The 144,179-nt window shown below is 31.4% G+C and overlaps 1 protein-coding gene across 2 annotated transcripts; it reads left to right on the top strand.

The window, feature by feature from the left end:
• The first annotated feature begins 39,140 nt into the window (after positions 1-39,140).
• Positions 39,141-129,524, top strand: LOC129957244 (motor neuron and pancreas homeobox protein 1-like). 2 transcript variants are annotated; one of them, XM_056069493.1, is made up of 3 exons: positions 39,141-39,575; positions 120,776-120,936; positions 127,856-129,524. In XM_056069493.1, the coding sequence occupies exons 1-3, from the start codon at positions 39,194-39,196 to the stop codon at positions 128,210-128,212; spliced, it is 900 nt and encodes a 299-aa protein (XP_055925468.1). In that variant the 5' UTR covers positions 39,141-39,193; the 3' UTR covers positions 128,213-129,524. The 2 variants fall into 2 exon arrangements, with proteins under 2 accessions (XP_055925468.1, XP_055925467.1); XM_056069492.1 differs by having other exon boundaries at positions 120,758-120,936.
• Positions 129,525-144,179: the final 14,655 nt, after the last annotated feature.

Below are 144,179 nucleotides of genomic sequence, written 5' to 3'. Positions count from 1 at the left end.
TACAATTTTCATGAGTGGCACTTTGAAAACAAAAATTCGAACATTCCTTTACTTTCACGGTCTTCCACAATTTTATGCGGGTTTGGGAAGTGGGTGGCGATAATACCTCCATTAGAAAATATCCGAGGAAGTTTAAGGTAGGTCACTCCAGTTTGAATTCATTGAGTAATATTTTATGTCACTTGATTTGCCCGTTTTTATTGTACCATTACATATTTCCTCCTATTGATTGTAAATGCAGATGACCAAAGTTTAATCCAAACGAACAAAAAACACCTACTTATTATTTTTACCAATGCAGTCTTCTTTCTCTGTATGAAACGTTTAAATTTTAATAAATATTATTTATAGGTATAGTCAAGTAATAATTTTAAAAAATTAATTAACTAATTCAATAAAAATTACATTCTTTAAGTAAACATGGGTTCCTCACATGCAAGCAAGGGAACCGTACACAGACTGAAGAAAAACTCCTGAAATATTCCGTTTCCGGTGTCAGGGTTGCCAGAATGTTCGCTTAAGGCAGAGATCTGTCATGCCATCCGGTGATACATTACAGTTCTGGTGCTACAATTTTGCATTTATAATATTAAACTAATATTTATACCATATGAAACCAGCGGGGTGGTCTTCCCAAAACTTTCTCGTATATTCTCTAATAAAGGTGGCAGAGAACGTGTTGCATGGCATTTGGCATACAATAATTAACGAAATATTAACCTTCGGTGTAAATTTACTAAATCTGTCGTGTGATCCTTGGTCTAAGGTTTTTTAGTAATTAATACCTAGCATGCGTAACAGAAAATAGAACTTATGTTTTAGACGTGTTTTTCACAATCAATTGAAATCAAAATTTGACAGAGAACTACAATTGTAGTTACAAAATCAAGTACTAAATTTTATTTATTTAAATCATTGATTTTCTTTTGAGCTATTGGGTTTAATGTTCTGGAAGTAAAGACTGACAGACGTTCAACCCTTTGTACGATTTGGCTCAAAATTTACTAGATGTCTAAAATTTTAGATGCTAAAGCTGTATACTGAATTTCATTCATCTAGCTCTCCTCGTTTTGTAATTGCCATTGTCACTTATATTCAAACAACCGGATAGATAGATTTCCTGCGAATGGATTTTACCCAAAATTTGACAGAAACCTGCAAATTTGGAGTAAAGACTATATCCCGAATTTCATTCATCTAGCTCAAAGTGTTTTCGAGCTATATTTGTCACAGACATAATGCCAAAAATGTATTTTTTCAAACTCAAGGTAATCTAAAACGTTCAGATGCGTCAAAATCTTGAGTTCGTAGTTCCTGACTATTGCAGTATTTTTGCTTCAAAAAGCGATTGTTGCTTCCTACCGAACAGGAAGTCCTAAAATATATATAATTTTTTTGTTTGCTCACCAAGTTCATAAAGATTATCGAAATTATTTCTGTCCCCTCTACCGATGACGTCTTTAATATTGATTAATCATGACACCACTTTGCTTTGTTTTATTTCCCCTTTATTTGAACTGCTTCGCATGTTGCAAATGGTGGGAAATATAAAAAATCACAAGAGTAACCTTTAGTATGGGATACTCAAAACATGGGTTACTCAAAAGTAACAATACACTATTAGGAGTGGTCTCTCCGCAACTTTTAAGCATACTGTTACGAATCTGCGATGCGGCTTCTCAGCATAGTGGGTTCCATAGGAGGTCCTAGAACTTGGCGACCATTTGGCGAATTTGGCGCCAAAATAGATTATACCCGGAACATCGAGAGTTTTCCCGATCCATCCAGTAAGAATGGAGATACACCTCGAACGTTTCTGATTGGTTGAGAGGCTTCAAGCCCCGCCTCCTGAGACCTATAAAAGGAAGCTGCCGGGCAGTCGTCGTAGTCGGAACCGACGGTAAAGAATCGGCCTTCCAGAGCTAAGCGGAGCAGCGACGGAGTGAAGCTAGTGCTGAAGTAAGCTGTGTGTTACTGTCCAGTAGAGTCTGTTGTATGCTGCTGTGTATGCTGCACGTCTCGGCTGAAGATAATCGTCTTCTGTGCTGTATATAGTTGTCGTCATTGTGCTGTCCTGTGTGTCTTCGTGTAAATAAACGTCGTTGTTTTATTTTCTACTTCCGCCTGGTGATTAAGCGTTCTTCACACCATATAAGCCCCACTATCCAAACGAACCCCGGAAATTTCGTAACAATACTTTCTAGTAAATTTATCATACCAGAGAACGCCTTACAAGGCTTTGGCGTACAATAGTTACGAAATATTAACTTTTGACATGAATGTAGCATTTTAAATGAATTTATCGTGTTATCCTTGGCGAGTTATTTGGCGGTTAATCCCTAGCATGCAGTTAATAATATTCGAAAATCGAATTTATGTTCTAGACATGCTTTTCTCAACCAATTGAAACAAAATTTTGACCAAACTGCACTTGTAGCAGCAAAATTCCATACCAAATTTGATATATTTAAGTTATTGTGTTTTGGAATTATTGCATGAACATATTTCTAGAAGTGCAGACCGACAAATAGTCAGACAGACCGACAAATATTTCGATAAAGATTGGTAAGATTTGGATTTGGTTTAAAATTTGACAGGTGTCTTCACTATAGATGTTAAATCAGTATACCAAATTTTATCTATCTAGCTCTCTTCGTTTTGTAGTCACTGTTTAACTTATATTCGTACAGACGGACTTCCTCTGAACAGATTGTATTCAAAATCTAATACAAATCTGAAAATTTACTTTTAAGACTGTATACCGACCCCCTGGGGGCACCTCGAAATGAGGATGAGATGCTTCCGGCATGGTGGTTGGATCTCGCCGCCCTGGTGGGTACACTAATAGGTGGGGGATCTGGCTCCTCCCATCGATGACGGGACGTACTTCCTTCGGGGAGGGTTGTACCGTGGCCGGTGATGGCCCTTAGGACTCAACTACAGTTCCACCAATGTTGCTGTTGCGACGGTCCGGTCATTCAGTTTTATGGTTTAAATCCGTGTGCCTTCGGGCGGGTCGGAGAGTTAGATGGTTGACTTAAAGACCGTATACCAAATTTCAGCAACCTACCTCAAAACATTTGTGAGTTATCTTTATCACAGACAAAGAGATGGACATTTCCCAAAAATGTGTTTTTCGAACTGAGGGAATTCTTAAACATGGAGAAGCGTCAAAATTTCGAGTTCGAATTTTTCGACGATAATCATATTTTCTTTTTATTACGTATAGGAGAAAGTAAAAATTGCTGTAAACGAAGTGAAAAACGTTAATGGCTGGAATTTTGTTAAAGCTGGATAATAAATATGATCTGAGAAATTGCCTCTCCTAATATGAAGTACATGATTTGCCAGTGAGCGATTAAAGATGATCACTTCTACAAGTATTGTTGTTCGATGTTTTCTTTATCTTTCTTTTACGTTGATTCGTTACAGTTCGAAAAAACATTCTATAGATGGATGACCTCAGCAACGGAGGCATCTCAAGAGGGGCGGATGCTGGCTATCTCCTTCGCCACGCATCAACTAAAGATTAAACAGCCATCAAGATCCACAGCATTCCTCTGGTTCGAAGGTCAAGAGGGTCTTCAAAACGCGGAGTTACCAGACTGCTGGTCGCCCATGCACCGGAGATAAGGCACTCGAGGGCCTTATCTCACATTAAGTACATAGAGCAGATTGACAGCTTTTTTTTATATATATATATATACGACCTCTGTGCAGGAAGGAGTTGGAGATAAGGAGCATGCTTCAGCAGCTTCCATTTGCTGTGAACAAATAGAAGAAACTGTTTTCCAATTTGAAGAGATAATGGCTGGGAAAATGTGATGATTTTTCCGAGATAGGGAGCGTCGAATTGTTGTTAAAAGCTTCTCGAAGATGGAATGTAGAAATTTCATTTTAGCTAAATGTGGTCATTGGTTTTAAGTCAATAATTAAAAAAAAATGCTTTTTTTTATTGGTAGGAGGGATACCCCCTCCCTCCTTTTTTTTTAACAGCCACAGTGCTGTAAAAGATGAAGGATGCGCGATGTAATTTTACAATGTTGTTGCATTATAAGGGTAATTAGTATTTAGAACAAAATGTTACTTTTCACTCCCCCCCCCCATCATTTTTGTCTTAAAAGTACTTGAAGCCCTTTTTTTTTATCTGTCCTCATTTTTAGTAACCTGATTTTGTTAATAACTTTATTATTATCATTATTAATTCCTGTATTTTGTAATCACAAACAGACTGTGTCTGTATGTAGAACAGCATAGGTTTTTTCAGTTTCTCTTTGATAGTTTGCTTACAAAGGGCTCCCATTTCTCATTTGAATCTCAGCCAGCTCATTACTGGCGGCTCTGTCTACCTAATGTTAAAATCTCCTGACCAAATTTTAGTCAATAAATGTCAGACGTCGAGCAGCTTGTGTAATTGTCATAGCGATGGATAGTACAGGAGCGTCTTCCGATGTCTCTCCCATTTTTTGCTCATTACACTGTTTAAATAACTAGTAAGTTATAGTTTCTAGGGTATGAAGCGGTGTTATATAAATGTCCATCCTCTAGCTCTTACTAACTGCTAAGCTATTAACATTCTAAGTGGTGAAATTCTGTAAAACCTCATTGGAAAATTTTTGATAATCATATAAAATTTAAACGTATGTTTCGTGTAAAAGAAAAGAGAGAGAGAGAAGAGAAGCTTATTTTTTCCTCTAATATTTTTCGAATAATTTAGTTTAAAAACATGTCTTCTGAAATTTATTTTTATTTCAAAACATTCTTAAGTTAACAGAGCTCACATGCGTAAAGATATATTGCCTATCCCATTCCCCAGAACTGTTCCAGGAATGCCTGAGTTAAGATAAAGAATAAGAAAACAGAGTAAAGAAATATTTAAATAGCTTACACTAGCTTTAGTCGATAAAGAAACATTAGAGAAACCTGTAAATTATTTTCGAAGGTGTAAAATTGAGTTCGGAGTTACTGAAAATTTTAAACTACTCCAGAAAATTTGTGCAACAAAAATTAAATGGAATTATTATAAAAAAATAAATCATTGTATTCTACTGCTATTAAGATATAGAATTTCCAACTTTACTTCTGAAAAAAATTTCTTTGCTAACAGTTGGGAAACGAAGGGAATGCGGTCTGGAAAATGTTTAAATCGCGTTTAGTTTGAAACTGATTTTGTAGATGGCAGCACGATAGAAAATACACGTAAATCTTGCAATGTATTTATTACACGAAACTTGATTTACAGGCTTTTAATATTTGAAAAGTCTTGATTTAAAATGTTTTTTAAAATGATATTCAACGATTTACTCTTCTAGTAATCAACCAAGAGAAATAATAATGAGAAGTTTGAAAATATTTTACCTGATAACTACACAAAGACTTTTTGCAATCATTTTTTTCAATCTAAAATTGAAAATCAGTCAAGAAAGAAAAGGGGATTATGATTTTTATGATCATGATCTTAAATAGAGATGTAGCAATAAGAAAGGGCCCAGAAGCGTATAATATCCCTTCTTCTTTTCATTTAGTAAAATAACTGTTTTATCTTCACTTCCTCTCCGACTGACAATTGGGTATTTAAAGATTCTCTTTATTCTCTCATTCCAATAAACAGCATACCTTCCGGGAGGGGACGTAGATGTTTTAGGTGTTACTTTACAGGGTCTCCCAAGAGAGATAGAACATTAGTGTTTTTAGGCTTCTTTTTTAAGAGAAATATCATGGGGGTGGTCGAAAAATTAAAGCCATACTCCTTGTGCTATTCATCCAAGCTATGCTACTGTTAAAACTATGCTAAATGTCACTATTTTTGAAGATTTTAAAACAGATCCAGAATAAGTGAGATTTTCAGATAATAAAATATTTAGAATAACTGGTTTACAGGTGATAAAATCTTTGAATATATCTTCTTAATTATAATAACTGGCACAAGAATTTTTTCATAAACGTTTTCAATTATTAATGTAATATGATATGCCACTAGTTAAATAGTTTTCTTCACTTAGAATAGGTATTTTACAATGTTATCGAGATGTCATGTTTGCACATAGAGATCTAAAATACTGTTTTTAAAACTAGTACAATAAACACTGGGTATGCTGATTGGTTTGTTATGTCCAAAAAAGTATGCAATTGTACCGATAATTGGGATTAGGTATTCTGCCAAAATTATATTTTGTGGTATCTGTTGGAAAATGGAGGGCGTTGGATCTTAGAAAATCATAAATTTTCATCCCTAAAATAAAATCCGAAATTAGACTAGTCGTTGTGGCAGGGTTTTCCAGAGAATGTAAACGAATATTGATTGTAAGATTTGGGGGGGGGCAGCAGTCAATATCGCAACTGGATCGTTCGTAACTGTCATCCAATTAAATTTTGGCCATTCCAAAATTTTGGAACTTTAATAGGCATAAATTCGAAATTTATGCCTCGATATGTTTAATTCTAACCCGCATTAACTTGAGAGCGGCGACTTATACATACATACACTCATGTTTATAAATTAAGGATAATTCAGAGTCACGCTGAAATCGAACTCTAAAATACATACATCACCCGTAAAATGGCTACACACATCTTCAAGAATCTTATGCAAATTGCAGGAAGCCACCAGATGACGCCGATAGTGCGTCACAATGACGAGAATGTAACAGTGGTGTATAAGGAATACAGGAACAGAAGTAAAGCGCTTGCGAACAATTTTACAAGTCTTTCAATGCGATAACCGCATAGTTATGACACAAAGCACGCATTTGGATGACTTTTTAAGTGGTAAAATTATCGGCCGTCTGGAATGTGGGCGTACCCAGTTGGAAGTATCCGAGGAACTTGGAATCGCCCAAAGGTATCTTGAGCGCAATAATGCTAAGAAAAAAATATATAACACTATTTTTGTTACAAACTTGGTGTTTAGATATGGTACGGTGATCTTGTGCTACACGGTGAGATCGATTACAGTACCACCTGGTGGCAAACAACTGATTAAAGTTCCCATCTTGTAAACGATACATGATGCGAGGGAAAAAAAAAAAAGTCAGTTATGGAATTGCAGAGAGTCTTCGATTTAGCACGAAAAAATACCTTGAACACAATAATAAAAAGCATAAAATGCTGAAATGTTTTTTTTTTGTTGTGATTTTCCAAATTTGTGATTTAGTAACTAGCCACTACAGCTTAGTTTAGTTTAGTTATATTAACGTCCCGTTGTAAAGCAAACTAGGGTTATTCTGGGACGGACCTCGTCATTTTGAACTGCGGTCAGATGACGAGGACGACACCTGTGAGCTGGCACCCCCCTCTCCACACCACACCAGCCGGAGGACGTATGGCCAGGATGTTTAGCGTGCACCAGACCCCCTTACACGACGGTTCTTCGGTGGAATCGGGTCTAGAACCTGAAAACCCTACGGGTCACGAGTCTGGACTTAGCACCAGGCCACCGTGGTCCTCTAGCGACTACAGAATAAATTATTGACTTTTGAAAAATAAACTTCGAGACGTAAATTATAGTTGACGGAGAGCACTTCGAACGAAAAATAAAAGTATTTGCTGATAACTAATTATTCGATTTTATTTTTAACGAGTTTCTGGAGTTGTAGAAATTGCGCCTAAGCAAATGTGCGTTATGTATTGTTCTTAGCATTACTGCGTTCGAAATACTCTTCGTGCTAAATCACTCTACAACTTTGTAATTGACTTTTTTCCTTTATTTTTTTTATCGTTTTCGAGATAAGAAATCTAATTCTATAGTTTGTCGCCAAGTGGCGCAATAACATAACTTAAGCTAAAAATAATGATGTTGTTGAGACAGATGATGGAAATAAAGACGACGGCCCTTCCAAGAAAGCACTGGTAAGCGTAGCGAGAGCCAGTTGCAGTAAGAATTTCCCTTCCTTCCCAAAAGTTAATAGTGGTTTAAATTTGGCAATGTGTCTAAATATAAATTAATAAACGTATAGTTTTCTATCCCTTATCTTGTCTTTAAAGACATGTAAATGCTATTATTACTAGGGAAAGAAAGACACAACTAATCCAGCCAAAACAGTAACTACTGATTTAGTGTAAAAACAGAAATTAAAAAACTATTTCCCCTCTACTCTTAAAAGAATTTGTCCATCCGACTTATACGTTTTAAATATAAAAATCATAAGCGGGGCATCTGCTCAAAAATATCGAGATGTGCCGTTCTTGACAGTTTAAGTGAGAATAAAAAACAAATAGAGCTTCAGCGCATTCTCCGTTTTCCACGGCATTTTTATAAAATTTGATGGTATTTTAAAATCACTACGCAAAATTACACAAAAATATGTTGTTTCATTCAAAGATACCTGACACAATCCGAAACCCATGCCATTCATGCAAAAAGTATTCCACCCGTAGTTAGAAACCCAAACCGAAACCAAAAAACTATGACATGCAACGTCAACAGATAATTACGAGAGAAAGTAAAATATTACCTACACTTGTGATATAATTCTTTTGACATTAGGTTCACTGAATTCTGTTCGCGCTTATTTTATCGCTATATTTTTGCGATAATGCTATGAAAATTTAATCTTAAATGTCATTTTTCTTCTTTCTCTGTCTTCCCACTGCTATGCTGCGGAAATTTGGCGAGGAGTGTCAACTCAGATATCGTTCTCACCATGGTTCACAATTATATCTGTCCCGAAACAGTTCTAATATTGCCTTAAAATAGAACATGATACAAATATGCGTCTCATTTTAAGAAATAAAATTTCCTCTTTTTGTTGGCTGATCCATTAGAAGTTTTCACCGAATAACAACAAGTAATGATTCGATTCCTTTTATCAGAAAATGTCAAAGGTTTATATAACACTAATTATTAAGTTAGATAGTGTATATAAATTATAAAATTTTTCTTTATAGTGGAAGTTTTCTTTTCCAATATTTAAATTTAGAAGTTTATTTCATTTTGATGCTTGGCATTTTCACTTGACTAATTCGAATTCATTGGAAACGAAGTTTTCTCTAATCCTTTCAATTTTATTTTAACACAATATCAATATATGTAAGCATAGCAGGATGCAGTTTTGAAGACAGTGAAGATACTTTTGATTTCGTGACGTCGTTTTATTTCATTTTGAAGAAGCAGGTATATGTACAAGCGATGAGCACACAGAAAAGAATGAGGGAAAAGCTCTTGGACATTTTATCCCTGGTCTTATATAACATGAGATATGGATAGGAAAAATATTATTTTACAGTGCTAATATTAAGATTCTGAGAGAGATTTTCGTAACGAGGAGGGAGGGAAAACACAGGGTTCTTTTAAAAAAGAATCTGTCACGTCAGTGGTATTTTGTCCCTTCAAGCGGAGTGCGGGAAAGTTAAGCTTTTAGCCGATTCAGCAATTTACAAAGCTACTCTTGAATTAATTAAGTACAGAAAGTGGAATTGGATCACGAAATAAGAGAATATTTTTAGAATGAAGTTACTATGGGCTAAATTAAGATATATACTAATCGCCTCTGACGACCAGCTGGCAAATATTGAACGATTGTAGTAAAACATTTTTGGGTTGCACATACTAAATAGAGTATGAATAATATATTTATGTTTTCTTATATATTTATTTTTATTAATTACTTTTAATTTAAATAATTCTTAGAAATTTATTTCAATTAATTTAATTTAAGTATTACTTAGAAATCTGCATATAAAGGCAAACTTATAATATTGAAGTAAAGTATTTGGAATTATAGATCGTCCAAAGAGCCAAAGGAAACAGGTGTTACTTTTCCACAACCGTGCCAAATAAAGGGTTAATTGGTATTTTTGGGTCAAAAAAATGTAAAAAATAAATAAAAGAAAGAACTGATTTGAATTTAAAAAATAAAATAGAAATTTTTGACTGACATCAAAGAGTTTCTAAAATAAGTTAACACGCCACTGCGGAGCAACAGAAACTTTCGCAGTCTCTTCATTATAAACTTTGAAAAATCGTGACTGTTTTGTATATATGATCAAATAGAAAACATTGATAATTCCGAAAGGTAGGAATATTTTGATGAAAACCTTCCAATGAATGCCGGAATGAATCAAACACTTGATATTTAAACTTTGTGTACTGCGTCATTTAAAATATTAAAAAAAAAAATAATAGAAGCACGAACAATATATAAATGAACCAATAAGGAATAATTAATTGTTCGATAATCAATAATTAATGAATATTTTAAATTATTATTTTTGGAAATAAATATAAATAACCCTGAGCTAAATGTCTCTTTTCTATTTTAACTTGTAATGAAAAAGATATGATTGATTTTATACAATTCTATTACTACTATCCATCAATCATTGTTATCAAAATACTTAAGGTCCAAAATTTTTATATTAAACAGCATCTACAGTATATAAAATTTTAATTTCATAAAATTTAAACCAGCAAAAATGGTTTCTCCAGAATTTTTTCGCATCTCTCCATTAAAGGTGCTATCCCAGATAATGCCTTGCTTGGTACGGGCGTACAAAAGTTACGAAATCTATTAACCTTTGGCATGAATTCAGTCTTTTTGCTGAGTTTATCGTGCGCTACTTGGCGACGTTTCCAGCGATTAATCCTTTTCATGGGTTAAAAAGTGTCCGAAAATCAAATTTTTATTTTAGACGCTTTTTTCCCAACCGATTTGAATCAAAAATTTGAACTGCACTTGTAGTCAAAAAAATCACACACCAAATTTGATATATTTAAGTTTACAGCGTTTTTCTATTATAGCGTTTACATGTTTCTGAAACTGCAGTCCGACAAACAGTCAATCATTTGTTTGATTGGCGCAAACTTTCTTAGGTGTATACACTTTAGATGCTAAATCTGTATACTGAATTTTATCCATTTAGTTATCTTTATTTTGAAGCTATCGATTTAACTTTTATGCGCACAGGCGGACAGACAAACTTCTTCTGGACGGATTTTGCTCAAAATTTGACAGAAATCTACAAATTTGGTATAAAGACCAAATACCAAATTTTATCCGTCTAACTCAAAGCATTTTTGAGGTATCTTTGTTTCAGACAGACGTACGTACGCACGCACGAACGAAGGAACATTTTGAAAAATATGTTTTTCGAACTCAAGGTGGTCTAAAACGTGGAATTTTGTCAAAATCTCGAGTTAGAATTTTTTGACAATTACAATTCTATCTTAATACTACGTAAATTAAAAAGTAAAATACCGAAACTAAAGTATTTTTACATAACTAAAATTCATAATTTGATTTAACTAAAGATTATTTTTTTTTGATTACTTCTATTTAAATCAAAAAAATCTCTGCCATCTTCAAAGAACGAGCCCAAACAGATAATGGTGATTCATCAAAGTAGTCTGATATGCCCACTTTCCACTTGGAGTATCCGATGCCGATTGGCGATATAAATCGCCAACTGCTCGCCGCAACGATCATCTTACCATTTATTTGCTTAATTACAGGGAAGACATTAGCTCGTAGCAAAGCAGACCGTTGCCCAACAAGGCCATTCACTTGTTAATGGAGGTTGACGGTTTCGGTTTTTTTCCCCCCTTTTTATTGGTTGTCTGCACGTGACGTTAATGGCAAATGGCGAGTTCGCGTCAAAGTCAACGGCGCTCGCGTGAACCGCACGTGACCGACTGTCAACATGGCGAGAGCGGAATTCCGAGCTTTCATTTTCTGATTCACAGATGGAGTGGTTTTGTGGTGGCACATCTTTCCTCCCCCATGGTGTTTGTGGGTCCAGGAAGCGATCATATGCTCAGTAGGATGGGAACTTTTTCAATGACAGTGTGAAGAACTATGAATGCCTTAACCTTTCTAGGGCCATGGGAAGTATGCTTCCCACCATTGTATGGAATTACGTAGTTTTGCGTAAGTTCTGACAAATTTTTCAATCAGACGGACACTTAGATGCTTCATTTCCTTATCTCACACAAAATTGTGTGTCTTGATTTGTTACTTAATTATTAATTAATCAAATTAATGAATTGAAAGAAATTTGTCTAATAAGCTAAATGAGTCACTCTTTTGAAGCTAATCGCAATCTTAAAAATATTTTAAAATAACATGACTAGAAGAAAATAGCCCTATAAAGGGTTAATTATGTATTCTGACCAGTATCAGATTGAGATATTTTGCGGTGCTGGTCTATGCATGTTATGAGGCCTCTCTTTTAATAAAATACTTAATTTGGTTTCACATGTCAACCAATTTTTTTAACTTTTTCGTATACGTAGTATACAGGAAGTATAGTGATCGTCAAAATATTTGAACTCCAAATTTTAATGAATCACCACGTTTTATACTTCCCTGAATTTTTAGAGAATGTCCGTCCGTCCGTCTGCCTGTCTGTGACAAAGATAATTAAAAAAAACAACAACAACCTTAGAACTAGACGGCTAAAATTTGGTATATGGTCTTTACATCCAATTTGCTGATTTCTATCAAATTTTGAGTAATATATATTCAGAGGAAATTCGAATATAAGTTAACCCTTTCTAGGGCCGTGGGAAGTATGCTTCCCACCAAATTTATAAATCTTTTATGAAATTATGTAGGTTGGCATAAGTTCTGACACATTTTTTTAGAAAGACAGAAACTTAGATGCTTCAGTTCTTTATCTCACACAAAATGATAAAATGATGTGCCTTGGTTTGTTACTTAATTATTAATTAACCAAATTAATTAATTAATCAAATTAAATTTATCTAATAAGCTAAATGAATCCCTTTTCTTATTCTAATCTCAAGCCTAAAAATATTTAAACATAATATGACTAGAAAAAAAAATGGCCCTTTAAAGGGTTAACCCAATAACTAAAAACGAAGAGAGCTAGATAGATAAGATTCTGTGCACAGATTTAGCATCTATAGTATTGAAACTTTTCCCATTTTGTGCTAAATCTAACAATAGATTGATCGTTTATTGATCTGTATTTTCAGAAACACGTAAATGCGATAACTCAAAAACGCAGTGACTTGCATATATCAAATTCAGTATGGAATTTTATGACTTCAAGTGTAATTCTGTGTCACATTTTTGTTTCAATCGGTTGAAAAAATGCCTCTAAACTGCGAATTCTATTGTCGGATACTATTAACAGAATGCCAGGGATAGTCGCCAAAATACTGACCAAGAATGACAGGTTGGAAAAAAATTAAATTCACGTTAAAGGTTTTTGAGTTTAAAGCGTTTGAGTTATCTTTGTCACAGACGGACATTTCCCAAAAATATATTTTTCGAACACAGGGACGTCTAAAACGTATAGATTCGTCAAAATCTCGAGTTCGAATGTTTTGACTGTTATACTATATTTTCTCTATACTATGTATAAGAGAAAGTAAAAATGAGTATTGATATCAATAGTCAACAGAAGAGGCCTCTGCAAGGCCGTAAGAATTAAGAACTGGCATTTCTGGAATTCAGTAATGAATAATTTTTTTCAGATTTAGTATATACAAGAAATCGTAAATTCATTTCAGACATGGAAAAAATATATTTATTACAAATAATAATAATAATAATTTTTTTCTCTTGTAAAATTTGGAAAAACTGAAATACATAGTAATGATCTTTAAACAACGGTTTATTGTCTTAAATAATAATTATTCAAAGGGATCTCGAAACAATATAATAGAACCTGATAGCTACCTGAAAGTAATACGGCGACTCTTATTTCATATTTAAATTGTGATCATGACAGTAATAATAGTAAACTGTTGTCAGCATTTTCTGTTCTCTTTCGGTTTTTGGAAAAATATTTCTTTTAAATTTTAAATATCGCTTTCAAATTTAATATTTCATAGAATGTCATTTTTCGAAGGTGGCCACAGAAAATTAATTTCCTAAATAAATCCAATTTATGATTTTACTTCATTTCAGAAAAAAAGAAATAATAAAAAGAGGTAATTTCATTATTTTTGTAAACAGAATTTACTTATTTCTGTTTGGAATAATGCCCATGTAAATATGAAGAATTCTTTTAAAAAAATTTCCAATACATTGCCGAAAATTCAAACTGCCAAACATTTTTAAATCATCCTCTAAAAGTATAATGAGATATGCCAGAATAAACGTTAAAAGTCCCTTTGCTTTAATAGTAAACTGCATATCCGCAATTCAATAATTGCACAAAAAGATACAGACAAAAATCGGTAAGTACCGCGTATTCATAGGTAAAAGTATTGGATAATTTAACTCAGCGTTTTGTTGTAACTTTTCTTTTTCTTTTTAAAACAATAGAAAATTATCGTCTGTCGAGATTTTTTTAATTTTGGATTCTATTTATATCGCAGTGAATTGAATTTATATCCTGAAGACTATTTTCAAATCTTTTTTTTACTTTTTCGTATACGTAGTATAAAGTAAATTGACTTATCGCCACGTTTTAAACCTACATGAATTCAAAAAGCACATTTTTAGAAAATGTCCGTCTGTCTATGACAAAGATAACTCAAAAACGCTTTGAGCTAAAAGATTGAAATTTGGTATATGGTCTTTTCACCAAATTTCTTTTAAATTTTGAATAAAGTCTGTTCAGAGGAAGTCCTACTGTTCGGTTATAATTTAAACCGATAATTACAAAACAAAGAGAGCTAGAAAAATAAAATTAGGTACATAAATTTAGCATCTATAGTATAGACATTAGTCAAATTTTCTGCAATATCCAACGATGAGTTGACTGTGTGTCGGTCTGTGTTTTCAGAAAAATGTAAATGCAATAACTAAAAAAAGTAATAAATTTATCAAATTGTATGGGGTTTTGTATTTACAAGTGCAGTTTTGTGTTAAATCCTTGTTTCAATCGGTTGAGAAAAACATGTCGATTTTCGGATACTAGTAACGCATGCCAAAGATTAATCGCCAAATAACTCGCCAATGATGATTCGAAAGATGAAGTAAAAATGCTGTCTGTACTCCAAAATTTAATATTTTGTAACTATTGTGCGCCAACGGTATGTAAGGCGTTCTCTGGCGTGGTAACTTTATTAGAAAGTATAAATTAATTTTTTTTTGGGGGGGGGGGTGGATCATTTCCACTGATTTGATAGTGCACAACCGAATTACGCCACGCAGATACATAAAATTCGTTTTATTAAAGATTAAATGAATTCGATTCATCAAAATGAATTCGAATGAATTAAAAACATCTGAAAGAAGTTGCACTTGAATTTTTAATTTCAAAACTTACTGAATTTGTAATGACTTTTTGACATTTTTTTATTTCTTTCGGATATAATCTTTAATAATATAAATCAATATTAGAAATTATTTTCAAAAATCACTATTATATGAGCAGTTTATTTCAAAAATGGGGCAAGTCCATTTTTTGTTATTGCGAGATATTTAAAGGTTTGCGTTTCAATAAATTTAAAAATATTGGTAATTATTAACAGATATATTTTTTGTATTTTGTGGTACCAGATAATGTAAGTTTGTAATCCAATAGTATTTAAAATGCTGATTAAAAAAATAAAAGTTTTATTATAACTAAATGGACTTGGCGGGTCGGAGAGTTAGAAGGTTGACTTGCCTCACTTTCAAAATGAATGAATTATTGTAAACGTACATTTAATTGGAAAATATTTCAGTTGCATCAGCCTTTTTTTAATAATAAACTATTCAAATTTTTATAAATATTTAATCATTTGATAAAAAGTGATTTAATCATATGATAAAAGTCAATCAGTATTTTTCTTTCTTTTTAAAACCGCTTTTTCCAGAGGTTGGGTTGAAAATAAATTTCCACGTTTTATTTCATGTACTAAAAATCCATTATGTTTTTGACAATTTTGTATTGCTTTATAGTAATCCTGGGGAATATGCAAGGAACTGGTTTCTGGATTGAATAGTTACTGGATAGTTCCACTCCAAAATCACGATCGTTCGGCAAAAATGAATGTCCTGGCAATAAAAATTTGTGATCAATGATATTTATTTCGTTGTCACTGGACTGAATAATCGGTGATGGAAGTAAACATATTATTATCAACACACAAAATTAAGACGTACTTTTTATTATTTATAAAATACTGTACAACCACCGATTTTCATTATCAAAAATAGATAAATAGAAACACCCTAGATTTCAGACATGATGCCAAACGGCCACATTTCCTTCACCACACAGCAACCGGAGCTAAATTTTGCAGTAATATATTCGGTCAAATATAATTTCAATCCGAGATGTACTTGCACCACTTTCAAAATAAATAGATTTTCGATACTGTTAAGAGCTAAAACTTCCATCTCCCAAATACTAGAAACTAATATTTTTTTTTACTATAAATTTTTTACGCATAAAAAGATCATAATAAGTGTTATCTATAACTACCATTATCTCCATTTTTTTTCAAAAATGGACTTGCCCCACTTTCAAAATAAATGCCTCATATGATGGGAAAAAAATTTCGTAAAACTTTTTGACATTTTATATATTTTCTATATAGTATTTATCTGTAAATTAAAGTAATATTAGATTTAGTTTAGTTTAGTTATATTAACGTCCCGTTGTAAAGCAACACTAGGGCTATTTCAGGACAGATCTCGTAATTTTGAACCGCGGTCAGATGACGAGGACGACATCTGAGCTGGCACCCCCCCTCTCCACACCACACCAGCGGGAGGACGTTTGGCCTGACGGATTTAGCGTGCAACAGACCGCCTTACACGACGGTTCTTCGGTGGAATCGGGTCTCGAGCCTGAAACCCTACGGCTCACGAGCCAAGACCTTACCACCAGGCCACCACGGCCTCCTAAAGTAATATTAGAAATTATCTTCAAAAACTACTATTATATGAAGAAAAGCAAATTTCTTAAAATTTTTGACATTGTTATTTCTTTTTTATATAGTATTTATCTTTAATACTATAAAGTGAAATTAGAAATTATCTTCAAAAACTACTATTATATGAAGGAAAAAAAAAAAATCTTAAAATTTTCGAAATTTTTATTCTTTTTTTTTATATAGTATTTGACTTAAATAATATAAAGTAAGATTAAGAATTATTTTCAGAAACTATTATTATATGAAGGAAAACAACCGATTTCGTAGCTCGGTCCCTTTAATACTATAACTTTAATACTATAAAGTGAGATTAGAAATTATCTTCAAAAACTACTATTATATGAAAAAAAAAAATTTTTCTTAAAATGTTCGACATTTTATTCTTTTTTTTTATATAGTATTTGACTTAAATAATATAAAGTAAGATTAAGAATTATTTTCAAAAACTATTATTATATGAAGGAAAACAACCGATTTCGTAGCTCGGTTCCTTTAATACTATAGCTTTAATACTATAAAGTGAGATTAGAAATTATCTTCAAAAACTACTATTATATGAAAAAAAAAAAAATTTTCTTAAAATGTTCGACATTTTATTCTTTTTTTTTATATAGTATTTGACTTAAATAATATAAAGTAAGATTAAGAATTATTTTCAAAAACTATTATTATATGAAGGAAAACAACCGATTTCGTAGCTCGGTTCCTTTAATACTATAGCTTTAATACTATAAAGTGAGATTAGAAATTATCTTCAAAAACTACTATTATATGAAAAAAAAAAAAAATTTCTTAAAATGTTCGACATTTTATTCTTTTTTTTATATAGTATTTGACTTAAATAATATAAAGTAAGATTAAGAATTATTTTCAAAAACTGTTATTATATGAAGGAAAACAACCGATTTCGTAGCTCGGTTCCTAATTCCAGATAATGGCCGATATTCTTTTCAGCGACTGGCAACGACAAGAATAAGATTAATTTATTCCCATTTCCTCCTCCATTCTAACTCAATTACCCGAAAGCGGAGATGATGAACCGATCCGACTCGCAAGTGAGTTTAAAACGCAATGCCAACAGCTTTTCCGATAGAACCGGGTCAAAACACAGCCTTGTAGCCTGACACCCAGATTGGCAGGAGTCGCGGCCTCCCATTGGCCAGCGCCGGCGGAGAGGCGGGCGTTCGCTGGCCCCGCCTTCTCGGATGGAAAGAAAGAAGAGTGTCATGGCGGCCCGTAATGTCGTCTTTTACCCATTACAGATGACCGCCCAGATTGCAGTAACTGCCGGCTTAGATGAAACGTTGAAGATTTATGAGGTTTTTGTATCTTACACAGCAGTTCCTCCTTTTGCCAGCAGAGGAAAAAGAACCAACCCCGTTACTAGGTTGGATTTTTATCCAGTTTACGTAGATGGGGGGGGGGGTATTTTTTTTTCTTTCTTTTTCTCCCTCTCCAATTCGTGTACCTTTTTCTTTTTTCTATTTTTCTTTTATTTCTATGGCACCGATGGTGATGGATAGAAAACACAGCGTAAGATTTTTGAAATTTCTACTCCTCGGGGCGTAGAAATATTTCCGAAATCGAATAGATCAGTAAAGATTGAAGAAGTATAAATCCATGTCGGGTTGGTTATTATAGAGTTTTTGAGTTTTAAGCGGAAGTGGATTTTTTTAAAAATATTTTTTTCAATCAAAGAAAGAAATAGTAAGATATTTTTCAATGTGAGAATTAAAGTGATATCCTGACTGTGCGAGACTTTTATTTAATCTACTTTAATTCTTTTAACGTGAAATATGATTTATACTTTCTCGAATAAGAAATACAGAGAAATTATTGTCAAAAAATTCGAACTCGAAAGTAGACCTCGGGTACAAAAAACACAATTTTGGCATTATGTATGTTTATCAATCCGTCTGTCTTTTGCAAAGATAATTCTAAAATGCATTGAAACAAACTGATGGAATTTTATATGTGGTCTTTAAATTAAGTTTGTATATTTCTACAAATTTTGAACAAAATCCATTCAAAAGTCTGCTTGTCCGGCTGTTAAAGTATAATTAGACTTAACAATTACAAAATGGATTGTGTAAATAAAGTACACACAGGTGCACAGGTTTAACATCTGAAATAGAGATTCATATCAAATTGTGAACCAAATCTGTCGAGCGGTTAACCATCTGTCGGTCAGTACTTTCTCATGTATGTAAATACTATAATTCATTAAAGCAATGATTTAAATCAATGAAATTCGTAATATTGTCTTGTGACTGTAATTGTAGTTCCATGTCAAATTTAAACGTGAATCGGTCATTACACGATAACTACAAAACGGAGAGAGCTAGATAGGTAAAATTCAGTACACAGGTTTAATAGCTATAGTGTAGATGCCTATCCTATTTAGTGCCAAATTCAACAAGTTGTTAACCGGACGGACAGTTTACCCCATATTGGATTGCCCTATACTTTTAACTATACTTTCTGAAACACGTGAACGCGTTAACTCGAAAACACAATAACTTAAATATATCAACTTTGCTATTTTATTTTGGGACTACAAGAGTAATTCTGCTTCATTTTTTTTAAAAATTTATTTCAAGCGGTTGAGAAAAGTTTGTCTAAAATAGAAATTCGATTTTCGGATACTATTAATCGCCTGTTTGGGATTAATCGCCAAATAATTCGCCAAGGATATTGATAGATTCAGTATTATTGATAAGGATACGATAGATTCAGTAAAAATGCTAAATTCCTGTCAAAGTAATATTTCGTAACTACTGTATGTATATGTCATGCAAGTAGTTCTTTAAGATAACACCTTTATTAGAGAGTGGGCGAGACAGTTTTGGAAAGACCACTGCCACCTATTTTTTTGAAGCTCCAATGGACCATAAAAAACAAGATTTGGGAACAAAATGAATTTATTATCAAAAGTTATTTACTTGCATGTTTATTTTTCGGCATGACTGCCGTGAAGATTCAAACATGAGTCATATCAGTGAATCAAGTTTCCGATCCCTTTTTTCGAAAAATGGTGAATTGGAAACTTGCTCTCTAAGCCAGTTTTTCTATTTAAGAGAAAGATGAAATCTTTTAAAAACAACGTTTTCTAAATGAAAGGGAACAAGGTCCTTTATCTGTCGTAACAAAAGATCTTTTTCATTGAGTTGGTCAAGTGCTAGAATATCCTTGGCGGAGTATGGCTAAAAATGGCTCTTACGCCAATAAACCCCGCCAACCAAACAATGAAGAGGCTCGAAAAAATGGAAAGTTGTGGGAACACCAGATAACAAGTTGGTTGACCAGCATGCCGAAATTTCGGCTTTGGAAGGTTAATGTTTAGACAATTCTATCTTCTTTCCATAAAAGGAAATTCAATAAACTTTCAGACTAATGAAGTGCTTCAAAAGAAGCGTTAAGGCATATTTCAAACCAATGAGGGCAGTCAGTCAGTCAGCCATCTAACTCTCCGACCCGCCACGAAGGCACACGGATTTAAAATATAAAAACTGAATGACTGGACCGGCCCAACAGCAACATTGGTGGGAACTGTGATTGAGTCCTAAGGGCCGTCACCGGCCACGGTACAACCCTCCCCGAAGGAAGTACGTCCCGTCCTCGATGGGAGCTAGTCAGATCCCCCCATCTGTTAGTGTACCCTCCAGGGTGGCGAGATCCAACCACCATGCCGGAAGCATCTCATCCTCATTTCGAGGTGCCCCCCGGGTGGTACCACTGAGGGCAACGTGCTTTCGAAGATCAGATCATAAATTTGGTTTACCGATATGACAAATTCCTGAATGGCCGTCGTGTCGAAAAACATCGATAGCAAAATGCTAGAAGAGAAGATCGGTAACCTGGTCCACCAATCTAACAAATGCCCGAATCTTCATGGTGGTTATGTCAGAAAACACTGATGATAACAAGCTTCAAAAAGAAGGAAGAAAAGCAACCATGCTTATACTTCAAATCAATAATTCATTTGTTCTTTACTCTTGTCTTTATATATAATCCGTGAGTGGGAGGGAGGGATGAAGCTCGTATTTGTCTACTAAAATCTTTCTCTTCTAATTTTCGCATGAAAAGTATTTACAATTTCGTAGAACTAACGTAATGGATATGAATGTTGTAAATTACAGCAATATTCGATTACCTAACATTATGCATTATCCGAGGTTCTTATATTTATTGTTCAATTCCGTTCGTCTTTTTTTTTTTTTTTTTTTTTCCCGGCCACCTGTTCTAAAAAACTACAAATCAAGCAGCTGATTACTGGGAGTTCAATAAGGAAACCATAATGAATCTATACAAATCAATTCCTGGACGTTTGCTAAAGGTCGCTGATGTTAAAGGGGCACACATTCAACAACTCATTCATCTTTTTGTTATCTTTTATATATTACACATACATGATTACTTAGTGGCAGCCAAAGTTTGGCTATCCATCTTCAGGTATTTTCAGCAAAATATTTTGATTTTAAGATATTAAATAATTTTGTTACCATATTTGTTTTAGATTGCCCTTGCAGATCAGGCTGGAAAACACATCCGCACATGATTTGTAGTTTTTTCGAATCAGGTAGTCATTAAAGTTTTGTCTAGCATTTTGACAATTTGAAGCAGACCTACAATTTTGGAGACAAAACAACCCAACGTAATTCAGTTAAGTTTATTCGTTGAGCTTTGGAATTACAAATACACGAACAGACAGCAACAAATACTCGATCCATTGACGGCTTCGATAAAAGGTTTGGCATATAATTATGATTCGAATGATAAATAATGTTTGAAATCTCACCTAACTAGCTCACTGAGTTTTACAATTTATCATATTGATATTCTCAGGAATAGATACAACAAAAGACAGTGAATCATTTGATAGATTTGGTCCAAATTTTGCTACATTTCGGAAATATTCCATCGTGACAAGGACAGGTTATTAAAAAGGCACCCTAAAAAACAATATGTTCTCACAAAATAATAATCTGTATATAAAATTCAATTTTTTCTTGTTTGAACTCTATTCAATTCCACATCTCTTGACGGAACCAAACGACAGTACATATTATAGCAAACCATAACTTCGATACATATTATAGCACAAATATTATTTCTAAATGAATTTAAAAAATTTCAAATTTTATCTTTTCAGTGACAAATAATTAAAATTTTATTATAATTAATTATTTGTCACTGAATTAAACATAAATTAAAATTTTCTGTACAATTACTTTTCCAATTTTAAACAATTTTTATATCAATTGCTTTTTTTCATCTTGTTCAAATGTTTTCGTTCAAAACATGCCAAACGACAAAATAAGAGTGATATTCATCTGAAAGCATCAGTATTAATAAATTGTTATTCTAATTAGAGGCAGAACTTCCAAAACATTTTAAAAAGTTGAGTATAAGAATTCGAAATTTGTACGACGGAAAATTATATGCTCTAGCCACCTTTGGCGACCAGCTTGTTCGTCTAGATTATTGACTGTTTATTCAGTTAAACGATCACTATGGAATGCAATTTTCTTAAAAATTTTTTTACTTTGTTAGTTGATACGACTGAAAAACATGAATTCAATTTTATTAATTTACTGCAAATTAGAAGATGTATATATCACGAAATAAAAGTGGATGGAAAATCCTACTACCGATTTTGATCGGTAAAAGCGCATGATTTCATATTTTAATGGATGGGTTTGAATTCCATTACTACATTAAAAAATATTGTTACTGATTCTATATCAAGTTAAGTTTAGTTTAGTTTAGTTATATTAACGCTCGTTGTAACGCAACACTAGGGCTATTTTTTGGGACGGACCCCGGACCTCGTAATTTTGAACCACGGTCAGATGACGAGAACGACACTTGATCTGGCACCCCCTCCCTCTCCAAGCCACATTAGCGGGAGGACGTTTGGCCCTGACGGATTTAACGTATCCCCTTACACGACGATTCTTCGGTGGGATCGGGTCGCGAACCTGAAACCCTACGGCTCACGAGCCGGGACCTTACCACCAGGCCACCGCGACCAGACACTATATCAAATGGAATTTTAAAATATAAAAAGTATGGGGAAAATTGTATGAAAATGAAATTTATATTATTAAAAAGTTAATATTTTCAGTCTTAAGAGAGCGCAAAAATAGTTTTTGTAAGGTACTTAATTGTTTTGGAAATTATGAACCTCAATTTTCCGTAGAAAATTTCTCGCGATTTGTCGACTGTTAAGTTTATTTATTTGTTGGATTAAACATTCTGTTTGAAACTGTTCTATTCTTGATTCCTTTTATATCTTCTTTCCTCTGGACAAATGGACGATTGGGGGACAAACATTCTCCAGAACATTTCTAATAATATTTGGCACCTCCTGTAATAAGCTAAGCGTAGAATTCAATGTAACGATAAAAAAAAATTATCGAAACAGTCAGAAATTTGTACTATGGATTGTTTACATTTGACTTCTGCCATTCGACAATAAATTATAACAGTGATTTCTGCGTCACGAACATTAACGTCTTTTTATATATAAATTTTGATTATGCTTATATATACAGCAAATAATCACAGCGGAGCAGCGGATACAATGTAATATATTATTGTACATATCAAAGAGACGTTTATGGAAAAACGAATTAAATTGACTTCAATTATTAAGAAAAGGATCCATCAATTTTTTTTAATGATCAAGGGAAAGAGGAACAACAAAGAGGGGATGGGTAGCTTTGTTATCTGCTAGACACCTGGGACAACCAGGTGCCTGATTGCAATAACCCCGGGTTCACCTGCAAAAATTTTACATAAAATTAGGAGGAATGGATTATATTTTGCATTTTTTTAATAAAAAGAAATTAGCTATAGACAGTTTTTTTCTTTACAAAAATGACGAAAACCCCCGGGGGGCACCTCGAAATGAGGATGAGATGCTTCCGGCTTGGTGGTTGGATCTCGCCACCCTGGAGGGTACACTAATAGGTGGGGGATCTGACTCCTCCCATCGATGACGGGACGTACTTCCTTCGGGGAGGGTTGTACCATGGCCGGTGACGGCCCTTAGGACTCAACCACAGTTCCAGCCAATGTTGCTGTTGCAGCGGTCCGGTCATTCAGTTTTTATGTTTTAAATACGTGTGCCTTCGTGGCGGGTTAGAGAGTTAGATGGTTGACTTACAAAAATGACGAATCATTTGAAATCAATCAAAATTATTAATCGAAGTATCTCCTTTTCGCATTTTTACTACCTCCATATCCAAAATTTTTGCTCCTACCCCCCCCCCCCTCTTTTTTTTTTCGAATTGGCATTTTGCATCTTTAAATATTTCAGATTGGTATATTTAGTTGTATCTAAGAGAAATAATGCCTTAGTTCATTTAATGCTAATTTTTTGTTATTACTTTCCCGTATATGTAGTACAGAGCAAGTATTATAATCATCTGAAAATTTGAATTTGAGATGTTTTCGAATCCTCATATTTTAAACCTTTCTAAATTCGAAAAACACATTTTTGGAAAATGTCATCTGTCTGGGATCAAGACAATTCAAAAACGCTTTGAGCTAGATGAATGAAATTTGGTATATTGTCTTTATATCAAATCTTTAAGTTTCTATCGAATTTTGTGCAAAATCCGCTTAGAAACTGTTTGTCTGTCTGCAAGGCTGTTTAAATATAAGTTAACACGATAACGAAAATCGGATAGACAAAATTCTGAACATAAAATTGACATCTACAGTCACCTGTAAAATTTTGAGACAAATCCAACAAGGAGATGACCGTCTGTCGATTGGTGCTTTCAGAAACATGTAAACGTGATAATTTAAAAATGTAATGACTTGAAAATATCAAATTTAGCATGGGATTTTGTGACTACAAGTGCAGTTTTATGTCAAATTTGTGTTTCGATCAGTTGAAAAAAGAAAACATAACAAACATAAGCCAGGGATTAATCGCCAAATACACCACTAAGAATAACACAATAGATTAAGTAAAAAGTTAGTTGAAAAAAAAACATAACATAAACATAAGCCAGGGATTAATAGCCAAATACACCACTAAGAATAACACAATAGATTAAGTAAAAATCCTAAATTTATGCTAAAAGGTAATATTTTGTAATAACTATATGCCAATGCAATGCATATAGTGGTTATTAAGAACACAGAAACGTACACTTGCTTCTGTACTGAAGTCAGATTTCTTTTGCTATCATTTTTACCAGTAAGTTATAGTTATTTCTAATCGGCCCTATTGTTTTGAATCTCCCTGCATCTATATAAATGAAGGTGATACATCTAAATCCCCCCCCCTGCAGAAATTCAAGCCTTTGAATATGTTTCTTCCAGATTTTACTTGCAAATATTGCTAAACATAGGAAAGCATGAACGAATGCTGTGGACATAGGAATAACCAAAAAATAAGAAGAAAAAAAAATTAATAAGACATATTTACTTCGCTGATTTTAATAAAATTTCTCAACTTGAAAATCATTCTGAAGTTTCCAATTATTTAAAAAAAAAAAAAAAAAATTGACTATAGGTTTTCAGTTCAATAAGTTTAAGTTCAATCTTTCTGAATATTAATAATGTTTTTTTGTGGCGACTTAAATATGTTTTTGTAATTTGGAATGTGATGGTGGTTATTTCTTACATAAAATGTCAATAGATATTGACATTTTATGTAAGAAATGACTACCATCACATTCCAAATTACAAAAACATATTTAAGTCGCCACAAAAAAAACATTATTAATATTCAGAAAGATTGAACTTACTGCAATTTTTAAAATTCGTTTGGTATTAACTATAAAACTTCGAGAAGCTTATAGTAAATGTTTTTAAAATTACTAATAAGGGAAAAAACTGGTTTCAAATGCAATAGCAAATTATGAAAACTAATTTCAGAAATGAAAATGAAAGAGCAGCAAGAATCCAAAAGCAAAAAAAAGCAATGAAAGATGTTTGTAAAGTAATAAAAAAAATTACCATATTGGTACAATGTATCTCTGAACATTGGTATCTCTGCCTCTTGTACTCAATATCATATCATACGAACAATTGTTCCCTTCTGATGACTCGGAGAAATTTCGCTACTGAGCTAGACCCTTTATCGAACAACAGACCTCGAATGAGGTCATTGGACTGAGATGATGAGGCCACCTCCTCAAGAGATATCCTCCAATTTCGGAGAATATCTCTTGAGGAGGCCACAGTTCATCACAGAAAGCTCACACCTGTTCCAACCTTATGTCCATTTCTCTGTTGTTAAAATTTGGTGTCGAAACTTCTAAAGAAGACAAACTAATTAAATTGTCTTGAAGCACAAAATATTTTATAAAAATCCATAATTCACCAAGCTGTCAGACAATACAAATTAAATCATGTAAACAGGCCTTCTAACACGCCTCGAATTACAAATTTCTTAAAATATAACGTGAACTTGAATTCCTCATGCCGCATGGAAGCAACACGCCTCCTTTTTTCCCCCACAAAAATGCCCAATATGCAAATCAACTAAAGTTTTATTATAATAAAATTTTATAGAGGCAATTGTATGCTTTATTCTTTTGAATTCCAAAAATTGATCGTATTTTCTCTTCATTTTTGGTGTCAAGTTTACAAACTTGATATTTGGTTGTGTGTGTGTGTGGGTGTTAGATACCGTTATACCTATAAGATACCGTTTGGTTTAGAGTTAACAAATTTGCGATGAATATATTTTGAAAGGTGGAGATGTGCTCCTCGCAGAGGCTTTCTTTCCAAATTTAAATTAAATAATACGAAGTAAAATCTTGGCCTTTAACCACGATACTCTTAAAATATTGCAACATAAAAACGATTTTGACACTATCTTTAAAATTTCAATAAATTATGAAATGGCGAAGGAAGATAGATTCATCATCTGAGTTCTTATTTCAAAATTATATTCAAAATTCAATCCTTAGCAATAAAATAATAAAATATTACATATTGAAGCAACCATAAATAAAAAATTGCTACTCCATAAATTAATATTTATTATAAAATAAATAATATTAAGGTAAGTCAACCTTCTAACTCTCCGACCCGCCCTAAGGCACACGGATTTAAACCATAAAACTGAATGACCGGACCGCCGCTACAGCAATTGGTGGGAACTGTGGTTGAGTCCTAAGGGCCGTCACCGGCCACGGTACAACCCTCCCCGAAGGAAGTACGTCCCGTCATCGATGGGAGGAGCCAGATCCCCCACCTATTAGTGTATATTAAGTAGTGTATATTAGTTTATATAAGTAATTAGTATAATATTAAGGTAACAAGTATAACAAAAAAAATAATAAACAAATGTAGGCTTGATAGAAAGTTTATATCGTAGAAAAGCTTTGAAGTTTTTAAGCTAATGGCAAAAAGTTGTTTAAAAAGTTTATCATCCGCATTTTAAACATACAGGTGGTTATCAAAATAATGGAAACACCTTAGATTTATTGAAAATCCTTTATTAGTATGGTGTAGAACCGCCTTTGGCATGTAGTACAGCTTGGATTCGCCTTGGAATAGATTCATACAAGTGTTGAATAGTGTTTAGAGGAATATTATACCATTCTTCCTGGAGATATTGTGAAAGTCCTGGGAGCGATGCCGGTGGAGGATATCGATTACATATTGAACGCTCTAAAATAGACCATAACGGTTCAATTATACTGACATCGGGTGACTTCTTGTGTACAGCCGATCACACCACCACCACTGAACGTAGCAGTATCGACAGGATTTGTTGTGGCCGACGGACATCGGGTGACTGTGCGGGCCAAGGCCGTATTCACTTTATCCTTGTGTTCATCAAACCATGATTGGACAAGTCTCGCTGCATGGATAAGTGCATTATCATCCTGGGAAATTCCATCTCGTGCAGGAAACAAAGTTTGCATCATAGGATGGGCCTGGTCAGCTAAAATTTCTCTATACTTCCCTCCCACTGATCCTTCCTTTCAGGGTTACGATTGGTCCAGCAGAAAACCACGACAAGGCTGCCCATATCATGACAGATCCACCTTCACGTTTGACATTTGGAAGGAGACAATCAAGGTCATATATTTGTGCAGGTGTCCTCCAAACGTGCACCCGTCCTGTTGTAGGGAAATGTGTAAAACACGATTCGTCAGACCATATTACTTTCTTTCACTTATAAATCTACCAGGTTTTGTGAGTGCGACACCACTGTAGACGACGTTTACCATTAACATCTGTGACAAGTGGCTTGAGAATTGCTGCTTTGCCATAAATGTTCTGTTTAGGAAGGTGCCTTCTAACTGTAATTACTGACTTAGAAGAATCCAGATGGTTATTGAGCTCTGAGGTTACTTTTGTTGCAGTTGTTCGCTTTTTAGACATTACAATTCGCTTCAATACCGGTCGGTCTCTTTCACTTAGCTTCTCTTTCCGCCCACTATTTTGCTTTGCTTAGCTTGTCTTGACGCTCTGTGTGTATGCTGTCCTGACTTAGAAACCGGACCTCTAGAAACGTCTAAAAGTTGGGCTATATTGGTCACACTTGTGACCAAAAATTGTGAGAGCTGGACTCCCACAATTTGGCCTCTTTGAAAATCAGAGTTCCGACATTCTACGCTAAAAAACAAAAACCACCAAGAATTACAGAACTTTAATAAAGCTAATACATACTGCCAGAATATATACATTGCTATTTATAAAAAATAAAAACTGGTGGCTATTATTATATTTTAATGCTTACGAAAGGCATTCAAAAATGTCACTTTTATTCACAGGTGTTTCCATTATTTTAATAACCACCTGTATGTTAAACAATTAATTATTGTCTGTAATTATTCCTTTTTCAATTAAATGCCGAGAATAACATTTTATGATAGAAAGTAACAATTTATCGTTTGACTTTTTTCAATTTTGATGAAGGGGGAAAATCGTCTGTTTTCCTTAATGAAAATTAAGAACTTATCTGTTGAGCTTTTGAATATTTCAGTTATAACTACTAATCAGAACAAAAAGGAATATATCATCAGTTTTTAAAATTATATAAATATCACTGCTTGTGTTTTAACTGTAGGCCATTAGTGAATATAGTAAATAAATTAAAATAATATCCTCGGCAATTTTTTTTAGTGATTATTCGCTACAATGACCTTAACAGAAATACCCACTCTTTTTTTTAAAAAAAAAATCTAAAATAATTGCCCTCTTTCTTGTACAAATAGTACAGAGAAAGTATTGTAATCGTCAAAAAACTGAATTTGAGATTTTGATGAATTTCTACATTTTAGACATCTCCAAATTCGTAAAACACATTTTTGGAGAATGTTCGTATGCCGGTCTGGAATAAAGACAACTCAGAAATGCTTTGGGCTTGATGGATGAAGTTTGGCATACGATCCCCATACAAAATTTGCATATTCTTATCGAATTTTGAGCCAAATCCATTCTAAAGAAGTCTGTATCTCCGGCTGTTCGAATACAAGTTAACATGAGAATTACAAAACAAAGAGAACAATACGAATAAAATTGGCCAACACCGATCAAAGTTTGAGCCAAAACCAATGAGGGATTGACCGTCTGTCGGTCCGCACTTTCAAAAATATGTAAATAAGTTTACTTAAAAACACAATGAATTAAATATATTAAATTTGGTCCGAAATTTTGTAACTAAAAATATAGCTTTTGTATCAAATTTTTGCTTTCATTGGTTGGAAAAAAAAAAAAACGATTCGAATAAATTCGATTTTTGGGTGCTATTAATTGAATGCCTGGGATTAATCGCCAAGAAAGACACTATAGATTCAATAAAAATGCTAAATTATCGCCAATGATAAATCCAATAGTATTTCGTAACTACTGTATGCCTGTCCCATACAAGGTGTTCTCTGGGACAGCGCCTTTATTGAAAGTATAAGAGAAAGTTTTTGGAAAAACATTCCCGCTAGCTTAATACAGTGCAAAAAAAGCTAGCTTAATACAGTGCAAAAAAACATGCCAAAAAAAACCCTTAATGCAAAAAAACTTGCCAAAAAAACCAAAAACCCTTAATGCAAAAAAACATGCCAAAAAAAAAAAAACCCTTAATGCAAAAAAACATGCCAAAAAAAAAACAACCCTTAATGCAAAAAAACATGCCAAATTAACAAAACATCCGGAGCAATGAGGATTATTTAAAAGTTTCATTTAAAAAATAAAATTTATGTTTATTAAAAAAGGCAAAATGATGGAGAAAATAATTCTTTATATAATTAAAATTGCAAAATATAATTTAAAATTTGTGCATCAATGCATTTTTTTTCATTTCATTTCGATTGTACCTATATATTTATAAGACGCTAATGTGCGTGGCATAAAAATACGTTCATATTACTTATGACTGAATGGCAACAGCCAAATGTTAACAATCCATTGTTTAAATTTCCTCCTACTTTTTTACCGTTGCATTGAATTCAAGTCTTCGAATAGAGCTGCAAAATATTATTAGAAAGGTTCTGGAGAGATCGTCATAGAACCAAGAAGTCTATTTAATCAAAGATAAGAAGATACAAAAGGAATCAAGAAAAGACTTCAAACAGAAATTTTAATCGTTCCGAAAAATAAACCTTACCATCGATAGGACTTTGCTTACGGAAATGGAAGTTCATACCTTTCAAAAAAATCATCTTTCATAATGATCTTTATATTATCTTAAAACTCAAAAATTCTCCTTAATTTTATTAAAATTTTTTAATTCTATTTGATATGTTCTCTGTAACAATGTTTAAAACCCTTTCTAGGGCCGTGGGAAGTATGCTTCCCACCAAATTTATCAATCTTTGTATGAAATTATGTAGGTTGGCATAAGTTCTGACACATTTTTTTAGTAAGTCAGAAACTTGGATGCTTCAGTTCTTTATCTCAGACAAAATGATGTGTCTTGATTTGTTACTTAATTATTAATTAACCGAATTAATTAATGAATCAAATTAAATTTATCTAATAAGCTAAATGAATCCCTTTTCTTATTCTAATTTCAAGCCTAAAAGTATTTTAACATAATATGAGTAGAAAAAAAAGGGCCCTTTAAAGGGTTAAATATTATGACGGAATTCAAATGCATCCATCAAAATATTCAATTGATTGTTGTAGCCAGTCGTTAACTCCGTAGAAAGATTTCCACTTCGTATTATGTATATTTTTTAATTAATTCGATTGCATTCGTGTTTTTCAACTGTGCCAAATAACAAGGTAAATTTTTTTTAAAGGCATCCCATATTATTTAACTCCTAAAATGTCAATAATCTAAGATAATACACTAGTTGCCAAAGTCCTCTAAGTTTCATATATTTGGCTTATTGTATTTTACAGTTGCTCACGTGCTTATTGTATTGCTTATTGTATTTTACATGATCACGTGCACAAGAAAAATCAGTCAAATTTAGAAAAAAAATTAAATTCCGATCTAAAATTTTGTCGTACAGACAATACTGAAATTTTATTCGACTCACCGATTTCATTTAATTTTTTCATTATCGTGTTCACAGACAGAAAAAACATTGTTTCAAAATTGAATGATTGAGGAATGTTATTTCATTAAATGTGAATATGTCGAATTCCAGACAGTCACAAAATTTAAAAAATTGTCCTTTTAATGATACTTATTTATAATCGAGCACATTTTTCACCAATTTTGAAGTTTTATTTTATTATATTTATTTTGCCTAGTTTCCCAACAATAGATTTCATTGTTTACTTGAAAGAGAAATAAAAAGAGAAAATTATAATATCTCATATGAGACACACATTAAGGATATGAGCCATAGGAGACGCACATTAAGGATATGAGCCATAGGAGACGCACATTAAGGATATGAGCCATAGGAGACGCACATTAAGGATATGAGCCATAGGAGACGCACATTAAGGATATGAGCCATAGGAGACGCACATTAAGGATATGAGACATATGAGACGCACATTAAGGATATGAGACACATATGAGACGCACATCAAGGATATGAGACATATGAGATGCACATTACGGATATGAGACACATGAGACGCACATCAAGGATGTGAGACATATGAGACACACATTAAGGCTTTTAATACTACTACGGCGTCCTGGGATTGATCACCATTGAGAAGGTTCATGCGTAGAATTAATATATGAAAGATCTTTAAAATAATATGGCTTTAATAACTGACAATAACTGGAAATCACAGACATACAATTATATCTAAACGATTTAACTGAAATCTAATATAACTAATATCTACGGTGAGCCAGCTGGTCGCAAATTCGAACAGTCAACAATAGAAAAAGACCAAGGATGAAATATCAGTAAAAATAACGAAAACGATTTATTCTAACACTAAAATATTGTACAAAATAATTATAAAATTTGCTAAAAAATTATTAGAATAAGAAAAATAAAAAATAACGAGAAAAAATAATAACATTAAAGGGAATTTTTTTATGGGAGGAATTTCGCAAAATTTATTTTTGCACAAGAACATTTTCTGAATTTTTTCGGAGTAATGCCAAAAAAATCTCCTAATTTTTAGTTAATTAAAATTTTAAAAGATATCGCACAGAAATGGACAATCCTACCCTCCAAAATAATGTGTTGAATTCGGTAGCTCTGAGTGTAATAGTCCGATCTTCAGAACGCTAACAGGCGTACGCGCGCGCGCGCACACACACACACACACACACACACACACACACACACACACACTATTGTAAATACATTATTTAAGCAGATGGTCGCTGCTTATGAACATTGTAACAGCAAATAAACCTTACTAATTATACTTCATAAAATCTTAATACAAATTCTATATAACAGGGCTAATATTTTTTGCAAAATTATTTAGCAAGAAGGTCAATAAATTTTTTTTTTTGGTCGACATGGTCACTTTCAGCTTAGTGTGTCTAAGTAATTGCCAAATATTTCTAGTTAAATGGATGGGTGGTAAGTTTATGGTTTTTATTATAGTGAATTCTAAATTTTAAATCTCAAGATCATGTTTCCTGAACTTTTCCCTTAATTAATTTCTTCTTTTTTTCCCCCTCATTTATGGCGCATGAATAAAATATATGTATATAAAATGCCAACATACGCGACACAGAAATCCAGCTTATTACTCATTGTGGAATGGCAACAGTCAAATATAAACAAAATATCACCCGAATTTCAAACTGCTTCATCCGTTGAACATTTTTTACAGCTGTGCAGAATCAAATGCTTCACTTATCTAATAACTAGAGCTGCAAAATATTATTAGATGTGTTATGGTGAGAGTTCGCCATGTCACTAAAGGGGACATTCAGTCTGATGATACAAAAGAAATCAAGAAATGGGCCTCAAATAAAAAGTTCAATCAAGCGCAAGTGTAGGCTTAAACATTGCCAGATTAGAAATGGTGCTAAAATTAAAGATTAATCGACGTTTTCTCGCCAAGCACGTCAAAAACGGGCCAATCGTCCAAAAACTACAGGGTGTTCATTAATTATTGTCGGGGTTTCCGTACCTCATAAATTTCGAATAAAAAATATTACGCAAAAACCGATTACGTATTCGTAAATTACAACTCAAAGAATTTCATTAATGATATTAAAGTGTAAAGCTTGCACAATTTGCACTTTGTAGGCATTCAGCTGAAGGCGATTATGTATTCGTAAATTACAACTCAAAGAATTTTACGTGGCAACAATGCGAACAGGTGGACCAATCCCAGGGCCTCCGAGATCACCAGATATAACACCGCTGGACTTCTTTCTATGGGGGTTTGTCTAGAATATTGTGTACAAGACCCCTGTGCCCTCCCTTGATGAACTGAATTGCAGAATTGTTACTGCGATCCAAAATGTTACCCCACAAATGCTGGAGAACACTTGGAGGGAAATCGAATTTCGTCTCGATGTGTTACGAGCCACGAAGGGCAGCCATGTGCAAATTCATTAATCTTTTTAACATCACTAATAAAATTCTTTGAGTTGTAATTTACGAATACATAATCGCCTTCAGCTGAATGCCTACAAAGTGCAAATTGTGCAAGCTTTACACTTTAATATCATTAATGAAATTCTTTGAGTTGTAATTTACGAATACGTAATCGATTTTTGCGTAATATTTTTTATTCGAAAGTTATGAGGTACGGAAACCCCGACAATAATTAATGAACACCCTATATTTGGATGTATACCAGATATGTTCCTATACGGCTTTTAAAGGAGCAATAAAAAATTTCATGATTATATTTGGCGAGAAATCTTTTCAATTTTGGTTCCAGTATATCAATCTTAATTCCAGCCATAATCTTCATAATTTGCCTGCTGAAATTTATATTCAAATCTTTTAAATTAATCACCTTATAAAAATGCTTATCTTAATCTTATCTTATAAAGCTTATCTTAATGCTAAATCTTAAGAATTAAAAAATTACCTTTTTAATTAAACAAATTTCATTTTCGTACAATCTTTCATTTAACTTTAATAATATTTTTAATTCCATTTTATACACTATCTGAAACAACGTTCTTAAATGCTTTGATGGAATTCAGACTAAATTCAAGCACGTGCTTTTGGCCAATCATTAATTCAGTAGTTGGGATTCCACTTTCGCAATAGACACACTTTGGAATTTGCAGTAAATCATTTTGATTGCATTAATGTGTTTTAGTCGAATCGAATTACTAGGGAAAATGTTTTTTTAACCCTTTCTAGGGCCGTGGAAAGTATGCTTCCCTCCCAATTTATCAATCTTTGTATGAAATTATTTAGGTTGGCATAAGTTCTGACACATTTTTTTAGAAAGACAGAAACTTGGATGCTTCAGTTCTTTATCTTACATAAAATGATGCGTCTTGATTTGTTACTTAATTATTAATCAACCAAATTAATTAATGAATCAAATTAAATTTGTCTAATGAGCTAAATGAATCCCTTTTCTTATTCTAATTTCAAGCCTAAAAATATTTTAACATAATATGACTAGAAAAAAATGGCCTTTTAAAGGGTTAAAGAAATGAATCCCATATTAATGACAGCCAAAAAACCCGATAATCTTGGCGAACAAATTGGTCGTCAGAGACGGCTAGTTTTATAAAAAAAAACTTGGAACTTCACTATAACATGGTTAGCATCCATTAGTTAGGACATCTTTCGATGATTGTCGTAGTCGCAAGATATTGTTGCATTATCTTCTTAACAAGAGGACTCTTGAATAAAACGAGAAGATTCGAACCACAATTTTGTGGTAACAAAGAGTTGTAAAAATTTCATGGTTATTTCGCTTGGTAACATTAAATGGACGGTCAGTGTAGACTCGTTTTTATTTATAGTAGATTAAATCTGACATCAATTTTAATTAATTTAAATTTACACTCATTAAATTCTAAGAATAAAATGAAACATTTTATATATCATTACGGAAAATTCCATATCCATCCGGTGGATTCATGGTGAAAACTCTAACATGCTCAGTAACAGATAAAAAAGCTTTATTTTACTCGAAAACACAGTAGCAAAAACACAGCCGAAACATAGACAAGAACAGCACATAAACAAGAAACTAATAACAAACACTTATACTAGAAGAAAGCGTTTAGTGAAAATTCGCTGGGGAGACATCACTCATTTCAATACATTGACTCTCACTATTGCTCTGTCTTTTTATAGTTTTCATAACAAAATAAAGAAGCTTCTAGAGCAATCATTCGGAACTTGATGTCCGAATGGAGTTTTCACCAAAATTCTTGAATTTCTGGGTCCTTTATTTTTGTCACCGATAATGAAGGTCATTGACTCGGCATTCTTTTCAGTACCCATTATTAAATCTGCAAAACTGTCTTCCTTACCAAGAAACCAACTGCACAGGGAAACAATACTAGAGATTCTTAACAATATTGTTCTGGATCATCTTCCATTAAATACTATGCTATTCTCCACTGTCTCCTCGCTTTAGTTGTATCCAATTGCCGACTCACTACTTTACGAATGACTATTCTTCACATGACTCGATGCTGCTTCTATAATAAATTCCAGGATTTCGGCACACAGCTCATTTCACCAATCGCTTGAGCTAAATACAACGGGTGCGCTTAGCTGGACTGATCCAACTATTCCGCTGTTGACTGCAGCTCTAAACCTCCTGAAGACTCGACACATGACTGTCATCAGCTTAGACTGCCGTCTTTTTATAGATTCCGGAACACGGCAGAAAAGGTTCTCGAACGAGTTCAAGCATATATCAGCTCCTGTTGACTCGATTACTCAAATTCTTGAAAAAAATTCTTTCCGATTATATTTTTTTGTTATGATTTTTTGTTTATTCCTTCAAATTCTTCAAAATGAAGCTTTTATGTCGCTTGTATTCCTAAACTGCATTACAACAGTTAAAATATTTTTAAATTATTTTTGAGGAATCTTCTACTTTTAAATCTTCTCGAGTGCGAAAATAAATTTCACATCTATGACTATTTCTCTATAATCAATATAACTCAAAAACAGAAAGTGCTAAACAAATGACATACGTAATTATAATAACGTAATATTAATACCAAAATTATAGATTTTTAAAGAATATTAGATGAAATCTGCTAGTAGGAAACAGGTCAATTCGAACATACATATCCGCGCCAATTCGACAACTGCATTTAAGATACATGACTTTATTATTTGAATTGTCAGTATGTATAAAATTTTAAACCGACTCTTGGGCAGGTAGACTGTATGTCGGTCTGCCTTTTTTGCTTATTTTAACGCGATAATTAAAAAAATATAACAAATCAAAACAGTGTTTGTTTGTTTAGTTATATTAACGTCCCGTTGTAAAGCAACACTAGGGCTGTTTAGGGACGGACCTCGTAATTTTGAACCTCGGTCAGATGACGGGGACGACACCTGAGCTGCCACACCCCTCTCCACATCACACCAGCGGGAGGACGTTTGGCCCTGACGGATTTATCGTGCAACAGACCCCCTTACACGGCGGTTCTTCGATGGAAAGGGGTCTCGAACCTGAAACCCTACGGCTCACAAGCCGAGACCTTACCACCAGGCCACAACGGCTTCATGTTAAGGTGTGAAGAAAGTAACATGTGGCATGATATTCATGATATCTTTGCAAGATGTATTTGAAAGAGGGAAGGTTTCAAGTTTTAAAAGGAAAAGATGACTCATCACAAAAAGGTGGGCCGAACTAGTGGAAGTGTCCGAGTAATGAGGATCGAATTATAGAAAATCTACTATAGTATTCAAATCCCCCAAAAAGTTATTGAAAGCGTATTCAAGTCTCTTCACAATAAATGGACTAAAATTAGTTACGTTTGCGTCTCGTTTTGAAGCAACACTACGGCATTTTAGGGACAAGCCTAATAATTTTTAGTCATAATCAGATGACAAGTCAGATGATGGCATCTGAGTCAACGCGCTCCCCTCTGCAAATTCCCACGCCGCAGCTACGGAAGTATAATTAGCCCCGACAGATTTAATGTGCCTCAGACCAATTTATGTTTCAGTAAAGTTGGGTTCTGAACCCCGATACTTTACAGCCAGGCCATGGCGTTCCTTGCAAAACGATGGAGCTGATTACATGCTGTATTGTATGGTGTAAGCATTGGAAATGTGAAGTGTGTGAATGGAAATTTAATGTTGTAATAAATTTGGATATCATTTTTTGCTATACCTAACGTCATTTGATTCATAAAAATGCGCGTTTCAATCTTAAAGTGATCACACTCTTTAGATTAGTCCACAGAATTTAGAATAAATTTCTTCCCTAAGCACATTTGAAGGATACAGAATTTAATTTACTCCATTATGTATTAAATTCTCATTTTGAAGCAAGACGTGATCTATTTTAGAACGGATTTCATCAGTTTGAACCCCTCTCAGATAACTAGAGATAGTTATCTGAAACAACTACATCTAATAGAAACTAAACTCTTAACTAAAATATTGAATATTAAGCAAAATAATAATAATAATAAAGAACAGGATAACTCGAAATGTTTTCCTTCTCACCAAACTTATAAACCGCTCCAACGAAATGAACAATTAAACCCCTCCGTCATATTTAATGTGCACCAGACTTATCGTATACAGAACAGAAATACTTATCGTATACAGATACAGAAATCCTCCTCGATTTTGGGCATGCACGAACTATTATTTATGTACTAATTTATTTATTATTGATACGAATGAGAATGCATCTGATCGGCAGAAGTCAAGGTAAATGTCAAACAAATAATTTCATATCCCGTTTCATCTTATAGCCCCATTTCGCCGTTCTGTCGACTTTAAGGAAATGGTCGTAAATCTGACATCTGACCCATTGTGGGACCAACCCCGTCTGTGGACGTCAATCGGGAGCTACCTGCAAATTGCTGGTAAAATGAACAGACATCAAAGAAACGGAAAACCACAGGAAAGGAGAAACAAGGGGAAATATGCCTGTCTTAAGACACGCACGGGCCATCGGAACGGGGCTTATTGCTACCACCCCTTTGCGGATTTAGATCGTCTGGAAGTGCTAGAAATCCTGAAAAGAAAATTAAAATGGGCTTTGAACATACCCCCCCCCCCTTCTCGTTTCCGAGGACAAGTTTTTATACTTGGGGACTGCGATCCACATCTCAGTTTTTTCTGAAAATCTGACAACTTTAAGGCAGTTCTGTTGTGAAGAAAACGTGAAGTCAAAATTTCATTTATCAAAACGATTTTCATCGGACTCACATCGTTGTTCCATGGAACGAAGGAAATACTTGAAGAGGGAGTGGGTGGCGGGGGCGAGGAATTTCCGCTAATTGCGCTTATATACGAGATTTATTAATTACGCGCCTATTCTGCCGATAATTAAAAACTAAGAATTAACGAGCACCCGGCATTACATGATTTTCTCTCCTTCCACCCTCCCCTCACCTTATCTCCCATCCACCCCTCTCCCACCCTCATTTCTCCTTAAAACTAAAACAACCGTTTAATCCTGATGAAATAATTTTTTCCGACTCGCCCCGAAGGCAGGCGCGTGCCGAAATGCCCCCCTAATGAACCGCTAAGTATTAAGTTAAAAGCGCTCTAATGGCGACATCGGCTCCTCTTAATCGGCCGGATTTTTCTTGCACAAAAGGAGCAGCGAGAAGAAAAGGAATAAGAGAGAGGAAGGAGAGGGAGAGAAGGAGAGAGAGAGAAGGAGATGATGGCAATTTCAGCCTCTGTCAACACATAATGGATGGAGGCGCAGGGCGCTTGAATGCCGCTCGGGCCGCTGTTCACTGACACATTAGCGGACGGTGGGCGTGGCCACGTCGGAAAAGGGGCGGGGCCGATCACGGCGGCGAGTCCCTCCCTCTCACCCGCTCGCCCAGAGATTAGCCGGCAATCGCAGCGACCGAAACGATCCGCTCTCCCGCATCGCGGTGCACCGAGAATATCAGAGGGATTCATGCCGCCGATGGCCGGCGCCAAGACCGTCGCTGAGACCAGCAAGTCGTTCTGCATCGACGCGCTGCTGGCCCGCAGCTCGCCGGCGGGGGACTCCTGCGACCGCTGCCCGGTGGCCTCACCGCGGCAGGGGCCCGTCCCCCTCGCCGGGATTCCCCTGGCTGCCCTGCCAGTGTTCTCGCCTCATCCGCTCTATCAGTATCATCATCCTCACCACACGCAGCTGCACCCACCCCAGTCGGCTGGTTTTCCTGTCATGACCAGTGCGTTCCACCAGCCGCTGACCGAACAGGCGGCCGCAGCTGCGGCTGGACTCAAATCTGGACATTTCGAGTGGCTGGCGCGCACCGGCATGTTCTACCCGAGATCTGGAGACGGAGGAGGTGAGTGACCTTGAGAACTGTTCTTATTTGTCGAACTAGTGTCCGTTTATAAAAAATATCCTAACTCCCTACATTTGCGTAGGGAGTATAAATGTTGTCACACAAATTCTAAAAAGGGATAAAAAGATTTCAAAAATTTCTAAAAGTGTCGTAAATTTATTCGGTATTAGAAGGGTGTAGAAAGCAGGTGGGATGATATGTAAATCTTAATAAGACAACCGAAGATCATATATGCTTTAAGAAATTAAAAAGAAAGTTATTCGGTGATATATTTTAAATATTTAGGGATTGACAAATCAGTTTTCAATGGTATTTGGATCTTATTTATTTTTTCAGATAGTAAAATTTGAGTGTAAACAGAAATCCATCAAAATGGAATTTTAAAATATTTGAAAGTTAATAATTCTCGATTTGTAACATGCATATAGAATAGAATGAACACATCATAGTACAATTAAGCACCATTAACATTTTTTTTAAAAAATCGAAGAGGCAAAGTTATTCAGTAGACAAATTAAGTGCTGAGAACTTATAACAATTTCACTTTTAGTGGCATTGACATATGTTTCTTACATTTTTAAGAATATATAGAAGCCCTTCAAAATGAAGTTTTTCAAGAATCCAATAAGTAACATTTCGCAATTTAGAGAATATAGCATTACATACAGAATGAACTGTGCATGTCAGCAGAGCAATTAAATATCCTGAAGTTTAAAAAGTAAGCTTATAAATGCTGAATTTCTCGTATTAAAGGATTTTGTAATTTGTGACATTTCGATTTTCAGTGTTATTTCTTAAATGTTTTTATTCCTTACTTTAATGCCAATGATGTAATTAAAAACTCAAATGCTAATTTATTTCAGACAAAATCATGAATGCTTTGAATGGAGTAAAAAACGGTCACAACAAAATATTCACTTTTGTACCCTCATGCTAATTTTTTGATCAGGTTACGTTAAGCAATTTTTTTTTTTATATTTAATCCTTTTCTAGCTGAAGTTTTATCGTTTCTTAAGTGAGTATAGATTGGTTTAAGAAATTATCCTAATCATAAATAACATAGTCTTCAGTTTGATCGTTCTAAAACTGGTCCTTCATATGTTCATTTTAAAACTATTTTTTACAAATGTTTGAATTTATATCATATTGGTACAAAAATAAACACTAAAATTTTCATATAACAATCCAAAGGATTGTTTTGCAAAATTAATTTGCTCAAAAGCACAAACATGTCGGCTTACGATCCATTTTTTCCTTCAATTTAAAGGATTTTGGCGAAAAAATATTAAATTCCGATAAAGAAATAATTAGGAAAAAAAAAATTAACCAAATTTTTCCATATGGATTGAATAATTAACAAAAGGAAATAAAATATAGTAAAATAAGAAACTAAATTCCATTATTATTTTTTAAAAATCCGTCCGTGAACATTTTAAAGATTAATTTTCCAAGACGTATTTGAAATATTAATATTCAATTTACACATATTTTGTTTATGTAAGTTTATTACTTGACAAAAATGTGTTGTTTTGACATGCGCAAATAAATTGCTTTTCATTTCTTAAATTCATAATAATACTAGCCATGAGTAATTTTTAAGGAAAACAGGAACAATAAAAAAAATAACAAAACAAATATTCTTTTCTAGTTTTACTTATAATAAAGATAAATGTATGAGTCTATGTTGGCACTTTACAAACTAGATGCTTGACAGAATTACAGACATAAGTTAAAGAGATTTTTTTTTTTTTAAAAATTAATAAAAATTTCAATTAATAAAAAAATAAGCAGTATTTTTACGACAATTTTTTGGAAATATTGTCCCACAAAAATAATTTTTACACCTTTTTTTTAAAGTCGAAAAAAATTATTTTTTCAACGATGCCAATTTAGTTGCTGTAAAATTCTTTACCCCTAGATTTAATTAACTTTAAAAAAATATTTTTAAATATATTTCACAATAACATTTTAATTGTTGTGAACATAGCCGAAATCGTTTTCATTATTTCGTCGAATATTTGATTCATGATTTTTTTCCCATTGTTGAAAGTTAAAGAAGGATTCTTTTTAATATCGATGCAGTTTACAGGACGAATCAAAAACTAAAATTAAAATACATCTATGTAGTTTACAGGACGGTTCAAAAATTAAAGCCCCAATACTGTTAAATTTTGGAGATAGATGAACAGGACATAGTAGCGCTATGATGCCATAAGTATGATCTTCATTAAAAAAGTTCATATATATATATGTTACCGTTAAAGTATATAATGCAGTTATTTCATAGAATATCTAGTTATTCCATGAAATAACGGATCGTGTCCGTTAAAGTGTGTAATATGTTATTCATTTGACACTTTAACTAGTTATTCTATGAAATAACTAGGTATTCTATAAATTAACTCATGAGAGACAGTTAAAGTGTAAAATAAACCATTTATCTAAAATGAAATGAAACTAATGATAGACAATTAAAATGAAAAAGAAGCCATTTATCTCATTTATGCAGCGTATAAATGGTGTATAAATGGTATTTATGGAAACGTACCCTAAAATCATTTGTTACAACAAGGATTACTAAAATGACACTTGGAATGACAAAGAACATTATTTCTAAAACAAAAACATTTTTTATTTCTAAAACAAACAAACGAAAACATAAATGCCGTAGGGGTGGAAAGTAAATGTATTTGTCGTGCGAGATATATGCTATAGATTATTTTACACTTTAAAGGGCTGCAGATCGTTATTCAATGAAATAACTAGTTAAACCATGAAATACAAGAGAGTTTTACACTTTAACGGACACGATCAGTAATTTCATGGAATAACTAGGTATTCTATAAAATAACGGATTTCATACTTTAACGGTAACATATATAATGAACAGAATATGTGTAAGACTATTGAAATAACACGACGTTTTGACGTCTGACAATTTGGCGGAAGCATGGAGTTGAAAGTTTTATCTAAAGGATTTAACTGAAATTAAATATAACCAATATCTCCTCCGAATGATCTGATCCCCAAAGGCTAGCATTAAATAATTTGTTCTTAAGAAATCTATCATAAAAACATAAACTACAAATTCAGAGAGAAAGTTTGATGCAATTTTAACTCAATTATGAGCAGAGCACACATATTAATATCCGAAGTTATCCAAATAATAGCAAAGACCAAACGACTCAACCACCTGTTATTTGAACAATTCACTATTTTTTGTCTGACGTGTGGATATCCAACATCTTTAAAGCAAATAATTGGTGAATGTCGACATGTTGAACTCAGACGCATAGAGCATTTTATAGTCAGTTTAACTGAATTAGTTCAGATGGATTCTATTGCACAGTGTTTAATAATTTCAAATTTCATTAAAAAAAAGGAAATTTGGCTACTTCGAACCTGACCAGATCAAAATACAAAAATGATATAACTAAAAATTCGAATTATGAAAAATTTGATCAAAAATTGAATACAAAAAGAAATAATGGCAATTTTAAAGTCAAAAATCGAAGCAAGGTTTTTTAGTGCGTTTAATATATCTAAATTAAATAAAAAAATTAATATGTTTGAAACAATGAAGTAGACATTAAACAATTAACATGATGGATAAATAGGTAATAATTTGAATTAATAAATTGATAATCATAGCTAAAAATTATTAATTTTGAAAACAATTACAATAAATAAAAGTCATTTAAACAAAATACTTTGGATACATCAATTGTAGATTGAGAAATTCTTGATTTACTTTTTGTGTAAATACATTACCAAATAAAATAGACACGTTAGATAGAAGACAGGATTGTATTGAAATAACAAATGAGGATAATAATAAAGAAATAAAAACTGTTTTTAGCTTTTAATTAATCATTTTTTCTGAATTACGCTTAATAAATTCGAATTTTTCATGGTATTTAAATATTAAGTTAAACATTTCAATAAGCTCAATTGTATTGTAAATGTCATTTATTTATAAGAGTAAATACTTAAATATTTTAAAATTTCACTTTAAAAAATATTGTTTTTAGTTTGGCGAAAATTCAAAACTCAATAGGAAAGTCAGTTTTTGCTATTTAACTTTTAATGCTGAGATTCAATCATATTTTTTATTGTAAAACATAACCATAAAACCTCATGTATTAAAGGGTTAAAAACTTATTCCAATTTTGTTTAAAGATTTTAGCTAAAAAGATAGCTAATTTTAGCATTAATAATTACATTTTCTCTTTTAATTACTGAATTTAAATTTGAAAAAATCCAATTTTCCTCTATTTTCGACATTAATTTCTATATTTTAATCATTTTTTGGCGGAAAAAAATCATGCATGTTAAGCATTAGCAATGATTTTACTAGCACATGTCTTCAATGAAATGGAAATTTTTATTAGACTTTCTTTAAATATTTAAGAGAGATTCCAAGAGCAAGCATTTTTAAGAGAGATTCCAAAAAGCATACATTTTGCCTGTACAAGAAGGGATAAATTTTATTTTTATTGTTTGAATTTGTTTTTCATGTTTAAATTCACATTAGTAGTCGCATACTAGCTTTAAAAAAATCGAGATCATAAAGTAGAAATTTGTAATTGGTGCTTGCGTTGATTTTAAACTTTTCGTTTTTTCATGAAAACGATTTATTTAAACATAGAGGGATTTTTTTGGGGAGGATTCTTACTTTAAGAAAAAATATACTCGAAAAAAAGAAGGAAATTAGTTTTAATATTAAGCAGTAATATTTTAATAACTTGCATACATTGCGAAAATACTAGCTTTTAAGAAACAGCTGTACACAAAAATACCATAGTATAAAAACATGTAAAAAAGTTAGTGCTGGGTTGAACAGCTAATATCACAATTAGTGGGGGAAAAATACATTTCGAAAAACATTATCATAAAGTATGTTTCTTAAAAATTATAAACATTTTCTAATTGTCTCGAAAGCAAAGGTGAACTCAGTTGTAAAAATCCCTGATATTCTTTAAAAGAAAAATTGCTTTTCTTTATCTAGAAATTCATACCTTTTTTTACAGGTTTTCTAAGGAACTCGATTTCTAAAGAAAAATATGCAGCAATTTTCTCCTTTTCTTTTCTTTTCTTTTTTTTCTTTCAAAAACGTTTCTACAATGAATATATTGAATAAATATGAAGAAAAAAACAATTTAAAATTTAATAAATGTTCTTATATTTTATATTACTCTCAAGAAGTTAACATTTCAGAGATAATTTAGATTTGAAATTGAGAATTTAGAAAATTTAAGTCAATATGTATTTTGTTAAAAAGAAATTCATAACAATGAAAATAAATAAAATTGTTTCTTAGCTTTATTTGTCATAGTCAAAATATATCAATAAAAAAAATTACCGGGCAGTTAACTTTTTATAAATCTATAACCCCAATGTTGTAATTTTATTAATAACCACAGTTACACTTCCGATTTACTAATGGTTATTACTTCTTTTTGATCAACAGTCTATGATCATTAATCAAAAAGAAGTGGAAAAAATAAAAACACGTAATATAAAAAAATTAAAGTCAATTCCTACTTTCGCAAGAATTGAACTCGCATTCTTCACCTTCGCGTGAAAAATACTGAAATCCTTACATTTTACCGATTGAGCTACTGGCTATTGATGATTGCAATTTTAATTACAAACTGCTAAAATTCTATTTAAAGTATTTAAAATTAATTAAATTTAATGAACTAATTAATATTTGAAAAAAACCTGTATTAACATCAAGTGCCATCCACTACAAGTTTAAAAAAATGTATTTGAACTTGAGTGGATGAGTAAAAAATATTTTATTAACGATTGAAAATTTGAACAAGATACATAAATATATTGAGGGAGAGTGTGAACTAATTGTGGGAATTGAATAAAAGGGAATTCCGTATCAAAAACTTGTGTTAACATCGAGATGTTTAATAATCATTTCATAGAATTACTTTGGCTTGAATTTGAGCTTTTTTCAACAAAAAAAGACCTATTTGTATATAGGTATACCTTGTTTTGCTACAAATAACAATTTCTTATTTTAATACTACGTTGTGTGCTGTATTAGTTTTCAAGAATCCTTGATCTAATTTGAAAACTGCATAGTTTTTTCAGAACGTTCGTTGATAGATGATTTCAATTCCAGGAACATCAAGTAAAATAAGTTCCACAGCAAGGCGCCATTTTCATTAATTTTTTGCGGATCTCATCTCGATTTGTCAGCAACAAGGAACCACATTATCCCACATAATTCGTAATGAATTATAATTTTTAAAAAATTCGGAACAATAATTAAAAAGAAATTGTTCCTTTTGATTTCCTTTTCATTTAAACACTAAGTACTTCTCAAATCAAGCCTCCAACAAACTGGGTATAGAAAAACATTTAAAGCAAAAAAAAAAAATTGCAATTAATCAACATTAATAACAAGTTTTTATTGATGTGTGACAGCAATTAAAAGCTTAAATTTTGATTTAAAAAATAGTTATATTTTTATTTAAGTATTATGTATAGTTATAAAATAGACATTAATGCATATTAGTCAATAAAAATAATTTTATATCAACGCATATATGCTAAAAGTTTTCATTACGAATCTAAATTCAGGCATATTGTGTTTCTTTTAAAATTCTGGGATTTATTTTTTTTTCCTTCGAATTTAATCACTGCAAATAAATATTATTTATTTGCTGATAAATTTGCTAATTTAGTAAAACAATGAATTTGGTATCTTTCAATAAGCCCCCCCCCCTCCTCCACTTTTAATTTTTCCTGTAAAATGGCATATTCAGAATAATCCGAACTTATAGCTCGGTATTCTTTTCTTTTTCTACTTTCTATTATACATAGTATAGAGAAACTATAGTAATGGTCAAAAAATTCATCTCGAGGTTTTGAATAATTCCCACATCTTAGACTCATTTGCCCTCTGAGTTTGAAAAACCTATTTTTGGAAAATATTCGTCTGTCTGTCTGTCTGTGACAAAGATAACTTGAAAATACTTTGAACTAGAAGGTTGAAATTTGGTATACAGTCTTTATACCAAATGTGCACAGTTCTATCAAAATTTGAGTAAAATTTGTTTAGAGGAAGTCTGTCTGCCCGTCCGTTCGAATATAAGTTAACACGTTAATTACAAAACGGAGAGAGTTAAATGGATAAATCACAGTACATAGATTTAATATCTATAATGTATCAAACTTATCAAACTTTGAGCCGAATCCAGCGACACGTTAACCGTTAAACTTGGTAATTCAAAAACGCAGTGACTTAAATACATCAAATTTGGTATGGGATTCTGTAACAAGTGCAGTTTTGTGTCAAATCTTTATTTCAATCGGTTGAATAAAAAGTGCCTAAAGTACAAATTCGTTTTTTGAATAATATTAGCTGCATGCCAGGAATGAATCGCCAAATAATCCGCCAAGGATGATATGATATATTCAGTAAAAAGGCAAAATTCACGACAAATTTAATATTTCGTAACTGTTGTACGCCAATACCATGCATTATAAATTTATTAGAGAGTTTACGATAAAATTTCGGCGAGACCATTCCAGCTGGCTTATATTATATTTCAGTTTAAATGTCTTAGCATTTCTTCTATTTATAATAATACATTTTTATTTGAGCTTTTCTTCCTTGAGAATTTTTTTTTCTTTAGAATTGTCATATTCGGAGCAATGTCATCGAGACTTTTTTATTTTGGAAATAGCAACTTGGAGACAAAGTCGAAACTTTTTTTTAAGAGAGTTTCACAAAAACATTCACCTTTTTCTACGAAAATTGCATTTTTCGAACGTCGAGTTCAGAGTATTGTTTAGCCCAACATTGAAATACTAATTGACCTATCCCAAACCTATCGAAGTTACGGTCATAGTGTTCGGTATTGGAGAATATTTTCATTAACAATTTTAGTTTTAAAGGAAGAAAAGAAGGCTTGACAGACATTTCAAGTATACTTTGACTGAAATACATTTTAAACTTCTTCAGTTGGGATTCAAAGAATTGACAATTTTTAATACTTTAATAATAATATGCCAACTCTTTCATTCATTCATTCATTTCTTAAAATTAATGTAGATAATGTTCTTTAAGAATATATATATATATATTATAATATAGTTAATGTTCATTAAGAATATATATATATATATATATATATATATATATATATATATATATATATATATATATATATATATATATATATATATATATATATTAATGTAGATAATGTTCTTTAAGAATATATATATATATTATAATATAGTTAATGTTCTTAAAGAATATATTATATATATATATATATATATATATATATATATATATTATAATGTAGTTAATGTTCTTAAAGAATATATACATATATATTTTAATATAGTTAATGTTCTTTAAGAATATATATATATAGATATATTTTAATGTAGATAATGTTCTTTAAGAATATAGCAGAAAGATTACAATTTTTTTCCCCTGTTCATTAATTTTTATGCTTTTGAAGTTTACAATGCCAAAAAGTGCATATTAAACAAGAAAAAAAATCTGTAATATTTTGAAAAGCAAAAAATTACATTAAGTTAGAAATTTATTTAAAAGAGGCTAATAAACAGTTTACACTAGTTTGTGTTTCTTTCTTCCATTTTTACTAAAAAAAAAAAAAAAAAAAAAAACGTGGAAGAGATAAAATAATTCTCAATAAAAAAAAGATTTATTTTTTATTTTTTAGATTTTATTGAAAATTACCCAAGTTTGCTGATTTAATTCGAAAATGACGACACGAGTCACAATTTTCAGTACATACTTAAACTTCATAAATAAAATTCAATTCAGTAGCATAAAAATTAGTCTCATCCATTAACCAGAGATTTTTTTAACAACAAATAAAATCCCCCCCCCACCTCTTTCCCTAAAGCTGAGCGAACAATCAAAACAGATCGAGTTGCAAATAAATCGTTTCCAAGAAAAATATCTAAACTTTGTAAAATCGGATTTCGTCAGTTTCATCAATACAGAAAACTATACTAGATGCATCATTTGTGTAGCGAATTGGCAACAACAAATTAAATTTAAATTCATTAACTGTTTCCTTGAATGTTTAATTTTTATTTTTACTAATTTTTCATTATTAACTGTATTATTATTATTTCCCACTTAAGCATCAGATTAACTGTGACTGTAATATAGAACTTGTTTACTTTCTCCCGCTTTACTTGTGTTTATTCTTTTTCTCTGTTGTAGTTTCATACGCTCAATAATCTTCGGAATTAAAAAAATTTTTTTAGTTAAAAGGTTGGAAATGTTATTTTCTTAAACAAGTTTATTTTGTCATTATTAACTACATTTTAAGAAGCTAACGTCTGCGTTTAACATAGAGATCATAAATACCTAAATTTCATATTATTTTATTCGCAAGTAACATGAAAATCAACTATCAGTGATTGTTATATTAAGACTCTAAAAATGGTTTTTAATTCAGTAGGATATATAGTAATTCTCATTAATTAAGACTTTTTTTTTTTAGAAAAGAATGAAACCACTTTAAAAAAAATTACGGAATAACTTTCACACAAACTTTAACAAAATTATCTTAATTTTGGAAAACTTCTCTTATAAAGTCCATTAATAACCAGACATAATACTTTTATTTGAAATAATATGAATACCAACTGTTAATAATTGCTAATTAAATTCATAAAAAAGAAATTTAATTCAGTGAAAATGAAGTAATGAATGTTACTTGTTAGTTACACTCCATCTGAATTTGCGGAACTGCAGTGTGATTTCCAATTAAAATATGAAACAGAAATAGGAGTATTTAAAGAAAATTTAAGGGTAAGAATTGATTAGTAATACTTGAACTCTTTTTTCATTAAAATTTAATTTATATGGTATTTTATTTTATTTATAAAATAAACAAACCCTTGAAAATATTTTTTCCATTTATTAAATATAATTATCTTGATTTTTTTAATTTATAAATGAGAAAGTGACCTATTTAATAAAAATTTTATATATATCATCATCGAAATTTAAATGAAATGTTTTTCCCCCATACGGTCAAAATTTTGTTTTGAAACTTTTATTTATAAAATATTAAAAAATATTTTATATAATATTAAATTCATTAATATGATATTTAAAAACTGATGAAAGGATATTATCATATACAGCAGGAATTAAGAATTTTCCTTTTCATGAAGACAATCATTTCTTTATTGTTGAAACACATATTAAATAATAATTTTTTGTCATTTTCAATTAAATATTATCATTTGTAGGAAATCTACAAAATTAACTGATACACCCAGAGATGAATGCATACTTATATTTTTAAATAATGAAGAACTAGCAATTAATTAATTGTCAAAAAATCTTCAATAAAAGATGCTTATATTTCAGCTTTGAAGACAAAATTCGTAGTACTTGTAGCGTAACATATAATGCTTATAGTAATGGTTAAATTTATAACATATCAAATTAAATGTTAGTAAAAACATCTTATGCGACAAAGTAAATAAATAACTTGGTATCCGCAAGTTTCTGTAAACTGACGTTTTTTTATACAAACAATATTTTTAATTTAAAATATTCATTGTGTAGTATAAAATATCATATTACAAAATATACACAAATTCCTTTTATGTCCTGCAACTATTTTTCCTTAACATTAGAAAATCTGTTGCTCCAAAAGTGTAGAATCTGTGAATTTAAAAAGCACAGGAAGCTAACTTTTACAGTAAATTATTAAAAGTTTTTACAAAATATTACAAAAGTAACAACTTGAAAACATATTTGAGGCATGAAATATGAAGATAGATATTTTCAACAGTAAATTTCAACTGACCATTAAAAATAAAATAGTCAAATTTTATATCTGTTTTTAAGTAAGAGAAAAGCTCTGGACATTTTTCTAACTTAAAAATTTTTCACTAACGATGCAAAATAAATTTTATTGAAATATCTTCCAGTCTCATTTTTAAAAATCTTTAAGCTTATAAAGTTTGGGCACAGCAATTTTTGCTTGCATCTTTAATAATAAACATGATCGATGAAAATTTAATTTTTAATCGATAGAAAATTAATCATGGAATAAAGCAATTATAACTTTTACTTAAACCTTCTTTATACTTCATATAGTTTGTGAAGAGATTTTGAATAAAATTTATTGAGTACTTTGAATTTTCTCGCTTACACTCCGTTTATGAATTATTAATAAATAGATATTAATTATTTAAGGATATTAATTTTTAATCAATAGAAAATTAACCACTGAATTAATTGTCACAGAACTTTTTATTTAAACCTTCTTTATACTTATAATTTGTGAGAAAAATTTAAATTAGAAATCTATTGAGTAGTTTGGATTTTCATCATATACAATTTATGAATTTTTATTCTGTTTTATATAATTAAGAAAAAGAAGTATAAAGTTGCAAAGTAAAAATGAGCGTAGTATTATTTTGCTTCTGCAATTCTTTTGTACATTAGAGATAATGTTTCACTCTTTTCTACGTGGGAAGTGCAATTTATTGCCAACTTAATTTTTTTTTATCATGCGTAAACATTTTGTTTTGGTTAGGGGGTTTTGAAGCTCGAAATCGCGTAGGCAATGAATATTGAAGCTCGAAATCACGTAGGCAATGAATAAAGCATAAATGGCAATTTTCATCATCTCTTAATCGCATCTATTTTTTTACCTGCTTTTACCAGTATTGCGTTATTATTATGTATGCTTCTTTGAAAGCAGATGCGTTTTTAAAAGGTTGATGTAGAACTATGTTATCGTAGCTGTTATTTCATCTCAAAATCGGTCGAGCTCCAAAACTTTGTTAGCCAGCTAGACAAATTGAAAATGAAAGTTTAAAAAAATTATCATTGATAGATTGAGACAGAGGGAGGGAGGGATAGAGACCGTTAGAGAAGTCTCGTGATTGTTTCAAGCCGGTTTAAACTGATTAAAGACTTAATTAAGACAAATAATGACTTAAAAATGACAATGTTCTCACATAACTTAAAATTTGCGATCGTAGATTTAATTTAAATTTTTTTAAAATTTGGAATGCAAGAGTTTGGAATTTATATGCGAAACTTTTTGTATTAATTTGAATAGCAATTATTAAAGTGACCAAAAATTTTAAAACTATTTAACTTAAATGAAGTTGAAATCCAAATTTTTCTGAGCTAAATTTTTGAAATCACTTATATATTATGTATCTGCATACTTTAGTTAAATTAAGTTTTACTCGGTAAACTTTATGTGTGAATATTTTGGAGTTATTTAAGATTAATTTAATAATCATTTTCTTTATTACAATTTTTCCCTAAATCTAAATATGATATTTCCAACTGATTTTCGATGAAATATGAATGGATGATATTGTATTCTTCTAAAAGACTGAATCGAACATCTTGACAGTTTAAAAACTTTGTTTTATTAGCATTTTAGAGTTGGCAACATTAACGTTATTATTGTAGAATTTTATCGAGCTATCAATACGACGATGTATCAATTCTTAATTATGTCTAATGTAAATATCAGCTAATACTATAAATATGCTTTTCTAAATATGTAATAAATAGTTGTTTATAAAATTCTGACCATTCGTCCATCAAAAATATGCGGGCTGCCATATCAAATTCACAACATGCGACTTTCCTGATTTTGTTTATTTGTGCGAGTGTATATATAGAATTTTGATTTTGTGTTTGGATTACCTGTATAATGTATTTTTGGTCAATGGAATCTCTGAAATTACAGCAGTTTGCTTGAAGATGCCAGTGACCATTTAAAATCTCGATATTTCGTATGTAGGTTAGATATTGTCCTTTTTTTACATAATACGTTTTTAAATTGTTTTGGTATTATTTTATTTGGCTAGTTCTCTAATATTTATTGAAACCGTTATTAGAACTTTTTGACATATATTAATAAAAACCGGCAAACGGGAATGATTTACAGTATGAATAATAAAGAATTTTACCTTTTCTGTTGAAGAGAAAATGTTCTTCGAATTTGGAGCCAAGTGGATTTGACATTTGCGCTAGTCGGTGGATGCTATACCTAAATGTTGACAGATAAATTTTATGAAAGTAATTTTTAAAAACATAATTATTAATGAATTAAAAAGTGCAATTATTTTTATTATTTATCATTTCCCCCCTTTTTTTTAGTTTTTAATTTATATTTCATTTTTCTTTTTCTTATTAATATTAAATATTACCTAATCTTTAAATTAGTTTTTCCCCCAGATTAAATACCGGGTGGCAGCAACCGCATTTAATTAAAATGTATCGGTTATCTAATCATTATTTTCTGAAAATATGAGAATGGTGAATTGTCATCGACAAAACACATGTCGATGACAATTTCTCATGTACAGAGAATAAACGAAAAATCGATTATTAAAATTCCATTTTTTTAAAGCATTAAACAAACTAAGCTAAATTAATATGCCTAATGAAATATAAAAATTCATTTAAATCGAAAAAGCGGCGCTTATCATTCCTGTGAAGATTGCAGGTTATTACTTTGGACAAAAACAATTTTTTTTTTTCTTTCACGAAATAACAAGTGTTTCTTTTCTTTTCGATGGCATTCTAAGCCTCTGATGATGCACTTCTCATCTTTAGCGATAATTTGTATAATTCAGTTAGAACTTTGGAATTTAATTTAGATTATTTTATAAAGCGATTTTTATTTCACTTCGTTTCAGAGTTTTTTTTTTATATTAAAGTGGCTATGTTTTAATGTTTTGTTTGAAGCGGAAGAAATAATAATACAACCTCGTCAAAAATATATTGTTACAAGTATAATAATACAAAACGTTGCCATCCAAGAAAACAGAATTGAAATATTAATATATTGAAAGGATTAATATCCATTTTTGTAAAGTCCCTTGCAGGAAAAGATTAAGCCTTCTAGAGGATTTTAATCTTTGGGTCATCGTTTCCTATCCAGTATTTTAAAATCAGATATTCTTTTATCTATTTTAATTTAATTTCTTTATAGGAAGATTTTTAGTGGCAAAATTTGACGAAGTGAAATACCAAACCCCTTAATGCAAAAAATCACTCTCTAAAAAGTTGATTTCAGTACATCGCGTATAAAAGAGTTATCAGCTAAAATTTAAAAGTATTTAAAAAAGTAAAAAAATAAAATAAATTTTTTAACATATTTTAATAATATTTGTTAATAAAATTTAATATTTTTTAAATCGTAAAATGCCATATTTTTGAGAAGTATAAAATATCATGATATAGAGCTTTCGGAAATTAATTAATTAGGAATGCTTCTGAAATAATTCTTCAAAATTTAATTAAAACAATATTTGATTTTAATTTGAATAATTTCGGCTTTATAGCCTTTATAATTAAACAAAAGCCCAAAATAAAATTGCTTTCAAAATACCACAAGCAAATCTCGAGAGCTCCGGATTTCTTAAAGCTGTGGAGACCTAGACTATTGCCTAATTTCTCCTTTTAATTTTCCTGCCCTAGTCTTACGAATGCTAGGAAATTGTTTTCATTGGCTGATAAATTATTTTTATTTATTTATTATTTTTTGCTTAAGATAAAAGAATGGAATAGTAATAGGAGGCTAGTAATAGAGTAAGTAGTTCTCAAAATATTTTATTTATAACTTAAAATATTTTGAAAAGTAATATAGTTATGGGAATTGCATTAAGTACATTCTATTCAATTTTTTCTGAAGCAAGCTTCATTAAATTTTAGAAAACTTTTCTGGAATGGGATTTTCTTTTTTTTTTATGCAAAACAATTGATACTTTTCCACGTATGAAATATACAAAAAGAAAGTATCATAATCGTGAAAAAAAATTCGATCAAGGGATTCTCCTCACTTCAGTTCCCTCCTAGTCTAAAAAGTGTATTTTTGAAATTATATCTGTCCCTTGGCGAAAATGATAACTCAAAAAAGCTTTGAACTATTTAGCTAAATTTGATATGTGAAATTAAATTTTGAAGAAAAAAAAAGATAAAATAGGTTTTGTTTGTCCATTTGCCGAATCGATATAACTCTATAACTACCAAATGAAAAGAATTAGATGGCTAAAATTTGGTACAGAGTTTTAGTTTCTAAATTACAGATATGTGTCAAATATAAAAATAAAATAAAATCGTGTTGTCGATTTGCATTTTGCGTACGACTGTTCAAAAGCGTATCAACTTAGGTAAACGAAATTCAGTATGTGATTGACATTATATTTTTGTATCCAATTTCGATTTCAATCTACCGCAAATATAAAAAGAGTCCGAAATACATATTCAGTTTTCTGGTACTTGCGTATTAACCTCATCTCAGCGATTAAGCGTTAAAAAAATCGCTATTACATGTCAATGGAGCCTTTCTTAACCGTTGTTCGTCAGTGACAAACTTAAAAAGTACCTATTTTCTTTACTACCACAAAGCATACAACTCTTAAATGTAAAAATAAAAATCTGAGTAATGTTTTTAGCAGTATTCGTGGCCTTTGCTGCATTGTACAAGACAATGCAGGGGTGAAGGGCAACGCCTTTATTAGAGAACTGGTAAGTAAGTTTCGAACAGACAACTCCCACTGTATATAAATTAGTTGTTGTAATGACACGAATATATTCTTAAAGAAAATCATGTCTCAAATAAAACACAGCACGCAGACTTTTCTTAAAATTACCTATTCAAAATCAAAGAAAAAGCATAACCATTCTTCTCACTAGCTCTTCTCAATCATATCATTAACAATAACCTTCAACAGCGACGGCGGCGAATATCGCCAATCGTTTCCGCAGATGTCGCCAATGGCGGCCAAACATCACAGTTGTACTTCTGATGCACTCACAATTTATTCCCCCATGTGGATCTTGAGTGCATAGCTGAGAAGCTACAGGGGAAATAACCGGTATTAGGGTCACTGAAATGGTGGTGAAATTCTCGCCGATGATGGGTCCTACCTCACGTAAGAAGAGATGTTGCATGGGCGGATAATTTTTAATTTTTATTTTCTAAACTATATTAGTACCAGTGTTACTGATCGCGGAGGCCGGTCATTTATACGCATCGGAGGATCTAGAGCTGGTTAGAACGAATCTTTTACATCTTATACTAATTGCTTATTTATGATAGTCTCTTTTTACCGAAGTTTAGAAATTTAAAATTTAGTAAAGACTTAATTTTGATACTAAAATCATATGTTAGATTTCAATTATGTAGCTTATTGTGTTTTAAAGTTAATACGTTTACACTCACTCTAATAAAAACAGATCCGATTGTCTTATTTCAAAATTATAAAAGACTTACGATTTCGGACTTCCAATGAACTAAAATTTATACAAATTAATTAAATTTTAAAATTTTGATTTATCATGTTCATATTTTCAATAATAATCTGATTGATCGAAGCCGACTCGTTAATGGACTTAGTCAAAATTTCGATATAGATTTATCTTTCGCTAATCAAAATTTATGTCAGATTTCATCTGTCTAATTCATTGCGTTTTTCATTTTGTTTGCATATTTACGGACGGATCTGCATACAGTCTTCCCAAAATGTAATGAAAATCTGCAAATTATATATAAAAAAATACATGCCAAGTTCCATTCTTTCGTCTTTCACATTTTCAGATTTTTTTCCTTCTCATAGGCATAATTTTAAAAACCAGGATCTAGAGGCGGGATATTTTAAAAACGAAAAATTCCTATACAGCTCTATATTCTTTAAGCTCTATTGTTAATCTCACTATTATTACACATTTGTAATACTGCTTTCCCGACACAGTCTGCTAAAAAGAAAATCGCTTTACAGAAATAGTAACGACTGCAGATCGTATGCAGTGTTCTCCAAGACTTTGGCGACGAATTTTGGCGTCTTTGGTGTCAAAAGTGAAAGATCCAGAATATTCGAGAATTTTGGCGATAGCCCCATTAGAGCTCGAATTCCTTCGTTTACTCTTGAAATCGTTTTCTCGTTTGCTTAGGCAAATCCGAGAGACGAAGTCAGTAGTAAACTAGTTGAGTTCAGCTCAAGCGAGTATTTGAGCGATGTCTCGCCGAGTTCTTTGTGCTTATTATCGATTTGCTGTTTGTATGTTACTGTGAATTGGTGCTTCCTGCATGCTTCGGATGTGCTTCATTATCTATTTGGCGCTATTTCTTGTTGAATTAAGTTCCATTTTCTGTTGCTGAATTTGTTGACTTTTCCCCGCACAACCCATGGCTGGATTTCTGATATTTTCCGTAATTGTACATTGAGATATAAATTTCAGGCAAGGTTAAAAAGAATTCTTTTAGCACACATATTGCAAAGAAAAAAATAGTCTCTAAAATAAAGAAAAAAAAAAAACTATGCGCACACCATACATGCCCAACCAAATGTAAAATTGCCAAATAAAAATTTTATAGCCTCTTTTTAAAGATGGAAGAAACATTTAAATTCTCTTAAAAGGCTCTAGAACTGCTTTTTATATTCAAATCTTCATCAAAATGAACTTCCTCCATATATTTGATTTAGACCCGATTCTTACCTCAGATGCTGTCTAGATATTCCAAAGTCAACACACCTACCGAAAATGCCAGGCTGGTCATTTACGCTCTTCCCATATCACTAAATGGTGGTATGGGGAGAGCTTAGCATTCCATGCTTTACCACACCACGTTAATTTCACTCCAGTCCTCCGCTTCTTCCGAGTGAAAGCTTACTATAAGTCTTCCAAGGAATGGTTATCCCTCGTACATTACAAAGACCCTTTCTACGTAATCTAGACTATGTCCACCTCACCCATATTCACCGACACACACTAAATGTCATTATGGGACAGAAATTGGATAGAGTGAGATGACAAAATTTTAATTTCCCGCCAAGCCAAAACTGACCGGTTTCTACATTGTCAATCGTTTTAGATGTTAAAAGGTCGAATTTGAATGGCGCACAGTTAAAATGAATGACTGGCTAAACGGTTTCATTTGATGACCAATCATTGTTATGGCCGTGACTGTAACCTCTAGTTCAGAGGTTCCCAAACTATAATCGCCTGTCATTGGTGAATGGCGAACAAGATCTTGAATGTACAGGGCGTCCCAAAAAAATGTATACACATTTTAGCAGCTGATAACTAAGTTATTTCTTCTTTCTTTACATACTGAACCCATTGAACCGAGTGGTGGCAGACAGACTTAAATTTGAAGAAAGGGAATTTATTCTAAAATGCTACTGGAAGTATGAAAATGCAGTAGAAGTGCAAAGACAATTTAAGAGGGAGTTTAACAAAGAACCACCCACACGAGTTACCATCACTCGAATTAGAGATAAGTTTGAAGCTGATGGAACTGTTCACGACGTCCATAAACCTGCAACAGTTGTTCAATTGAGGGAAAACATTGAACATGAATGTACGAATATCACAAGGGAATTATTCCATCTTGTGTGCTATTCCATCGCTTCGCGTTGTCAGCAGTGTCTGGAGCAGAACGGACATCAGTTTGAGAACATGCGATAACAAGACAATAGAATGATATTTGTAGAATCTTTTACATGTTGAAAATTATTCGAATTATAATAAACCCCAAATTTACAATTATTTAAAGTGTGTATACATTTTTTTGGGACACCCTGTATATACTTTCACAATTATTTAATAAATTTCCCAATAATTTAATTTAAAACTCTTTTTAATAACAAATGTTCATTTCTTCTCATACATTTTTTTTTTTTTTTTGGTTCCATAAAGTCTGTTTCGAAAAGAACATGTGCTATTCGATTCTGGAGGAAAAAATTACTGCACTGATAATGAAGTAGATCGCTATGAATTCAATTCCTGACTAGTGAGAGAAATAACCTTAAAATTTCCCTAATATACTTTCTAATAAAGGTATTAACTTCCGGTCACCCCACCCCCTCCTCCCATAAAATTGTGAACCTTAGGTATGGCATTGACAAACAATAGCTACGAAATATTGATCTTTAGAGTGACTCTTTTTTAGAGCATTTTAACTAAATATATCGTGTCCTTCTTGGCGATTAATTGCTAGCATGTGGTTAGTACACATATACAAGAAAATCGATTTCTTTTTAGGCGCCATTATGCCGACTAATTAAAGGCGAAATTCGAAACATAACTACAATTGTTGTCACATGATCAATAACAAATTTCATTTATTTAAATCATTGAAATTGAGTTATTGCATTTAGATGCATGCAAAAGTACAGATAGACAGACAGATTTAGTTCAAAATATGATAAAAATCTGCATTTTACCTGCTAAATCTATGTATCAAATTTTATTTAATCTATCTGGGAATTTTTACAGCGAGTGTGTTCACTTGTATTTGGACAATAGAATAGATAGACTTTTCCTGAATGAATTTCATTCATCAGTCTACCGAAATCTATAAATGTGGTGTAAAGTCTACATACAAAATTTCATTTGTCTTGTTTAAACAGTTTTTGAGCATTGTGTTCACAGATGGATGATATAGAAATTGCTTTTTATCTGCTTCTAGAAATTGCTTTTTATATTTACTTTTAAAATGAATAAAAATAAACAGATTAGCATTTCAAAATAATTTACTTTTTCAAAATAATTTACTTTTAAATAATTTACCTTTACCAAGTTCTCAGTAAGAATTCTGATCTTTTTTTTTAACCATAAATACTGATTTATTTTCTTTTAAACTTCAAATGAAAATTAAATAGTGCGTTTTGAGATACGATGTCTGGATGTAAAAAAAGTATTAAAAAAATCTAAAAAAAAAAAAAAATGGCATTTGAATAGTAGAATCTGTTGAAATTTAAAAAAAAAAGCCCCCTGCAATCAATTATCCTTAAATCAAGTATTTTACATTCTCTTTTTAGGTATTAGAAGTTGAGTAAATGGAAAAAAAAAAAAAAAAAAAAAACGATCTACTCCACAAATAAAATTAATTGACTGATTACCATGAATGAATTAAACAGATTTTTTTCTCCAAACTCTAGATTCTTTCATTCAGTTCCAAAAAAAAAAAAAAAAAAGACGGCAGAAATAGTATAAATCTCTATCCAAAATCCCCACTTCAAAAACTGAAACTCCAAAGCAGTAAATCACGTGAAAGAAATCGAATTCATCCAAAAGAATAATATTTAACCAAAAAAAAAAAAAAAATGGCGGCAAAGAAGAAGGTTGGAGAGGTAAAAGAACGGATGGGTAAAAAAAGAGGAAAGAAATAATATAAAAAAAAGCAGATGAAGAAAGATTTAAAAAATCGAAACTGATCGGCTATGCAGGTCAATGCTAGGAACATCCAACAAGCAGACAGGTTACATTTGTGTTCAAACCTTGGTTCTGATTTGGTCTCTTTTTCCTGACTTAACTGATCGATGATCGTTCCTGTTCTTGCTGTTGCCAACTTCACGGACGTAACTTTTTTCTTTTTTATTAAAAAAAAAGCAGAAAAAAATTGGGAAAAATGGCGGAGAGGTTAGGGGTAAAACAAGGCCATCTGCCAAGAAAGTCGTCGTTTCTTCGATTATAAAAAAAGCAAGCCCTTGTTTATTGTTCTATTTTTTCAGGGGGAAGTAACCTTAATGGTTTTTAAGCTCGCTACAAATGATGAATTTTAATGCGAACATTTATTCCGGAATGGTATCTTTTGGAATAATGATTGCGTGGGGCGAGCGTTGGATCAAAATTAATGGGTATTTAAAATTTGTTCTTTTTGGAAAAAAAAAAAAAAAAAAAGGTCAGTATTTAAATTATTTACCCTTTTTGGAAGATAACATTTCAGTTTTGTGCGATTAAATAAATGATACAGATATTGAAGTCAAACATGGATTTTGATGATCGCTTATCAATAATCTTGTGGTATTTCTTTGAAGTTTTCATTTATAAAAATGCATCAATAATGGAAAAACAATACACGTACTCTAAAATTCAGTTATAAATGATCCCTTGAAACGTTTACTGAACTAAAACAGAAGCAAAAGATCTTGTTTAAGTAATAATCATTAAGTGATTTTCGAGACAATTTTTTCGTTCTTTTATTATTTTTAATATTTTTCTTAAGAAACAGAAAACTATTTTTTATTTGTTTAGCTTTTGTGGAATCAATAGGATAAAACACTGACTTTTTTTAAATAAATATTAAAAAACATTCAAGAAGAATTGTATTTAATCAACAATCTAATATTTATTTACTCGAAGCAAATCTGATGCTTGAAAATGCTGCATAATTGAATAATAGTTTTTAGAACTTGCGGGTTCATGTTTTGCGATGCCATTTCTAGAAATTACAATGTGTGTTTTTCGACTACATTTAAACGAATAATACTGAAAAGAATACCTATTATTTAAAATTGAAGCACGCGAACACACGTTTTTATTTGAGGAAAAAAATAGTTTTTATATGTGTTATTGTCTGAAAGTGATGCATTTCTTAGAGTGATAGCATGCAAGTTCGAATTTTACCTGTTAAGAATTGTTTTTGGAGTTCTAAAAATTTATCATATATAGCTTTATAATATCCTGTGTTGAAATAATGTACATATCTCATTCAAATTTTATGTAAGTTTAGAATATTTCATTCGCTTTCTTCCAGAAAACTTTCTTGTTCTGCTTGTTTCTGCAGCGTCTTTTTTTATCTTCATTTTCTACAACTTTCTACTCTTTCCCAATAAACTTTCTATTTTTTTTTCTAATAACTTTTCGTTGTTAACAAGTGCAAGCAGCAAGGGGGGGGGGGTACACAAAATAACTTTCCTTATTTGGAAACTTCAACTAAAAGCGATGAACAAAATGAAACCAAATTTTATAAACATATCTAGGAAGAATATGGGACGACGAATTTAGTAAAGTAATAATAAAAATAGTCATGAAAGTTATTCGATAGAAAAGATTTTGCAGCTGTATCAACGAACAGAGTCGGTAATTACAGAAAGTACGGAAACTAGGATATGCATAATTTTGTTAATATTCGAGGGTTAAAAAAAAAGGAACAGACAGAAATAAATGACATATATTATAAAGCGGTCAGAAAATAATATTCTGTCAATCAGCATTAGAATGTTCTGACCCAATTGCAGCATTCTCATCGTGCTGACCTAATCTGTGCGCAAGAAATTCCAGTGGCAATTTTTGGTACATTATTTTTGAAATCATTTTCCACAGCTACCTGCAATCTGAAGTTTAGTTTCATTCTTTAAACAGCTTAACAGATATTTAAAAACAAGGAAAGTAATTTTATAGCTAATATTACGCATTTTTTATTTTTAATTAGTCGAATTTTCTTTTTCGTTTTATTATACGGCAGTTTTATTATAGCGTTCAAAAGGAAACGAGTTATTGTGTCAACGAATGAATTTAAAGAACAATGAAACAGTTTTTATTTTTCGACTAATAGTAAATATAAATGTGTGTGTTTGTGTTGCCATTCTGCAAGGCAGTTTGTTTGACCAACAGCTATCAAATTTAGTATATACATATCATGGAGATTAAAAATGTGCACCTTGGAGCGATTTTTTAAAAATTTTAATTAATTAAAAATTAAGCTGAATTTTGGCGTTTTCCTTCGATAACTTTCGCACATATTATTTCAAAAAATGGATTTTACACCGTTTCAAAATCTAAAAAATTGTCTTTTTAATCATACCAATTTAATAATCTTGCAAATCACTTTTGAATTTTTCGAGAATTTTTTTTTCTTTCAAAAAACTTATTTTTGTTACGTGATTTCTAACAATAGATTAAGAAGTACAAACCGTTTTCATTGTTTCATTAAAGCACTTAATCGCATGATGTTTTTTTCGTCGTTGAAAGTTAAAGATGAAAGATTTCGCTTAATTTCTGCATAGTTTACGAGACGGATAGAAATATGAATTTACAGCACCGCGAAATTTATTTTAGATAGAGGAACCATATATTCAGGTTTTTAATAGTACTATCATATCATAGGATTGGTTTTCATTAGAACTCTATGAACCGAACTTAAGACTATTAAAACAACATATCTTTAATGTCTGTCAATTTTTCGATATCATGGATATGAAGTTATATTTAGACAATGTACATGAAATTAAACGTAATAACCAATGTAAATTAAATATAACCATTTAAATATAAACTAGGTAGTCGCCAAAGCTGACTATTAAAGATGAATGTTATTGAAGCAGCTTTAAGAAACATTGAATACTTGTAGAAATCATCAGGCATGGGCAGTGTGCTTTTACATGTGATAACTTGTGTAGTGTAAAAATAATTTCTCTTATATGACAGTAACGAGATCTTGCGGAGAGATTTTTTTTTCGGTAATCAAATGTAAATACCTCTAGAATTTACCTATTCATTGCTTTGTGATTCTGTAAAAATTTCAACATGCAAAGTTCGTTGACATATTTCTCTAACTACTGACCTCAATTAAATAAATAACATCTAAAATCACACAGATCGTTTAAAATTTAAAAACATGTGTTGGTGTTTTTAAAACTTCCGAAAAATATAGTACATAATATTTTTAAATTATCATATATAATATCACACGAAAATTGCTTAAAATATTAATCCATTAATGTATTTAAAACTAGACATCTTTGGTGACCAATATATCTATCAAGATTATTGACTATTTATGTTGTTCAAAGATCAATTTGTAAGATTGAAAAAAAAAAAAAAACTTCCTGTTATTTGAGACAATTGAAAAGCATGAATTTAATTGATAATGTGTGTAAAGGTATGCAATCTAAAAAGTGTATATTGCAAAATAAAAGCGTAAGCGAAAATATTATTTCTGTGTTAATGTCTAAAGAAAGCAATTCTTTAACTTAAAAATAACATTTGCAAAAGTACGCTGTAAAACTGCAGATCTTTCGAGGTCCTGCCAAATCAGGCCAATATACAGTTAGAGTAACCTACTTGGAAATTTATCACCTTATCGGGATGGTACCATATTCTTTAATTTAGCCCAAATTAAATTTAAAAAAATATTAAATAATAATAAAAAAAACTAGCTTGGAGAATTTGGTAACATTAAAAGAATTGGTGAATGGTAACAAATGGCGCCAAGTTCTAGCTTTTTTAAGACGATATGTCGCTAAATATGTTAATACTCTCTTTCTTATGTATTACTTTGGCAAATTTTGATAGATGTAGCTTGAATTCTTTTTTTCTCCATATTGCGAGAAAGCTGGTGCTCAATTTTTCTTTTTAAAGGAAAAGGTAATATTTTTAGTTATAAGGTAATGTAAAAACATTGTTGATAATAGTTTGGAAGACATAGACATCAATTTCCATAGACAAGTCATAGAGATTAACTATCTGAAGATAGTTAAACCTATTTTCATGCTCAACTAAGCTTTCTGCTTCGACAAAACTTTTAATTATCTTGATTTTTAGTTATTGTTAGTTAATTTCAGTTTATTTTACTTGATTTTTAGTTAATTTTAATTTTAGTTAAACCCTCTCTCGAATTTCTAATAATATTTTGTAGTTCCATAAATCAGCTAAGCGAAGCATTGAATTAAGATCATTGAAAAAATGTTCGATGAAGTAATTTGAAAAGTTTGTAAGGATGCGTGCTTACATTTGTTGCGACACAAACCGTAAATATTTTATTTAAAAGTAGCTAACGATTATTTTAATAATTATAAATTTTATTTTGTAAATAGTTGTACAATTCAGATTGGCAACAGTGATATTTTTGGAACTTTTAATTTGTTGTTGTTAAAAACGATGCTAGAATGTTGAATGAAAATAAGTTGATGTAAATTTGATAATATTATCTATAATGCAATAAGATTTAGTTTTATAGTAGGTTTGTCTGCATTTTATTTTTGTTGACGCACGAAACCAACACATTTAATTATTGCCATTCAACAATTAACTAATAAGAACAATTTCTGTGCCACACACGTTCGCTTTTTATGTATATTGATAATCGGTAAATTCAAAAAGTCAGTACCCTAGACACAGTTATTAGTCCGATTTCACCAAATTTTATTTATATGAAAATTAATGACTCTTAGGTATGCTGTCAATGGCTGCTAACTTTAAACCTAATGTTCCATTTTCGTAAAACACTTCAAAATAAAATTTTCAGCTTTAACCAGTGTACTGATTTCGCCTCTTTTATTGGCCAATTAATTTTTATTCTTTGCAGATTTAGCCAACCAATCAGAATGTTCTGTGTTTATTATGTAAGTAATATATTGCTTCCGTTTGTTATCTTAAGATATGCTCCAACAAAGTTCACTGATAGAACTTAATATTATTAATAAGGTAATTGAAGAAATAGTCGTCGAAGACAGCTAATTGTATAATGAAAAATTACTTAGTTTATTTTAGAGCGATGATTCTAAAGCAGAGCAAGCTAGATTGATGATTCCAGTACATGCTGTGGCAGTGATTTGTCCAAATGTATAAACGGTTGGAAAAAAAAATGAAATCTACGATCGCCAATTTCAAGTTATCATGAGAGAACATTATTATTTTTTAAGTCATCATTTGTCTTAATTTAAGTCTTTAACCAGTTTGACCGGTTTACGAGAGCTCCAAAACCTTTTTGCTAGCCAAGAAAAATTGAAAATGAAAATTGCCATTTATGCTTTATTCATTGCCTACGCGATTTCGAACTTCAAAACCCCCTAACCAAAACAACATCATGTTTTCAAAAAAAAAAAAAAAAAAAAAAAAAAAAAGGAATGCCACGTTTGGAAGCCGAATAACGAGTGTTTTCGTCGCAATGTGATTTCTAAATAATAAACTATTTACGAATAAGTTTTTAAACATGTTAATTTATATAGAATTTTTATAAAAACAATATTTTTGTTTTTATAAATACCACTATTTTCTAATTTCTGAGATCATAAAACAGTTTCATGATGGATTAATCTTAGAACAGGAGTCAAATCCTTCAATATTTCTCACTTAAGAATGAATGAAGTGATATTTCCCCATTGGGGGAAAGAGAAAATACTTTTATCAAAACCGTTATTAAACGCGAGTGAAGTTATTTTTAACATATTATAAAAATATATTTAATTTCCTCCGAAAAAAATTACATTCCATGAAAATAACAGCTATGATGTCACAGTTCTACATCAACCTTTCAAAAACACATCTGCTGTCAAAGAAGCATACATAATAATAATAATGCAATATTGGTAAAAGCAGGTAAAATAAAAATGCAATTAAAAGATGAGGAAGAAAATTGTCATTTGTGCTTTATTCATTGCCTACGCGATTTCGAGCTTCAGAACCCTCTAACCAAAACAACATCATGTTCTCACATAATAAAAATGAAACAAAATATGGCGCAATGGTAGTGAAGACGGTGCAACAAGCTAGCAAGATGTAGTTTGTTGTTATGACATTAAAATTGTACATTTGTATAAAATCTTTGACCAAGTTTGTCTGTTTTTCTGTATCTTCTCGATTATGCGAACATAATAGATAAAGATAAAACAAAACCTAAATTTAAATATTTATAAAATTATGGCACGGGTTGTGAAAATGAGTTTGGTATGCGATTTATTATCATAACCAGTTGCTTAGGGATGTTTTTTTCTTAAAAATATTAAAACGCAATTGCCAGCGAATTCCGAGAAAATAGTCTTCCAATTTTTGATTTGACTTATAAACTTGTAAGTTGACCGCGTGTTTGAAAGTTTCATCAACACAGTCGTGAAAATGTCGTTTTCGATGCTTAATTATTTTATTTATTTAACGCAAGTTAATGATTATAATGAACACATAATTAGAGAGTTACGATTTTTAATGAGTATATAATTAATTATTATGTCGCTGACTTTTTTTGATACAAAAATAAATCTCATAATGCTTGAGTTATAATTCAACTTTTAAACAGAAAATTAATTTTGGAAGCGAATTCGTTTAAAAAAGATTTAAAATTATTTATTTTACCAATTTAAGAAACAGATTCATTTAATCTATTACTCATTACTTAAAAAAAAATGATAAGAGAATTGAAATCCTAACCTCGCAGATGCGAAATGAGTGCCACAACGACTGCACTGATCGATCACTTAATGAAATTGGAAACTTACTAGTATATAAACATAGAAAAGTTTGAAGGCGATTTTCTCGGAATGGGCTGTGTATTGTGCGTTAATATTTTCATTTAATAAATGAACATTCTAAAAGCAGAACTACCATTATACCAAATCTCATCCCGAACTCAATTTTATCACCCGCTCTTTTCCCTTTTTAGTCTTAACGCCAAAAGTGTAGCATTCTGTCAAAAAAAAAAAAAAAAAAAAAAAAAGTCGCAAAAATTTATATTTGATTTTTTTACTATACTACGAATTTAAACAGTAATTACTTGAGATGGCGCTATTACACTAGCAAATCGGAAGAGGGGACAAACCCACCATTTATTTTTTTTCCCAGTTGCACAGTAGTTGCCACTTAATCACTTTGAGTCTTAAGAACTTGGATAACATTATGGCAATAAATATATACAGTAAAATCAAGTCTATTCTTCTCTGGTCAAGGGAAAAACGAATTTACCTCTGGGCTATCTGTATTTTATTTAAAGAAATAATTGAAAAATCATTAATTATTATTTATAGATAATTATTCCTTAACAGTCGAATATGTGCTTTAAAATTTGTTAAATGATGACGCAAAACGCGTTTCAAAATGCTTTGTTTATTTCAGCTGCGGTTGGCTTTCTTTCGACACATTTGTCCTCTGAATTATCAACGTTTGTTGCTTGCCCTCTATTACAGAAAGCTAAAGATTTTTCAAAATTTTAATAAGAGGAAACCATAGAACTTTTAACTGCGTCGAAGTGTTGCGTTGATTTCCTTAAGGTGTATGTTCACACTTGAAACTTTGAAAATCGTTCAAATTATCGACTATTTTTTATTGTTTAATAATGTTCTCTGATCCTTTAGCTTTCAAACGATACCAAGATGTTGTCAATATTCGAAATATTTCTCGAGTTATAATTATTTTTCTTGAGGTGCTTTCATTAAAAACTCTAGTTACGGTTTTTTTTTTAAAACTCATTTTAAGAAGAATGATATTTTTCCACTATGTTGCTTCATTCAAACAATCATAACTCAACAAGAAATGAACCAAATTCAATTATTTATATATCAAAATAATCTGTATGAAATAGCGGATGTTTTATGTCTCAATCAAAGTTATATTTATAGAAATAAATTTTTAATAGCTATTTAAAAGTTAAAATGACAGAAAAAATCTCGCTTTTTCTATTCATCGTTGATGAAAAAAAACAAACTTCACTAATTATTAAAACTAATTATTCACTAATTATTGCACTAATTATTAAAAAAACTATATATTTTAATATTTTGATTGAGGCAGACAACATGAAGACTAATATTAGGCATCATTTCCAACTAGAATTGTGTGTCTGTGCAAATGAGAATTTCAGATATCATGTTTCAAAAATATGCTCATTAGCTAATTAAATATTATTTAATTAATGAATAATTAGTGCAATATGGTTTTTTCTCACTGAAATGAGTTAAAACATATATTAATGACCTACTGTAAAAAAACTGGACTTTTAAAAAAATTTTTAAAAAAATTTCTAGTGTGTACTTAACGTAAATTTTCATACCTGTTAGGAATTTCAATGCTTTTTTTTTAAAATCAATGCTTTTTTTAAAAATCCATTCTGTTTTTTATTCATTCACAGTTAACAATGTTTTATAGCTGTTCAGATTTAAACTCATATCTGGTAGCGCATTTTAAGCCAATCGATATCACCCTAGTACAGATAAAAGAATAAAACCCCCCTCCCCCCAATCCCATGGAGAAAAATGACCGTCTGGTGCTTCTTTACAAATGGAGCCAGAAATTTCATGAGCGACAATCGTTAACATTTGTTGAACAAATGAAGAACCAGTCACTTCTTTATTTATATTAATACTTTACTAATATTAATGACATCAAGTGATGTAGTTATCATAGTAAACGAATATTTTTTACATATATTTGAATACATCGGTTAAAGACCAGAGGATATTGATAATTTAAAACAAATTGTAATGCTGGCCGCGATAATATTAAGTTTTGTCGATTGTAATAACATTCCCATTATTAAAATTTGCAACAGAAATTGATTTCCCATTCTTTAGTAATGAAAGAATTCTTCAATCATTAAATGATAAACATGAGACCCCCGAAACGTTTCAAATGGTCATTTTAGGGTAAAAAGGAAGTGAACTATATGGCGACTTTAATGTTTTCTTTCTATTACTTGTTTTGCAATTGAGTGTCTACTAATATTATCTATGCTTTGAAAGTTTGCTTTCCCTGAAATGGAAACGCTCTCTTAAGTTGAAAAATACTTTGATTATATGAGCTTTGATTTTTATTTTCTCGTTTGGTTTGGTTTGGTTATATTAACGTCCCGTTTGAAGCAACACTAGGCCTATTTTGGGACGGACCTCGTCATTTTGAACCACAGTCAGATGACGAGGACGACATCTGAGCTGGCACCCCCCTCTCCACACCTTTTATTTTCTCGTATACGAAGTACAGTAATCGTCAAAAAATTCAACCTCGAAATTTTAACGAATCTCCACGTTTAAGATCACCCTGTGTTCGAAAAACATAATTTTGAAAAATGTCCATCCGTCTGTCTGTGACAAAGATAATTCAAAACCGCTTTGAGCAAGACGGATGAAATTTGGTATTCGATATTTATATCGATATTTAGGCTTCTTTTAAATTTTGAGTAATAACCATTCGGTAGAAGCGAGTTTGTCAGGCTCTTCAAATGCAATACGATTATTACAAAACGCAGAGATCTAGATAGGTGAAATTCGGTGAGTAGAATTAATATTTATCGTCTAGACACCTATTTTGAACCAAATTCAACAAAAGATGGACCGTCTGTACATTTAGAAACATGTAAACACGATAACTTAAAGATGCAATGGGTTAAATATACCAAATTTGGCATGCGAGTTTTATGACAACTATTGCAGATTTGTATCAAATTTGGTTTCAATGATGGGAAAAACTCGTCTAAAACCCAAATTCGATTTTTGGATACTTTTGATTGCCAAAAAACACTCGCCAAGAATGACACGATAGATTCAGTAAAAATACTAAATTCACGCCAAAGGTGAATATTTCGAAACTGTTGTACGCAATATTATACCAGACGTTCTCTGAGACAAATACTTTTATTAGAGGCGAGAAAGTGTTTGAAAGACAGCTCCCACTGATTTAATGTTACGTCTTTCATTTAACATATTTACATTCGGTATCTTATTTAATGTATGACTGAGTGTTTAGAATAACTAATTAGAGATAATTAAGTGTTAAGTTAAGAAGTGTGACATGATAGCACATCGATTTTATATTATATTATATTATATATATATATATATATAGGAAGGATAATATATGTAGGAAGAACTATATATGTAAAGGAAATGAGAGCATATTATATTATCTATACTTATAATAAAGCTCAATGTGTGTGTGTTGGCGCTCTACAGGCCAGACCGTTTGACCTACAGCTACCAAATTTGGTACATGTATACCTTGGAGGTCGGGAATGTGCATCTGGGGTTCCTTTTTTCGAATTTTTAATTAGAATTTTAATTATTAATTAAAAACTAGCTTTCCCTCCAAAAAAATCTTCCATTTTCCCCACCGCCAAATGAGTAAGGCTTCAGTTTTTTTTTTCTCCCCAACAGTAATGAGGCTAGGGTTAACATTTTTCGGCCGATTATTTCAAACGATTCTGTTTATTTTCCTAATGTTTGATGCATTTGAAATTAAACATTCTTAATGAATCGATCTTTCAGATTCATTCTGAAGTACTTTTGAATTAAAATAAAACAGAATAAAGGAAATTAAAAATGTCTAATCTGCATAGCGTCACCCCAACTGGCGTAGAAAAATTCACGCATTTGCATTACCGTAACTGGCGTTGAAAATTCGCGCATGCGCATTGTATTCTGATTGTTGACAACTATTTTCAACAGATGCGGATTTGATTTAAATTATTTTTAGGTTAGTTGTATGCTTTTTGTAATTCAATTGTGTTTATGTTAGTTATATGTCTTTTGTATATGCTTATAGTTTTAAGTACAACGTTTTTAATTAGTTTTTTTAAACCTGTTTTCGACCGATTATTTTAAGCGATTCTGTTTATATTCTTAGTGTTTGAGGCATTTAAAATTAAACATCGTTAATTAATCGATTTGCTCATGATGAATCTGAGAAAATTTTATTGACAAATTATTGAGATATTACATAAATTAAGAAAGATATTCTTTAGTGCCCATAAGGTTTAAATGCCCAGTGACTCTGTTTTCAGTAATCATATTATTAAAAAAATGCTTTTTTTTTCAGTAAAAAATATTATAAATATATTAATTGCAGATTAATCCTTTCCACTTTAATTTAAAGCATAAATACTACGGGAGCTAACAGAAAATGAGAGAGATACATATTATGCTATGACTGAAGGCCTTTATAATATTATGAGTAAATTATATGACTATCAAAATTTGAAGTTTTGAAATATTTTAATGAAGAAGCTATTAAAGTAGGAATTACGTAAAATATTTAATTATTAACATTTTAACGAGCATTAAGATTGGCGAACCGGCTGGTCGCCAAAGGCGGCTAGTATATATATATATAGGAAGGATTGTATATATAAAGGAAGTGAGAGCATATAGATTTTTGAGAAAGAGTCCCTACAACACCCAAACAGTTTTCTTAGTTCGACAGCCTAATCATCCAGCAACAACCTCACAAATGAAAGAAAAAGAAAGAAAGAAAACCCCATCTCAGCAGGAAGTGCTCGCGATTTCATAGACAACAAACGATCGATCTGACAGTGATTTGTTTACACACACGCATCCGAGATATTAGACACCCACTTCCGAACGCGGAATCGATAGCGGCTATCACCAGAACGCGGATTCGCGGTGTCACACCTCGCCCCGAAACTGTCTTCGTTTCGCAGAAATAGGTGAGAACTTCTGCAAGATAGAAAAAAGTGTGGGTTTTTTTTTTTTTTTTTTTTTCTTTATCTGTTATGTGCACTGCAGAACACGATTGTGGAGTGCGTGGTGGCACTTATCTGCTCTTTTGAGTTTCATCAATGACTGTAAAGATCCATTCATGGATTTCGAAGTAAAATGCGGGGGCAGGTGATGTTGGTTTTTTTTTTTTTTTTTTTTTTTTTTTTTTTTTTTGCATTTTATTTTTACTTTCTTGTATACGAAGTATAGAGAAAGAATTGTAATTATCAATAATAATAAGAATAAATAAAATCGAACTTGAGATTTTGAGGTTTTAAAGCTTGAAATCTTCTTGTATCGAAAAAACAAAAGCACATTTCTGGCATTAGGCCTATTTGTGAACACAAGAAACCAGAAAACGTCTTGCAATGTCTCGATCCAGACTGATCAAATAACGAAGCAGAATTTCCAGACAATTCTTTATTTTACAGCTCTATATATACAAAAGAACAACTTGTTCTAATCTTGGTTAAATAAATAGTTATTTACACCTGTGGTAGGAGACACAACAGTCGAAGTCGAAGGTTTATCTTGAAACTCAGTTCTCCATCAATACCTAGAAACAACACCACAGGGAAATCACAGATTGTTAGTCAACACGACCACTCCAGGGGTAGTTCTCGAACTTCGAACTCGTCCAACAGTCTACCTCCAATTCGTTTCTTCTCCTCTCCCTAAAAAAAATCTCCGCCTCTTAATTTGCATTGGTCATTTGAGCTCTCTTTCGGCCAATCGGGGTTCAGCAATATGCTCCCTCAGCGGCGCTAGTGGGTCGTGGGAAAGTACCTTTAGTGATGCACCTTTCATAACTGACTATTCTGGAACACGGAGTTATTATAGTCCTTTCACAATGAGAAACATTTAGCATCCAGATGTTTGGACACCCCTTTCTCTTTGAAGGTACTATCAATATCTCTTGGACGAGGAATTCCCACATGTGGTCTTTCACTGTAGTCACTAATGAACAGATGCGAAACCACCCAGGTGAAAGGATCCCCCATCTGGCTATTTCGAGGAGTTTAGTCATTAACAGCGACGACACAGCTGGCTGTAAATATCTTATCAGTACTGGGAAACGGGGAATGTTACAGCTTTAAGCTAGACGAATAAGATTTGGTGTATTGTCTCTGCATTAAATGTGAAGACTCCTATCACATTTTTAAAGTAAATCCATTCAGAGGAAATTTGTTTGAATACATGGTAAAACGATAACTATCTAACGAATAGAACTAGATAGATAAGATCTAGTGTTCAGATTTAGAACCTGAACTGTAGATTTATACCAAATTTTAAAGTAAATCCATTCAGAGGAAATTTGTTTCCCCAAATACAAGTTAAGACAATAATTTCCTAACAAAAAGAGCTAGATAAATAAAATTTGCCACTCATATTTAGCCTCTGAACTGTAGATGAATGTCAAATTTTGAATCAATTTATAAGTTTACTGTTTGTCTATCTGTACTTTTGGATGCAATTAAATGCGATTGTTCTAAAACGCAGTGACCTAAATCGATGTGATTTAGTATCTACTAGTGTTATTTTTGTGACTACAATAATAGTTTTATGTCTGATTCCCGTTTCAATTGCTCGGAAAGAAAAGATATTGTGTATTAACCGCATCTCAACGATTAATCACTGAAGACCGAATACTAGATTCAGTTAAAATATTAGATACCGATTTTCGTTACTAATTTTGCAATGCCACGTAATTAATACACAATTTCCGGTTTTCTTTACTACACTACGAAAAACACAGCTCCGATGTGTGGGACTCCGAAAATCAAAATATGAGCACTTGTGACAATCACAACTTTAATCAAGGTCCATAATAAGAGACCCATAAAGAGGCTGAAAGTCCATAAGGATCCATAACTTATTGTGTGTTAAGGAGAGACAACACCTTCATTAAGGAATCTATGAGAAAATTTTAGAAAAACCGCTCTCATTAGTTTAATTATTAAAAATCAGTCATCAAAAAACAAAAATTATGGTAATTTTCTAAATTACAATTTAAAAAAAACTTTCCCTATTTAAGAGGTAACGCTATTTTTTTTAATACTGTATTTTAATTGCATTTTCTTATACAATACTTTTAACAGCACTGATCATTTTTGATTAAATCAGCCGCTTCTGCAAGAGGGAAAAATAACTTCATTTGATTTTCTCATACCGTTTCCCAATGTTACGTTTATAGTATTCATTAGAATTGGGTTGATACTCGATTTTGAGGCATCAAGTACAGATTCATAGAGACACAAGAGATAGCCGGTAATGTACTCTTTTTCCTGTTGGAATGAAATTGGCTACTCCATAGATATTAGTTCTTGTATTTGTCACTAGACAGATACCTGATACTGATGGGAATATGATTCCAAATTGGGATTTACCTTCTTCAAAAGAGGTATGGATAACGATGTATCGGTTGCCCTAATGACTGGTAAAACAGTGACTGACGGGTGGATGAGAAGAGGAAACGAAGAACGTTTCTAATGTAATTAGTATTAGAGAAGGTGGGGATTCTTCTGTGGTATATGCAACATCCACATGGGCAGTAATACTTGAGGATATAGATGGGAAAAAATATCACACACAAAAAAAACTGGGTTTTTATATGCGATAGTATCATTTCTGGTCATTTGACACGAGACGTCTGTTTGCGTATTGCGCTATTTTTTGTCGTGTTGCTACAAAAGGGATTTGATTAATTTTTTAATCTTGCATCACATCTTTGCAAATTTCGAAAGCCTTTATTATTAAATGTAATAAAAAAACCTTTATTATTAAATATAATGCTTACTTAAATGATACACTCACATTTAAGACTCTTTCATGACTCATTGAAAACTGACTCACTAGATAGCAGTGGGCCATGACTTACAGTTTTGATAACCCTGTGTTACATGATATATAGATATATGTTTGTAATGTATTTGTTGAGAGAACGTTTGACTCCATTGTAGAGAATTTCATTTACTTAGCTTATTAAAGTTTTTAAATTTGGAAAAAGGGACAATACGTTTGCACAACAAATTATATTTCTTTCGATTTACGACTTTCATAAAACAAACACAAAATAATAAATAAAAGAATTAATAAAATGAGAGCAAAGTTCAGAGATTTTTTTTTTTTTACCTGCTTTTGGAGAGGGTTTCCAAATAAATTCTTATGAATATTTTGCAAGAAATTAGAGAACGGTGGAACTCATTAGAGAGCGATTATTTTAAGATGATTTTGGAGTGAAAGTAAATCTGAAAAGCGCTTTTTCTTTGTTTTCTTTAAACAATTAAAGCGCCATGATAATTAACTTTTCATCAACCGATTAAAAAATGGGCTTTTAATTAACTTATCTAATGATTTATCTCCTCGCTAATTAATTTTTGACTTTATCATTAATTAAGGGGATTTAAAAATCTATTGAGCTATTTTTGGTTAGGCAATCTTTCATTATAGCTGAAGTAGAGATTAAATGTTTATCCAGCTTTTTTTCCCCTTTAAATCTTCATTTTTTTAAGTCAGATTTATTTATTAGAATATTAAACATTTTAATTTTTTATATTCATTTTTAAACAACATATGCTAAAGAAGAACACAGTTTTGCTTACTTAGATTAGGTGTAAGTGAAGTTTAGTTTATGACGTCATTTCAGAATTCTTCCAGATCTAATTTTTAGAAATTGCTACATCATTTTAGGATTTTGAGATATTAAATAATGTTCCAAGAAATTTAAATTCACTTCCTTAATGTCCAAAAATCAAGCTTTGTTTCAAGAAACGGTTATTTTTGTCTGATGGCATATAAAATGTTCATTTCTTTCTTTCAGATTGTTCGCGTCTTTTTTATTTTTATATTATTCCTGCATTTATTTTTCGTGGCATACGATACACATAGGAAAATATGAAATAAATCCAAATCACTGATTATTTAAAGGCCACGGTGGCCTGATGGTAAGGTCTCGGCTTGTGAGCCGTATGGTTTCAAGTTCGAGACCCGATTCCACCGAAGAACCGTCGTGTAAGGGGGTCTATTGCACGTTAAATCCATCATGCCAAACGTCCTCCCGCTGGTGTGGAGAGGGGGGTGCCAGCTCAGGTGTCATCCTCGTCATCTGACCGCGGTTCAAAATGACGAGGTCCGTCCCAAAATATCCCTAGTGTTGCTTTACAACGGGACGTTAATATAACTAAACTAAACACTGATTATTTAATAATTAGTTAATTATTTCATCAGTTTTAATTACGTTATAAAGTCTGAATACTGTGTAATGGAATAGAAGTAAGAACTATCGCTATTTTATATACTTCCATTTTTCAATTTAAAACGGTGCTGAAGTGTTAAAATGCTGATATCTTTTGGAGAAAAGCTCATTTATTGGCAGACATTCCCCGATTATATTTCTGCAAATAATAAAGGAGAATAAGTTTATAGCTTGGCGCTTCACAGAATAGCTTGTTTGACTTAATATTTACAATATTTGGCACAGATATACTTTAAAGGGTGGAAATGTATATCTTGGAGAGGCCTTTATGGAATTTAATTGTTAATTAAGTATTGATATTTTGGAATGAGAAAATAATTAAAAATTAAGCATTTTTTTAAGTTAATTCCTTAATATATTAATGCTTATAACTGATTTTACTGAAAGTTTTAATGCCTAATTAGATTAATAAAAGTAAAAGCGTGTCTTCACTTTTCAACAATGTCTATATGATAAGTATCTTTTTGCACCATTAGCTTTAAAATATTTCATTTTTTTTATTCACTGTAACATTCTCCGTTTCCCAGTACTGATAAGACATTTACAGCCAGCTGTGCCGTCGCTGTTAATTACTAAACTCCTCGAGATAGCCAGATGGTGGATCTTTCCACCTGGGTGGTTTCGCATCTGTTCATTAGCGGCTCCAGTGAAAGACCACATGTGGGAATTCCTCGTCCAAGGGATATTGATTGTACCTTCAAAGAGAAAGAGGTGTCCAAACATCTGGATGCTAAATGTTTCTCATTGTGAAAGGACTAGGATAACTCCGTGTTCTAGAATAGTCAGTTATGAAAGGTGCATCATTAAAAGGACCTTCCCACGACCGACTGGCGCCACTGAGGGAGCATATTGCTGAACCCCGATTGGCCGAAAGAGAGCTCAAATGACCAATGTAAATTAAGAGGCGGAGATTGTCGCCGAAATAAAATGCGGAGATATTTTTGAGGGGAGAGGAGAAGAAACGAATTGCAGGAGACTGTTGGACTATGTCCACGAGTTCGGAGTCCGAGAACTACCCCTTGGAGTGGTCCTGTTGACTACTAACCTGTTAGTTCCCGGTGGTGTTGTTTCTAGGTATTGATGGAGAACTGAGTTTCAAGATAAACCTTCGACTTCGTCTGTTGTGTCTCTTACTACAGGTGTAAATAACTATTTATTTAACCAAGATTAGAACAAGTTGTTCTTTTGTATATATAGGGCTGTAAAATAATGAATTGTCTGGAAATTCTGCTTCGTTATTTGATCAGTCTAGATCAAGACATTATAACAATTTTTATTTTCTTGTATACAAAGTATAGAAAAAATACTGCAATCGCCAAAAAATTCTAATTCGAAATTTTGATGAATATTCATATTTTGGACCTCCCTGTTTGTCTATATGTCCTTACGTTTGTCTTTTTGTCATAAAGATAACTCAAATTTGATATACGCTCATTACAAATTTATAGATTCCTGGCAAATTTTGAGCAAAATTCATTGAGAGGAAGTCTGTCTGTCCAGTTGTTCGAATATAAGTTAGCATGATACTACAAAATGAGGAAAGGTATGATGGATGAAATTCGGCAAGCAAATTTAACCTCTATGTTGAAGACACGTATCGAATTTTGAGCCAAACCGAATATGTTTGAACGTTTCTGTGCATGTATCTTCAGAAGCATGTAAAGGCGGTAACTCAAAGTCGCAATAACTAAAATATATCAAGTTAGGTATGCGATTTTGTGACTGTAAGTGCAGTTTTGTGTCACATTTTTGTTTCAATCGATTGGGAAGAACACCACTAAAAACTAAATCAGATTTTCGATTTTTTAAAGTTATATTAACGTTCCCTTTTAAAGCAACACTAACGCTATTCTGGGACGGACCTCGTAATTTTGAACCTCGGTCAGATGACGAGGACTACACCTGAGCTGGCACTCCTCTCTCCACACCACGCCACACCGGCGGGAGAACGTTTAATGTGCCCCAGACCCGCTTACACGACGGTTCCTCGGTGGAATCGGGTCTCGAACCTGAAATCTTCCGGTTCCGAAGCCAAGACCTTACCACCAGACCACCGCGGCCCTCCGATTTTCGATACTTCAAGCCTTATGATAGGAATTAACCACCAAACAACTCGCCAAAGATGACACGATAAATTAAGAAATAATGCTAAATTCACGTCAAAGATTAATATTTCTTAACTATTTTTACTCCCCGCCAAGCAAGAGGCTGTTTGAAATAACTCCTTTATTAGAGAGTATGTGAAAAAGTTTTGGGTAGACCACTTCCCTGGTTTATAGATGCCATTGATTTCATTTAAAAATAACATCATATTAGTTAGTCTATATTAATAATAGACAGTATGTCAGCCATCGAACTCTCCAACCCGCCACGAAAGCACACGGATTTAAACCATAAAAAATGAATGACCGGACCGCCGCAACAGCAACATTGGCGGGAACTGTGGTTGAGTCCTAAGGGCCATCACCGGCTATGGTACAACCCTCCCCGAAGGAAGTACGTCCCGTCATCGATGGGAGCAGTCAGATCTCCCACCTATTAGTGTACCCTGCAGGGTGGTGTGATCCAACCACCATGCCGGAAGCATCTCATCCTCATTACGAGGTGCCCCCCGGGGGGGATTAACAATAGACGGTAAAGAAAAATTCATTCTTAAGACTACAATATCACACAGGATGAATATAAAATCTTGCCCCGATTCTAAAAATTTATTGAGCAAAAAATTTGTAGACACCTTAAAAATTACACCACCAATTAGATTAGAATGTTTGAGCATGAGATCTCTTTTAGACCGAAAAATACCAATATGCCATTCTAGTTCGCACCATAGAATGTCCAACTATTAATATGAAACACGATATGCAGCATTTTTTTTTATCCTAGCTTTCAATGTTTGATTATCATGAAATGTTTGTTGAAGACATCCATACCAATGTCTAAATTCTATTTGAAAAGAAATGATTGATTCCATTTCCATTCCATGGAATCCCAGAAATTTCTCCTTTTCTCTCATTAAATTTATTTCAATGAAAATTTAAAGTTCCTTTACGCTTACATGTATGTCTTAGATTCTCTTGGTGTTCAATAAAAGAGAATTAGTTCTTACACTCCCTTCTCAACAATCCCTAAAACCAACCCCCACTTACCATTTCGCTGACCAACCCTAAAGAATTGCATTGCAATTCTTTTGGCATCATTACACGTTCCAAAATCACATCGCTCTCTCGCCATATAGTTACGCCTTTCTACTAGTAATTTATTACTAAAAATAAAATTATTTCAAATTGCACGAATTGCTAACATTAACTTCTCTTCAACTGCTAAAGAATAACTCAAATTCTAAAATAAAAATTTTCTTTTAACAGCGATGTGATAAATGTAAATGTTAGAAAGCAAAAAGTATAAAATTTTAAGATATAGAAATCAAAATCGAATTTAGTTCTTTTTACCTGTTTTGATCAGATGTATTTTATCAAAAAGGGTAAACATAATAATAACATTGAGATAATAGTAAAGGATGGCAAGTATTAAAAAGATTAATTTAGTCATGTCAATCAACTTTGATGATATTATTACAAAAAGATGACATATTATTTCAAATTATACTTGAGTAATTAAAAGGGCACTTCGAGGGATTAGCTATACTTCAAAAATGGCGTAATTGGCGACAAAAATTAATGATGCTTGGATAGTTTAGAAAATTTGTTATGTGAACAAAAATGTATAAACCTTTTTTTCATTCCATTTGGATCTTATAAATAATTATTCAACACTTTCATTCGACCTTAATTTTTATTTTGTACGATTTCGATGTAAAATCTAAGCCGTTCAATTTAAACTCATTTTTTCGTTTTATACAATTTAAAAAAAATAGAGTTGTCACAAATTTTTTCCGCTTTGGCGAGCATGTAAACAATTTGAACGTGCAAGTTGTTGCCAAATCACGATTGAAAAATTTTGCTAGAACTTGCGTCTGTATGAGAATTATGTATATATAATAAAAAAAAATCTTTTTGATGATATAAATTTTTCGTCGTATATTTTCTATTTTGAACAATTTAAAAAAAATATTTTAAGCGTGTTTTACAAAAATATATTTCATTATTGAAGTGAAACTCAAATCGTTTTCGTTCTTGCTACTAGTATTTTATCCAGTCTTTTTCGCCCATTCTTGTTGATCGAGATATTTGTGATTCAGGTTATTATTATTTAAATTGAGTTGGTTGCAATATAAAGTATGCTTTTGATAGAATTTTTGAAATTATTTTGCAGATTCAAACAATTGTGAAAAAGGGCCCCTTTATAAACACTGCTGATCTTTCTTGTAATATAATTGGATGCTTAGAATTATTGATATGTAAATGTGTTGCATAATTAACAAAAATGTCCGATTTCAAAAACATTAAGAATTATTTGCCTTTTAAAATTTGACGTTAAAATCATTTTATTGAATAAGCCATTAACATCAAATTACGAAAGAAAATATTTCATTGAAATTTTCAACAACTTTGAATTCCGAAGAGTCAGTTTGTCGCCAACGTTGGCCAATGAAAAATAATGATTAAATTCCACAGCTGAGTTAAAGCTGTAACACTACATACTCTGAAAATTAATTTACTTACGTTTGGATGTGTATAAAGAATTTTAAAGAGAATATTAAAATTAGCACCTTATATGAGATTAGGTTGAACAATCTTTTTTGAGTAATGGAAAGTATTTAAAACTGTTATTGCTTCGCATTATAACTGTTGCATTAATGCAATTCTTATGCAATTTCTGTTGAAGTGACAACCAATTCTAATATTTATAGAATTGTGCTAAAAATAATAAAAAAATCTTCAAGAAGAGTACTATGTTATGACAAAAATTTTGTATTACCATCTTCAAGAATTATTTCATACTTTTTGTAATCAAGGTAAGATTTTGTGCTTACTCTGTATATTTTTTTTCTGAGAAGAAAGCTTTTAACATTTTTGTTTTGCCTCCTAGATTTTTGACAAAAAAATCAATTCTGCATTTTTGGAAAATGCTAATGAAAAAATTCTTTGAATATAACTTAATTTTTTGTTTTATTAATCCGGATTCATAATTTTTTTCTCCCAAAAAGGATAGGGGAAAAAAACTGCTAAGGTTTGCGTTAATTGTTTTTATTAAAACGACTTTCCTATGGATTATAACTGCGAAAATATGCATAAAATGATATTTATTTTGAATAAGTCTTAGTCAGCTGTTTTCTTCTTTCACTTTCATTGAACCTATGAAATCGAATAGACCTTTAATTTGTTTATTATTGTTCAGTAAAAATATATTAAACTATCTTATTGCTTACAGCGTCATGCTGAAAGATCGGTATTTAATTAAATTCATATAATGCAAATTTTGAAAAACCTACACTCTTGTTGCAGAATTCTCTCTCTTATGTTCCTTAAAAATAGCTATAAGTGACGATAAAAATCTTACAACAAAGCTTCATAAAATTCAAGCAATTGTGAAAAACACTTTTATTTTAATATAATGTTAGGAAAAAAAAATTATGTGACACAACAAAGAGTTAATAATTTGTTGTAAAAACTTCACAAGTAGGCTCGTAATCTGTTGTATTTAACTGGTCATTCCAAACCCTATTCCTCTGATGTCACCAGAATTTAAAGGATTTTTCTTTCAGTTGATTTACTAAAGCTTTTCTTCCTTCGACCTCCTCGGTTTTATCAAGCCCAACTCTCTCTCCCTAGCTAACACCCCCTCATTCACAAACTGAATGCGTTTCTCGCCCGTATCACGTTAATGCAATTAACCTCCTGAGCCCCCGAAAAGAAATAAAAAAAGTACAAAGAAGCGCCCCCTACAGTGCCTCCAGGGGAAAAAAAATTACCACAGGTTCTTTGAGAGCGAAACCTTGAATAAGTCTCGGAGAATGGAAGTGGCAGGGGCGATAATCACAAAAAGAACCCACCTTCCATTTAATCTAATACTAGACGGGGGAGGGAGAGAAAAGCGGGAAGAGTATACCAAACGATAAATTCCTCGTCGGTTCCAGCTAATAAGAACTGGAGCTTTTCCTAAGTGGCCCACCCCAAAAAACACCACATACTCTTTTATGAGTCCACCAAAACCCGCCGAGATCTGTTTTTCTTGGACCTTTTCGCCGGAAGAATCTATTGTTAACAAAAGCTTTTATTATCCGCACCGTACACAATGAGGTGCCATTGGTTCGTTCCTTTTCAGTGGCTACAATTTGATTGGCGAAGACTTTCCACCGAGGTTTTTATACCAACCCATAACATCTCGAGGAGTTCGGTATAAATGTGACGATAACCGTGCCGGGAGTATGTCGTTTTCGCGGACGGACAATGTTTTTTCTTCGCCTGTTAAGCCCCTTGTCAGAAGATTAAGTTTACGCCGTTGGGAATAAGGGGATGACGGGGCGTGGGAGGGTGAGGGTGTTTTTTCAAAGGACCGGGGACGTATTTTACCACCTGAGTCTCTGGGGAACAGGGCCTGTGAAGAACTCAGAGGGCTATTAGGTCCACGACCCAGCTGTGTAGCGTAGATTCGTCAACAGTACTTTCTTGATTGGGGGCTGATTTCTGCAGTAATGCGAGGTTTTTGCAATTCTTTTTTGTCCCGCCCTTAACTAGGCTCCTAGGGGCGATTCGGAGTTCGTTTTATAGTCAGAGAGAATTTTATAAACCGTATAAAGGATAATACGGCCTTTCTTTGCCGAGTGGTTTTGATTGTTAGGTCAAACACAGGGCGGTAGAGTGGTATTGCTTCTAGTTGTTGTTATTTGTTCGTTTTTTATCTGAAGGGAATTTTTGCTTTAGTGATTTCGCTTGGAAAAAGGTTCTGTCTTTTGAAAAAAGTGACATAACACGGAAAGTTGAAAAAAAAAAAAGTTGAATATGTTTTTGCATTTTAATTTTGCATATATGAATTATGCCGCTTTAAGTTCCTAATTATTTTGATCTCATAGCTTCAAGATGAGAAAAATTTTCAATGTCAATCGCAGTGAATAAATTAACTTTCTTTGAGTTAATTCAAATCTTTGAAATCTTTAGATTATGTTACCTTTAAAAATTTAAGAAATTACACATATTAACAAGATGGTCTGGTTTGGAGCCGTTCATGAAAAAGGAAAGAACTAATGCGAACAATTGGAGCATAAAGGGATCTTGTAATTAGAATTGGAAAATGAGAGGTTCGAAAAATTTTGTGAGTGTGGTGTTAGTTAAAGCGTCTTCCTTGCCATTTTAACTCTGATTTACAATGATGAAGTTTGTCCTGAAATAACCTTTGATCAACTTCAAAACCCGGAGCTGATTTATCTAAATCGAATAAATGTTACTGATCTTTAGCAGGAATATTGGCGCCAAGCATATTAAATCCTTTGGAATCATGGTAAATAATCGAAATAGAATACTTATAATGATGAGGCCTTCAGCAGGAATATTATGCCATCAAACATATTTAATCCTTTATAAATGTAAGTTATTTCGATAATTTTAGGTCTTAGAATATTATGCCACCAAGCATAATCAATCCTTTGGAATCATGGCAATTAATCGAAATAACCTACGATTATAATGATGAGATTTTAAGCTGGAACGTTATGCCTTTACGTATATTCAAAATTTTGGAATCGGAACAATTAACAGATATAGTCTACGTTTATAATGCTAAGATCTTTGGCAGGAATATTATGTCACCAAGCATATTCAATCCTTTAGAATCATGATAACTAATCGAAATAGCCTACATTTATAATGCTGAGATCTTTAGGAGGAATGTTAAGCCATCAATCATATCCAATTCATTATAATAATCTTTAGGAGGAATGTTATGCCACCAATCATATTCACTCCATTATAATCATCTTTAGGAGGAATGTTATGCCACCAATCATATTCAATCCATTATAATCATAGCAATTAATTTAAATAGCTTACGTTATAATATTGAGGTCTTTAGCAAGAATATTATGTCACCAAGCACATTCAGTTCTTTGGAATAAGGGCAATGAATCAAAATAGTTTACATTTATAATGGTGTTTTTAGTAGATATGTGATGCCACTAAGTATATAGAATTATGATAACTAGTCGAAATAGCCTACATTTATAATACTGAGATCTTTTAGCATGCCACCAAACATATTTAATCCTCTGGAATCATGGCAGCCAATAGAAATAGACTACGTTTATAATGATAAGGTACTTATTTATATACTCCAAAGATTTGGGAGTTCTAGATGAAACGTTCTATTCTATAGAGTGCCAACACGAGCACAGGCACATGCATATTCTCTCGATTGATTAGTAACGATAACACAATTTACTTTTTACTAAACCTAATTTAAAATAGAGAAATTTAGTTCATTAAAATCATGTTCTTAGACCAATGGTTTCCCAATTTCTACTGCCATTTCTGTAAGAGTTATTAATTCAATTTTTTTATTAATATTTTAAGAATTAGATTTCTTTAGTCGCCATTTTTTAAAAAATTTGTTCAATTCCTAATTTTTGAGAAGTAATAACGATTATAACTGGTTTCAAGTTCATTTCTCCAAGTTATATCGTTACTTATTTAAACAGTCAGCAGTTTGTGCAATACTTGTGGTTCACCTGGGAAAATTTGTACAGTGGCAAATTCATTTAATTTGAAGTTATTTTAAAGTCGTTGTGACCTAATGAGAAGACATAGCCTTTGGGGATATAATGTTCAAGGCTCAAAACCAGACTTCCTCGAAAACTCAAAGCGGATGCGAATTTGATGCATATAAAATTCGGCGGGAAAAATTGTCCTCTTATTGGTATGACACGAAGTTTTGAGAGAGGGTGCCAGTACAGGCATTGGGAGGTTCGTCCCAGAATATACTTAATATTCATTCCAAACGTGATAATATAATTAAACAGAAGTCATTAAATTAATGAATTTATTAGAGTAAATTGTAGCTCAACAAATTTCTTCTCTGTACGTATAAATAACAAAGTTTACTACTTGTTTTAAAACTACGTAAAGGCCATCATTTTCGATATCGGTCCAAATTTATCCAGATGGCAATCCGGATTTGACATTTCCCCCTTTTCTTAATAGAGAATTAGTATTAAATAATATATTAATTAAATTTAAAACGGGATTGTGATTTTTTTTAAATTGACTTCATATTAACCTAATGCAACGCTGCTAATTTCCATTTTTTTTTCAATCCAATCAAATTTATGCGCGAGCTTTAGATTACAAATTGAATGTATAATATTTGCAAATATAGCTTTTTCAAATCCAGTACCTCTTGCGAGTTCGCAAATTGTACAGACTAGGTCTATGGCAAAGGATACCGACGTGCTCTGATTGGTTTAAGCCTTGGCATCTTTTTGGCAATGTTTTGCCAAAAAAATACCATACCGAAATATAATTTTATAAAAATAAATAAAATTTGTGAATCCCCCCTCCCCCTATTTTTTACGGTTCACATGTCATTAATCTGGAACACATATACAGCAGAAAAGATCAAATCCTGAAACCTAAATTCAAGAAATATAAAAATTACAATTTATTAAAAAAAAAAATTGTGCGCGTTTCTTCTTACTATTATTTTGATGTAACTAAAAAAATTTAGCTACGAAATCACATATTCCGTTACAGCTTAAATATTTATACGTTTTGCTCATTAAGTAATCATCTCCCCATATGTAGCTGATGGGAAAGTAACAAACGTTCAGCAACAAGTTTCAATGACTGCATAAATTTTGTAATAAAGGCACGAAAATCATAGAAAAATAAGAATTATTTTATTGCCGCATCATATGTTGAGTCATTACTTTCATTTAGTTTTTATACTTCTGTGCATAAACAACATTAGTTACTTGTATTGCTAGTATTATTAGTAATATTTATAATTATTATTAATAATTTGTATTAGTAGTATTACTTGTAATATTTAGAGAAAACAATTATATTAATAAAAATTTGATCGTGTTGATATTCACTCGTATCTTCCATAAAACTAATGAAAGGTACATGGTTTGAGCCAAATAAGCGAAAACTACACTATTATGAGTACAAAACATTGCCAAAAAGAGGCCAAGGCTTATACCAATCGGAGCACGTCGGTATGCTTTGCCATAGACTTAGTCTGTACAATTTGTGAACTCGCGTACCTCTTCGGTTTCTCTTTTTAACATTTATTCATTTAGTATCTTTACAATAAGCTGTATTACCTGATCCTTCTTTTTTACTTTCTGGTAATCAAAATATTGAGAATGAATTGTAATCCTAGAAAAATTCGAACTTGACGAATCTCCACATTCAAGACCTCCCTGATCTCGAAAAACACGTTTTTGGAAAATGTCCGTCTGTCTACCTGTGACAAAGATAACTCAAAAACGTTTTGAGCTAGTCGGAAGAAATTTGGTATACGGTCTCTACAACAAATTTGCAGATTTCTGTAAAGTTTTGAATAAAGTCAGCCATCTGACTCTCTGACGCGCCACGAAGGCACACGGATTTAAACCAAAAAACTGAATGACCGGACCGCCGCAACAGCAACACTGGCGGGAACTGGTTGAGTCCTAAGGGTCATCACCGGCCACAGTACAACCCTCCCCGAAGGAAGTACGTCCCGTCATCGATGGGAGGAGTCGGATCCCTCACCTATTTGTGTACCCTCCAGGGTGGCGAGAACCAACCATCATGCCGGAAGCCTCTCATCCTCATTTCGAGGTGCCCCCCCCCCGGGGGATTCATAAAGTTTTGAGTAAAAGCTATTCAAAAGAAGTGCAGCTGTTCGATTATAAGTTAACAGGAAAATTACAAAACGAGGAGAACCAGATAGATAAAATTCAATACGCAGATTTTACATCGCGGACACCTATAATTTTGTGGCAAATCCTACAAGGAATTAATCGTCTCTCTTTCTGTACTTTCAGAAGCATTTAAACCCGATTCTTCAAAAACGAGGGGATTTAAATATAATCAAGAGATTTGTCACGAGATTTTGTGACTACAAGTGCAGTTTTATGTCAAATTTTTATTTCAATAGTTCCGGAAAAACGCGTCGAAAACACAATTTCGATTTATGAATACCATTAACTGCATACCAGAAATTAGTCACCAAAGTTCACATGATACATTCAGCAAAAATGATGAATTCACGCCAAAAGTTAATATTTTGTAACTATTGTACGCCAATGCCATGTAAGGCGTTCTTTGGCATGTCAAGTTTATTAGAGAGTATGAAGAGACTACTCCTTCCGGTTAGTTGTAACAAAAGTCTTATGAGGAAGTGTCGTTGCCAGTAATATACATATTGTTTCCTCTCAAGATAATTTTAACCAAGCGAGATTATGACAATGAAGTGTTAAGCTTTTATAATCAAACTTTGCTCACGTCAACTACTTGTTAGAGAATCAAGCTCCAATTTTTGTTTCCTCGACAGAACACAAATCTCTCTTGAAATTTAGATTTCTTTTTTCTTATCTTTCCTTCCAAAGCGATAGCATAGCATCCTTTCATATCAACGTCTAGCGTCTCTAATTAGCACTTTATATTTCGCTTAAACTTAGTTGGAGCGCGATGGCTTGGTGGTTTCGGTTTCAGAATAAGAAGGTTTGATATTGACATATGTCGCCAGAACTGACCTTTAGCCAACTAGGAAGTTGGTTATCAATGAGACACCTCATCAGAATTCTATATATATTCTGTTTGTGATTGTCAACTGTGCTAAAAAATCTTTTTATTCTGCGCGCGAAAGCGACAACTGAATAACACAACGAATCTAATGGCTGAAATTTAGAATGTAATTATAACTCCAAAATTGTATATTTATTAAATATCTTACAAAATCCATTTACAGGATGTATATTTATTAAATATCTTACAAAATCCATTTACAGGATGTATATTTATTAAATATCTTACAAAATCCATTTACAGGATGTATATTTATTAAATATCTTACAAAATCCATTTGCAGGATGTATATTTATTAAATATCTTACAAAATCCATTTGCAGGATGTATATTTATTAAATATCTTACAAAATCCATTTACAGGATGTATGTCTGTCTTTTCGCAGTTTGGCATTTGAACACAATAAATCCAGGACTATAATGTTTAAATTTAGCATATTGTTTTCCCAGAGCAGTACACGTGTACCAAACTCTAAATTCCTTCAAAAATTGAATATCTGTCTATGTGCGGGCATGTGAACACTATAAATAAAAAACACAAAACGCTAGGCAAATGAAATTTGGTATCTGATCTGTTCATCATACTTTGAGATAAATTTGGATTGTTTAAAATACTACATGTTTTGGATTCAAATTAAAGAGAAAAATACTTACATACAGGTTGTCCATTCAAGTCTTTCTACCTCACATTAACTTGAGAACAACGACAACTATGCCATAAACTTGGTGTCTAGCTATTATAAAATGACCAGATACTACACGGCGAAATCGGTTACTGAAAATAAATGGGTGTGCGTTCCTATATTGAAAAGGACACAAGATGCAGAAAAAAGTCAATTACAAAATTGTATTATATCTTCGGTTGAATACCTTGAACGCAGTAATACTAAGGGGGGAAAAAACGTGTAAAACGCGCATTTTTTGTCGCATTTTTCAACATTCTTACAATAGAAAAGCATTAGAAACAAAACACAAGAACTATCAGAAAATATTTTTATTTTTGGCCTGTCTCATCAGAGACGACATTTATTGTTCAAAAAAGAATCTTTTCTCCTATTGTTACGGATTGTTATTACACATATGCGGAAAATAGCAATCAATAAGTGCGCAAATTGCATATTTTGTTCTTAACACTGTTGCTTAAAAGACTTTACCAAATTGGCGAGGTTCTACAATTTTGCAATTGACCTTTTCGCCTTGTTTTGTACCGTTTTCGAGTTTTCAAAGCTATTTTCTCTATTTGCCGCTAGGCGGCTCTTAATCAGTATCACTGAGTGCATGGTCATTTTATTGTGCCTAAGCACCAAGTTTGTGGCAATAGTTGTCACCATTCTCAAGTTAATGCGAGGTAGACGGACGAATGGCCAACCTATATATTTTGAAAGTTTTTCTTCCCTCAATTTGAATCCAAATCTTACAGAACATGGTACAATACAAATTTATCTCTATGTTGTAAAGATTACATACCAAATTTAGTGGACACATTGTATATACAGTTGCTCCCAAAATTGAGTATACACTATACTCTTTCTTCTTTAATTTTATTCTTTTTCATCTTCCTGTTTATTCCTATTTATGGCTAATATTTATAAGAGCGACAAAATATACATTAACAAAAATATTAGGCTAAGAAACAAAACGGAGGAATCAATAATATTTTTATTACAGTCATTTTTATGTCAAAGTTACAAATTCCAAAGTCACCAAATTGAGTATACATCTAGCAAAATCTATAAAGAAAAAGAGAAAAACTTAAATTAATATTTTGTTGCATATCCTTTTGCATTTAGAACAGCTTGTAAACGGTGTGGCATTGAGTTGTTTCGACCAATCTTCTTGTAATACTATTTTTAAGTGTTCCTTGCCCCTAATATTGTGTTTTTGAACTGATTTTCCTAATTGTGCCACAAATTTTCAGTCACATTGAGACCTGGAGATTGAGGAGGGGTGTGCAGTTGCAATTTACAATTATACAACAATCATAACTTAACTATTTTAGCTATATGCTTCGGGTCATTATCTTGTTGAAACAGAAAACTTGACCCTAAACCCAAATGCTGGGCACTTTGTTTTAAATTGTTCTTCCATATATCCAAATATTTGATTTTGTCCATGGTTCCATCAATGAAAACTAAATTTCCCACTGCTTTTGCTGACACACAGCCCCATACAAGAAGTGAACCACCTCCATGCTTGACAGAAGCATTGGGGTTTTAGGAAGAAGTTCAGAATTGGGCTTTCTCCAAACATAACATCGACCATCACTTCCAAAAACATTGAAATTACTTCGTCACTGAATATTACTTGATTCCAGAAGTCCGGAGGTTTTGAAATATGACTTTTAGTAAATGAAATTCTTTTCTCTCCATTTACTTTTTAAATGAATGGTTTTGTTCTGGCTACGTGACCATTATAATTTGCTTTTCAGATTACTCTTCGAATTGTTTCTGCAGAAACACACTTTCCAATTTTTCTTGAAGTAAATGTAGCAATTTTTGTAGCATTCACCTTAGGATTGTTTGCTACTTCTCGAATAACTCTTCTCTTGGTCGTGACACTGAGGATTTCTTTTCTTCCTCTTCCAGGTTTATTAACAATTTGGCTATACATTTTATACTTCTGAATAATTTTTTGAACGCATCTTTAACTGCGTTGAATTTCCCTTGCAATTTCTCGTAGAGATTTACCATCTTCAGACAATCCAATAACAAGTTTCCGAATTTCAACATTTGTTTCATTTCTGGAGCTGATTATGATAACCAAAACATTTGTTTTCGCTTGGAAATCAATGATTGACAATTAAAGTAACAAAACTGTTTTACTTATTCATTTGAAAATAAATAATAGTAGTCAAGTCACATATCTTATAAGGTGTATACTCAATTTTGCGACTTTGGACTTTGTAACTTTGGCATAAAAATTACTGTAATAAAAATATTATTGACTTCTCCGTTTTGTTTTTTAGCCTAATACCTTTGTTAATGTATATTTTGTCGTTCTTATAAATATTAGCCATAAATAGGAATAAATAGGAAGATCAAAAAGAATAAAATTAAAGAAGAAAGAGTATAGTGTATACTCAATTTTGGGAGCCACTGTACATACTCGAGGATTTTTATTGCGTCACAAAGCACAGAATGCGCCGTATGATTTTACTATATAACAATATTGAGAGAACGAACTTTCTTTTTAAATCTTTACATTATCAAAAAACGAAATTATTGGTCAAAATTGTTTACAGCTGAGTCTCGTAGCTCCTAAAACTTACTCTATATATTGACTTGGCTTAGTGTAAGTTAAATCTGAGTTAAGAGTGAAATTCCTATTTACAAGTGAGATGCGTAATTTTGTACAAGGATTGCCGACTCGAGAGTCGTTTTCATCACTTGATCGCGATTCAAACGACGAGAGATGTCCCAAAACATCTTCCGTATTGCTTTAAGACGGAATTTAACAAAATTGAATCTAAACTTGATTGCTAAATATAATATTTTTCTTCTGCAAGGAAAATCGATATTTTATTTTTAACTCAGAAATGCATGCCTGATTATAATTGTCATTTAAAAATAATTTATTAATTAAAAATCTAATAGAAACGTTATAGAAAGTGTGTTTTAAATTTGAACCAGTTAAAAAAGACGGACTATTTGATGAAAAGTTTCTAATTTGATTTAGAAAGGGATTTTTAATAACGGAAAAATAAACTAATAATATTAATCTGAAAACTTTTTTTTTTAAAAAAAAAGTGGTTTTTTCATTTAAAATTCAGTACACTTCCCATCAAAACCGAAAAAAACATTTTGATTAAAATATCTGGAAATTTGAAATAATCATCAATGGATTGGTAATTCCTAATTCATTCCTTTCTTTTCAGAAATTTTGAGACTTTAATCAAGATTGTTTCTTTTTCTTTTTTTAATCTCATTTTCTCTAGAAACGGAAATAAATTGAGTTTTTCTCGGTCTTTTAATTTTCTTCCATTTACGAAATACATTTTAATTTTCGTAACGTGTGATAAGGTATAAATGAATATCGCAATTATTTCGATTGAATTCTATAATTATTAAAATTACTTTTTTTCCATGTAATTATACCATTTTTTTAATCAATTTTTCAGTTTTTTTAGCAAAAAATAGAATAATGAATCCGCTGTATTACATACTGCAAGCTTTATTGAAAAAAAAGAATTAAGTCTTTTTTATACCTAAAACATGGTTAACTTTCATTCGCTCTTGAATAATAACAGATTACAAATTACTCTTTAACCCAATACACTCATGTTTAATTTTTAAAAATTTTTTTTTTCCTCTAAGATGTCTTACATTGTTAATTTGACAAAATTATTTCGAATTAGTTATTTTGATATGGTATAAATCTATTTTGACTAAAGTATTTTCTAAAGAGTTGAGATTCCTGGATTCGTTGAATAAAAATAAATATTCGCTTAGTTAGAATAAAATTCGTTGAATTGAAATATTCGTTTAATTAAAATAAACATTCGTTTAATTAATATAATATATAACAGACAGGTTTCACTTAAAAATTTTTGTGGTAAATTTGTATTCTATATTATTGTGTTTCATTTTCTTGTAATATTTTTTTTTTTTTTTTCTTTCCAAAAAATTTACTTGCTTGATTATGGGATTCTCATTCATAAAATATAAAAATAAATAATTCTAATTATGCCTAATCACTTTATTTAAACATAACTCAACGTTTATTAATCATTAAGTGCTTGTTAACGCAATTATAAATTAAAAATAAATCTTTACAAACATTGACCATTTGCAATGTAAAAAGTAATTCGATGCATTATTATTCACGCAATGCAAGAACTTGTTTATTGCACCGAAAAATAAATATATATAATTGTTTTAAGCTGAATTTCTCTGAAAAATTAATCTACATCTTCTTACCATTCTGTAGGCATTTTTAACAATCAAAATTGATTAAATAAATAAATTGTCAAAATGATGCACCGTCCTGAATGGTGAGTGAGAGACATCTCTCGCGTTTTTCGCAGTTTAAATTGTTTATTTTTACAATTACAGATTTTTATTATATTACTATCGTGTAACATATTCTATCAGTTTACTTTGCTTGAAAAATATTTGAACTTATTTGCAAACATCGCATCTAAATAGTGATTTTATAAAACTACGCAGTCAAACGGTTAAGGTTTAATTTTTAGAGCCAGTTAGTTATCTTCACTTGTCATTTTTTGACAAGCTGAATTTTATTACTGATATTTATTATTTATTTAATACTGATATTAAGTAGCCAAGTTTCACTGAAGTTATCATTTTTTAAAAAATAACAATTTTAATATAATAATTTCCATAAATAATAATACTCTAACTGATGTGGAGTAGTATTATTTATGAAAAACTAATTAATACTGATGTTATAAGTAAGGAATTTTGAAACAATAATTTCAACATTTCAAACAACAATAATAATTTAATAACTATAACAATAATAATTTAATAACTATAACAATAATAATTTAATAACAATAAATAATAATTTAATAACAATAAATAATAATTTAATAACAATAAATAATAATTTAATAACAATAACAATTTTTCAAACAATAATTTAAACAATTTAATAAAATAAAACTGCGTAGCATTTTGAATGTAATAATTGGCGATAAAACTTAAAATATAATACAAATGGAATCCATGTTTGCAATTTTTTTAAAAAAAGAGTAATATGTATATATTACATATATTAAATGCCTCTAACAGCAATAAAGAAATAAATGGATAAATGTTCTTTAAAAAAATTATTCTTTTAACGTGATTGAGAATACATTGTATCTCCGTATTTCACTTACGAAAACAAACTTACTTTTAGATTTGAATTTGAATGAACCAGAACAAATTCGAATTATAGATGGTATTTAAACATTTTGCTATTAGGAAATTCAGAAAATCAGAAAAATTTCGAATTAATGTTAACCGAATTATATAAAATGCACTTTAGTTGTATCTTTCTGCTAGAAGTCAAATATGATATCATTTATTTTGTTTAATAATTTAAATCGCCATTGAGATTTATTAACGACTAAATTAATCTTAAAGTTTTAAAATAAGATTCAAATAGAAACTGCAAACTTTACTCTTTAAGTTATACAAATGCATTCATTTTATACAATTTTAAGCACCATTTAATCGAAAAAATAAGTTATTTTAAGAATCTTCGAGTACATCTATAAAATGACTAAAAAAATAATCAATCTTTTCATCTGGAAATGGAATTATTTGAAGGGGGAAAAAATGCAACTTACCATTCGAGATTATTAGAAAAGATTAGAAGAAGCAGTTCTTCAAAAGTAATTCATATAATCGAATCTCTTCCCTAAAAAGAATTATCTGCTATTGTCTTCCATTACAACCATAATCGAATCTTTATTAAGTTGCCATTCTGATATTAGAAAAATTTCCAAGAATCGTTAACTGAATTAGAGCCAGCCTTCCAGCAATAGAAGAGTTCTTCTTAAAATTATCGGCTTCGACATGGATAATTGTTAAAGAAATCATTGTTTAATGCATTAGAAAATTAAATTTATTTCAAATGAAAAGCATCAATTCGGGGATAATTTCATTAGATATCCATTAAATAAATAACTTGGAAATAATAAGCGATAATTTTTAGATATGTTTTTGAAATGTATATTCTTCTTTAAGAGCCAAGCGAAGTGAAGAGCTTCTCGCAAATTTGCATAATTAGAAGCGTTATTTTTTTCCTGATGAATTTAATTAATGGGAATGGCTGAAACAAAGAAATGCCTCAGAAGATTTTTTTTTATCTCCTTCTAGATTGGTTTAATTACGGCAAAATTAACACGGCTGTTTCTGAGAAAAAAAAAAGTAATCATTGTTCGAATTAGAAAAAGAATATAACAGCATTAGCCTTAGTAATAATAAAGAAAGAAATCGTGTTAATTCGTCTGTAATAAAGAAAGATATGGAAATGACTTTAAAAAATAAACAACATTTCGCTATATCAAATTTTTTTTCGTTGGTAGAAAAAGCGCCAATTAAGCAGTTACAGAATTAAATATCGTCTGAATAATTTCTGTTGCTAATGTTTATACTCAGATAATATAATAATAATTTAACAACTTTTAAAATAATAATTTTCATAAATAAGTAAGGAATATTTTAAATAATAATTTAATAAATTTTAAGATAATACTTTTCATTAATTAGTGAGGAATTTTTTTAAAAAAAATTAAAAATTTCAAAATAATAAATTAACGGAAAGAAACACAACATACGAATAAAACATTTAATAATATATTGGCATCAAATTTCAAATATCGTTTGATTCTTTTACATAAAACTGTTCTTTTTATTACAAAGTTTATTTAATTTTAATTTACTGCATAAATTCCTTATTAATTTTTCATCTTTATTTTCATGAGATCAATTTATATTTATAACTATTCAAGCAGACAATAATTTAACTTTATATTCTTTAACTACAAATTTAAATTAATTTTAAGCATAAATGGAAGCATTAATAATCATAACAATTAAGTAAGTAAATATATTAAGAAGTATTAATTTTAACAAGAATCATATTTTTTTTTTTACAAACTCATCGAAGATGTTTAAATAAGGGATTCAGGTGTAAGACTTTTCTAATGAAGATTCTTTTCTTTTCTGTCCGTTCTTCGAGTCGCTTAAAGTAAAGAAAAGAATAAATTTCTCGATACCGCTAATGAATATTTAATTTTTCTCAATATGTGACTGAAAAGTATTACAAAATTTTATATTTTTAAGCATGTAATGTGAGGTTTTTATCCAAAATAACTTATAATTATGAACTTACTTTTACAGAATGATAGTTATTGTTACTTCATATATCCTTCATTACGGTTATTTAAAAAAATAAAAGACAATTGAACTGTTCATTAATTGCATTAATTAAAAACTGCATTCAAATTAAATGTCTTTTGAATGCAGAGTTTTAAAAAATAATCTCTGTTAGAACTAGGTCAAAGAATCAACAATGAAACATACACACGCAAAAATTTGCTTTCAAACGAATACAGCTCTTAATAATATACTTAAATGGTTTTGATAATTGCTTAAAATAATGATTAGGTAACAGAATGTTCATAGCTTTTTTTTAGGGGGGGGAGGGCTTAAAAATAATATGAAAAATTAAAAAATGAAATTAATTTCAAGTAATAATACTTACTTAACTGGCAATAATTTTCTAAATACCAGGAAAATTGTACTGGAAATATATTAATTTAATAAAATTAACCCTTTGCAGTCGGATGGTGACTCTCACTCACCATTCAAGAAGGTGTATAATTTTGATGTTTGATTTTTTTTTAAATTTTGATTTTTAAAAAATACCGAAAGAATGGTAAGAAGTTGTCGATTAATTTTTTGGTAAAGTTCAACTTAAAACTATAATAATATTTTTTTTCAAAGCAATAAGCAAATCCTTGTGTTAGCTAAATAATTTTGCATCGAATTACTTTCTCGAGAGGAAGGGGTTAATATTACTGGGAAAAAAAGGTTAATTTCTCGGGGTGTTTTTTTGTTTTTTTGTTTATTTATTTATTTATTTATTTTTTTTACTTCTAAGAGCTTTATTTCGCTATGAGCGGATAAGAAGAGAAAGTTAAAAAAAGCAGATATTTTCTATTATCTGAAAATTAGAAAATATACTTTATAATTTTCATAATTAAATCCCAATCATCAAAGATAAAGGAAATAGTTAACAATTATCCATAGTATTGAGAAATCAAAATGGAAATTTACTAACTTATTCTATTATCCTTATTCCAAAACCTTAGGAAATTACGTCATTTATTTTTAAGCGGTTTAGTTTTTCACTTTATCGGATGCAAATAATAAAAGAGAAAGCCTTTTAATCGTCAAAAAATTCGAACTCGAAAGTTTGACGAATCAACACGGTTTAGAGTCCGAAAATAAATGCTCTGACGTAAGACTGAAAAACATTTTTTGGAATTATACCCGTCTATTTATGAATGCAATAACTCAAAGATATTTTGAACTAGGGACATGAAATTTGGTGTTTAGCTCTTTGCAGCAAATTGTAAATTTATATCAAATCTAGAATAAGATTTATTCACAGGAAGACTGTCTGTATGGCTGTCCGAGTATAAGTGAATATTATATTCCCAAAAAGAGTTAGATAGGTATACTTTTGTACATAAATATAACTTTTTAAGTGTAAGTATTGTAACATTCCCCGTTTCCCAGTATTGATAAGACATTGTGTTGTACTGATTCATTGTGTCGTCGCTGTTACTTACTAAACTCCTCGAGATAGCCAGATGGTGCATCTTTTCACCTGGGTGGTCTCGCATCTGTTCATTAGCGACTACAGTGAGCGACCACATGTGGAATTCCTCGTCCAAGAGGTATTGATAATACCTTCAAAGAGAAAGGGGTGTCAAAACATCTGGATGCTAGATGTTTCTCTTTGTGAAAGGACCTTCCCACGACCCACTACCGCCGCTGAGAGAGCATATTACTGAACCCTGATTGGCCGAAAGTGAGCTCAAATGACCAATGTAAATTAAGAGGCGGAAATTGGCGCCGAAATAAAGCGCGGAGATTTTTTTTTTTTCTAGAGGAGAGAAGAAATGAATTGCAGGATCTGTTGGACTACACCCACAAGTTCGGAATCTGAGAAACTACCCCTGGAATGATCGTGTTGAAGAACTGAGTTTCAAGAAAAACCTCCGATTTTGACTGTTGTATCTCCTACTACAGGTGTAAATAACTATTTATTTAACCAAGATGAGAACAAGTTGTTCTTTGTATATATAGGGCTGTAAAATAAAGAATTGTCTGGAAATTCTGCTTCGTTATTTGATCAGTCTAGATCAGGACATTACAGTATCTATCACATTTTGTGCTAAACTTTTCACTTTGTTTGTCAGGGTGATGGACCATCTTATGATCTGTTCTTTGGCATGCTTTTAAAAGCGAATATTAAAAAATGAAACAGCTTAAATTAGTATGTGATTTTGTTGTTAAGAGTTCTGTTCTATGATGAAATTTTTATTTCAGTTGGTTGGAAAAAAGCATCCAAAGGGCAAATTCGATTTTTAAAAATTCTTATTTGGTCTGTAAAAACGAAGCTCTCAGATGTGGAAGTTCGACAATTAAAATCTGAGCCCTTGTTTCATTCGCTGCCATGTCTCTAAGATCCTCCATTTAATGAAGGGCCGCGGTGGCCTGGTGGTAAGGTCTCGGCCTCGGAACCGGAGGGTTTCAGGTTCGTGACCCGATTCCACCGAAGAACCGTCGTGTAAGGGGGTCTGTTGCACGTTAAATCCGTTATGACCAAACGTTCTGCCGCTGGTGTGGTGTGGTGTGGAGACGGGATGCCAGCTCATGTGTCGTCCTCGTCATCTGACCGCGGTTCAAAATGACGAGGTCCGTCCCAAAATAGCCCTAGTGTTGCTTTAAAACGGGACGTTAATATAACTAAACCTAAATCTATTTAATGAAGAGAAAGGAGGGATAATGTCTTCATCGGAGGTTTTGCGAGAACGTCTTGTGGAGATATTGTGGTTTATCGTTTGCATTCCTACTTCAGTAAAGAAATTATTTAAAAATATATGCGCATGTAAGTTTGTATGTAATTAATTTTAATATCGTGTATTTGAAGCTACTACGTAGAATTTTTGCTTTTCAATAGTTTATCGGATTTTAGAATTGGGGTTTCTAACGTCCTTATTTTAATTCGTTTAAATTAATTTCTCATTTAATTTGTTATTTTTAATTCCGTTTATTTAATTTTAATTCGAGAAAAGAAGACAAGAAATTTAATACGTTCTTTTCGAAATATAAAAGCTTATTTGTGGCATTGAGAAAATTATGACTTTTTGGTTCAGGAGATAATTAATCATAGCATTCACTCCAGCGGCAAGGGTCTCGCCAAAACTTTCTCGCATATTTTCTAATAAAGGTGTTACTCAATTTTCCTCTGCTTAAAATTGTGCGCTTTGGGCAAGATTGTCAACTTTACGAGTCCTCAGATTTTAGTTTTGGGTTCCACATCTGGAAATTGTGTGTTTTATAATATAGTAAAGAAAACTGATATATTAATCCTAAGGCATTGGCGACGAATAATAGTGTTACGGATCTGTGATGCTGCTTCCCAGCATAGTTGGTTCCATCATCAGAAAGACCGTTTTACAGTCATCTGTATTGGACGGAAGCCGGGTGTCGTGCCGGAGGTCCCAGAGCTTGGCGATAAACTTGGCGACCATTTGGTGACTTGGCGACGAATTTGGCGACTTTGGCGCCAAAATAGATTATACCTGAAACATCGAGAATTTTCCCGATCCGTCCATTAGGAACCGAGATACGCCTCGAACGTTCCTGATTGGTTGAGAGGCTTCTAGCCCCGCCTCCTGAGACCTATAAAAGGAGGCAGTCTGCAGCTGCCGGGGAGTCGTCGTGAATTGAGTAGAGAGTAGTCGGAAGCGACGGTAAACAACTGGTCTTCCAGAGTTAGCAGAGCAGCGACGTAGTCAAGCTAGTGCTGAACTAAGCTCAGCGCTACTGTCTGCAGTAGAGGCTTGTTGTGTGCTGCTGTGTGCACGTCTGGCGGCTGAAGATAATTGTCTTTTCTATGCTGTATATAGTTGTCGTCCTTGTGCTGTCCTGTGTGTCTTCGTGTAAATAAACGTCGTTGTTTTGTTTTTTCTACTGCCGCCTGTTGATTGAGCGTTCTCCACACCATATAACTTCCACTATCCAAACGAACCCGGATATTTCGTAACAATAGTTACGAAACATCCAGCTCTGGCGTAAATCTAGAGTGTGATTTTTAGCGATAAATCAACAGCATGCTTTTAATTCGCAAGTATCAGCTAATGAAATATGTGTTTTAAAAGCCTCCCCCAAATGGATTGAAATCGATATTTGACATATCTCGGAACAATTGTATTACCGAGATAGGAAACCAAATTTCATCTATTTAAATCACTGCGTTCTTGAGTTACTGTGGTTACATGCCTGTGATTATATAGATCGACAGATAATCAACCTGTGACGAATTTTGTTCTAAATTTGATACATATTTTTCAATTTAGATGCTACGTCTGTTTATCAAATTTTATCTCTTTTATTTTGTAATTACACTCTGACTACCGGACAGACAGACAGACTCCTTCCGAATTAAGTTCTTTTAAAATTTGATGTAAATCTACAAGTTTGGAGTAGAATATACATATTTGATGGCATCTTTCTGTCTAAAAGCGTTTTAGGGCTATTGTATTGTCATCGACATCATTCCAAAATGTTTTTCTGTCTCATAGGGATCTGAAATGTGAAGATTCGTCAAAATCTCGATTTCGAATTTTGACAGTTGAAATATTTTTGCTTTCTTAATTTAATAAACAAGAAAATAAAAAGAAGAGAGGCAACATAATGATTGGAAAGCACTTAAAGCGATGGAATATTTGCCACTGACAATCAAGTGCAATTGTACAATGAAGCCAATTCATATAACGGTTGTAAACTGTAGGAATTCGAATTTGGTGTATACCGTGCATTGTGCTGTTGTTACCCATTTCTAATGAACAATTCTTTTGTCATTGAAATAGAGAAATATCTATTTACAATTCAATTTGAATAATATATACTTGATTAACTATTATTCGAATGCTTTACGTTATAAATTTGGCATTATAAGTTTTGCCCATATATTTACAATTCTAATACTTCGAGTACAAATGTGATAGATATTTCAGAAATGGAATTATAATTCGAGGATCGTTCACTAGGTATTTGATGTTATTCAATTTGTACACGTAAATATAATTCGAATATTTTGTACTAAGGATTTGATATTTTTCCTTTGTAGTATAAACCTGAAATCTCTAATTTTTTATAGCATTTTTAAAAAAATAGTTTTTGAAAAATGTTTTTTTTTACGATTTTCTTTAATAATTTAATTGAATGCACTCACCCTGTTGAAATTTCTGTTGGACAATTACAAATGGAATGGTGCAAAATGGATGAAAGACGTAATGATGCACACAAAATGAAAAGCATTCACTGGTGTAACTTAAAGCAATCAATGCAAGCGATAATATATTTCCTTGTGTGCATTATATTTGTACTTTGATGAAAGTTTTGTCTCCGTTTGTGCAATATAATAAATGAGAATGTGTATGTCTTTGTACGAGTTTTGGCACTCTAGAGACCAAACCATTTAATTTAACAAATTTGGCATAGATGTTTTTGGAGGTTAGAAATGCACCAACCGGAAAGAAATTTGATAGATTTTAAATAAAATTTTAATTAATTAAAAATTACGCAACATTAAGCAAGATCTCACAATAATTTTCGACTATATTTCTGTAAAATTCTAATAATTTTCATTGTTTCGTTAAATATTTAATCGTCGAATTTCCATGTATTGTTGAAAGCAAGGCAGAAAGTTTCTGTTCAATAAGAAAGTGAGATTACAGTTTTGTAAATGGCAGCGAGCAATTTGAAATATACCACCAGATACTTAAGATTTTAATGAGACTATACTGCCTTATAATTCGAATCCTTTAAAAATTTGCGTGCACATAATAAGCAGAACATTCATAAAGTTAGTAAAAAAAAAAAGACTTTTAATGTCTAAAACAATTTGATGCTTAAACTATTTTGTTGAATATATCATGAACTGCAAGTTATAATCAAGACATGTCACTGAAATTTGATACAACTTATTTCCCTGCAAGTCATATCACTGACTCTCCGACCCGCCCGAAGCACACGGATAACAAAACCAAATGACCGGACTGTGGTTAAGTCCTAAGGGCCATCACCGGCCACGGTACAACCCTTCCCGAAGGAAGTACGTCCCGTCATCGATGGGAGGAGCCAGATCTCCCACCTATTTTTGTACCCTCCAGGGTGGCGAGTTCCAACCACAATACCGGAAGCATCTCATCCTCATTTTGAGGTGCCCCCTCCCCCGGGGGTTAATTTCCCTGGCAAATCAAATGATCACCAAAGACGATAAATGTTGAATAATTTGTATTACACCTGAATAATTTCTTTTTCCAATACATTTTTCATGAATGCAAATGGTTTTTTAATCAAAGGGATTAAGGCTCAACTACTGTGTAAAGGATTACCACCCTATGAAATATATGTATATATATATTTATTAGGAGGTCTCGCCTCATCGCCAACTCCGACGTCGTCTGATATTTTATCCGATGCCTGTCATTTGCAATTAGCAAGTTTTTAAACTCTAATAGCCGTTCGTTTAAAGTTGGAAATTTAATCTTTCCATAGTGAGAACATATATTTGCCGGTCGGTCCATTTCAATGCCCCAAAATTAAAACGTTCTTTGCTAATATCTGAAATATCTAAATATTGATTCAATTTTTCACATTTTGACACCAAAGTATCAGCTTCATGATCAGGTTATCTTTTGAAATTGACAGATTCTCGCTCGATCTTTCTTTACAATTTTTTTTCTCCGTACGATACCGCTAGAAGTCCCATTACTATTTAAAAAAAAACAAAAAAACAATGTAGGGTTAACACTTGTGTTGCTTAGGTATTCAGAAGATAGCCAACCAAGAGACGAGAGATTTCCGTTACTCGAAACAGGTAATGATATCGGAAAAATTATTTATTAGTGTTGCCACAAATGGTGCTTCTAAAAGTAGAATTAACACATAATATTGTTTTAAACTCATTTGGAGTTAAGTAAATTTTTTTTTGTCATGTTTTGTCAAATGCAATGCAAATATTTACTGCGACATAATAATGATTTACATTAAATATTTCAGACAATACTGGCAAAACAAACCTCAAATGCCATGGGTTAGGTGACTCGCTACCAATCACATAGCGAATAAAATGCGCTGTTCATATGATATATATTTATTAATTTTTTTTTAACTTTTTAAAATGAAATTAATGTCATTTTATTTTAATTGGGAAAACATGTCACTGTTATATTTTAGTATAATAAAAATTGAATTTTTTTTATACTGGAGAATTTATTGAATTTATTAACGCATTTAAAACATATATTAGTTGATAAAGTAATTTGTAAAAGTTTGTTAATGAAAACGTATCTATTAAAATATTGAAAAAACACTTTATGCATAAAGCAACTTAGTATGATGAAGATTTAAGAATTTCTTTTCTAAATTTCTCTTTATCAATAGCCCATATTTTAAAAAAAATTATACATTTATATAGTAACATGTTTACATAAAACAAACATTTTACATGTCTAACATATAATATGTTTATGTAAACATTATAAACAGCATATTATTAATAGCTCATATAAAATAGCCCATTATTTTTAAACAGAAATGGGATTAAATTTGATGAACACACTTTTAAAAAAATACGTTTATTAGTTTACTAAAAAGAATTAATAATTTTTATTTTTATTATTTTCTACATTCGAACGTTTGGTTTAAAATGATTTATTAAAAGTATTATGGAACATCGCGATAATTTTTTTCTCAACTATTATACTTGGATTCAGCCCAAGCACTGAAACGAATTTAATTTAATTAATTGACTGGCTGTTAATTAAGATATGAAAATAATGAAATAATGTCTTACTTTCAAGGACATACGCGTGCATGACATTTCAGAATTCTTGAACACTAAAAAATATTGAGCCGAATTTTATTTAAGTTATTGATGGCATGTTAATTAAAATCTAAAAATGAAAGAATTTTGTATATCCTTCAAAAGCAAACAAATGCATAATTTCAGAATGCTAACAAAGTATTGATCCAAATTTTTAAAAAACTAATAATCTATTTATTAAAATCTGAAAATTATAGAAAAGAATTCATTATAAAATTTCATCTTTAAATGCATTGAACAAGCTAAATAAAAGAGTATGAAACATTCTTTTTTTATATACGACAGTCATCTTTAACATCCAAAACTCAAATTAAAAAAATTGTACAGCATTTACTACTACTTAGCACAGTAAACACGAGCACGCATGAAGTGCGGCATTTAATCATATACTTAAATGACATGCTAAGCGCAAATTGCACCGAATTGGGCTACTATACAAGAAAGACGACGGGAGAATTCGCTCACTGGTTTATTTTCCAACTTCAGTCATTGTTGTGGATAGCAACTGGACTGTTTATAACCCAAGCACAAAACACTGCAATTCAAGATATTTGCTTTCTAAATAACACTTATCTCAGATTGTAAAAGGAAAGCATTTGTTATGCTGGATGCAGTTATTTATCTTTGTGTCAACATCCAATAAACCGGAAGAAGGGTGACGGTTATAGTTCTAGAAATGGGGGGTATTGATGTTTTCGAAATGATAATTTTTAGTTTATGATGTCCCATTATTTTATGAAAAACAATCTTTAAATAAAACTTTATTTTCAAATCGAATCGCAAAATTAAATTTTTGCATGAATCGTGATAAAAGGAAAGAAAATTTTTAGGCTTGGCTATTCATTATTGGGAACACATTAGATATAGTTTATTGATTATCGAAAATTAAAATAGCGATACAAAATTTCTTCCCATAATAAGGCGTAATTATGATTGGTATAAGTTTTAGACATATTGACAACATATATATCAAATATTTATCGATGAATTTGATAATGGATTTAATGGGAAATGTGAGAAGTTAGTAATGCTCCTATTAGGTCACAGATTAATTATAAAAGGTCTGAACGAAATTGCTATTATGAGTATGATTGCTAGCTCCAAATATTTGCAAAGATGAAATGACTTAGAGTGAAATCATTCTTTATTCAGAATGATCCACGCCTATTTAATTTTGGAATCCATTGCACATCTTGTATGAATCAAACGGACAGATCATTGGTGACATATCTATACATCATGAGCTTTCATATAAAACAAACCTAATGAAATCGGATTAGTTATCAGGCCTGGAAGGGCTGTTCCTTCTATTTTGCCAATTATTTTAAACCAGTTGCTTTTGACGACCAGCTTGGCCATTGACAAAAAGCAAGCGATTAAATGTTTTGATCGATGGATTTGAATTGCATAAAATTAAAAATTACTTTTTACAAATAGTGTATAACATTTGAAAAAAATTGTTAAAAATAAAGAAAACCTTATCCAGAAAGGAAACAGACATAATTAAAAAAGTAATTTTTGGAATTTTAAGATAATGTAAAAAAAAAAAAAAAAAAATGTGATATAACAGTTTTGGAAGATATGATTTTCAATTTTCATAGGTAAGCCGTAGTGATTTTCCGTCTGCTTCAGAAAAGCCCATTTTCGCACTTGATTAAAATTTGATTGGTATCTGTTTTTGATTTCTTTTGTATCTTCTTTCCTCTGAATGGATCGAGTTTTTGGCGAGTCCTTTACAGAGGATTTCTAATAGTATTCCTCAATTTCATTAATTAGTGGAACGTTGATTATAAAAACGTTCGATGACGCAATCTGAAACGTTTGTATAATGATTTGTTTATATTTGACTGTTGCCATTCGAGAATAGGTTATACGAGCAATTTTTGAGACACGTATGTAAGAGTTTCATATGCATAGATATCGATTAAACTCTTTAATTAATTATTATGTTATTTTTTTTATTTTTGGATGGCAACAATTTCTACAATTCTACATAGTATTTTATTTATTTGCTTTTCTATTTCGACTTAGACTTTTCAATTAATTATTATATTATTTTTTTAATTCTTTTTATGGCAGCAATTTCTAATATTCTATTTTAACTGAGCAAGAATGTTGTTCTATATTCGAGCATCATTTTTTTTCCTTCTTATTTCTGTATTAAAATGAGTATAAAAACAAATTTTAACATAAGAGAGTATTCAAGACAATTTCACTGTGGAATTTACGGGGGAAAAAAGACAGAAACAGTTGATTTATATCCTTGGCTTATAAATTGCACAGTTCGGAATACAAATTGGAAATATAATAGTAAATGCTATAAGTGCTTATTTAGTAGACAATAGTTCTACAAAATTAAAATAGATCCAGAAACTAAGGTTAATTCCAAACAAAGAGAAATTCAGTATATTTATAAGGAGCATTTCATTTAAATATTTCATAGCAAGATGAACTTCTGATAAGTTTATAAATTTGAAAAACTTGATGTTTCCTATCATGGTAACTAGAGATTTCTCATCAGTATAACCTTATATGTAACCCCAAGAGTAAAATCGAGAACAGCAATTATGAAATCTTCACTATGAGGTAAATATATCGATTGATATATTCAACTCATCAATTTCCTTTGAGATAAGAGAGTGATAATGGTATATTTCAACTTTCACAATCAAAGTAATTCCTCGTTCATGAGGTAATCATATGTCATAAAAATAACCAACACTGATAACACTTCAGCGATTAAGTTTGTGCTGCACTGACGTCATTTTAGAATGAAACTTGATTTATCAGAGAAGTGCTAAAAGATAAATAAATAACTCCAACAATTCTTTCAAAACATTATCGATGCATTGATACATCGTTAAGCATAAGATATATTTTTGCTTTATTATTTACAGAGCGTACAAGGAAAAAATACTAAAATGGTTTTAAAAAAAAAAAAAAATTAAAAAAATGGTTTTTATTAAATATCCATCTTTTATCCCCCCCCTAAAAAAAGAAAATTTGAAGTACTCTTCTCTTGATCATGATCTTTAGATCAAAATTGATTATTTGTATCAAATATTGGAATTAATCCTTTAATTAGAAATGTCTATCTGCTCATTCGTATGAAAGTGAAAACAATAACAGAAAAATGAATCAATTTAGATAAAAAAAAATAATTGGCATTTGACCCTAACTTTTAAAAAGAAGCAAGGAAAGTATTTCCTCTTCTTACACACAATATTTTTTTCTTTAATATTTAAGTAGCTTATTTTAATACAATTCCAATAAATAACAAAATACAAGATTCGTTCTTAAAGTTAGTTTCACTGCTTTAAAAAAAAAAAGAAAAAGGGATGAAATAATAAGCTCCTAAAGGTCTACGCAACATCTGCTTTCCTGCTTAATTACAGTACCCTCCCGATTATCCGCGGAATTGGGTGGCGCGGCCGCCGCGGATAACAAAAATCGCGGATAATCCGAAAAAAGCTAAAAACGGGTATAGCAAAAGAGAAAACAGTCATTCCAACTTTGAAAAATCGTTTTATGTACAATGAAACGTAAAATAAACAGCAGGAAATGTTTAACTAACGCTTCATTTTTTAGTATATCACTCAAAACGAACCTAAAATGCCTTTTGTGAATGAAAACAGAAAAGTGCTTTGTACTTACGAGAGGCGTCAAGGATACACAGAAAAATGAATACATATGTACTGTTTTAATACTGTAATGTATTATGTAATTACAAAAGCATAACTGTAAAACTGCACCTTTTTGAAAAAATCAGTCATTTGTGTTTGCTTCTTGCTTTGGAAACATTTTCTCTTTGCTTGGAAGCAAAAAAAAAAAAAAAAAAAAAAAAAAAAAAAAAAAATTAGTGTGGCAGGCGCGGATAACCCACCCGGCCCGCGGATAATCGGGAGTCTACTGTAATAGCGTCCAATCTCATTCACGCGGGCGTTGTTCTCTGGCCTTTCCTCGCACTCAGCGTCGTCCATTCTGAAACATACAGCACCACTTTGCGATAGCTTGATCTCACATTGCATTTTTATCAAATATCTATGCAGCTGCGATAAATTTCAGTCAATACCTGTTCGCCCCCCCCCTCCCCCCACCCAAAACCGAATTACTTACGTGCATTTTAAAATTAGACTTGCAGTTACCGAAACAAGTCCGTGACTTCATCAGATTATTGTTCATTCTCGGATTCGGAAACCCTTCGAGCTTTTGCGCATGCGTTATTAGGGGTTTATTATGTCAAAAAAAGGAGGGATGAGAAGAAATGTGAAATTAGGAGATATTAACATTTAGCAATAGGCTGAATTCAAATTAGTTGCGTAATTATAAGGAGGAGTACCCGCATTACTTTTTGCGTACCACTCCTTATTGAAGTGCTATAGTCGAAAAGTATTACTTGCAGTGTGTTCTGCAAAGATGTTGCAAATAGCAATTTCTAGCAACTTTTGATAAGAGCGGTAACTGAAATTGCCATGTGAAAGCTATTACGTCATACGATAAAGATAGTGTTGCCACAAAGTTCCATCAAATTAACTTTTCACCGAAAATTTTTATGGAAGAGTGTAACGAACTTTAAAAGCTAACTTATGCTTAAAAAGAACAAAATCTCTAATCAGGAACTATTCTCATAACGATTTCAGATACAGTTATTTTACTAGAATATTTTCGTGCAATTTTTTCAGGTAATTAACTTATTTATAAAAAAATACTGTGGAATATCAAATTTTATTATAATTCTTGTTCAAATGATTATAAGAAAAATTAGAAGGTATTTTAATTTTATAGCATAATTTTAAAATTGCTAACAGTTTTGCTTTTATAATGCATTATTACCTTATGATATACGGATTTAGAATTTTCCTTTTAGTTGCTCATATTTATATTTTAATCCATCCATGAAGAATATTTTATGGGAAAAAAATGAATTTGGAATTGAATTGTTGTTTATTGATTTATTTGAAAGATACAAAAACTTATTGCTAAAATAGTAAATATTTTGCAAAATTTATAAAAATATGAAAAGTCAGGTTTCACATATTGATAATTGACATTAAAAAAATATGTTTATTGAATTTTAGATTAATTTAGACTACATTGTTTTAATTTGTAGATATAAAATGTCACTAAGAATATTTTTGAGTAGTTAACTTTTTTTTTAACGTTTCAAAAGCGAACACTTGATCATTTTAGGTTTTAGGCAAATTACATCCTCTAATTTTCGACCATAGCAGTGCATATTATTTAAATGCTTTAATTGCCACATAATAAAAGAAATTTTTAATGAAAATTAAAAAGTGTACTTTAAATTTATGATTTAACTGTTATTGAGAGAGAGAGAGTTTTATATAACTTTTCAAAAGTGTTAAAAAATACGAAATACTACGTATATGATAAAACAAACATTCATAACTTTAATCAAATTTCTTTTTAAAAAACAAATCGTCTCAGAATTTTAAATTGCTTTCTAACCCCACGCAAAAAAAGAATAAAAATCTAAAACTTTCTATTCCATAAAAAAGAGCACTGAGAATTGCATCAAACGCATATCAGTAAAGTAAAAATAACAATAAAAAATAAAAATAAGGAAATATCTATAGCTAAAGTTCATAAGTTAAAGTCTTTCAAAAAACTTCAAACGCTGCAACAAGTTTTCTCTCGAAATTTTTGCCGCCGTATTTAATATTTTCTTCAGTAACTTCCCCAAATCCCCAGACGCTCCAGCGAGCACGGTTACAGTCATAGCCTAGGTAATTCCAAAGACTCTGCAGCCGATAACTTAAAAATATAGTGGCTTGCTGATAGCGTTGAATAAATAAAGGTCGCCGTAGAGTATGTAGATGAGGCAATCAGCAGCGGAACTTATGAAACGTAAAATCTGCGAGTTTCTCTGCAAATTGAGTAGATTATGCAAATGTCGTATGTTCGTCTTTAATTAGTATGGTAACTCTTACTCGTCTCTGGAGTAACACTTTAGCCGCTATTTACGACGCGGCTCCTCGATCGATAGCGACGCTGGTTGGCTGGGAGACGGAGAGAGTGGGCGGGGCCTGAGGGTTTGATTGACGCGCGAATGAAAATACATGCCAAGAGAATTGGCGAAGCCAAAAATGGTGTCGCCTTCATTTGAATAAGGATGGAGGTTCGATGGAAAAGCGGCGAAATGATTAAAAGGGTGTTTTGTTAATTTTGGAAATTACTTAATTGCTATTTGGGTCATTTAAATGAGCGTTTGGGTTGAAGTTAGGATTACGAATTAGCGAATTTTGAAGGAACGGCGCTGTTCTTTTTTTTAAAGAGAGACTTCAGTTTCTCTAATTTTGCTCCTGCTGGAGTTAGGTTAAATTTCGGCGTAGAAGGCTTTGTTCCTTTTGTCTTGGGGGTTGTATTTTGTGAATCTGAAGAGATTGCACTGAATACATTGAATAGTTCTAAAGCAAACGATTTATTTAATTTTGTTTATGTTGGATAGCATATTAATTGTTAAATGCCATGAAAAGTCAATATGAAATTTATTTTTCTAATAACTATAAATCAATAAAATCATTTAATATGACTTAGTGTAGATGAAATGTTGGTGGCTGAACTTGATGAAAGATTAAATTTAGAGTACTTCTTTTGTGATTTTTAATTTGTTATAAAGTAGATGATTTATTATACTTGAATTTCAATAGAACATTAGTTGCAGTTTGTATTAAAGATACGTTGGAAGGAGAAGTGAAAGTTACTTTCTTTTGTTTTGCAAATTATTCTTTGAGCTTCTCAAAAAGTTGAATTACTTAATTTTCTTTAGTTTGGATAGTATACTGAATGTGAATTTCTGTGAGAGGCAAGCGTCTATTTTTCATCTTTTTCTGTTTTTGAATTGTTCCGTGAACTGATTTAAAAAGACAATTCATTTCAATAATTAACAACATTTATTAAACATCAATTAATCGACTTTTTTAAAATTTTGCAAATGATTTATTCAATTTAAATGAGCTCAAATAAAATTTTAAATCTCAACAATAAACAATAAAAATAGAGATTATTTCTCTCTCTCTCTCTCTTTTCAAATTGTTCTGAAGCAGACGATTTATTTAGTTCAATTTATATAGGAAAGAATGCTAATTGTCAACTTCTATGAATGATGTTGAAAAATTAATCTATTTTTTTGAACTAATCTGAAACTGACGATTTCATTTTGTATCGATTAATCAGATATTAATTGTAGATTACGGGAAATGTTCATCTTAAATTTACTTCATATTTTGAAGATTGCAATATAACACAAAAAGGCAGACTTTGGAAGTGTTACAAATTCACATATTCTGTAAAAAGAGATTTTATTTATTTATTTTTTAGAAAAAACAAATCATTTTTTAAAACATTTTTTGCTATTATTTATCGAAACAGGAAAAGTAAATTGTATTGTATTATATTGATTTAAATAGTCTATAACATTACTTGACATCAGCTGGATATTCCAAGAACCAAAAAATATTAATAATACAAAATGCAAGTTACAATATATAATTAAGTCATGAGTACATTTTTAATATCTAATAAAGGTTCTGTTTTATCATTTTTAAATTAAAATGTTTTTAAAAATAATGACTCCTAATATAGTAGAGTACACAAGAAACTGAAAAAAAGGAATATAATATGTATTAGAAAATTTGATATTGCTTATTGCTTTTAAAAGCATTTCGATTACTCAATGGTCTCATATCAGCTTGTAATCAAACAATTTAAACATATTTCAATATATTTAAGTTATTTTCAAAATTATTTGTGTCTCTGTGACGGCGATTTCATTTTTTCGTAAGTTTTTGTTGTATTTTTAAAGTAATTAAGTTATAAAGTAAATAATAACTTCGTTTTTGTTAAACTAATTTTCAAGTTCAAATTCAGTTTAGTATTTTTATCTCATTTTTCTTGTCCAAAATATAGTGCAAGAATAAGAAAAAGCAGATTTTTAAAAGAATGTCTATCATTTATTAAAAAATGTTTACAAAAATAATCCTGATTTGGCTTATCATTAATATTTAATTTATAAAGGTTATTGGACATAAAAACAAATAAAATTATTTTGTTATGATACATCAACTGTATATCAATGGTAAACATCTGCTATTCCAGTAGAGACTCAAACCCCTTTGCTTCAAATTTTTTTACCATAGCAATGCGAAATCTTACTCTTACGCAAGAAGAAAAGAAAGTGAAGAGTGTCAAAACATATTCTAGATAATCTAGCTTTTATACTGTCATTTTTGTATCAGTCCAATGATTTGTTCCGTAGATTGTAAATTTTATTGGTTACTTTCTCGCATTCTTTGCTCATATTTCGCATAGAGAAAATATTATTATCATCAGAAAAAATAAATAAAAAAATCGACACTTAGATTTGAAAAGGTCTCTATATTTTAAACTGTCTGTATTTCCTTTTTTAAAGTAAATAATAGCAAGAAAAATTATATCTGCCTGTTCTCTTTTCACGATCGCAACAACTGAAAAATCCATCGAATAATAATAAAGCTCTAAATTTCATTTTTACCCAAAGATTTCAGATAGAATGAAATATTAGATCAAAACATCGATGGACAGACATACTTCGTCAAAAGAGACAACTTTCTTCGTTGTATTAAGAAATAAACCCAGTGCTATAATAACGTTTGCATAGATTGCTATCATGAGTTCCTTGATAAAAGTCACGCTAAATGAAGATTTAAAACGCATTTTTACTTTTAAAAAAAAAGAAGAAGAAATTACTTACAAAAAGAAGAAAACCCTCAAGAAATTCGATCTTCAGATTTTGTATCAGCCCAATTTGTATTCCTGGGTATGAAAAAAAAAAAATTATATTTTTCTGCAAAATCGATAATTCAAGAATATATTGAGTTAGACTAATAAAATTTAGTATGTGATCATAACACAGAATTTGAAGATTTCTATGAAATTTTGAACTTTATACATTTGTGGGATTTACAGCAACATCCCGTTTCTATAGCAACATTATTACTCTTCTGTGACAAGTACAGCAGAAGTATAAAGCAAGTATAGTTTCTATAGCAACACTAGCACTCTTACGCACATTGAACTGCGGTCGGAAGATGTGATCATGATGCGTGAATTCCATGTCTCCGCACCACGCTAACGCAAAGAGATTTAGTCCCATCGAATTTAACGTACAGATCCGCTTACAAGGCGGTTATATTGTTGAATCGGTATCGAACTTGGAACCCTTCGGTCCCGGGGCCGAAACCTTACTACTAAATCTCCGCGACTCATGCATTTGTGTGAAATTTATTTGTATGTCCATGTACACATGAGTAAAGATCGGAAACAGGAAGACCATTAAAAATTTTGCAGTCTTTTATTAGAACTGTAAATCTGCAACAACTTCTGGACTAAATCTGCCAACAAGTGGATCATCATTTGCTAGTCTGTAATTCGCGAGCATGTGTAGGATATAACTCAGAAACACAACAAATTGTAAAAAAGAGATTTTGCTTACGGTCTTTTAATTAAAACTGAAGATTAACATCATATTTTAGATCTAATTTATTGAAAGGAAAACCTTCTAAAAAGGCATATTCGATTTTCTTTATTAAACTACGAAACGTAAAATAAGCCATAGAATGTCATTAAACTTGTAAACCGGAAAGAGCATACACTTTTGATTCTATTGTCACCTATCCACCTTACCTTATTATCCTGTTACGAAAGCAATACAACCCGATTTTGCTCGAAGTACAAATTTTCATATGGGAAAGGAAAGTGTGGGATTTTGTGTCTTTTATAAGAAACATATGGATCCAAGTTACATCAAATAACTAATTGAAATTTTATTTTCTAATAATTTCAAGTAACTTTCATTCTAATTTTACTTAAAATATAGAAGTTTTCCAATTACATTGGGGGTTATTTTTAAAAGTGTAAGTTAGTGTTTCACACATTGCACATTTTGATATAGGAGTTTATTTTAGTTTAGTTTAGCTATATTAACGTCCCGTTTGAAGCAACACAAGGGCTATTTTGGGACGGACCTCGTCATTTTGAACCGCTGTCAGATGACGACGACGACGACATTTGAGCTGGCACCCTCCTCTCCACACCACACCATACCAACGGGAGGACTTTGATATAGGAGATTATACTATTTTTTACTAAGCAGTTTGTCATCCTTAGATATATAACTTCTTGTAATTAAAAGTGGAACGATGTCCGTTTCTGAAATTATATGCTGGCTATTTTGAAATGGATTTTGACATTTCATGTCGTATTTAAATTTTCCACATGAGCAGGGGAATTTTGGAGCAACGATGGATTTAATGTACACTAGATTCCTAAATACGACAGATCTTTGTTGGAATTTTTAATTGTTATAACACTTTCTCTATGAAGATACGCTCATTCTACAATTAAAATCAAAATCATATCACATAAATTCAGGATTATTCTGACTTAGTAGTGTGACTATAAAAAAAATACTCGGATTGCTTTACTCTGATTGCAAAGTATTTTTACTAGAGTTTTATTCTATAATCAAAACATGTTTTAAAGCCCTTTTTATGAAATTCCATCAGTGTTCGTAGCCTGAATATGAAAAATTCATTTCTATTGTTTCTTATGGCACTTGCCATGGACAAGCCCGCTGTTACGAAGACAGCGATTTTAGCCGGTGGGGGAGCATCTCTTGTTTTTATAGTAGCACCAACTAGGGCCAAGAGTACGACTTTGCTATTCACGCGTCACTCATTCGCTTGCACAACCCCTTTTTACAGGAGGGAACATTCACACATCTCACACATAGAACAACCATACCCAAACCGGGACTCGAGCCCAGGACGTCCAAATCACGCGGTAGAGGCGCTACCCCTATGCCAGGACGCCGTCAAAATACATTTCTGTGAATAAGATACCCGAAAACGCAATGTCTTAAATAAATGGAATTTGGTATGTGGTTTTGTGACAACACGCGTAGTTCCTTGGTTTCAATTCATCAGAAAAGAAGGCATTGAAAATATATATTCGATTTTGTGGTATCTGTACATTAACCGAAAAAAAAATCGCCATAGATCCCACGCTTAATTCAGATTACGACAAATATCAATCTCTCATAACTATTAAATAATTGATAATCAATTAATACACAAATGCCGAATTTTTTTTTTGTAATACCAAACGTACAACTCTCGACAGTGAAAATAAAAATCTGAGGACTCCTAGCGTTCCAGGCTTATCCAATTTTATGGTAAGGGAGGAGGACAGCATCAGAGAGTAGACGTGGAAGTTTAGGAGAGAAAACTCCCGGTGATTTGAATAACCGCCTCCAGTCACACGCTTACACGAGAACAAACATACATAGTAAACGGTTTGATAGATTTCATACAGATGTAGAGTTCTTGTATTAAAAAAAAACTGTTTGCTTCACTTATTTATCAGTCTATATCGTTTCATTTTTACCTTTGATATCTTCTTGTCCGAAAAACACATTTCCGAAATTGTGTCTATCTATCTCTCTGAGAAAACGTTAACTCATAACTGCTATGAGCTACTCGGAGGAAATTTGGTGTATGGACTTAAAACCAAATGTGTTGATTTCTGTAACATTTTGACAAAATGCATTCATCGGAAGTCTATTTAACTGTTCGAATACAAGTAACATGATAACTACCAACGAAAGAAGCTAGATAAATGAAATTTGGTGTATAGGCTTAGCATCTAAAAGGTAAATTTTTATAGAATTAACAACAACTATAGTTCCGTGTCTTTTGATGTTAATTGTCTTGAAAACAGGCACTCCAAATACATATTTGGGGGACAGATGTAGTAAAAATACTAGATTCACGCCAAAGGTCTTGCTTTCGTAACTATTATTCGCCAAGACATTCGAGACCTTCACACAAGGTTCGAAATTTTATGAAGGGCGAGGTTGATAAAATCTTTATTGGAGAGTTTGCGAAAAAGTTCCGGAGAGATCGCTTCTGCTTCTTTTAAATTATCATGTTCATAGATTATGATGTTCATTATCATCTGGAAATGTTCATTACATATTCATTATCATAGATTTATGTTCATTGGAGAGTTTGCGAAAAAGTTCCGGAGAGATCGCTTCTGCTCCTTTTAAATTATCATGTTCATAGATTATCATGTTCATTATCATATGGAAATGTTCATTACATGCTCATTATCCTAGATTTATATTCATTATCATGTTCATTGGAGAGTTTGCGAAAAAGTTCTGGAGAGATCGCTTCTGCTCCTTTTAAATTATCACGTTCATAGATTATCATTTTCATTATCATCTGGAAATGTTCATTACATGCTCATTATCATAGATTTATGTTCATTATCATGTTCATTGGAGAGTTTGAGAAAAAGTTCTGGAGAGATCGCTTCTGCTCCTTTTAAATTATCACGTTCATAGATTATCATTTTCATTATCATCTGGAAATGTTCATTACATGCTCATTATCATAGATTTATGTTCATTATCATGTTCATTGGAGAGTTTGCGAAAAAGTTCCGGAGAGATCACTTCTGCTGCTTTTAAATTATCACGTTCAAAGATAAAAACAGGCATGAATCCAGAAATGGATTTTTCGGATCCATATAAGTCTGAGGAGATGAGGTTGAACACATTTTGAATAAAGATTTTTGAGTGATTATAAAAATTCAACTTAGTATAGGAAATAGTTAAAATATCATAAAAATAAAATTTCTTTGAAAATAGTGCTTCCTTGCTTTGATTTCTTTTGTTGAAGATAATCTTTTGCCTTTTGCTAAGCGAATTGTTATAAAATGAATTATGACAATGGGATAAATTAGACAAACTGATCTAATCCTTTTTGACTTTAATTAAGTTTTAACAGACTTTTATTTTTACGTCATCGCAGATCGTCATCGGTTAAAATCTGTTCTGTAGCATTCTCTCATATTACCTTATAAATGGCTTCTTCGTCTTTCCCAGTTATAAAAATTGTGGACTTGAAAGGTTAGGTTAACATATTTATTTTCTAAGTCTCGCACAAGAATATTTTGTGCTTCATAGTATAGTGAGTAAATCCAAGAATGAAGACCAAAATTGACACAAAACTGCAGTTATAATAAAAAGAACATGTATCGAATTTCATATATTTAAACCTTTAAGTGCGCAGGGATAGTCTGGTTGGTAGTGCGTTTGGATTCACATTCCTTGGGTTGTGAGTTGGAACTCCGCTGGCCGAAGACTCTCCTTGTGTTTGGTGGCTGGCGCACGCATAAATCTGTCGTGGTCACAAAGTCCTCCATGTCTAGAGTAATACCAGTGGGGGTGCTGGTTCAGAGGTGGTCGTTCTCTGATTCAGGTCTAAATTGCCATCTGTGGATGAGTAAATGAAATGCATAAATGAAGTCCGCCCCGTAAAAAGAGTTGTGGCGTGTGAGTAGCTAAAATATACTCTTGGCCCTAGATGGCGCTACTGGAAAACAAAAGACGCTCTCTCGGCCTAAAATCGCTGACTTTGTCTGACTTTTGAATTATTGCTTTGATATTCATTCAAACGTACAAATAGTCAGTCCTTCGTCGAATGAAGCTCAATATTTGAAACTAATTTACATTTTAGATGCTAAAATTGTGCACCATATTTTATTAATTACATCTGATATGAATCTGCATTTTAGATACTAAAATTATGGAACCAAATTTTATCAATCTAGCGTTTTGGCCTTTTCGTATTCGCTTGTATTTTTACAGCCAGACATACTTTTTAAGAACGGATTTCGCTTAAAATTTGACTGAATTCCACAAATTTAGTGCACCAAATTTCATTTGTCTAGCTCAAAAAGTTTCTGAGTTATCGTGTTCACAAAAAAAGAGTTCTGAAAGGGAAAAATTCATCAAAATCTCGAGTTCGAATGATTTGACCATTGCAACACTTCCTGATTATATCCGAGGAAAAACAAATCGAAATTCTACACATCTATTTCCCCATCTTCTACGAATAGTAAGCAATAAACATCGCTTTCGTTAACAATCCCATTCTACAGCAATTCTTGCGAACTTAGAATTCATCTATCCACCCAACTATCCCTCGCCTCCTACAAATACAGGACCTCAAATTATTCGAAATGCGTCCGTGGAATTAACGAACCGTGGACAGCAAGATAGCCCAGGCATCGCGAAGTGTGTGTGTCACAATCCAGTTAATTCTGCCATGTCGTCCGCTCACTCAAACATTTGGATTCGACTGCCCGCTTTATTGGCTGTCGTAAAACAATTTGCTTATCGGAGAACCAATATGGCTACCGCGCCATTTGCTCCTCTTTTGTTGGCGAGTAAATAAATAATGGCGGATTGGCGTTATCGCCAATCTGTCAACTCGGAGTGACATTGTGTGATTTATGGGCGCTCTATTACAACCGCCCGTTCGAGGGCTTGTTATCGTTTTCACACCTGCTTAAAGACACCTGCGATTGTGGAGAGGGGGTGGAGGGAATTTGTTTAGAATGTTGAGAAAGGAGAAATTTCTGGTAGGAGTTAGTTATTAATGGAATATGAAAACAAGTGCAATGGGAATCAGTAAACTTTCACTTTATTGTTACGCACTTCAAATTCGTGTTCATTAGAATGCTGTAACAATAAAATTAAAGAAATATATATAATTATAACAGAAAAACGCAACAAGTTAAATAGATGAGTTTTAATCCTGGGAATTTAATAATCCGTTAAAGATAAGATCACAATAAGATTTCGATTAATCAAAAAATTTGAGATCAGAAAAAAATGAATCTAGTAAGAAAAAATGACAGTTTTTAATCCAAAAATAATAATAAGGATTTATTATTAATATTCAACAAAATTAATAAATGTTGTTGTTGTTGTTTCTGATCCCAGATGGTATAGCTGCGCCAAAGGTCTCTAAAAAGTCCACAAACTATAGCGGATTCCTTAAAATCTCAAAAATCGTAAAATTTAAACATTTAAGAATGTGATTGGGGGAGGCTTGATCTGCCTTGCACCAAAGACATTCAGCAAAGATCCTCCGTCCGTGTTGGAAGGTGAGGGATTTGGTGTGTCCACTCAAAAAACGAGAGAGAGCCGTTTGCTGTATTCTAGAGATATTCAAACGGTAACATCAATCGGGACTCTTACCAAATTTAATAAATAATACATAAAAATAAACTAATAATAAGTAATTTTGATAAATAAAGTGATAAAAATTATGTTTTTTCAAAATTAATTGTTAATTTATTATACTAAAATGACAAGAAATAGGATTTTGGTTACAATTGTAGATTGAAATTTCAAAATGCCTGAATTATTTCTCATATTAAAAATTCAAAGTAATTTTTAAGTACTTTCTTTTTTTTTTTTATTTCTGTTTTTATAGAACATTTTGTAAAATCGCAAAAATCCTAGAGAAATTGATAATTGTTAAGAGAGATAATTGTTAGAGAAATAATAATTATTGTCGGAGTTTCCGTACCTCATAACTTTCGAATAAAAAATATTACGCAAAAACCGATTATGTATTCGTAAATTACAACTCATAGAATTTTATTAATGATATTAAAGTGCAAAGCTTGCACAATTTGCACTTTGTTGGCATTCAGCTGAAGGCGATTATGTATTCGTAAATTCGCTGAACAAATTTTGACTCGAATTGAGGATGATGAAAATTACCTTCGGAAATGGTTCTTCAGTGACTAATCCACTTTTCATGTGTCAGAAAAAGTGAATAAACATAACTGTAGAATATGGGGCTCGGAGAACCCGCACGATTATCAAAAGTCAAAATTTGTACAGCGAATTTACGAATACATAATCTCCTTCAGCTGAATGCCTACAAAGTGCAAATTGTGCAAGCTTTGCACTTTAATATCATTAATAAAATTCTATGAGTTGTAATTTACGAATACGCAATCGGTTTTTGAGTAATATTTTTTATTCGAAAGTTATGAGGTACGGAAACCCCGACAATAATTAATGAACACCCTATATATAAGACATGAACTCATTTATTGTACACATAATTCAGTAATAAAACAAATTCTTACAATTTAAAGTCTTGCCTTAGAACTGGAGCAAAATAAATTAAACTTCTGTACAATATTTCAATATATTGGTATCATAATGATGGAAAATTCAAAGATCCCGAAAAAAAAAAATTCAAATTAGCAACGAATTCGAATTCAAAAACCGAATCCAAGTCACTCTATACTCTATAATTTAAGATGTTAACTATCTCATGCGAGACTCGCTAAAAATACCGTGAGACGGCTGGATTTCTAATTTGATAAAGTTCTCAATGATATTGTATAGATTTTACTCTGGCCTTTGGGTGAAGAAAGTTATTTCATGATTGTTATATTTCTTCAAAGTAATTTAAGAGCTAACATTTTGTGTAAAAAATGAAGAATATCTCTGTTTGAAAAAAAAAAAAAATGCTTCTTGTTATGAGTCAACGAGTTTCGCTTTTTCCTATGCGATGTTCGCTCCCCAAACTGTTCGTTGATGGTCGTTCATTTTAAGATAAGATTTCATTTAAAACCCTTTTACATACAATTAACAAAATAGCAAGCAGAAAGAAGCATTAACAATCTATATATTTAAAATAATTGAGAAAGAAGCAGAGAAACACAAAGAAACCAAACTTCTACTTTGCCAGTTTTTATTTTGAATGAAAATGATGATCCCTATACAAGTCATCAATGATTTTCTTCCCCCTTCCATTGCTCTCCATTTTTCAAAAAAAATCACTAATTTAATGTCCATTCTTCCAATGGAGAAATATGAAAAAAACCCCAAGATCCAATAGTTCCACCGAATTCTCAGATCTTTATTATTATCTTTATTCCATATGAAAGCACATGATCTCTGAACCAATTATCACTGATCTTCCCATCCCCCCTTTTTTTGAGAGAAATATCAAAAGTATTATTTCGCTGAAAATTCTCTTCGAAAAAAAAAATCTACAGCAATGTTTTCTATCTCACTCATAGCTTCGATTTCGCCAATTTTTATTTCATTTATAAGTCATGATGTTTAGATACGCTATGAATGGTAGCATGATTTTCCCCACGCACAATTTTCTAGTGATATCAGAAAATAAAATTTTGCCACCATTTCCAATTTCAACAACTCGACCAATTTCACCACTTGTATTCGCCACTTTGTATATATAACTAATGCTCCAAGTTTATTGTATAAAATAATTCTTTCGTTTGGTGTAAAGAGATGTTGTTTATCAAAGCTCATTGACATTACTAAATTAACAGAGGGACAGCTGGTCATCGAAGGTGGCTAGAAATATATAAAAAATTGACATTATATATATTTATTTATAAGATATTAATTAAGAATTTCAGTTCATTAAGGTTTTCGAACGATATTAGTCTGATATCTCTAAAGATCTTGCAGAAGCACCCCTTTCAATGTTTTCCATACCCCAAGATTTGAAATAATATGTTACCTCACCCATTTGGGGTCACTGCAAAAAGCTAGAAACCCTGTGTTCAAACATGGAAGATACTTATTTATAAGTATCAAAATTGGTAAAATGTGTTAGCTGTAAAAATTGTGCTCTGTGTATGAAATGGAAACTATCAACCAGGAGACTAATTTTAAGCAGACGATCTCTTTTTTCCAGGGCAGGGTCAGCCTAACGTCCTCGGCAAGACCCGCAGACCTAGGACGGCGTTCACGAGCCAGCAGCTCCTGGAGCTCGAGAACCAGTTCCGCATGAACAAGTACTTGTCCAGGCCCAAGAGATTCGAAGTGGCCACCAACCTCATGCTCACCGAAACGCAGGTAACTCCCACATCTATTATCTTCGTGATTATTGTGCTCACAATTTTCTTGTTTGAGTGGAAGGAAGTGTTTTAAAGTAGTTAAAATGTTCAAAGTAATCAGTTTAATCACCAGAACACGTCTATGGGGATGATTCCCAAATTTATAATTCTCAACCTGTTGGAAATGAAATAGAATTTATTATGACACGAGACAGAATTTATTGATGATATAGCTCAATCAGGATTAAACGGTTCTTATTAGCTATACTAAGTTGTTTGAGCTTAACTATAAGAAACATAAAATCCTGATAGTGCAACGGTTGCTGTTGTTGCTTATAGACCAGCTCCGCTGACGAAGTTAGCGATTTTAAGCCGATATTTAGCGGCTCTTGTTTCAGTAGCGCCATCTAGGGTCAAAAGCACGTCTTAGCTACAATTGCGTCACAGCCCTATTCACATGGCAGACTTCACTCATACATTTCATTCACTTCAACCACAGATTGTGATTTAGATATGAATCAGAGAACAATCACCTCTGATTCATACCCCCAGTGCCCAGTGGTATTATTGTCTTGACTTAAAGGACATGATAGATTCATGCATGCACCAGACTCCATGTTCACGGCCGGCAGGGTTTGAACTCACAACTTAAGGAATGCGAATCCAACGCCCTACCAACCAGGCTATCCCGGCCCTCAGTGTATGGGTATTTATATCTAATTAAAATGATAGTATACAAAATAGGACGAAATATGCTTCTTGAGGAATCCCTCAAGAAGACGTAAGGCAATGAGTGGTGTAATGACTTGCGAATGAGTAGTCGAGATGTAGTAAAATTTGACAGCATCAAGCAAAGCTCCATTCATTCATTTATTATCATACTATTGAAAATGGTATTCGAATACCGAGAAAATGCATTTCTTCATCTAACATTTGAATTCGTGAATGGTGGATAAAACATTGAACATCCGGAAGCTGCTACCAGAATCAGAGTTTTAGGCATTTCTTCATCTAACATTTGGACTCGTGAATGGAGGATAAGACATTGAACATCCAGAAGTTGTCATTAGAATGAAAGTTTTACAGCACATGGGGATCGTAATGGAATACCCAAACTTTGCAGGGCTATTAAACCAAGTAAGACCAAATCAGTAATTATAAATAACAGTTGAAATTTTAAATTTAACACAATTATAAATGTTAATTTTAAGCCCTTCAAAAATACGAATGATATCAAGACGATGCAATAACTCATCACATACTCTTTCAGCATCTCTGATGCGATACTTTGATAACCTACAGATACGCAAATCTTCAGTTTATCAAGGTCAGTTGGTAGGGAGAGGGAAAAAACAGCTGCTATTTGATCCATCCCAACAAGAAAATCAAATACTTCCATACATGCATATCTACTTCCTTTCTATGCAGAAAAAACGGTGGGATGAGTTATCATACTGCTTCGATAGCCTTCATATTTCTGGAGTGACTCATAATAAACACTTACAACTGTGTTAAATTTAAATTTTGAACTGATATTTTTGATTTCTGATGAGCAATAAGACTGTATTTTGTTTTGTTTTCTTTTAACAGACCTGTAAAATTGGGATGCTTAGTTATAATCTTCTTATACATTTATCTTCATGTCCAGGAAAACTTTTCTTACCATTGTCTGACATTAAACTAGTTCCCCAAATGTTGTTTCTCAGAAATAATCTTTTTATTGGAAAAATATCACAACTTTGCATGTAAACTCACTCTGCATGTAGGGTATTAATTTGTAGAGCAAGGTTGTAAACATTGTTGATCACAAATTCTGAGCGTTGGTTTATGCTCCAGCCTATTTACATTAAGAACAAAACATTAAAAATAAAAAATGTACATCTCACTTCATATTTAGATAAATTTACACTGGATTTCTTCAAGGCAACACGGTTTTTTTCTTTATATATTGTCATTTTAATTTTATAGAAATATCAGTATGCTAACAATGTTTAACTTGCAGTTAAGTTCAAGAAACTTATTTTAGCTAATAAAATGGCCCGAGAAACTTATTAAGAACAAAGACCTCAGCAATAAACGAAATATTCATCAAAGATTTTAAGAAATGTATGAATAAAATGTTTCTTTAAAGGGTACTTAGACTTACCTCATCAAGTTTCTAACAAATGCTGATCACCCAATATATAACTGAACTTGTTGAACGCAGAAATTCATATTCATTCCATATTCTCATAAAGAGATAAATAAAATGGCTCTACTTGTGGGCTTTGTACCATTCAGTGGCCAAAAGTGCCATTTTGTGGGATGAGTGAATGCGGAGCACATCTTTTCTGGACATTGACGCATGTGCTTACTTAAAAGACTTCAAGAAACTCACCATCACTTAAAATATGTCATCATGCCTTCAGAACAAGCAATTACCCTCATGATATAAAAGGATATTTGTATGACGTTGATTTATTTGACTTTTAATAATGCGATCAAAATCATATGACACGGCGACTAGTTTGTGATTTCTTGTAATGAAGTGGAAAAATTGAAGCGCATATAAAAAAACTTCAAGATACTCACCATCACTTAAAATATGTCATCATGCCATCAGAATAAGCAATTATCCTCATGATATAAAAGGATATTTGTATGACATTGATTTATACGACTCTTAATGATGTGATCAATTCGTATGATACGGCAAACGGTTTAGGATTTCCTGTAACGAAATGGAAAAATTGTAATCCTATTCGGCAAAATGCCACAACTGGAGTATTCTGCATTACAGTAAAATTTCTTTTTTTTTGGGGGGGGGGTCAAAAAGAGATTTTAATCCAAAACTGAGAAAGAGAAAAAAAGAATAAAAAGAAATGAAAGCATTTATACCCATCTCGTGTCTTAAAAACAAAGATTTGCTATCAAAGGAACGTCAAACCGAAACGAGACTGTAATAGCTGATGCGGAGGGTGGCCGCAAAAATGGCAAGAAATCTCGCATTTATTTTCTTCCATGGCTTCGACAGACACCATCATCCATTTTCTTCTCCGTTCCCAAAAAAAAAAAAAAAAAAGTAATTCTTTCTTCAGAAAAAAAATATATATAAAAAGAGAGAGAGAGAAGAATTTTTTTTTCTTCTGCGCGACCGAAAACTTTTCCAAACGATACCACACTCACCCATAAAGGGAAAGAAAAAGAAAAAAAAAAAAAGCGTCGGCAACATTAAAGATAAGATCCATTCTCTCTATTTTCGATAGTGACCGCCCGAATGTCTCCTCTGAAACGGTTCTTTCCAATCGGCCGAATCCTTTTCCTGGGGCTCCTCCAACCCGCCCCGGGAAAAAGAGAAGCGTACAGGGGCGCGGCAATAACAACTCTCCAACGAGCAGGAATTGTAATAAATTGGACGTTTCGGGCGCATAAAAGTGGGTCTGCTTTCTCTGACTCCTGATTAGCCTAACTACAAGTAAATTAGGGAGATGGATTGTTGGGGGCTCTTGGGGCTGCAGACAAAAGCCCCGGCAATGATAATTAGCGAGGCAACGGCGCCGCTTCATTTAATTAGACGCCATCTCCTCGCCCTCTTCTTCTTTTCCAATTGACGCTATCTTTGGGCACGATGCCGGGGACCGTCCACACATTGCGATTTGTCTGCTTTTATGATCCGTCTTCAGAAACACGACATTTTCTGCTCTTGCCTTTCTGTACAAAGGAGGTAAATACCGAAGGAAAAACTTATTGTGATTTGAAAGTTGAGGAGCAGTTGGAAATTGTAATTACGAGGACTGTTCAATAAACTAGCCGTCTCTGGCGACCAGCTTGTTCGTCCATGTTGCTGACTTTTTAGGTAATGAAACGATTAACATGGAATGCATTTTTTTAAAAATTTCAACGACCAAAAGTCATGAATTTAATTGAATCAGAATACTACAAATTACTCGGGTACAAATAAAAAAAAGTGTACATAATAAAATAAAAGTGAAAATCCTACTTAATCGTAATTTTAACGGTGGCAAAAACAAGTGACTAAGTTTTCGGATGGATGAGTTTAAATTTTATCATAACAGTGTTTCAGAACGAAATCAGAGTAAAATTAAATATATATAACAATGTACAGTAAAAATAAAGAAAAGAATTGTACGGAAATTAAATTGTTACCAATCTAAAGGTAAATTTTCGAATTTACGTATAATGCAGAAACAATTTTTGAGAAATCAAAGTTTTGGAAGATACGGTCATCAGTTTTCATAAGCAAGTCATGGCGATTATCACTTAGACGACGTTTACGCCGATTTTCACGCTCAGTTAAACTTTCCGAATCTCCACATTTCGGAACACCCTGAAGTCTGAAAAACACATATTTGGTATAATATCTATGAATACGATAACTCCAAAACACTTTGAACTCGACAGATGAAATTTGGTAATATGAATTTACGATCAAAGTTTTAGATTTCTTTATCAGAAATCCATGCACAGAAAGTTTGTCTGTCTTCCGCTTCGAGTGTAAGTGAATTCTATGACTGCAAAACTCAAATAGCTAAGTAAATTACATTTAGTGTACTGGTTTATCGTCTAAAATATAGATTCATATCACATTTTGAATCAAATATATCAAATGGTTGACCATCTGTCTTTCTGTACTTTTGCATGGAAATTCAATAATTTAAGTTAATGGCATTCTATATGTTGTCCTGTAACGGCAACCGTAGTTTTTTTTTTTAACAAATGTATTTAATAGCGTTTATCTATTAACATGAGAGATACAAGCCAAAAATCTGTATTTCGTAATCATTGCTTGCGGAGTTATCCAGGGTCTACAGTTTTATGTGAAGAGAGCAGGATAGAAAAATTCATTGAAGTCTACATGAAAAAATTTGAGGGAGAAACCTCCCAATGGTTTCTTTACTTTTTTTAAAAATAGGTTTGGTTAAAACTCATTATTTTATTATATCAAAGCAATCAGTAGTTTATAACTGTTATGATTATTAATGATAATCTGTGAAACATTAATGGCTTTCATTTTTAATAAATGAAGCACACGCCCGCACACACACACCGTTTTATACAAATTTGGCTCTTGTTATTTCATTTTTGAACGAGAAACTTAAAATTACACGCAGTTATAACAACGGTAATCATGTCTTGCTTATCTTAAAATACTTAAAATTGTGTTATTGTTCTTCAAAATTCTATCAACTTCAATCCCAGTTTACTTAAATTGAAATAAGTAATTTTTAAAGAAAAAGTATTTTTTTTTGTGGTAAAAAGATTAATAACTCTAAAATATATATTTTGGTAATTCTGGTTAGTTTTCACGTGCATGCAGTTTTAAATTTTGAGTTCACTTTTTTTTTTTTAATTTCAACTTTAACGATTTAGAGTAATGCTATTATATTTGCTTTATTATAATATTACTCAAGAAGTTCCCACACCTTATGCACACGCACACGCACGCACGCACGCACGTACTCACTTACGTACACGCACATAAATCTGAGTCCTAATGTTTGGGAACTTGATATCAAGTCCCTTATTCTAAAGTGCGCAACTATCTCTAGAATGATCGTCCTTGGTCTTGAAGCGTTGCCTCCATCAGTAGTATAGCATATAAAAGTGTTCCTTGACTTATGCCTTGAAAGCACTGAGCACATGGAAATTTTTTTTTCATTCAATTTGAGACATGCCATGAGCGAGTGTCTTTAGAATAATATCTTGCTAAACGCTTTGTGCTTTGAACCTTTCCTCGTGCAGTGCCTTGTCATGGGGACGATATCAACAAATATTAAAATCAATAATTTTAATATGCGAGTTTAATTATTCAATATCTGATTGCAATTTTCTATTCATATTACAATGCATAATGTTGATAGTAGCTATTTGTAAGATTCTAGCCATTAACCATTGTTGTGTACTCAATCAGAGATTGAAAGTTAGCAAAAACAATTTATTTAACCCTTTCTAGGGCCGTGGGAAGTATGTTTCCCACCAAAATTATCAATTTTTGTATGAAATTATGCAGGTTTTCATAAGTTCTGACACATTATTTCAGTAAGTCAGAAACTTAGATGCTTCAGTTCTTTATCTCAAACAAAATGATGTGTCTTGATTTGTTACTTAATTGTTAATTAACCAAATTAATTAATTAATCAAATTAAATTTATCTAATAAGCTAAATGAATCCCTTTTCTTATTCTAATTACAAGCCTAAAAATACTTTAACATAATATGACTAGAAAAAAAATGCTCTTTAAAGGGTTAAAGTAATTAAAACAGAAAATTCGTGCTCGAAGTAGTAAATGTTAAAATAGTTCTGAGAGAAGTGTGACAATATACACTTCAAAAGGAAGTCAGACACTATATATGATTTCCTTTTTATAACAGAAATTGGATTCTCAGGCATGCAATGGGGAAGGGCAGTTAAGGTCCCCAAATGTTACTAAGAATCAAAGTGCTAAAATACAAATTTAGTGTTTGAATGCTGTACTAAGTGTCAGATACTAAAATTCAGTTTTAGCATCAGATTTGATATTACAATGATACTAAGCATCAGATTTTAAAATGCAGTTTTAGCAGAATTACAATCATATACTAAGCATTAGATACTAAAATGCAATTTTAAAATCTGATTGTTGTATGCTACAATGGTACTAAGCATGAAATATTAAAATGCAGTTTTAGTATGTATTTGATGTATTGTAATGATACTAAATATCAGATACTAATATACAATTTTAGTGTTTCGTCATTGTATTACAATGATACACTAAGCCTTAGATACTAAAATGCAGTTTCAGTATATATGTGCTGTATTACAATGATATTAAGCCTCTTAAAACTATGTTTTTGTATAAGATGTATTAAAATATAGTACTAAAATATAATTTTAGCATCTAATTGCTGTATTATATTGTTACCTTAAAGTTCACTAAATAAATGACTCATTTCAGGTGAAAATCTGGTTCCAAAATAGACGAATGAAATGGAAAAGAAGTAAAAAGGCCCAACAAGAATCTAAAACCCGACTAGAATCCGAATCAACAAACAACAAAAACTCTTCCAGTCGGCCGTCCGAAGGGGTCATCGCTATGGACCACGGAAAGCGGGCAACTTCTGACGAAGAAGAAGAGCAGGACATACCATCATCTCCCTACTGCGATTCCTCTGACAGGATTCTGAACTCTGACCACCTTGCTGTCGGAATCTGCCATGCGCAAATGGACATAAATGGCGAGTGTAGTGACACAAGCTCGCATGGACCTTGTCCCTCACCCAAAGACACAATCTACAGGCCATACATTGGCTAGCGTCCGCCATGACTATCTCATTGTGATCGGGTATCCTGCAGGTCATCTCTTCCTCAGTTTGACCATCTGATCGTTCTAGAACTTCTGGCTGGAACGATGTCTCTAGAGGGTCGTGTCATAAATCGGAACAATCTTCTATGGTCCGTGTTTTGTATTGAAGAATGGGATAGAATGTATCTTAACTGAGAAATTAATAGTTATTTCATTGAAAATGAGGAATATTCTAGAACAAACGATCAAACTGATAAGAAGAACTCTCTTATTTAAGTTCCATACTCGAAGAACTTTCTGGAACTCAAGCATAAATTGTAAACAAGGAATTTCTATAGTCTTTTTGTTGCAATGGAAGAGTATTCTAGAACTGTGTTGTGATCAAAAGAATCTTCTAGAATGTTCGAACACTAAACCGCATATAACAGTTTCGAAAGCATTCAGTGTTATTTTTTTATTTTTCAAGTAAGTTGAAAATATGTCATTTGAAAGGACGAATGGTCGAAGATTATTTTCGAACACTGATTATTAACCACAAACCTTTTAATACTTTAGAATGTTTAAAAGTAAGCGAGGCACGAATCATAGTTAATATAAAAAAAATATAATATAATGCAAATTAAAAAAAAATTACTAAGATTAAATCATTATCTAGAAAAGAGCTTCTTAAACTGCGAGTCACTATTCGAAAAAGATAAATTTCTTTTGTGTTCTATAGAATTTGCAAATAAAATTAGTAGGAAAAAAATGAGTCACAATAATCAAAGAGAAATAATTTTAGGTTCCTAAATTACTTTAAAATTTATTTCCTTGGATTCATAATTAAATTTTATTTCGTCTTCTTATTTTCGAAATTTTAGATCGCAAATTTTTTTTTCTGGTCAAAAGTTATTCCGATAGCAAACGATTTATAAAGCCATAGTCTAAAAGACTCACAACTTTCAAAACAAAAGATATTGATACGAAAGTTTTAATTATAAAAATATATTTAGAATATTCCTTGGTAAATTTAAAAATTATTATCTGCAAATTATTTTAGCTGAAAAATAATCGGCATTTGCATTGCTTTGTATATTCATTAGAAACATTTAAAATGTCACTCACTTGAGAAGCTACCTTCAAATATTAGAAATATTTTTATTAAAATAAAAAAAAAAAACTTGTATATCACATAGTTATAAAGGAAAAATATTCTTAAATTATGGAAAAAAATGATTAAAAAACTATTATTTGTCTAAAAATTGGGTCGAAATATCAGAATTAATCTGGTTCTATATACTTGAGATCTTTCGGTATTTCCAATAAGAATAATCATAAAAAAAGTTTTAAAAGATATTCGCAGAATATTCTGTTGCATTTGATTGCCAAATTCCTTTTGTATAATTCTATTTTTAATTTTAATTTGTTTAAGATAGTGATATATTAATATATATCACTGTATTAAAAAGAAATTTTAAATATAAATTCCAGGGTAACAATCGAGTAATTCATTTTAATTTCTCGATTCATTTTCAATAACATTTGGGAATAAATATTGAAACATTTGCTAAATTTGCAGATTTCTTTTATCTTGAAAGTTTCAAAGAATTCAGTGCTTAGTTTTTGTTTACTCGTTTAGTTCACGAAGTCTAGATAGATTGTTAAAGCTAAAGAACATGCTAAAGAAAACCTTCGATATTATATTCCGATGTGAAAGTTCAGAACATTGTACTGAATTCTTTTAATGAATTAATTACAAGATGAAGCAAGTGTGTCTCATATGTAATAAATTTGTTCAGACCTTATGAATAAAATGTGCTTCAGAAGAAATATTTTTTGCTTTTTTTTAACGGATAGCTCAGTGATGCTTCAAGCTGATCATTTAACTGAATAATAACTGATAATGCAAGAGAACTGAATAAAATAAGGCTTATGTTTATGACACTTTTTTCATCTTTTCTATTTATGACTGATCGAGTTTTGCTGAGCTATTTGATGACGAATAACTGAATTCACCTTCTACTCATCCTCGTAACCCTGGAATCCATTATATGACAGAGTATCATTCATTAATTTCAAGAAATGTTGTTTTTACATCTCGTATCTACTAATACTTCTTTATCTCATTAACTGCCATTTTTTAAATTTTAGGTTGAATAAGTTATATATATGTAATGATATTTTAAACTCTTAATTTAATCTAAATTAATTTCCAAAACTTTATCTTAATTTAGCCCATAGTAATTTCACTCTAAAATATTCTCTTATTTCGTGATCCAATTCCACTTTTGGTTTAATTAATCCCTTTGTAAAAATAATGCGCCATCAAAACTACGTATCAAATGAAAGTGATACTTTTGCCAGTATCAGAGGCCAAAATATGTATTCATCTGCACGTGGCCGGAAATCCTATGTTATATAAGGCTAGTGATCATTTGTTCGCCCCTTTTTCGTCCGCTTCTTTCTTTACTTCTGCTTCTGTGCCGCGCTGCATCTTCTTGTAAAAAATCATGCCTGCTACTCGGAATAGAATAAAACGAAATTAAAGATACAAAGTTTCTTCACTGCTTTTCAAACCTGCTTTCTGCTTCAACCAAATAATGTTACATATCATTTAGCCGACAGGATTCGATAACCTTACATATATATGCACAAAAAATGTATAACAGTATAATTATATTCAAATTATTTTTTGATTCGAAAATATTTGATATTTTTGAAAAAGAATATCGTTATTAAATTACCAATAAAACTATTTCAATAAAAAACAAAAGACTAAGTAAGTAGCAGACTATAACCTCTAAATTACATATTTATGTGCGGTATTTCATTATAATATAAAAACCAAACCCACAATATAATGCGTCAAATGTGACAATTTTGCTCCTTTCAACTTACAGACGAATTTCAAAATTGTTCGCTTGTTGTAAAGATATGAAACACAGCATGCACAATTTTTGCTGCACTTAATATAGTCTGAATGAATCTAAATTATCAACTGTTTCTAATATATATTTTTCGCGCCGAGTAGTGTATGTAAAATTCCAAAATCCCCAAATGGGAATCTTGGTAGTTAAAGGATTAAAAATATTAAATAAAAAATTATGCGTTGAATAAAAAAAATTCCATGAACAATTTCATATTATATTATTTTGATGTTTACTGTGTTGCTAAGCTAAAAGAATGAAATTACGAATAAATGCAAGAAAAGTACGTTCGTGTTTTGATTCACGAACCTTCGCCCGGAAGGTTCAGAACAGATTGTTTGAGACCCACTTGCTTCATGTTCAAAAATATTGTCTTTGACAATTTTGACAAAAAAATAATTCTTTCAATATTATTATGCCAAAGTTGTTATGATTTTACGCATATAATGAGTCTGTTAAATTACGTGGCTCAGAAAATCTAAATAATTTGTTTTGTATTGAAGCAATTAATGAATTTACATCCACAGATATCTTAAATTCAGCATTCACATCATACATAATTCATGATTTTTATAATATCAGAGTTTCTGTATGTTTGAAACAATGAATTCATCTAACAGAAGTAAAATTGCACAACTGTTTCACTCACAACAGTGGATAAATTAGTATGAATGAACTTTAGAACAATTTCAAGACATTTGGAAGCAGAGAAGCTGATGCTTTGATTATATGGTTTGTAAATACTGTATACATTGTGTGAAAAGTAATTAAATACAAAATGTTCTATGTAGCTTTGTCTCTTATTGGGCCATTTCATAATACACTGAGTTTCACACAAAATAATATATGAAACGTCACACGAAGATGTGAAAAAAAAGGCCGAAAATAGGCCAATTATTAAAGCTTCATTATATTATAACTTCAGATTGCAAAATCAGGGATTTAAATTGAATGACATATTTTAAGTAAGAGAAATAAGAAAATGGTTTTAAAACATACTTTCATCAATATATTTAAAAATAGAAAATGACTTTTTAATCAAAAATTTAGAATCTAAATAGTCATAAAAGCATGAGTATTGATAGAAATATCTAAGCAAATAAGAATTTTCGCCGGGGTTTTTAATATAATTTTATTTTTGATGTGAGTTTAAAAATTTTCTTCTGCTACTCATATTGGCTTAATTACTTTATTATATTGTTTTCAGATTCTCAGGTTTTTACAACTTTTGGAGGAAAAAATGTAATCTAGCTTTAATATATTAAAAAATACTTTTAAAAACTTTTTTTATTATTTTCTGCTTTTTACCCCATAACATATTTCATAATTTAGCACTATAATTTTTAGGAAATGAAATCTTTTTGCAATAATTTTTTTCTCAAATTCATTGCCATATGAATTGATGAGGGATTAATCGCCAAAAAACTCGCCAAAGAATACATAGTTGATTTAATAAAAATGCCAAATTTTCGTCAAAATTAGTATTTTTTTTTTTAATTTCGCAACTAACACCAATGCCATGTAAGTAGTTCTTTAGGATGCCACCTTTATTAAAATGATTGCGAGAAATTTTGCGGAGATCACTCTTGCTGGTTTACACTACTTTTTGCACCATCTATGGCAGATGATTTTGTTATCTTTAAATACCACCGCCCCTTTAATATCAAAAATTTTTTATGAGCTTTTAATAAACGAAAGCTATTTAATAACCAATTAACTGAAAAAAATAATTACTAAATGGGCGCATAGTTTTATGCAGAAAAATTGGTGACATGGATTACTTACTTATTATTAATTCATTTTAATTAATTATTATTAATTCCCTTTGTTATCTTAATAGTAGGAAAATGCGATGAACAAAGAGTGGTTTACAAGTTACTGACGATAATAGAACCTAACAATCTTATTCAGTTTAAGACTTCAGCGTTCCTCAGAACAGTAGTAAAATTCTTAGAGCAAAGTTACAAAATTAATTTATGCGTTGTTATTAGATGAACATTATCGTTTAAACTTTAAAAAAAATCCTCTTAGCAAGCTGGAAGATCAAGGTAGATTCTTTATCATTTACGTTCATATTTTCAAATTCCTTTCAATTCTTAGACAAAAACGATGAAATACTGCATATGAAAGCGATCATAAATAACGATTTTAGTATCGATAGTTCAGTATTTATAGCCAAACACATATTGAACGTTATCGCCACATTTAAATAATAAAAATTTATAAAGAACTCTATTCAAAGGATCTAAAACAAGCGTTTTTCTGAACCATTTTTGCATAATGGTGCCAGTAACTATTTATTTTTATTCAAGTACTTTATTAAATAAAAATAGTTTCTTTTAATTTTTAGACAGTTACAATAAAATACGGCATATTAAAGCGACCGTAGATAATGATTTTATTGTTATCCTACAATTTAGCTTTTATTAGGAAACAAATATTCAATGCGATCACCACATTTAAAAAAAATAAGTAATTATAACCAACTCTATTCAAAGGATATAAAACCCACGTTGCATCTGAACCATTTTTGCATAATGTTGCCAATAAATATTTATTTTTCTTTAATTACTTTATTAAATAAAAAATAAATGTATGTAATAAATTATAATTAAATAAATTTATTAAATTACTTTATGTTTTATTTAATTATCTTTTTTTAAGCTTTTTAACTTTATAATTCACGTGCATTTCAGAAATTTCAAACCTCCACCCTCTTTAAGTTATTTATGAACTTATTAAAATTTTTTACTATACTTACAACATATCCTAGAGTGATTAAAATTCAATTAAATTTATTCTAGTTATAGTATTAACAAGACAGCTTGGACAAACCACTAGACCTTGCACCCCCCCCCTCCATCGCTCGTCCCCCTTTACTTATAATAAAGATGAGAATACATGTGGCTGTCTTTGTGCTGGAACTCCACAGGCTAGGAGCTACCAAACTTTGCATCCTGGAGAGTGGGAATGCTTCCCTCTGAGAGATTGATTTTAAATTTTAATCAATTAAAAATAAGCAACACTTTGAAAAATTTTTTACAGAAACTTTTGCAAGTATTTTTTACAGAAACTTTTGCAAGTAGAGCACAAAAATAAATTTTACATTATCTTAAAATTTAAAAAAGAAATATTTATTTCAGTAATATTAATTTTTTATTGTAATTTTTTTCTCTTTTTCTCTTTATATGTAATCAAATTTAAAAAAAAAATTAAACCGGTTTTCCTACAACAATACAAAAATTAGCAAGAATTCTGAAAGAATATTAAAAGCATAAAGTACGATTATAATAAAAAAAATAAGAATTCTAGAAGAGCATTCAAAGTTATTGATAAAAACTATATAAATTATAGATATTTTTTGTTCTTGTTTTACAATCCGAATTCCATCGCTATGAATACAAAAAATGACAAAACGTGTAAAATAACGAAATACGACTTTTGTCCTAAACACAAATCATTATTGGTAAAGCCGATTTCAAGAGAGCAAGCGATGTATTTATTTAATTCTAAGAAGAATATTTAAAGATTTGAAATATTATTAGCATGAAGGAAAAGGTCTAATTTTACAAAGTTTTAGGTTAGAAATTACATTGTTAAAAAGCTAGTAATAGCACAGCGTATCCAGTTTTTAGGAATTTTAAGGGATCTGACAAATAAATAAATAAATAAAGTAAATACATAGGAAAAAGAACAGAACAAACTAAGGCGTCTGAAATAATATAAATTATATATCTAACAAAATTTCAAACAATTTTTTTTTGGTGAATCTATTAAGTCACGTGAAATATTTAATTGAAAGTTTTAACGGCCGTTAGTGAAAGCTTTTGAATAATCATTTCATAAGAAAACTCTTTCCGACAGAACATTTAAGTAAATAAAAAAGAATTTTAATTTGTATCATTCTTTAAATCAGCAAATATAATTTGAAAAGAATTATTCAAATTTCATTCGATTTAAAATGATAATATGAAATGGAAAATAAGTCTATTATAATAAACTTGTTATGTTCATAATTATATTCTGGATGGCTTATTTAGGAATGACATTTCCTCCAAGTTAGTTTGCTAATTAATTTTTCTCAGCTACAGCAATGTTCATAATTACTCAGGTATGTTTCCATTACTTCATAATCATTGAGGTAATAGGAAATACTTGTTATGGTTCCTGATCTCAGTAACGAAAGGATTTTAAATAACTGGAAATTATTATTTATTGCCTTAGAATTTATTCCTTACACTAACTACCCCAAAATATTGTTCTTTTTATCATGTGAGAACATGATGTTGTTTTGGTTAAGAGGTTTCGAAGCTCGAAATCGCTTAGGCAATGAATATTGAAGCTCGAAATCGCGTAGGCAATGAATAAAGCCTAAATGACAATTTTCATCCTCATCTTTCAATCGCATATATTTTTTTACCTGCTTTTACCAGTATTGCATTATTATTATGTATGCTTCTTTGAAAGCAGATGCGTTTTTAAAAGGTTGATCTGCTTTTACCAGTATTGCTTTATTATTAAGTATGCTTCTTTGATAGCAAATGCGTTTTTAAAAAGTTGACGTAGAACTATGACATCATAGCTGTTATTTCATCTCTAAATCGGGCGAGCTCCAAAACTTTGTTTGTCAGCTAGAATATATATATATATATATATATATATATATATATATATATATATATAGAGAGAGAGAGAGAGAGAGAGAGAGAGAGAGAGAGAGAAGTCTCGTCGTGATTGCTTCAAACCGGTTTAAACTGGTTAAGGACTTAAATCAATTAAGACAAATAATGACTTAAAAATAATAATGTTCTCACATAATAACTTGAAATTTGCGATCGTAGATTTCATTTTGATTTTCTAAAATTTCTTTTTAGCTGTCAAAGAAACAATTTATGATTTTTTTTTTTCCTCTTCTCTTACTGCATTTATCAAAAGTATTTTCTTGAAATATCGCATATAAACCATCGTAACTATTTAGTACTTTCAATTTCAATTAATTTATAATCAATCTGTTCCCAATTTTGTGGGGAAAAGTTGGGTAATGACTTTTTATAAAAACAGAAAGAGCAAATATTATGAGAGAAGAAGAGAAAATATTTAGCAAATGCGTTTTAAAATGAGTTAGAATTACTAGCATAATTTATTACTACAAAATGAGTTGCTCTCCGCTATGTTTAATCTCCTTTTCAACTCATTTCTCTTTCACATTTTTGCTTCTTGAAATAATATACTTAGGATATGTTAGTAAAGTTTTTATCTGATTTTCAGAAATCTTAAACTATTACTTAACCTTAAAGCAAATACTGATCTAGATCAATTATTCTTGAAATTTGTTACATTCACTTAGCCATCGTCAACTTCATCAATCCCTCAAGACTACAAATAATGGTTTTTCATTTTGGTATTTTCAATCAAATCGATCAAAATATGTACATTTGTTAAAAAAAAAATCAACAATGTAAGATACGAGATAAGTTACTTCCTCCGTTTCCGCAACCTCTGTTTCTTATTGGAAAAAAATCAAAATCATCATCCTCAAATTCCTCCCTCAGCAGCGCTTGTTTTTCACACTTAAAACCAAAGAATATCAAATTATCAATTCATTAATTAAATCACTAATTAACATCAAATTACAAACATCGATTAAACTTCGTTATTAAGAATCAACTTTCATACGTGAGAAGTATTATGCATTTAGATTACATATTGGATTCTTTGTTGCTGTTATTTCTAAGTTAGTTAGTTAGCTTGGTTATATTAACGTCCCGTTTGAAGCAACACTAGGGCTATTTTGGGACGGACCTCGTCATTTGGAACCGCGGTCAGATGACGAGGACGACACCTGAGCTGGCACCCCCTCTCCACACCACACCAGCGGGAGGACATTTGGTCATGACGGATTTAACGTGCAACAGACCCCCTTACACGACGGTTCGTCGGTGGAATCGGATCACGAACTTGAAACCCTCCGGTTCCGAAGCCGAGACCTTACCACCAGGCCAATGCGGCCCATCTTTTTCTGGGAACTCATCGTCAAGGAGAAAAGTTGAAAATTGGAATTTCTGAGATAATTATTTAGAAGCATTGATAAGGAAATGTATCGTTTTGTCGTCGTATTATTATAGATTTTTGAAGTAATTCTGCATTGTGTATTAAAATAAAAATTTTCATGTCTCTTTCTTTCCATTATCTTTTTCATGGACTGTATGTGTTTGTTGTCAGCACCAATAATGCTTTTTGCTTTTATGCTAAACCATCCGTTTTCCTCTTCATTCATAAGTATTCTGATAGTATGGAAAATTTATAAATTATAAAATCTGCCGAAATCACAAAGAAATTTTCATAGCATTATTATTGAAGTTGAAATGATTCTATTGTTTCCTGTCGCCCCACTATTGTAAAACTGTGGTTATTTAAACATTGCTTTTTATCTACAATTTTTTGAGTGATGAAAAACATATAAAATTCATTAAAAAATATCTCAAAACCTTTTTTTTTTTTTTTTTTTTACTTTCTTATATACGAAGTATATAAAGAGAAAGTATTGTAAACGTTGAAAAATTCGAACGTGAAGTTTCGCTAATTCTCCACATTTTACACCTCTAATGTCCACCCTCCCCCACAAAAAAACATTTTTGGAACTATGCTTCTTTGTATGGGATCACAACAACTGAAAATCACCTTGAGCTAGATAGATGTGATTCGGTACATGGATTTTACATCAAATATGAAAATTTCTATCAGATTTTAAAGAAATCCATTCACAGATAGTTTGTCTGTCCGACTGCCTAGGGATAAACAGTCATGATAACATCAAAGCTATAGATCTGAATCAAATTTTGAGTAAAATACGACAAATTTGGAACTTGGGCCTGTCTGTACTTTACCATGCATGTAAATACAATGATTAAAAAAAATCAATGATTTAAATAAATGAAATTTGATATGCATCTTGTGATTTTGCTTGTGGTTTTATATCAAATTTCTGTTTCAATCGGGCGAATGAAAGGCGCCCTAAATACATACTCGCTTCTCTGATACTTGTGCATTAACCGCGTGCCAGGAATTAATCACCAAAGATAGCATGTTAGCTTCATTAGAAAAGATCAGATTCACGCTAAATACCTGTGTTTCTCAGTTATTGTCCTCTAATACCACATGAGGTATTTACGGCCTTGCCCAAAGTTCACAATTTTGTGTGGGAGGGGGAAGGGAATAAGACTTTTATCAAAAGAATATGTAAGAAAATTTTCTGAGAGGTCCTCCTGCTTTTTTCTAACCAAGTGATATACTTAATCTATAATTTGCAACAAATTCTGTATAATTATTGAAATAAATTACTGATAGTACTGATTTTGACTGTATATCATATCTTAAAAACCAGAGGAGGGCATTATGTCGATCGCGATCGATCGGTGGTCGATCAAATCATTTTAGTGTGACCACCTTCACTAAGACCTAATCTTCTATGGACGCGCATACTAAATAGCATAATTTAAAAGCACGTAGTTCAGAACCTAAAAATAACTTTTGGAATCGAATGGACGAAATAAAGTATTCTAATTTTTAAAGAAGTTGCATGTTATTTAACATCGTTCTTTGGCTTTATCTATTTCTGAGAATCTGCTTTTCAACAATGAATATAATTTAGACAACATATCGTTCCTGTCTCACAACCAGCCATTTAGAATCCAGAGCAAGACCAGCAGTTAGTATTTATATATCGATACATTCAAGATTCGTCGACAGTATAGACTAAATCTTCTACTAACTGTAACTGCGAGAACTAACTTTAAATGAAAATGTTTTATTTTTAATGTATTTCGAATTGTTTGATATTAAATGCATAATCTGATATTATTATATTTGTCTCTATCATTATTATGTTTGTATCTTGCTATTATTATTATGCTTATAGTTATTATGTATGAAAAAAAAATATATAGTTAGGCTGCTTTAGATTAATTTCAATTGGGACTAAAGTTTGTTACAAGTATCAAATTTTGGCGGTAAGGCCTCATATTAATTTTCATACTATTTTCTCTTCATTTATTCCCCTTTTTTAGTTTTTGTGTTATCGTATCCCCCCATATATATATATATATGAAAAGACAGACTGACAAACTATTCGTCTGTTAGTTCACAATTTCAGTCATGGGTCTACAAATCTGAAGGTAAAACCATATATCGTTCTCTCTTCTATCTGTCTTGTGAAATTATTAAATTTACGTATTTGTATGCAGACAGACAAACAATTCCATAAGCAAGTTTCGTTTAAAATTTCATAGAATTTTAGAGACAGTTTCACCAAAATCCATCGACCTCATTCTGTTTTTTTGAATTTTCATTTTAACAGACTAGAAGATTTAATATCGTTTTCTGGGAAAGTTTAAAATTTGAACATAGAATTCTTCTTCTTCTTCTTATTATTATTATTTTGGATTGGAGAGAACAAGTTTTGTGTACTGGATGTCTGGCATTATGACTTAGGACGCCAACGCTTTTTCAAACCATTATAGACTGAAAAAAGTGGCTTCATAGAAATTTCTGCTACTAATAAATTAAGAAAAATGCGTGTGCATGTGTCTGTGTATATGTGCCTGTGTTTTCTGATGCTCTTCAGACCAGACCGTTTGAACTAGAACTACCTAACTTGGCATATGTATATTTGAATGGAACTGCGAATCTGAAAAGATTTTTTTTCCAGAATTTTATTTATAATTTTAATTAAATAAAAACTAAACGCCATTTTGATGTTTTTTCAAGATCAAAAACTTATTACAACACTAAATTTATTTTTGCATCCTATTAAAATTTAAAAATTATATTTTCAACAACATGAAAATATTTACCATACCATATTTATTATGTTATGATAAATTTTGAAGGCCTTTATTTAGTTCCCCACCACTGGGTGGACCGCAACAACTTGAAAAAATTAGAAATAGCCAATACCCTGGAAAAGTCTGTCCACTCCTACTTAAAACTATACCATCCCGTTTGGACAGTCTTGTAATGTATTATTATAAATGGTCTAATGCCTCCACTTCATCTAAAGCTAATCTTTTCCAACAAAAGCTCCGAATTCATAAACCAGCATTCCCATTACTCAGCAGTAAAGTAATTAATTTTGCTATTCTTCGCTTTCACATAATTTACCGGTAATAACAATAGCCGGAATCGAAACGACTTAAGTACCTCAAATTAAACGAGGCAGTCACTACACACTGCTTAGGGTATTTATTATTACTCGAGGCTCTGATAGAAATCTGCGAAAATCGAACATTTCCATCGTTCTCGACAAACCAATCCGACTGCAGTAGCATTCCGTGCAAGCTCCTCCCCCATCTCGTATATTATATCTTAATTGGACCACGGTCCCGACCGCCGAAAGAGCCTTAATCACCATTGTCAGCCTTTGAACTCCCCCGTCTAATTTCTTAAGTGCACCTTTTTGGCAAAGTGTGGTAGAGGGGAAAAAATAGACAAAGAAAGAGGGATAAAAAAAACTTGTTGGGAGGTAAAGGGATGGAGGCTTGAAGATGAGAAAAAAAAAATCCTAAAAACTTCCCCCTCCAGCAAAAAAATATCCATTCCCACAATGCGAAATCGAGAATAAGAAAAAGCCGCCAAGAAAGAAAGCCAAAAAAGTAGCCTTTTCCGCCCTTAATTACAATAAATTGGCTCCAAAACGAGCGTTAAATTAATGTGATGGCGCGTTTCTTGGTGACTTATTAGCTCAAGCAAAGCACCTGCAGAGAGGCACATTACCATAGGACGATGAACATACTTTAATCATGGCAATCGCTCCCTGGGGAGGCCTCCCTCCTACACTTACTGATGAGTTTTCTGATTACATTACCTCCCTCCCATTCAATTATTCGGCTGCGCATGCTCGAAGGGCGCCTTAATTTATCGCCTACTATAAAACGCCTCTTTACAACGCTTTAGAGCGCCCCTATTCTCGCGTGATTCGTCGTTATTCGCATTAAAGTTTGCTGATCAAAAGGATGGAATGCTGTGCTGGTGCACCCTCTCTCCTCTCCTCAAGGTTCCTCTCCCTCCCTGGCAAGAAGAAGAAGATCAAAGAGGGTGCTTTTAGGGGCTGTTTAGGAAATTTTGCAGAGGAGGAAAATGCCGAAAGATGCTACTTGGGGAGAGATTTTAAAGCGCTTTGGAAATGGATGGGCCGGAGACAGAATGAGATGGCTCACTTGAAGAGTGGTTGATACGAGTTGTAACTGGTTTTTAATCTTGGATCGCTCGCTATTTTAAACATAGAATATGTTTTACAAATGGGTCGGTTGGTTGAATTCGTGATAATAAAACAAGGATATATTTCTTTAGGACTTATTTAATAGATTTTAATACTATCATTGTATTGATGAAGAAGAATTAAAATAGAATTAATAGATTTTTTATAACAGAATACAAATCAACTGATGACCAATATTTTTACGGATTTGATTCTTTTATTAAAGATCAATACTTTAAAACTGTGTGCCAAATTTTATTGACCTTATTGTCTTACATGTTCGAATTATCTCGTTTATATGCATGAGAAAGTACAGACAGATAAATTAGGCAACCACTTGGCGGATTAAGTTCAAAACTTGATACAGTCTTACACATAATATATAGGTTTAGATCTAAGAAGACATATACTTCAGTTTTAGTTAGTTAGGGATTTAGTTGTTGTTTAATTTAAAATTTTCAAGGATTTAGTTGTTTGATATATTTTAATATTATTGTAATAGTAATGTCGATGAAATGTTAAACTTGATTTAATAGATATTTCCGTAACAGAATACAAACTAACTGATGATCAATATTTTCAAGGATTTGATTCAAATTTTATCAAGGATCAACTCTTTAAAACTGTGTACCGAATTTCATTGACCTAAGTGTTGTTATGTGTTTGAATTACTTCATTTACATGCGTGAGAAAGTACAGACATCCAAAATAGTCAACAACTTGGTGAATTTAGTTAAATGTGATGAAGACTTACTCTTAAGGTATAGGTTTAGATACACTTTAGATTTTTTTTTTTTTTTTTAACATTTTGGAGTTAACGTTTTTATTTGTATTCTGACAATCGGAACAAACAGATTTCCATGAATGAATTTCGTTCTAAATTTGATAAATATCTTCACATTTGTTACATATATCAAAAAATCAAATTTAATCGTTTAGCTCAAAACTTTTTTGGATTATTGTATTCATATATAGACATAATTCCAAATATACGATTACGATTACTAAATCTTTAATAAAAGATACACATATTTTTTTTTCAATGGTCATAGTATTCTTTTTTATAGTTTTCACCACATTTCATATGAGTTTTTTTTGGGTTTTGTATTATTTATTCTTTTAGAGATTTTAGAAATTTGTAATTGTTTTTTACGCTCATTTATCTTTTATAATTCTTATTTATCCCATTAGTAGTGGAATATATTTTAATATTTGCAGCACATTATACAGTATTATGAATACCGATGAAAACTGTCAGAAATTTTATTTAATATGTGACAGTAAATTTTTAAAAATATCATAAAAGAAGAATTATGCATAAAAAATTCATTTTAATTAGGCTTTTACTCTTCTCGATGTATTATTTTTAAATGAATCCATTAGAGCTACTATTCTTTAAGATATTAAATATTGTATCATACTATAAATTTCGATGCAAGTGGTACGATAAGAATATAAAAATGTTATTCATCTTGTAGTACGTTTCAAGAAATATTACAAAAACGTGCGTTTGATAATATTACAATTTGTGTATTTAATTTTCAAATGAATAACTTCAGTGCTAAAGGCGTTTTGGTGACACTAAAAGAAATAAGATAAAAATGTATAATGATTTTAGTAACATTTAGTGAAATATCAAATCTACGTTGGATTAGTCCAATGAATAAGATACATGATAGATACTAAGAAATTCTGCTTTAAAAATTCAGTGTAAGGTTAATGTAGCTTGACAACAGAAGTAGGGATTCAGGACTAAAAAAACTTAAGTTCAATTTTAATATCTTGATCATCAACCATGGAAAAAAATAAAATATTTGTGACAACATTGAAAACGATTTGAGTTTTATTTTGAAACGATTGAGTTATATATATATATATATATATATATAAATATATATATATATATATATATATATATATATATATATATATATATATATATATATATATATATATATATATATATAGTTGCAGAATATGTTTTAATTCTTTTTTAAAATTAATTAAAGATTGGAGAAAGGAAATACGGTTAACATTTTCATGTTGTTGTAAATATAATTTTTAAATTTTAAGAGGATATAAAAATAAATTTAGTGTTGTAATAAGTTTTGGATATTGAAAAAACATCAAAATGGCGTTTAGTTTTTATTTAATTAAAATTATAAATAAAATTCTGAAAAAAAAATCTTTTCAGATTCGCAGTTCCATTCAAATATACATATGCCAAGTTAGGTAGTTCTAGTTCAAACGGTCTGGTCTGAAGTGCAACAGAAAACACACGCACATATACACAGACACATGCACACGCATTTTTCTTAATTTATTAGTAGCAGAAATTTCTATGAGGATATTTTTTTCAGTCTATAATGGTTTGAAAAAGCGTTGGCGTCCTAAGTCATTATGCCAGACATCCAGTACACAAAACTTGTTCTTTGCAATCCAAAATAATAATAATAATAAGAAGAAGAAGAATTCTATGTTCAAATTTTAAACTTTCCCAGAAAACGATATTAAATCTTCTAGTCTGTTAAAATGAAAATTTAAAAAACACAATGAGGTAGATGGAGTTTGGTGAAACTGTCTCTAAAATTCTATGAAATTTTAAACGAAACTTGCTTATAAAATTGTTTGTCTGTCTGCATAAGAATACGTAAATTTAATATTTTCACTATATATATATATATACATATATATATATATATATATATATATATATATATATATATATATATATATATATATATATATATATATATATATATATATATATATATATATATATATATATATATATATATATATATATATATAAACA

This window comes from Argiope bruennichi, chromosome 11 (assembly GCF_947563725.1).
Source record: "Argiope bruennichi chromosome 11, qqArgBrue1.1, whole genome shotgun sequence".
NCBI lineage: Eukaryota > Metazoa > Arthropoda > Arachnida > Araneae > Araneidae > Argiope > Argiope bruennichi.
The sequence above is the reverse complement of the archived record's forward strand: the minus strand, read 5'-3'. Positions and strand labels throughout refer to the sequence as shown.

Coding starts and splice junctions, on each gene's coding strand:
- LOC129957244 (XM_056069492.1), top strand. CDS start 39,194: ATGCCGCCGATGGCCGGCGCCAAGACCGTCGCTGAGACCAGCAAGTCG. Junction 39,576..120,757: donor GAGATCTGGAGACGGAGGAG/GTGAGTGACCTT, acceptor AATTTTAAGCAG/ACGATCTCTTTTTTCCAGGG. Junction 120,937..127,855: donor TCATGCTCACCGAAACGCAG/GTAACTCCCACA, acceptor GACTCATTTCAG/GTGAAAATCTGGTTCCAAAA.